This window comes from Drosophila erecta, unplaced genomic scaffold, assembly GCF_003286155.1.
Source record: "Drosophila erecta strain 14021-0224.00,06,07 unplaced genomic scaffold, DereRS2 tig00000092-arrow-pilon, whole genome shotgun sequence".
NCBI lineage: Eukaryota > Metazoa > Arthropoda > Insecta > Diptera > Drosophilidae > Drosophila > Drosophila erecta.
In genome coordinates this window covers 8295047-8432622 of record NW_020825207.1, presented here as the reverse complement: position 1 = coordinate 8432622, position 137576 = coordinate 8295047, and the positions used below count along the sequence as shown (strand labels likewise).

Sequence of the window (137576 nt, the reverse complement as noted above, 5' to 3'; positions counted from 1 at the left end):
CAATAAATTTTGTTAGCCCACGAACGAAGTCAGGGCACAGCAGCAGTGGCAGCATCGACGATGGCAAGCCATAAAACGCGTTTTTGATTTGCCCCAAAATTTATGTGGCCACATTAAATGCGAGACAGCCGAATGGAAGCACCAGCAGGAGCAGCAGCTCCAGGGCATCAGCCGAGCAACAGATTGTCGAGCGCCATTATCTCCGTGTGTTATCAGGCCCAGCAACACCAGCAACATCGCCAGCATCAGCAGCAGCAGCAGCAGCAGCAGCCGCATCAGCAGCAGCATCAGCAGGCAGCGACAGGTGTTGTCGTTATGTGCCATAATCTTTTTGACAACCCGCTGCATATTAAAGCAACGCCCCCGATGACAGAGTTGATTGGTGTTCCTGATGCCTGCCACCGTTGTGATGTTGCTGCCACCACTTGTGTTGGATGTTGCTGGTTGTTGCTCTCAGCACTTGCTGCTGCTGCTGATTGTTGCTTCTGTTGGCCATGTCGCAGTGTTGCTAGCTGCCACTAGCTCTAGATTGATGTTGGCTTCTTGCTGCCAATGTCAGGATGTTGCTAGTTGCCTCTGGCTCTAGATTGATAGTTGCTTTTTGCCTCAAGTGTAATGCTGATGATAACAGAATTTTGGATAAATTGCATGTCTGGGGTGGCTTCTTGCTGTTGAATACTTCTGTTTTATGTTCTACGTATATGAATTGTAGAAAAAAGTAGTAATTGGACACCATACAATACTGCCAAGCTTTGTTGATTTAGGTATTGATTTTAGCGAGTTTAAAGCTGCTGGTTCTATGGAAATGTGACCACGGTTCTCCTATCTCACCTACTAATTTGCAGTTCCGCCTCGATCTCTGTTTACGAATCGCAAATCTCTCCCTGTGCGTTACTGATTGCGAAATCTTTGTTTGTTTATAGCAAGTTTTATGTATTGGCCGCTTTGCGAAACGCCAAACATGTGGGTCTATCTCCACCAACACATAGTACATATAGTGTGTGCCGGCCGCTAGAATCGGAACATCTGCGTATGTTGACGTAATGCGAATGGAAATAGCTGCCGTTTATTCGGGCTAAACATTTCAAACTCTTTGTTTATGCGCCGAGCATCATCTTTGGCTTGGCTAATGCTCACTTGCGGTATGGGAATTCGGGAATTGGAAAGAGCATCTCTCGGCCAATTGAGATGCTGACCGGTTAGCCAAGCCATAAACTTAACAAGCCAAGAGCTAGAACCAGAGCTGTGCTCGGACTAGTAATGGATTCGCAATTCCCCAGGACCGCACTCTGAACTCCCCGGCCTCCGATGTCAATTAAGGCTTTTCGGGCTGCAAACTGAAATTGCAATCAAAGCCGCCTCCCGACACAAATTGCACTCCAAAGGCTGCGAGATATGGAGTGCAGTATGAAAACAATTGCCCCGGATGGCCGTGGAATGGGATATTTATTCAACTCTACCCCAAAACTTGAACCGAATATCATGCAAATTGTTATATATTTCAATATTTTATTAGCCCAGGGATACGGAATCCAAATGCGAATTCGAATCCGATTCCAATGTCGATGCCGATTCCTCGCTTTGGTCATAAATTGCAGCAGTTGCTGGTGCTAGGAGTCCAAAGCGAGTCGGCAGGACGAAGGACATGCTGGCCATAAATATCGCAGCCATTACACAAAACACAACTGCAGAGGGGGCGAGACAAAGGGGCGACACAAACACACATAAAGATAGAGAAACATGAATGGCACAATAAATAAATCGGGGTAAGCGGCGTTTTAAAACAAATAGAAAGAAATGAGTACACAGGCCGAAAAAAAAAATAAATAAAAAAACAAAACAATTCCAAATGCACAACTAAAGCCGGCATGAGATAGGCGTCGAAAGGGGGCAAGAGGATGGCGTCGGAATAGCGAAATAAAATTTGCATTTTTTACTTTTAAAGCTTCGGTATCAGCAAAACTACGAACCGAATATAAAACAGCACAACAAATTCCAAACGAGACGTTGAGATGTGCAAAGTCAAAGTCAGCAGAAGCGAAATGTTATCGGTTATTGAACAAGTATCGTTCCGACGGTGGGGCTCTGGAGGGGATCCATGGAGGGGATCTCGATGAAGATGCTTTGTATGTGCATATTCCATATTCCGCTGCTCACTGTTGTTGGGCCTTATAAATAAACGTGTGGGGCTCATCGTTATGTACATATTTCTGTCCTCTGGATTCGGCTGTAGGTGCGACTGATTTGTATGCTGATTTCTTTTCTTCGATTTTTCGCTGAGCTTTCGGTCCCCATTGCTTTGGATCGCTGTGATAGCACACATTTCGCTTTTAATGAGAGGAAAATTCCTTTTCGTGGCAGTGACAAGGCGGCGGATGAGTAATGTTATCATTGCAGCACCGGAAACTGACCATCTGCATACAGAACTTTCGCAGCTGCGAATGAGTCGGAGCTACATAGCTAGATGACTTAAAGTGAGATTTCTTCAATAATCTTTTAAATGAATTGCACCTCATGTGACTGGATAATTTTCAAGCCCAACTTTGTACGCTTAACACTGTTCATTCATTTACTTCACTGTCCTTCTTCCACTCGACGATCAAAAAGCATTTGATGTCCCTGGGCTCTTTCATGTGACTCCAGGAACTTTGCCGGAATCGAAACATTTTCAATACATTTGATTAAACCGGGTCCGGCTGCTGACCACCCGGAATACCCCGCCCACAATCTCAACATCGTTCCTGATGGCCAGCACCATAAAACGTTTATCTCCCACACTTTGCTACTTTGCTACTTTGCTCCCTATCTATTTGCCGCTCGCTCTGTGCCTCTTTTATCGCAGTATCAATAAATTAATTTGAAAACTTTGTCGCTTCTATTTGATTCTGGGCGAACCACCCGACTCTGGCATTTTTCTTGTAATCTGTAATTTTTTTGTGCAAATTTTCGTCTGTTTCAAATTCGTTTCATCGTCGGTATCTTGTATCTATAAGTTAGCATCGCTTTCTGTTCCGTTCAGCCGCTGGCTCCGTGTAATTTGCTCTCAGCCCCCTTTCTCCGCTTCCTCCCGCCCCTTGCCAGACCTCACCATCCCATTTTCGTGCTCGTCTTTTACTTTTTGGGCAAGTACAACTACAACTAGGACAACTATGAGTTCAGTGCGATGGCAGTTTGCTCGACAGGCAGTTAACATGAAGCACCTCCGCCCCCTTTTAGCCGCCTTTCCCCCATTTCCATTCAGCCAACCGAACCATTTTCCGCTCCCATGTGTGTGTGTGTTAGTATTTTTTGGCTATTGAATTGGTTTCATGCTCATGCATTTTATATGAAATTGTCTGCATGTCTGTCTGACTTTTTGCCCATCGTGTCACGCCCACGCCACCCAAACTTTGTAATCTAACCCAGACCCATGGTATTTTCCCTATTTTCGGGAGCGCAAAAATTTACATCGCTTAATTCGTTAGCCGAGAAAATGTTTTTCGCCTGCAATTAGTGGACAACATTTGTTAGCCAAACACTTTTCCAACGACGGTAAGTGGCAAGGGGGCAAGGGGTGGCTGAAATGGGCAATAGGCAATGCAGGTAGCAAAAGTAGAGCTCTTATCTTTATTACAAAAAACGAAAAAGTGCCAAAAAGAAGGAAAATGTGGGCACAAAAAAATTGCGACCAGCAAAGAATTCGTATAAGAAAGAACGAAGTGAAAAATGTGGAGAGGCAGCGGTAGAAACAAAAAAAAAACCAAAAAAATTTGTGAAATAGAGATGGGAATTTTTTTTGTTTCTCCTTGGCTTGGCGTATGCACGACTTTTATTTGAAGTTGAATTTTAATCCATGGTTTTTTAATGCGGGCGATAAACTTTTACGGCAATTGTCGACGGCATTAGCGAGGGTGGATTGAGAAGTGGCTGGGGTCTTCTTTTTCGCCCCTTTCTATTTGGCTGATCAGCCGGGCTTGACTTAACTTAACGATTCAGGTGCACAAACACCACCCCACCCACCCACACACACACACACACACGCATAGTGTTGGCATACGGTTTCATTATGCTCCCTTGATGGCGCTTCTGATGCTTAATGCCTTAATTAAATGTTTCATTAGCACGCTCGGCGCTGGGGCGTGGCAAAAGCCCGCCCCCACAGGCGCAGTGCTAGCCAACTGGCTCAAACATGCAATCGAAAATAGGTGGCAGAAATAATAACTTAGGCTTTGATAGGGGCAATCGGCTGCCAAGTTAGCATTCCAGTCCTTGGGATTTTAATTGTGCTAATAGTGCGATTTTATTGGATTGAGATGCCTTGGATTTATCTTTAAGCAATTAGCTGTTTGCCAACTTCAATACTTATTCAAACTCAATTTAATGTAATCTTAAATGCTTAAGCTTTTGATAATAACGTGTTTACTGAAACGATTTTGGATCCAATTGTTCATGTTTATACGAGTATATCTATTTACATTTGCTTACCCGCACTTCCTTATCGACGGTTCTCCACCCCTCCTCTCCCTCTCTCTATCGACCATCTCGAATTTTCAGATGTTGCCCATTCAGAATTTGTGTAGTGGGTTTTTGGGTTGTGGCATTTTTATGCCGTTGATTCAGTTGTTGCTGCTCTGCTTGCTTGTTATAGCCATAAAAAAAACCATTTCAGCCGGGCCAACACGCCAAACCAGTCGGTCAGAGTCGCCGAGTCTAGCGTTTTGTTATAAATTCACGACTTCACGGCAATGCCAGCCACCCGGCTCTTTCTCGCTCGCTTTCTGCTCCTGTCTCTTTCTGGTTGATGGGACATCGGATGGCAGGAGCGACCTTAGCCAAGGCTGAGATTGAAAAAGATGACAAAGATGGCTGCAACATCCGGTTGGCCATGTGTGCAAATGGGCGTGTGCCACACGGTGTCTAAGTGAGTGCGAGTGTGTGTATGAGTTCGCATATGGGTAATACGAATCCCAGACAACGCCGGCAGCGGCGTCTCAGTTTCAGCCGCAGTCTGATTTTAAGTCTGTTTCAGTTTCCGAGACTACTGAGTCTGATTCTGAGTCTGAGTCTGGTTTTGGGTTTGGGCTTGGTACTGAGAACGAGACTGGGACTGAGACAGATACTGATAACTGTGCAGCGCCCCTGCCACTGCGCTTGCAGTCTGCCTGCTGTCTGCCAATCTACACTGAGCGAAAGTCGGTGCCTGGTGGCAGGAATGGCCTAGCCCGATTTCGGTTTATCACTTGGTGTCATTGCTTTGTCAGGCACTGTAAATGAGGCATTGGCTCTATGGCCACACCAAATGAAATTGAAATATTTTGCATTTGAACTTTAGAAGTAGAACGGTAGGATGTCATCCGATAAGTTAGAAATTTGATTTTACATTCATTATAGTCTGCCAGATACTCAGTATCCGAGGGCCAGGCGTACGTACTTTCTTTTGAAGTGATTGAAATTCTAGAAACTTGTTTCAAGTACCGCACTGCGTGCTAGCTTCTCGAGCGAGAAGTAAGTTCCGATCTCTTGAGCGAAATCTCGGTTCTATAATGCCCATTCTGGGTGTATGGGTGCGATGTCTGGGCCTGTCGTTCGCACTTTGTAGCTGCAACTGTGCGAGTGCGAATGGGAATGCGAATGTGAGTGCGAGTAGTGTCTGTGGCGATAGCTCTTGTTGCCGGATTGAGCGACTGCGGGAATGACGCATTGGCTGGGCCCCACAGTTTTTCGGCTGATTGTTCACTTTTATTTATTAGTCTTGTTTTCTTCTCGTATTTTATTTTGTCTGGAATATTTTTGTATGATTTTTGCACTTATTTAGCTGGAGCACTGTATTTGTTACTGTTTGTGTGTGTGTGTATGTTACTGCCTTTGTCTTTGTTTAACATTTGCACTGCCAGTGTGTGTTTGTGTGCCTAAGGGGGCGGTGGGCGGCAGGCAGAGAGAGAGAGAGAGAGAGAGGCAGGAGAGAGCCAGCAGACAACCGGCACAGACGAGACGCGCAGCACGAATGAATGGAGTTTCGCAGCCAGCGAGCGAGCAAAGCTATGGCCGACCGTTCGGAGAACCGAAGAAAGCCGACGGCGCTTTCTCTCGCTCTCTTCGCGGCCATTGCTCAGGCGTGTAGGTCGTCTAGAGGCCGTTGCGAGCCGGGTCTCTCATTGTTGGCCCGAAGCGGCTCTCTGTGTTGGCCAAAACTGCAAATCAAAGTCGAGGTCGTTGTACGAATGAAAGAATGTCGGCATGTGATTGTTGCCGGCGTCGCAGCCGCCGTCGACGTCGCAGCTGGCAACGCAGCCGGCGTCGCAGTCGTTGAATGATGTTTAATGCCTGGCCCGATCTGCCACCCAACTCACCAACCACCCACCTCCCCACACTATTGCTCACTCTCTCGCTGCTGCATTATGCTGCCATGTATCTGTCTCTTTATTTCGCTCGTGGGCTTGTGTGTGTGCATGCCTTAACTTGGCTTTCTTTTGAATAATGTTGCTTCATGCTTTCGCAGTCTTGGTCTTCATCTGTCTGCCGCTCCCTCTCCCGCTCTCTCCGCAACTCTCTTCCCGGCCAACCTTAAGCGCCCTCTCTGTCAGCGTCTACACTCGAAAAAGAAATAGGCGTGTATTTGCATTCCACCACATACGCGTCTATGGTTCATAAGCTCAGAAAAGCAACTAACTAAAAAAGTCTAAGGCCAGTAAGGAGTATCAGAAAATATACACACATGTTTACATGTTTATATCAATCTCGGTAAGAACTTTAGTTTGGGGATCAAAATTAATATTCGTTGGGTAATAACTGAATACAAGATGTGCATTACTATTTCCTGCAAGTGTAGGCAAAAATGCTGTTACTTTTTATGTGCAACCCTTCCGCCGCCCGTCCCCTTTTAGCCACCCAGAAGGAATTCAGTTAGCCTCGCTCGCTTTGCCCATTTTTACTACCTTTTCAGCTACTCCTTTTACATTTATTTTCTATTTTACCATTTCAGTCTTCTTTTTTTAGTACATTTTCGGCTGCCTAGCCGCTTTCGCGCGTTTGTAATAAAAACTCGTTATAAGTAGAAATTCTTTTCTTTGGGCTAGTTTCACCTGTCCTCCCCTCGTCCACTCGCCTGCTTTAAGCACTCTTTGCGGCCACTTTTCTTATTATGATATTCTATTTTTTTCTTTTTTGCTGTTCCTCAGCGTTTGGCCATAACAAATGTGAGAACCGCCCGAGGCTGCAGCGGCTTAGGCCTTTAGAAGTTCGAAGTTAACGCCCCCAATGCCAAGTTATTTGCTCGGCGCTTTTGGCCAGCTTAGCTCAATTAAAGCTAATTTGCTTATCAGCAGTCAGCGGGGTAGCCCGCCAAATGGAATTGTCACTTTCGACCAGCTGATAAGGGCGCTGAACTCCGGCGATAAGATAACCGCTCACGTGTAAAGCGAAATTAGTTTGCGAGCTCCGCACAAACTGCGAATTCATTCCGGCCACGGACTATTTAACATCATTTATCGTAAGCCTCAAACAAGGCCCAAACCGAAGGGCAGATGAGCGAGTGAGACGCATGATTAGGCACAAAGTGATTGGCAGTGTTATTGACCAACAACCCATTTTTTTGGGCCAGGAATTTGCATGGACAACGGGAACGGAAAGCGATGGCCGGTTGCTCGGGAAAAGCGTGGCAAATGTGCTGATGAATCGGTTCGGTTAGATTGATGACTCGTTTATTGCATTGAGAAAGTACGCAAGAAATGGGGGCTGCCAAAAGGAAGGATTTCTGCAGGGGGTTTCTATAGTATATTCCTAGCACTTCCTGAACTTGTTTCTTCAATCGTCGGTCTTGAAAATTGCAGCTTTGCTTTAAAATTGTAGTTATTTTTGAGTGTAGATTAAAATCCAAGCTTTCTTATCAAAAGTTAACTTTTTAATTGCGTTCTGGCATATACTTCATATATTCTTTTTCTAGAGCCCAATTATAGAATCTGCTTATTTTAGGTACCCATGGCGGATACTTGATATTTACCATATAATATCCCTTTATATATTATATTAATCTACGCCAGAATCTACCCTTTACTCTTTACTGTCACTCGATAATATTAAGTACCCCCTTATGACAGCTCACTCACCTGTAGTTTTCCGGCTCACACCTGTCATATTTATTTTCTGGCTTCCCATTGAGTTGGTCTTTATATTTATTTGTGTCGTATTTTTTTGGGGAGGTGGCGCGTCGCATTAAGTGCAAATGGATTACGTCGAATTGATTATGCCCGCGCCGGAATGAAATTACACACGATAGCATTGTAGCCGTATCAGAACTTGGCCAGTACGAGAGTACAACACACAGACACAGCAAAGTGTACTTAACGGTTTCAGATTCCGCTGGCTGATCACTCGATTGCTTAGAATTGATGTTTCTCATTTATGCTTTTCTTTCGGTTTTGGCAATTTGCTAAGTTCTCGATGGCACAGAGAGCACCTGCGACTGCTTCGCTTGAGGGTCTCGGCTCGACTGTCGCTGCACTTTTGTGGCCCAAAGGCCAGAACTATGGCTATGGAAAGGGTTCCTTTGGCTGCTGCCTCGCTAACTCTGGTTTTGTTTTTTGCTTTTGGCCACTCGATAGAGTGCCGCCAAGTGGAGCCGGGCAACCTCGACTGGCGGACGTTGCGTGGCGACTGAATGCCAACTTCTCGGGGACTGGCCCAACGAGAACTGACGTGAGCTCTCTGCTCTGCAACTCCGTCGCGGCGGCAGCGGTGCGACAGAGAGATCCGCTGTGCGGCCGACGCGCTCACTGCGCTGCAACGCTGCAGCGGTAAAAAGGGGCCGGGAAATGGGGGCGGACGTCGGGCCAGACAACGAGTGCATTGGCATAGTAAACTTTTGCACGAGGCGCCAGTGCCAGTCTCCCTCCCTCTCGCTCGCTCGCTCTCGCGCTCGCTCTTTCTCTGTCGCTCGCTGTGATGCCGTTAGATGCGCACTTGACGTCTGGCGTCGCAACAAGTCGGCGGCAGAGCAGTCGACTGCGACAGAGGCTGCAGCAGCGACGTCGCTGTCTGTCTCGCCTTCGTTTCGGTGGAAAAAGGGACTCCCGAACACCAAACGAACGACACCGAACGCCAGCGAACCGAACGAAAGCCGAAAAAAGCCGAACATCAACGGCGCCAGCGAAGTTTTTACACATTTCTTTTTCGCATTTTTTGGCTACGATTAACTAGCCGAATATTGGGAGTCCCAACTTTCATGTGTAGATATTCTTGAAAAAAAATGCCTCAGGTTAAAGTACAACCCAGGAATTAATTACCAAGAACAGTTAACACAACACATTCTTTAATAGACTTCGTATGATTAATAGCGATGACACTAAGCAAGGAAATGCATTGTAGTAAGGATATACACTAGGGCCGAAGTGTCATACCAACTATTTAACATAGAGGGCGGATAATTCTATTAATCTTATTAAAATATAAACAAGTCCTTGTGAATATAAGAACTTGTTTAGGACCTAATGAGTGAACTTATATTTAAAATGAAAAGGTTTAGTTAGTATGGAGCTGTTAGGCAGTAAAAGTTATTTGATTATAGGTTCGCGATATATGCAATTGTAAGGAACACACCTTCTTCAAAACCTACCTACCTACATATATGGGAGATCGGTAAATGTAGCCGAGGAAGCGTACGCAGAAGTAGGGCTTGCAACACAGATAGTAGGCAATGCAACCCCCCGAAGTTATGTCAGTTGTAAGCCGCTCGGGTATAGATTACAATGCAAAACTTGGCTGAGCCAGAGGAAACTGATGGGGTCAGGTGGAAGGGGGTGAAGGGCGGTGCAGGGCGGTGGAAGGGGGTGCTGGTTGCACGGAAGCCTCGAATTTAGCCGGCGTTTTGCAGTGCATCCGCTCGGCAATCGTCACCGCACGGGGTGGATTGGTCTCTCTCTCGGCCCGAGGAAGGACGAAGAGATGGGCCAAAGAGCGCAGGACTTAAGAGTGCCAGGACACTGGCTTTGGCTTTTTTGGGGCAGGTCAAGTCGGGCGGCGAAGCCAGCTGACGGACAGTGGACAGCGAACGCGGAAGCGGCGCCCAGAACGAGGCAAATGGATGCGTCGCAGTCCCGGCTCGTTATTAGATTCATCTTGTTTAGCGCTTAAGCAGCTTGGAGCCATGCTCCTGCGGCCTTAGGGGGTGGGGGGTGTTGGGGGTTCACAATCCCCAACTGACCGTAAACTCGGCTCGCCCGCTTGCCACTTTTCTCATCATTACGCCAGCTGGATTTTTATGTCCGGCATCTGCATCGTTTCATTAAAATGATTATTAGCACATCTTCAGATCCACGACGACTGTGAGTGCACTAGGAACACAAGTGGAGCTTTCTTCGGGATGCCGGGTGCTGGCCAGGCTAGCGCATCTAATTATACGGATCCTCAAGCTGACGCCTGATTAGGCCGAGAGTTCTTGGCCAATTTGCATTGTCCGCTGGCCGCTTTAATTCTGTTAATTCTGTTCGGTTTAATGCCATTCAACTACTGGCCGCACGCTAGACGACAGCAATTAAATTATCAAACAATTTCCCAATGCAGAATTATTATTAAATTTGGTGTCGGCCTCGCACGCATCCATCGACCGCCACACCCACACACCTCCAAATACTTATTGGCATGAATATATATGTATGTAAATGTCCAGATTTGCATGTGTGGATACCTCCCCGCCCCCTCCGAGGACATTCTGCACACATGTCGCCTATTAACCGCGTACAATTTTCATATGCAAAATTGGCAAAATTTTCGATACGGCTAGAAAATATGCATGCGAATATCGGAGGTATAGCGATACGGGGGTATTCGGCTAAAATGAACGGCTGGTGAAAGTTGAGTTGAGCTAAAATGTTGTTTATAAAAATCAAATGATTGGAACCAAAACTTGTCGGGATCTCAAAAATATATGCTTTCATTAGAGAAACATATTTACATTCTTAGACAATAGGCATTTACCTCAACGGTACGTTGTATTAAAGTACAATATCTTTATACCCTTTTAATTGTAAGCTTATGTAGGAGAATGCAGATGTACTTTAATTATGAAAAGGGTAGTGTGTAGATTTAATGTACATATAATTTTATTCAGCCATTTTTGGCAATGCGCACTGTTCCCAAAGCTGTGTGGGATTTTGCATTGCCCCCCCGCTCCGCCCTCCGCAAAGTTTCAAACTGCATTTTAGGCATTTTGTCGCTAAATTGAGTTCCGGTTTTAGATGGCTTTTGTGTGGGTTTTGGTCCAGTCCCCCCCAATCCCTTCGATCCTTCAATAAGCAGAGCAGGACTGTGTGTTTGTCTGGTGCATGTTTTTCACATTTTTTGTTGGCGTGTGTGTTTATTTTATGGCCGTCGCAGTTTGTTTTACAAATATTTTTATGCCGGCTAAATAAATTCGCATAAAATTTTGCGCCTCTCGTCGTCGGCGAATTGCCTTGTAATTAAACCAGAAATGCCACTGTTTGCTGCCAAAAATAGCTGCTAGCCGTAACCATTGGCCAGTAACAAGAAGTTGGCAGCAATTAGCGATGGACACAAATAAATTATTTAGAAATTTCTGCGTTCGCCATAAACAATCCATAATGCAGCAGCAGCAGCAGCAGCAGCAGCAGCAACGCAACGCAGTGGGGCAACAATTTTTAAATTTAAATGATTTTGAATGGGGAAACAGATAGGCGGCTGGATGGCAAGTTATGGCAGTAACCACGAGAGCTTTAATTAAACATTAAAACGATGCTAATCAGGGATCCCAGGGCAATTCCAATTCAAACTAAAAGCCTGCATTAAAGCGCCAAACGATTGGTTTGCAGAATACCCATTAGGTGGACGAAACAGCAGGGCCAAACCAAAAAAAAAAAAAGAAAAAAAAACGAGAATATATATGCGCAAAATATTCAAATGCATCTAAATAAATATGAAAATTTTATAATATTATACATGCAGATAGGCAGGACTAAAAATCATTGTAGACTCCCTGTCCCCGCGCCCCACTACTATTTCGCTTTCGCTAATATTGAAAAGGATTAACTTTGATCAGAAATGGCACTGGGAGCAGGAGCTGCCACCGGACAGGGGCACAAATTAAGCTAATTGCGCGCCAGATATGCAAACACACTCAGCCCAAGGGGTTGCAAGTAGGTGGCTAGAGGGGTGGGGGTCAGGGGTCGCGGGTCAGGGGTCGAGGGTCTAGGCTCGAGCACATTAATAGTCGCATTTGCATAAAGTGCACTACACCAGCCCAGCTGGATGGACGCACTCATTGTCAGTCTCTCCGGGCCCGACGAACTCACTTCGTCCCGATGATGAAATGTCCTGTCAAACTGACAGCCAACAAAAATCCATCTGTCGAACTGTGAGTGGCGAGTGCCAAGTGCCGAGTGCCTGTGCCTCTGCCTCTGTGCCCAAAGCTAAATACACCAGACAATATGGGGCCTGATTGACGGGTCAAGTCAATCGAGGCTCCACTTGAATTATGCAAAAATAGCAGCCACATTGGCTGTCGAAGTCGAGATATCATAGCGATATAATTCACAGAGCTGGTGCTGCCAACTTTACCTTATCCTCCAGCCCAGAGGGCCATAAATTCGGCGCTTAAAGCCAAGTGAATCCGGCTAATTGATTCCCGGATTCTTTGGCTCCAACTTGAAGCACTCAATTACCAGAAGGTGGCAGCTGAGTGAAAACTTTTAAGCTGCCAAATTAAATGAAGTGTGGCGGGGCAGAGCCAAAAGCAACTTTTGGCTAATTCTAGCGGATTTTCAGGCAGCTCGCACTAATTGGAAAAGCCAATGCCGCGTACCACTTGACGTATACTTAATCTTTGTGACACACAAACACCCGGAGTCATTGTGTACATGGGGGTGTCAGGACATCTCAAATGGGTTAACAGACAAGCCCGGAACTTGACACACTCTCTACTAGCTGGCCAAGATGCAAAGCAAATATAAACAAATCAGCGGCCAACGAGGAGAGTCAGCAAAAATGGCAAACACCACACGAGTCGAAGGATGGACGATGGACGATGTACGATGGATGGTGGATGGTGGATGGTATGTGGTAGATAGTATATGGTACATGGCTCGTTCGGACGATTGGGTTACTTTAAAACCTGCACATCAGCAGAAACCTGCAGCAGCTGCCACAGCACACGAAACATATGGAAATTAAATTTCTTCCGCCCGAAAGGAAACAAGACCAAACGGAAAACGCCAGATTTTGTTGCACCATTTTTGGCGCAGCCTGAGCCGAAAGGTATCTTTGTGTTCGTATTTATGTGTGTGTGTGTCTGTGTGTGTAAGTGTATATGGGTGGGCTGTGGGGTTTTTAGAAAATGAAACTTTGCACGGCCATCGAGAGCCTCCGCCCAACCAGCCAAACGTTGCAAACCCCGAAAAACAAGCCCTGAGAGCCCAGAAAGCCGAGAACTGAGGACGCTGCCCACACAACTGCGGCTGCGAAAGCACTTAATCATCTTAAACCGTTGTTTGCACGGCTTGCCGCAGACGTGGCTGCCACCCAGCACGCCCCCTCTTCCTTGCCTCCCCCCTACACGGCCACACCCCCTCCACAAGCAGGCTCACTTTCAGTCCTACACGTGTTTTCATATGCTGCGTCGCACGCAAAACAAAAACAAAGGTCTAAAAAACATAAAACAAAAAGGGAAACCAATGGGACACTTGGATCCAAAACGAACAGCGAATGATCTACTTTGCAGGGTCCTCATTACAGGGTATTAGATGCCTGCGTCAGCGTCACGTTCTTCCAGAAATTTAGATACCTGCAAGCGATTAGATCTTCTAAGTCTTAAGTTTAGATCAGATTTAGAACAGATTCAGATCACACCAGCACCATTGGTAGAAGACCTATAATTTTCATATACGAGTATATTTTCGCTGCCAATCCAATTTCACATATCATGCCCCATCATGTGGCATTCCTAAGCCCAAAGTGTCTTTACCCATTTTCGGGACGTGACCAGGTAAAAACCGAAAAGAGTTGGCCCAACAAAAACGGATATATAACATCCACGAGGAGGAGGAGGCGGAGGGGAACCACTCCCCCACCAGCTTTCCGTTCTATCTGCTGCCACCTCAGCGGTATTCCCAGACCCCAGACCCCAGACCCCGAAGCCCCCTGTTTCCACCGCCACATTGACCAGTTGCGCAGCAAACTAAACACGTGGCAGCACCTGTCCAACCGAGTTTCGCATCCGCACGCCCCCGTCGCCCCCCTGGCGACCACATTTCATACAGTTTCCAAAGCTAAACCGCATTTAGCGCGCGTTTAGTGGTCGCCATTCTGTTTGCCATCGCTGCGCGTTGTTGCCCAGATTTATGCAATGGAAATATGCCACTGTCTAAAGTTTCAAGTGCCATTCAGGCCCTGTTACCGTTACCCCAACATCACCTACAACCTGCCACCTACCACCTACCATCTACCTATCTAGTGGCGCCTCCCGCAGTGGCTACCCCACACATGACAGGGTAAACAGCGGTAGTGGCTGAATGCTTTCTGCCACGGAGAAGTTCGCTTAGGTTTTTGGTAATTAAAAAAATTTTTGCTTATATGCAAATCAATTAGTGTGAACCAGAGATGGGGGGTGGCGCATATAACGGGAAAGCCCTCGAAAGCAATATAGGGCTTTGTCGTTGCCCTCCTAATTTGCATCTCTGGCAACATTTGGTGGCCCGGCCACAAAGGCTCGAAATTGAAAGGCATATATGCAATCCTGGGAATCCTTGGCTGATATGAGCCTAGCTCCAGACTGATTTGCGCAACAATTTTGATCATCCTCAAAACATCGACAGTTGTTGCACGGAGAAAAATTAATTGATTTGCTCGTCAATAGTCAAGTCACTTAACCTTTAACTTTTTCTGTAGCTACACCTAAGTGTTTAAATAGTTTCAAGCTATGAAATAATTTTAAATAAAGTTATTAATGATGTGTGACTGGCTTTGGTAAAAGGTTGAAGCAATCCAACTTTTTCGAGTTTCTCTAATTTAATAAAACAGTTGAGCCTTAATATTATTAAGTTTAATAAACTTTTGTTTAAACCGGTACCTTGTTAAAATGCACCATCTGAATTAAGGTTTAGATAGAAGCCGATACAGTTTATAGATAATTTGGGTAATATTTTGCTCTGTACGGCTGTGGGAAACGGCGAAGATGGAGCCTCATTTGATTGCCGGGAGCAGCAACAGTTTGCTCTGCACTGCGGCCGTGTCCTGTGGCCAAAATGGATGGAAAAGCGAAGGAAACGGGGATGCTTTGCATATTGTGTACTTAACTTGTTTGACTGCCTGAGGGGGAGTAGTGGTTCGGCAGGGTTCGGAAACTAGCAGAAAACAGCGGCAGCAACAAGCGATGAAGGACAGAAAGTTGCAGCTACCCCTCTGCTCACACGACTCACAACTCTTTGAAGCCAAAGGGCAGAAACTTGCCTCGGCTCCTTCAATTTGCCCCCATCCGATTTTCCCCAAGAAGCCAGCTCGCATTTCAACGGCAAGAAAACAACTAAAAGTCAAATAAACAATTCAACTTTGCGCTGTCAACGGGAGAATGCAGCCACGTTGGTGGAAATTCAAGGGGGGGTGGGGGGTTAGAGGGCGAAAGGCGCAGCAACATCATCATCGCTCATAATAATGCAAGGAGGCTCCAAAGGAGCCAGCGAAGGAGCAGACCGAAGGCAACCTTGCACCATAGTTTCTTATTTCGTTCGTTGCTTTGCATCTTTTATTTATTGTGCTGCCATCGCTCGCTTTTCCTGCCTTTTCCCCAAGAATTTCCCATGTTTGCTTGTGTCGCCAGCAAGAGGTTACAGCTCTTGACTTTAATTGTTAACAAGTGACTGCTGCGAGCTTAAATCATTGAGGACACCTATGAAAAATGATGTGATCATATTTCACATTTTCGCCAAGAGGAAATGCATTCATTCTCCTTAAGGATGATGGTGACAAATGTTCCGATCCTGATTAGGTAAACATTAAGAGGCAGCAACATACGGCGGCATTCGCTCATAAGTCATCATCATCGGGTCAACGCTGCGTATGCTTAACACTCGTCAACGCTGCGTATGCGTGACAAGCGCCAAGGGATCTGTTGTGGCTAAGGGAAATCCCCGCCAGCAGGAAATCCAGCAGCAGCAGCAGCAGCAGGTGTGAGTCAGTGTGGCAAGAACAAACGAAAATGGAGCAAAAATAATTAATACTTTCCGGGCAGAAGTTTTCCTTGAATGAATCATGAACGGACGAATGCAAATTGAAGTGGCCAACTTCGGAACTGGCCAATTGCTCGAGAAACGAAAGAAAAAAATAGGGAGAAAAAACCAGAAAAGCACCGGCAATCGGGGCGAATCGCATTTGAAATTCAATGAATTTCGTGCCCAGGTAAGAGGATGAATGGCCAAAACGATTGGGAAAACAGCGTAGGACTGGGAAAGGCGTGGGGCCAGCCTGACAGGAGACACGGTCCTGTCAATTGGACGCCACTTGAGCCGGGCCGAAGGATTCGATTCGTCCGCCTGCAGCTTGGAGGTGCTGCCACGCTCTGCATTATGGATGACTTTGGACGACAAATGGCGCCCGTTTGCATTCCCCATCCGGATTCAATTTGTGACAAGTCGGTTGAGCAATGTCCCCGGCCAGTGCCATAAATTGTGCAGGGATCTGGGACTTGGTATCCGGGGGTCAGAGCCACCACTACTGCTGCACTGTCGCTAATTATCAAGAGTGCCCCGCCCGACGACGAAACGCATTAAAAATGTGTGCAACTTGCACTCGCAACTCATGTGAATCTGCTACTGCTGCTGCTGCTGCTGCTGCAACTGCCTTTATTTATGGCCAACGGGGATTATTAAGGGCAATTAAAGCGGGCAGCATCGGAAGACAGCCACTTGTTTACAAATGCAAATCCGCTTTAAATTTTAACACCAATAGTCCAAATTCGGAAGCCAATAAACAAATTGGCCTCGGGGAGATGGCAGCTCAACGAGGAGCGGCTGCAGCAGAAAGTCAGAAGACTACGCAATAACAATTAGGAAAAGCTTGCAGGCCGGAAAATTCCACAAGGATCAAGTTGCAACAAGCTGCAACAAATCGAAATTAATTTGAAACTACGACTGCCGGCTGCCAGGCTGCCGGAAAGATTTTCGACCAGCATTCCAGCATCCCAGCATCTTGAGCCAGACATCAGTCTCCAAGGACCCAGCAGTCCAAGGATGTCCGGGCCAAAACGAAGTGCATTGGACAGGACAAGTTGTCAAGTCGGCCAATTAATAAATCAATTTGTTTCCTCGTATTTAATTTTGCATTTATTGACTGTCACTTATCGGCTGCTGGCAAGCCTTTCGTACTGAAGCAGCAAAAATCAACAACGTTGGAGAATTCATTCCACCACTAAATCATAAAACTAATGGGTATTGAACCGAAAATATCAATATCGTTTTGATTAAATTAGTGCCATGCAGGTGAAGGCATGTTAGATAACCAAATATTTAATGCTCGTCAACTTTTTACTTTCAAGAAATTACTTTCAATCGAAAGTGTGCAAAAACTTAACAAATTATAACAATTTCTTTACGAACAAAAACCAATTCAACCAAATTCAACCAAAAATTGTTTACAACAAGAAACAATAAGAATTGTATCTTTGAAGTTTTTATCGCAAACTAATAGGTTCAACTCAATTTACCCGCATCTCAGTAAGCCTGGCAAAAATAAATCTTAGCTTTAGCTTTTTAATTACACATTTCCGTACCTCGCATATGTATTTACGTTAAGTGGGCTTCTAGTCTTGGCTAGAGGTACACAGGAAATTTAGTTTGGGAAACCGAGATGGAGACTAGGTCGGAATGGCTCTTTCGGGTAGAGGGGAGTGCGGCAGTGGAGTCGAGTCTTGTTGCTGCGGTTGTGGTAATCATGCAAGACACGCTCGACTCGTGGAGCAACCGCAAATACATAAATCATGCGGCTATTTTAAGACCCCCGAAAAGCGAATGAAATCTGGAAGACCGGGGAGCAACGGAGCCACGGCGGTACGGCGGTACGGCGGTTCAGCGGTACGGAGGTGGATATGAACAGTTAGGCTAGTCCATCCAGGTAAATGAACTAAAAGTGCGAAGCGGCGCGTGTAGAGCGACAACAATAGCAACAACGAACAACTGAAAAGCGGTAAGCGATCGCCAAGCGAAATGAGATTGCCACACTTTCGGTTCGAGTGAGTGAGATGGGGCGATGTGGGGCGGTAATCACCGCATTTGAATGAACAGCGCTGCTCGCACACATCCATCCCATCCATTCATTCAAACCGCCGAGCGAGCAAAAACAAACCAATAAAAAGTAAATAAAACCAGCCAAAAAACGCGTTAAACAGCTGACGGTGCGACCGGCGACGCCAACGGCGACGCTGATTATGCAATCGTTAAACCTCTAAACGGTAAAAGCGCACTGCCCACTGGCCAGCCGAGGCAGAGGAGCGGCAGCGGAGCGGCAGAGGAGTGGCAGCGGAGTGGCTGAGGTGTTAACGGATCCGCGGAGCGTGTCCAGAAGTCTGGAGCCCACTTAACCTGCACTCCAGCAGACCACAGAATCTCCACACTAAGCGGATGTATTCAAAAGATTGAAATTTATCAAATCTTATAGATGGTTCTGTAGATATTAAGGGTTAGAACAAGCAACCTCAGCTAGAACTGAGTACACACCAGCAAGCTAAAAGTTATTGAAAATACGTATCCAGATACTATTTTTTCTCATATTCTAACAATCCTATGATCTTTTTTTCATTCTTAGCTGCATTCACTGCTTCGATTGGAGTTTTTTGTGGTTTGTCTAGTTCTAGCCAATGCCGAATCTGTGGCTTCTGCCGCCGCTTCTTCTGCTGCCGCGCTGGCTGCACAAGTTGGCCAACAAAGCCAACAAAGCCGCCATCGCCGGCTTCGTCGCCGGTGGAATGTGGAGAAAGTAGGCCGCGATCGTCTAAGCGCTGGCAGAGATCGCTGACTCTTTCCGTGGCGCTCAACGTGGCTGGAACTGCACAACCGGGCTCAGACCGTCTGAGAGCCAAGAGTCGCGTGCATGCAGCATTCCATGCGGCAGCTGATGCTGATGCCGCTGCCGCTGCTGCTGCTGCTGCTAGAACTGCAGCAGCGGACTAACAGTTAGCCGCCCGTTGCAGTTCCGTTTGCAGCAAGCGGATTTCTGAGCCACACTAATTGGTCTCAATCTGTCTGGGAGAAGTGGCAATCGACGGGGGGTGGTGGGGAGAGGTGCGGCGGTGCGGTCTGGTCGGCAAGGTTGTTGCACGTTCGAGTTATTAGCGCAACATTGTTGCAGGCAGTCGGCCATGCAGCTAATATCTTGGCCATTAGTCGGCAGCCTAAATGGCCGGCAGACAGAATGGGGAAAGGGGTTTTCGAGCTGCTCACCCAGGCAGTAAGTCCCAAGGGAGCTAATGTTCTCAGGCTCTAAGTTATGATATTCACTTACCAAGCATCCTATAAACGAAATATACATACAATATACATCAAATACAGCGTACGCGATTTATTGAAAACAAATCTTTAGATCCGTACGAACTGCTTTGAAAATGTATTAGCTCCTAGAAATTTTTTGAAAAATATTCAACTGAATAATAATAATAATAATATTCAAAGTAATTTTAAAATGTGAGGTAGTGACGTATTTGTGCTGTATGTGGGCGCTAGAAGGGGCGTGGTCAAAATGTTATTGGTATACCGAGAGAAATTGGCAAGACAAATAAGAACAGCCCGAACACCATCAAAAGTAACGAATTTGGTAAAGATTTAAGTGATTAACAGCTTAAAATTGTAAAGATTTTTTATATTTCAACTATAAATGCCTAGTACATCGTCGCTACAAAAACTGAGCGGTAATTATACAAGTAGGTGTTTAACTGCTGAAAACTTAATCAATGAAACTGCAGAAACTGAATATAGATAGTTAGCAAAAAGAGAGAGAGAGAAAAGAGAAACATACGAAATATCAGGTATCAGTTGTAACGCCACAAAATTGTTTCTATATCGCATTTACGGAGCTTCCAGCGAACCGGAAGTTCGTTTACCTTTCGAAAGATGCCTAACACCAGACACGAGTGAGGGGGAAAGGTAGTAGGGGAGTGATCGGGATGATCGCAAGAGCACGTACATAGTTAAGAGCGCTCTTCCACACTCTTACTGACTCTTTGGAGAGCCACAAGCGAACTTGACACAGTGACGCTGTTTTTTTTTACCTTGATGGGGGGGCGTTGGGGCGTTGCGGGGTCTTGCGATCTTCGCATTAACTGTTAGGCGAAATGCCTGCGCTGCAGTCGAAGGCGACGACGGCAGCGGCGCTTTCTGTTTGCCGTTTGATTTATTTGCCGTTTGCACTTGAATTTATGTTCTCAGCAGCTCTCTTTGCCTCTCTTTTAGTCAGCGTCTGCCACTTGCTTACTGCACTTTGCCTGCCGTCGAGAATTACAGTTAAGCGTCTGATCGCACACCGAAAAAAAAAATAGGCATGTGTTCGGTGGCGGCTTCTGGGTGTTGTGGGTGTCAGAAAAATACAAAAATATTAAAAAAAAAAAAATTTCTTAATTTAAATGCAGACTTTTAGAGAATTGCGCCAGAAATATGCCACTTCAAAATCCGATTAAGATAACTTGAGTTATGGAGTTTTGAATTTCAGCCTTGGGACATTTCTTCATATTTTTGAATTTCTTCAACATCATAACATCAAAAAATGACAGAAATTAGAAAAAAAATTAATTTCTAAATTTGAATGCAGTTGTTTAGAAAATTGCACCACAAACATTTAGAGGTATGCCACTTCAAAATCCGATTAAGATAACTTGAGTTATGGAGTTTTGAACTTCAGCCTTGGGACATTTCTTCATTTTTTTGAATTTCTTCAACATCATAACATCAAAAAATGACAAAAAATTCAAAAAAAAATAAATTTCTAAATTTGAATGCAGTTGTTTAGAGAATTGCACCACAAACATTTAGAGGTATGCCACTTCAAAATCCGATTAAGATAACTTGAGTTATGGAGTTTTGAACTTCAGCCTTGGGACATTTCTTCATTTTTTTGAATTTCTTCAACATCATAACATCAAAAAATGACAAAAAATTCAAAAAAAAATAAATTTCTAAATTTGAATGCAGTTGTTTAGAGAATTGCACCACAAACATTTAGAGGTATGCCACTTCAAAATCCGATTAAGATAACTTGAGTTATGGAGTTTTGAACTTCAGCCTTGGGACATTTCTTCATTTTTTTGAATTTCTTCAACATCATAACATCAAAAAATGACAAAAAATTTAAAAAAAAATAAATTTCTAAATTTGAATGCAGTTGTTTAGAGAATTGCACCACAAACATTTAGAGGTATGCCACTTCAAAATCCGATTAAGATAACTTGAGTTATGGGGCTTAGAACTTCAGCCTTGGGACATTTCTTCATTTTTTTGAATTTCTTCAACATCATAACATCAAAAAATGACCAAAAATTAAAAAAAAAATAAATTTCTAAATTTGAATGCAGTTGTTTAGAGAATTGCACCACAAACATTTAGAGGTATGCCACTTCAAAATCCGATTAAGATAACTTGAGTTATGGAGTTTTGAACTTCAGCCTTGGGACATTTCTTCATTTTTTTGAATTTCTTCAACATCATAACATCAAAAAATGACAAAAAATTCAAAAAAAAATAAATTTCTAAATTTGAATGCAGTTGTTTAGAGAATTGCACCACAAACATTTAGAGGTATGCCACTTCAAAATCCGATTAAGATAACTTGAGTTATGGAGTTTTGAACTTCAGCCTTGGGACATTTCTTCATTTTTTTGAATTTCTTCAACATCATAACATCAAAAAATGACAAAAAATTCAAAAAAAAATAAATTTCTAAATTTGAATGCAGTTGTTTAGAGAATTGCACCACAAACATTTAGAGGTATGCCACTTCAAAATCCGATTAAGATAACTTGAGTTATGGAGTTTTGAACTTCAGCCTTGGGACATTTCTTCATTTTTTTGAATTTCTTCAACATCATAACATCAAAAAATGACAAAAAATTAAAAAAAAAATAAATTTCTAAATTTGAATGCAGTTGTTTAGAGAATTGCACCACAAACATTTAGAGGTATGCCACTTCAAAATCCGATTAAGATAACTTGAGTTATGGGGCTTAGAACTTCAGCCTTGGGACATTTCTTCATTTTTTTGAATTTCTTCAACATCATAACATCAAAAAATGACCAAAAATTTAAAAAAAAATAAATTTCTAAATTTGAATGCAGTTGTTTAGAGAATTGCACCACAAACATTTAGAGGTATGCCACTTCAAAATCCGATTAAGATAACTTGAGTTATGGAGTTTTGAACTTCAGCCTTGGGACATTTCTTCATTTTTTTGAATTTCTTCAACATCATAACATCAAAAAATGACAAAAAATTCAAAAAAAAATAAATTTCTAAATTTGAATGCAGTTGTTTAGAGAATTGCACCACAAACATTTAGAGGTATGCCACTTCAAAATCCGATTAAGATAACTTGAGTTATGGAGTTTTGAACTTCAGCCTTGGGACATTTCTTCATTTTTTTGAATTTCTTCAACATCATAACATCAAAAAATGACAAAAAATTCAAAAAAAAATAAATTTCTAAATTTGAATGCAGTTGTTTAGAGAATTGCACCACAAACATTTAGAGGTATGCCACTTCAAAATCCGATTAAGATAACTTGAGTTATGGAGTTTTGAACTTCAGCCTTGGGACATTTCTTCATTTTTTTGAATTTCTTCAACATCATAACATCAAAAAATGACAAAAAATTCAAAAAAAAATAAATTTCTAAATTTGAATGCAGTTGTTTAGAGAATTGCACCACAAACATTTAGAGGTATGCCACTTCAAAATCCAATTAAGATAACTTGAGTTATGGGGCTTAGAACTTCAGCCTTGGGACATTTCTTCATTTTTTTGAATTTCTTCAACATCATAACATCAAAAAATGACCAAAAATTTAAAAAAAAATAAATTTCTAAATTTGAATGCAGTTGTTTAGAGAATTGCACCACAAACATTTAGAGGTATGCCACTTCAAAATCCGATTAAGATAACTTGAGTTATGGGGCTTAGAACTTCAGACTTGGGACATTTCTTCATTTTTTTGAATTTCTTCAACATCATAACATCAAAAAAAGGACAAAAAATTAAAAAAAAAAATAAATTTCTAAATTTGAATGCAGTTGTTTAGAGAATTGCACCACAAACATTTAGAGGTATGCCACTTCAAAATCCGATTAAGATAACTTGAGTTATGGAGTTTTGAACTTCAGCCTTGGGACATTTCTTCATTTTTTTGAATTTCTTCAACATCATAACATCAAAAAATGACAAAAAATTCAAAAAAAAATAAATTTCTAAATTTGAATGCAGTTGTTTAGAGAATTGCACCACAAACATTTAGAGGTATGCCACTTCAAAATCCGATTAAGATAACTTGAGTTATGGGGCTTAGAACTTCAGCCTTGGGACATTTCTTCATTTTTTTGAATTTCTTCAACATCATAACATCAAAAAATGACAAAAAATTTAAAAAAAAATAAATTTCTAAATTTGAATGCAGTTGTTTAGAAAATTGCACCACAAACATTTAGAGGTATGCCACTTCAAAATCCGATTAAGATAACTTGAGTTATGGAGTTTTGAACTTCAGCCTTGGGACATTTCTTCATTTTTTTGAATTTCTTCAACATCATAACATCAAAAAATGACAAAAAATTCAAAAAAAAATAAATTTCTAAATTTGAATGCAGTTGTTTAGAGAATTGCACCACAAACATTTAGAGGTATGCCACTTCAAAATCCGATTAAGATAACTTGAGTTATGGAGTTTTGAACTTCAGCCTTGGGACATTTCTTCATTTTTTTGAATTTCTTCAACATCATAACATCAAAAAATGACAAAAAATTCAAAAAAAAATAAATTTCTAAATTTGAATGCAGTTGTTTAGAGAATTGCACCACAAACATTTAGAGGTATGCCACTTCAAAATCCGATTAAGATAACTTGAGTTATGGGGCTTAGAACTTCAGACTTGGGACATTTCTTCATTTTTTTGAATTTCTTCAACATCATAACATCAAAAAATGACAAAAAATTTAAAAAAAAATAAATTTCTAAATTTGAATGCAGTTGTTTAGAGAATTGCACCACAAACATTTAGAGGTATGCCACTTCAAAATCCGATTAAGATAACTTGAGTTATGGAGTTTTGAGCTTCAGCCTTGGGACATTTCTTCATTTTTTTGAATTTCTTCAACATCATAACATCAAAAAATGACAAAAAATTCAAAAAAAAATAAATTTCTAAATTTGAATGCAGTTGTTTAGAGAATTGCACCACAAACATTTAGAGGTATGCCACTTCAAAATCCGATTAAGATAACTTGAGTTATGGGGCTTAGAACTTCAGCCTTGGGACATTTCTTCATTTTTTTGAATTTCTTCAACATCATAACATCAAAAAATTACCAAAAATTTAAAAAAAAATAAATTTCTAAATTTGAATGCAGTTGTTTAGAGAATTGCACCACAAACATTTAGAGGTATGCCACTTCAAAATCCGATTAAGATAACTTGAGTTATGGAGTTTTGAACTTCAGCCTTGGGACATTTCTTCATTTTTTTGAATTTCTTCAACATCATAACATCAAAAAATGACAAAAAATTCAAAAAAAAATAAATTTCTAAATTTGAATGCAGTTGTTTAGAGAATTGCACCACAAACATTTAGAGGTATGCCACTTCAAAATCCGATTAAGATAACTTGAGTTATGGAGTTTTGAACTTCAGCCTTGGGACATTTCTTCATTTTTTTGAATTTCTTCAACATCATAACATCAAAAAATGACAAAAAATTCAAAAAAAATGACAAAAAATCCAAAAATTTAAAAAAAAATAAATTTCTAAATTTGAATGCAGTTGTTTAGAGAATTGCACCACAAACATTTAGAGGTATGCCACTTCAAAATCCGATTAAGATAACTTGAGTTATGGAGTTTTGAACTTCAGCTTTGGGACATTTCTTCATTTTTTTGAATTTCTTCAACATCATAACATCAAAAAATGACAAAAAATTCAAAAAAAAATAAATTTCTAAATTTGAATGCAGTTGTTTAGAGAATTGCACCACAAACATTTAGAGGTATGCCACTTCAAAATCCGATTAAGATAACTTGAGTTATGGAGTTTTGAACTTCAGCCTTGGGACATTTCTTCATTTTTTTGAATTTCTTCAACATCATAACATCAAAAAATGACAAAAAATTCAAAAAAAAATAAATTTCTAAATTTGAATGCAGTTGTTTAGAGAATTGCACCACAAACATTTAGAGGTATGCCACTTCAAAATCCGATAAGGATAACTTGAGTTATGGAGTTTTGAACTTCAGCCTTGGGACATTTCTTCATTTTTTTGAATTTCTTCAACATCATAACATCAAAAAATGACAAAAAATTCAAAAAAAAATAAATTTCTAAATTTGAATGCAGTTGTTTAGAGAATTGCACCACAAACATTTAGAGGTATGCCACTTCAAAATCCGATTAAGATAACTTGAGTTATGGGGCTTAGAACTTCAGCCTTGGGACATTTCTTCATTTTTTTGAATTTCTTCAACATCATAACATCAAAAAATGACAAAAAATTTAAAAAAAAATAAATTTCTAAATTTGAATGCAGTTGTTTAGAGAATTGCACCACAAACATTTAGAGGTATGCCACTTCAAAATCCGATTAAGATAACTTGAGTTATGGAGTTTTGAACTTCAGCCTTGGGACATTTCTTCATTTTTTTGAATTTCTTCAACATCATAACATCAAAAAATGACAAAAAATTAAAAAAAAAATAAATTTCTAAATTTGAATGCAGTTGTTTAGAGAATTGCACCACAAACATTTAGAGGTATGCCACTTCAAAATCCGATTAAGATAACTTGAGTTATGGGGCTTAGAACTTCAGCCTTGGGACATTTCTTCATTTTTTTGAATTTCTTCAACATCATAACATCAAAAAATGACAAAAAATTAAAAAAAAAATAAATTTCTAAATTTGAATGCAGTTGTTTAGAGAATTGCACCACAAACTTTTAGAGGTATGCCACTTCAAAATCCGATTAAGATAACTTGAGTTATGGGGCTTAGAACTTCAGACTTGGGACATTTCTTCATTTTTTTGAATTTCTTCAACATCATAACATCAAAAAAAGGACAAAAAATTAAAAAAAAATAAATTTCTAAATTTGAATGCAGTTGTTTAGAGAATTGCACCACAAACATTTAGAGGTATGCCACTTCAAAATCCGATTAAGATAACTTGAGTTATGGAGTTTTGAACTTCAGCCTTGGGACATTTCTTCATTTTTTTGAATTTCTTCAACATCATAACATCAAAAAATGACAAAAAATTCAAAAAAAAATAAATTTCTAAATTTGAATGCAGTTGTTTAGAGAATTGCACCACAAACATTTAGAGGTATGCCACTTCAAAATCCGATTAAGATAACTTGAGTTATGGGGCTTAGAACTTCAGACTTGGGACATTTCTTCATTTTTTTGAATTTCTTCAACATCATAACATCAAAAAAAGGACAAAAAATTAAAAAAAAAAATAAATTTCTAAATTTGAATGCAGTTGTTTAGAGAATTGCACCACAAACATTTAGAGGTATGCCACTTCAAAATCCGATTAAGATAACTTGAGTTATGGAGTTTTGAACTTCAGCCTTGGGACATTTCTTCATTTTTTTGAATTTCTTCAACATCATAACATCAAAAAATGACAAAAAATTAAAAAAAAAATAAATTTCTAAATTTGAATGCAGTTGTTTAGAGAATTGCACCACAAACATTTAGAGGTATGCCACTTCAAAATCCGATTAAGATAACTTGAGTTATGGGGCTTAGAACTTCAGCCTTGGGACATTTCTTCATTTTTTTGAATTTCTTCAACATCATAACATCAAAAAATGACAAAAAATTAAAAAAAAAATAAATTTCTAAATTTGAATGCAGTTGTTTAGAGAATTGCACCACAAACTTTTAGAGGTATGCCACTTCAAAATCCGATTAAGATAACTTGAGTTATGGGGCTTAGAACTTCAGACTTGGGACATTTCTTCATTTTTTTGAATTTCTTCAACATCATAACATCAAAAAAAGGACAAAAAATTAAAAAAAAATAAATTTCTAAATTTGAATGCAGTTGTTTAGAGAATTGCACCACAAACATTTAGAGGTATGCCACTTCAAAATCCGATTAAGATAACTTGAGTTATGGAGTTTTGAACTTCAGCCTTGGGACATTTCTTCATTTTCTTGAATTTCTTCAACATCATAACATCAAAAAATGACAAAAAATTAAAAAAAAAATAAATTTCTAAATTTGAATGCAGTTGTTTAGAGAATTGCACCACAAACATTTAGAGGTATGCCACTTCAAAATCCGATTAAGATAACTTGAGTTATGGGGCTTAGAACTTCAGCCTTGGGACATTTCTTCATTTTTTTGAATTTCTTCAACATCATAACATCAAAAAATGACAAAAAATTAAAAAAAAAATAAATTTCTAAATTTGAATGCAGTTGTTTAGAGAATTGCACCACAAACTTTTAGAGGTATGCCACTTCAAAATCCGATTAAGATAAATTGAGTTATGGGGCTTAGAACTTCAGACTTGGGACATTTCTTCATTTTTTTGAATTTCTTCAACATCATAACATCAAAAAAAGGACAAAAAATTAAAAAAAAATAAATTTCTAAATTTGAATGCAGTTGTTTAGAGAATTGCACCACAAACATTTAGAGGTATGCCACTTCAAAATCCGATTAAGATAACTTGAGTTATGGAGTTTTGAACTTCAGCCTTGGGACATTTCTTCATTTTTTTGAATTTCTTCAACATCATAACATCAAAAAATGACAAAAAATTCAAAAAAAAATAAATTTCTAAATTTGAATGCAGTTGTTTAGAGAATTGCACCACAAACATTTAGAGGTATGCCACTTCAAAATCCGATTAAGATAACTTGAGTTATGGGGCTTAGAACTTCAGCCTTGGGACATTTCTTCATTTTTTTGAATTTCTTCAACATCATAACATCAAAAAATGACAAAAAATTTAAAAAAAAATAAATTTCTAAATTTGAATGCAGTTGTTTAGAGAATTGCACCACAAACATTTAGAGGTATGGCACTTCAAAATCCGATTAAGATAACTTGAGTTATGGGGCTTAGAACTTCAGACTTGGGACATTTCTTCATTTTTTTGAATTTCTTCAACATCATAACATCAAAAAAAGGACAAAAAATTAAAAAAAAAATAAATTTCTAAATTTGAATGCAGTTGTTTAGAGAATTGCACCACAAACATTTAGAGGTATGCCACTTCAAAATCCGATTAAGATAACTTGAGTTATGGAGTTTTGAACTTCAGCCTTGGGACATTTCTTCATTTTTTTGAATTTCTTCAACATCATAACATCAAAAAATGACAAAAAATTCAAAAAAAAAAATAAATTTCTAAATTTGAATGCAGTTGTTTAGAGAATTGCACCACAAACATTTAGAGGTATGCCACTTCAAAATCCGATTAAGATAACTTGAGTTATGGGGCTTAGAACTTCAGCCTTGGGACATTTCTTCATTTTTTTGAATTTCTTCAACATCATAACATCAAAAAATGACAAAAAATTTAAAAAAAAATAAATTTCTAAATTTGAATGCAGTTGTTTAGAGAATTGCACCACAAACATTTAGAGGTATGCCACTTCAAAATCCGATTAAGATAACTTGAGTTATGGGGCTTAGAACTTCAGACTTGGGACATTTCTTCATTTTTTTGAATTTCTTCAACATCATAACATCAAAAAAAGGACAAAAAATTAAAAAAAAAATAAATTTCTAAATTTGAATGCAGTTGTTTAGAGAATTGCACCACAAACATTTAGAGGTATGCCACTTCAAAATCCGATTAAGATAACTTGAGTTATGGAGTTTTGAACTTCAGCCTTGGGACATTTCTTCATTTTTTTGAATTTCTTCAACATCATAACATCAAAAAATGACAAAAAATTCAAAAAAAAAATAAATTTCTAAATTTGAATGCAGTTGTTTAGAGAATTGCACCACAAACTTTTAGAGGTATGCCACTTCAAAATCCGATTAAGATAACTTGAGTTATGGGGCTTAGAACTTCAGACTTGGGACATTTCTTCATTTTTTTGAATTTCTTCAACATCATAACATCAAAAAAAGGACAAAAAATTAAAAAAAAATAAATTTCTAAATTTGAATGCAGTTGTTTAGAGAATTGCACCACAAACATTTAGAGGTATGCCACTTCAAAATCCGATTAAGATAACTTGAGTTATGGGGCTTAGAACTTCAGCCTTGGGACATTTCTTCATTTTTTTGAATTTCTTCAACATCATAACATCAAAAAATGACAAAAAATTTAAAAAAAAATAAATTTCTAAATTTGAATGCAGTTGTTTAGAGAATTGCACCACAAACATTTAGAGGTATGCCACTTCAAAATCCGATTAAGATAACTTGAGTTATGGGGCTTAGAACTTCAGACTTGGGACATTTCTTCATTTTTTTGAATTTCTTCAACATCATAACATCAAAAAAAGGACAAAAAATTAAAAAAAAAATAAATTTCTAAATTTGAATGCAGTTGTTTAGAGAATTGCACCACAAACATTTAGAGGTATGCCACTTCAAAATCCGATTAAGATAACTTGAGTTATGGAGTTTTGAACTTCAGCCTTGGGACATTTCTTCATTTTTTTGAATTTCTTCAACATCATAACATCAAAAAATGACAAAAAATTCAAAAAAAAATAAATTTCTAAATTTGAATGCAGTTGTTTAGAGAATTGCACCACAAACATTTAGAGGTATGCCACTTCAAAATCCGATTAAGATAACTTGAGTTATGGGGCTTAGAACTTCAGCCTTGGGACATTTCTTCATTTTTTTGAATTTCTTCAACATCATAACATCAAAAAATGACAAAAAATTTAAAAAAAAATAAATTTCTAAATTTGAATGCAGTTGTTTAGAGAATTGCACCACAAACATTTAGAGGTATGCCACTTCAAAATCCGATTAAGATAACTTGAGTTATGGGGCTTAGAACTTCAGACTTGGGACATTTCTTCATTTTTTTGAATTTCTTCAACATCATAACATCAAAAAAAGGACAAAAAATTAAAAAAAAAATAAATTTCTAAATTTGAATGCAGTTGTTTAGAGAATTGCACCACAAACATTTAGAGGTATGCCACTTCAAAATCCGATTAAGATAACTTGAGTTATGGAGTTTTGAACTTCAGCCTTGGGACATTTCTTCATTTTTTTGAATTTCTTCAACATCATAACATCAAAAAATGACAAAAAATTCAAAAAAAAATAAATTTCTAAATTTGAATGCAGTTGTTTAGAGAATTGCACCACAAACATTTAGAGGTATGCCACTTCAAAATCCGATTAAGATAACTTGAGTTATGGGGCTTAGAACTTCAGCCTTGGGACATTTCTTCATTTTTTTGAATTTCTTCAACATCATAACATCAAAAAAAGGACAAAAAATTAAAAAAAAAATAAATTTCTAAATTTGAATGCAGTTGTTTAGAGAATTGCACCACAAACATTTAGAGGTATGCCACTTCAAAATCCGATTAAGATAACTTGAGTTATGGAGTTTTGAACTTCAGCCTTGGGACATTTCTTCATTTTTTTGAATTTCTTCAACATCATAACATCAAAAAATGACAAAAAATTCAAAAAAAAATAAATTTCTAAATTTGAATGCAGTTGTTTAGAGAATTGCACCACAAACATTTAGAGGTATGCCACTTCAAAATCCGATTAAGATAACTTGAGTTATGGGGCTTAGAACTTCAGACTTGGGACATTTCTTCATTTTTTTGAATTTCTTCAACATCATAACATCAAAAAATGACAAAAAATTAAAAAAAAAATAAATTTCTAAATTTGAATGCAGTTGTTTAGAGAATTGCACCACAAACATTTAGAGGTATGCCACTTCAAAATCCGATTAAGATAACTTGAGTTATGGGGCTTAGAACTTCAGACTTGGGACATTTCTTCATTTTTTTGAATTTCTTCAACATCATAACATCAAAAAATGACAAAAAATTAAAAAAAAAATAAATTTCTAAATTTGAATGCAGTTGTTTAGAGAATTGCACCACAAACATTTAGAGGTATGCCACTTCAAAATCCGATTAAGATAACTTGAGTTATGGGGCTTAGAACTTCAGACTTGGGACATTTCTTCATTTTTTTGAATTTCTTCAACATCATAACATCAAAAAATGACAAAAAATTCAAAAAAAAATAAATTTCTAAATTTGAATGCAGTTGTTTAGAGAATTGCACCACAAACATTTAGAGGTATGCCACTTCAAAATCCGATTAAGATAACTTGAGTTATGGAGTTTTGAACTTCAGACTTGGGACATTTCTTCATTTTTTTGAATTTCTTCAACATCATAACATCAAAAAATGACAAAAAATTCAAAAAAAAATAAATTTCTAAATTTGAATGCAGTTGTTTAGAGAATTGCACCACAAACATTTAGAGGTATGCCACTTCAAAATCCGATTAAGATAACTTGAGTTATGGGGCTTAGAACTTCAGCCTTGGGACATTTCTTCATTTTTTTGAATTTCTTCAACATCATAACATCAAAAAAAGGACAAAAAATTCAAAAAAAAATAAATTTCTAAATTTGAATGCAGTTGTTTAGAGAATTGCACCACAAACATTTAGAGGTATGCCACTTCAAAATCCGATTAAGATAACTTGAGTTATGGAGTTTTGAACTTCAGCCTTGGGACATTTCTTCATTTTTTTGAATTTCTTCAACATCATAACATCAAAAAATGACAAAAAATTAAAAAAAAAATAAATTTCTAAATTTGAATGCAGTTGTTTAGAGAATTGCACCACAAACATTTAGAGGTATGCCACTTCAAAATCCGATTAAGATAACTTGAGTTATGGGGCTTAGAACTTTAGCCTTGGGACATTTCTTCAGTTTTTTGAATTTCTTCAACATCAAAATTAAAAAAAAAAATTAATTTCTAAATTTGAATGCAGATGTTTAGAGATTTTTAGAGAATTGCGCCGTAACTATTTGAGTGTAAACAATATTTATTAAAAAAGGGAAAACAACAATATTTTGATGATTTCTTTTTAAATATAACAATTATTTAGAGCCATTTTTGCAGTGCCCTGAAAAGCAAGGCTAGTAGCCATTAAGATCTAGTTTGAGCGACAGCCTGGTTGGTCTAGAATTAACGCCTGACCATCACTCACCCCTGACGTCACTCAGTGAGCACGGAGGGCAGCTGGGATGATCCCCTTTAAGTCTGTGCTTAATCCTCTCGATATCCCATAGCCACTTCGTCCGGCGCATTATGGGCAAAATGAAAACAGCGAGCAAAGTTGCCACGGCTGCCGTTCGCACAATAACTGGCCGCCATAATTTACAGTTTTTAATGACAACATACGCCGCAGAATACTTCACGGGTCTGCTGGACGCCCACAAGGCCCCTTTTTTGCAACCCCTGCAAACCCCCACCCATGTCGTTGGGACACATTGTTGTGTTAATTAAATGTCATACGTGAGAAAATTGGCGCCATATTGGATTTTATCTGTGGCAAGGCAGGAGCAGTGGCGTTGCGTGTTGGGGGGTGCGGGTGGTTGCATCTGCGGGGTGGCGCCTCCTTTGCATGTGGGAAACTGCAAGTGGAGCTGCGCTTATCTGGCTTTGGCTTTTGGCAAATTAATGAGCCACCTTCTCTGGTTGTTTGGGCGTCCAATCCGTTGGCACCCTGGCCTGCGGATGCCTACTACCCCTTGCAGCGCCCCATCCCCCCTCTCTCCACCTCGGAAAATCTGCTACCAACTTCGGTTTGGTTTGGTTTTGTTTCGTTTTGCGCCTTGTGGCCGGGCCAACCAACTTATAAGTAAAACATGTAATTTCAATTTTGTGGCTCTTGTTCTTCCACCGATTGTTGTTGTTGTTGTTGGTGCTGCTGCTGTTGTTGCTGGTTTTTATTGATGTTTTTGCTGTTGTTGCAGCACATCACGTATGCAGCGCAGGTTCGCTACCGTTTCATTTTTTTTTAGCCCGGCCAACCTTTTTGTGGCCCAGCGAACAACGAACGCCGACAACAAAATTGAAGTTGATAATAATGCAGTGCGATTTCTTTTGCGGCTACCGCTCATGATGTAAGCAAACAGTGGGGGCGCTGGGCGCTGGGGCGTTGGGCAGGGGGCGTGGCAGCGTTGGCGGCTGCAGTTCATATGTCAAATTTTTGGCACATGTCCAACAACCCCACAAAGGGGGTACAAAAAATAATACAAAAAAAAAAAAAGAGAACGCAGAAGAAATACCATCCAAACTGGATGAGAAATGTGAAGAGGGGGCGGGCACAAAAAACTGGGCGGCAGACTCGTAAAAATCAACGAGCGGCGTTACGGAAGGGGTCCACTTCCTCCGAAATTCTTAGTGAGTGTTGGAAAACGACGGCACTTAGAGACAGCCAAAAGGGCGGTGGGAAGGGGGCGGGGCGTATAACTACCCGAAACAAATGGACAAAATAGATCCAACTCCCCATCTTCCATTTGGTTTTGGTTTTGGCTTGGCTTTTCGGTTTTTCGGTGATGCAACGGAAGCGGATGTTCGTATTTGCACTTTTGCATTTTCGCTAAATGCGCAATTTTGTTATGCGCCACTGGCTAACGGGCCACGCCCACCTGACCGCCCCTCGACAATATATGGACGCCCAGCGTTACCTATGCTTCTGTTCTCTTTTTTTTTTTGTGTATTTTTTTCCTTTGGCATATGCGGCGTATGTGTAATATTTTTGTAGGCATGCTTTCCGGTAGGTTTTCAAGTATTTTTCTAATTAGTTGAAAGCCCGCCTGAATGACTGACTGCCTAACTGACAAACCAGGCTGTTATAAGTTCTTATCGAGATGCCGATGACGACGATGATGATGATGCAAGTCTTTAGGCTAATGAACGAGCCGGCCGAAGACGGAAAAGGGCTGGCTGGAAAAAGTTAGACAAAGGAGCCCCAAGTTTTGCCTGCCCCCCAATAATCAAATTGCATTTTGTGCAATCAACGCAGCGGCAGGGAAGTCGGGAAGTCGGAAAGTCGGGAAGCATAGAGAGCCCGAGAATATGACAAAAATTTAAAATGAAATACAAACGTTCTGGCTGAATGGCTTGGACATGGACTTAAACCGGAAGCGGAAACGTAAACATTACTTTCAATATTTGGGGCCCAAAGTGGACAGTGCCAGTTGGCAGGATGCGAGGGGCGGGTCGGCGGGGAAGGCGCAGGATGGCAGGTCCTGTGCAACGAGCGTATGAAAGCTGGGGCCCAGCTCCTGTGTTCCGTGTCCAAAAGTCCGGCCATGTCCTTTTTCGGCATGTCCTGTCAGGCCGCAAAACGCAAACTGCATACCAAATGCGTGTGTCGCAAAAAATATATGTGGAGAAAGGGTCGTCTAGATGGGGAGGGGCATGGGGGGGAGCTACAGCAGGGAGAGGGGAGCCAAGGATAAGGCAGATCGGGGGCCAGAAGAAACCAAAGAGGACTAAGGCCAGTTGGGCAATCTTTTTGCTGGACATTACAATAAATCTAAAATAAATATACAACAAAAGAAGCAACAAAGGGGCAGGCGGGGCAGGCAAGACAGGAGGGGCAGCAAGCCGAAGGATTCAGGCACGGAAAATGACTTTTACCCCCAGCACTGCCCATTTGCACTCCTCTTTTTGCCAACTCATTTCCTCGGGGCCGCCTTCGAAATTAGGTGCAAAATGAGCACACAAAATAAATTTTCAATTGCGGCGCCCACTGCCATTACTCCATAAATAGGAAGGGATAAAATGCCCAAAATTGGGGAAAGGGGCTGTTGTCCAACTAGGGGAACCAGGGCGGCTTACCTTAACGACTTGCCATATTTAAAGGCGGCTTACAGGCATCGCATGCTATATGGCAGAGCAGTCTCCCCAGGTCCTGGCATAATTGTTTATCGAAATATGAATCCCAAATAAACCAGAGCATTGCACACCCACCGCAGCAGTCCTCACAGCCATCCAAACGATCGTTCTTTTTACACTTTAGAAAAATGCAGTATTCGATAAGTACACACTAAATTATGGCTGGAAACGCATTAAGCATTTTCAGAGATTGCTATTCTTGAAGAGTAAAATCGCACGCTTACGTACGACTCGCACTGTATAATCAACACATTTATCACGAGCACACGAATTCATCGACCAGTTCCGCAGATATTTGGCCAGTGCACCACGCCCACCCCGCCCACCTCCACCCATGGCCATAAACCAGGCAAACGCACCGAGCCGAGGACAGAGACATCTTTATGGTTGCACACAAAATTTATGCGTGTTTAGTGCATGCAAATGCATAAACCAGGAGCTCTTTCTACGTGACTCCCTGCGTGTGTGTGGGTGTGGGTGTGGGTGTGGGTGTGTGTGTTGATGGTGGGGCAGTGTGGTGGCAGGACCCAAGATGCAGGATGCAGGATCCAGTGCAGTGTAAATGCGTTAATCTGCAGTTTAGGCATCGGGCGCAACCCGAAACCCGGTAACAAAACAATTAAAACAATATGCAATTTTGATATGTTTATTCGTTGCAGCTTGTCTGCTGTTTTGGGTTGGGCAGAAGGACGAAAAGGACGAAAAGGACGAACAGGACAAGCAGGACGAACGGGACAGTGGCCAAGAGGCAACTGCAGTTAGATTACATTAGAGGTTTGCTCTCCTTGCCGGCATAATTGCATTTAGCTTCAGTTTTCAAATGGGAAATGAAATTGAGGAATGTGTTGTTGTCAGTCGAAGACCAAAAGTGGGCTATTTGACATACAGCTTGCCTCAGTTTCATGAATGTGCTTCATTCTGCAGGAGATGGAAAATGGAAATGGATATATTCACCTGGTAAGCTTGGGAAACAGTGAGCAAAAATTCTACGAATTATTATCCTGGCACACAGGATTTTCAGCTGCAATTATTCTGCAGAAAATGGATATTTTAATCTGAAACACTTAAAAAGCAGTGGAGAAAAGTTTATTGGCTTAGAAAATTCTGTTATTTATCATTTCGAAGAATGTTGGATTGGTGGGAAACTTGTATTTGTCGTTTAAAAAATGCAAAATGTATTATAACTACTTAAATAATCATTATATTAAGATATCCATATATTTACAGAATGTATCCAAGCAACAAAGTTTACTTCTGGATTTTCGATACCCAAGCCACTGTTACTTTCATGACTTTTCACAGTTGAAATTAAATTAGGAAACCGCCAACCAAATGCAGCAAATGCAAAACCCCTTTTAATGACCTCACCTCCTTTTCAGTGAGCTAAGCCTTGAGGCAATATGAAATGTCAACAAATTATCCATTCTGGATAATTTTCCCTGGCCTTAAATTGTCCATTCAGCTGATTACGAACAACTGCAGCAATTTGCAAAATTTCCAAACTATTTTGCACATCATTTTTGCGGTTTGCTGCAAGCAGCCATCTTCCCACACGGCGATGGCGACCAATAAAAGTGATTAACTTTCGAGGCCCCCAGTATGACGACTGTGATATTGTGATGGTGATGCACCACTGCGGTTGGGTGGTGCGATGGTTAATTGTGGTTTGCGGCGCCTGCGGCAATTCGGGATTTTGCAGCTTGATTAAATGTAAATTAAAGTAAAGTCGATTCACTTGCATGGATCTTCTGTGCCACACAATAATGGACCCTTTTTGCTGCTACTCACGCTGCCCTGCAAAGTATGCTACAAATTTAACGCAAGCTGTTGCCCCTTTTTTCGCTCCAATCGCCAGTTCCTCGCACTGTTGTTGGCAATTTAACAAACATATCCGCATTAAGGTTAAAAACTTTTAATTGTTTGCTTGTTGCGAGACGCTCAGGCACACTCAGGCACACTTTGGCAGCCCCACACACACACACACACACACACACAGGGGTCACAGATGGCGGACCTGCCAGGACGAGGGTCGGGGGGTCACGACTTAAGGGGCGGGGCAAAGCCCGCACTAATTAAAATTCGCGCGCATTTCGCGTTGGTCAACCGAAAGGCCGAAACGGCAACAGGAACAACTTTAGCCCAAATGGCGTTTCTTTTTCGGATCTTTTTGGCCGCTGGGGCGTGGCGGCAGGGGGCGTGGCAGAGCAGTAGCCGCTACAAATGCCCAACAGCGCTTTTCGGGCGTTTCCCCTTCTCGGCCCTTTTTTTTTTTGGCGCTGCCCCTGGCTTCTGTTTTGGGCTTGTTATTAATTTGACTTTTTTAGCTTTTGTTTGGACTTGGAAACTTGGCCGCTCGACCCCCTTTTCACCGTCCCTCGGCATTCCGGCTATGCGACTTCCATGTCACTCTTGTGTGATTGTTCTTGCTGGCATACAGTGGCAATTGTGTAGCTCAACTATTTCTGGGTCTAGCATTGGTTACTTAAAGGACATCTTACGCCTTAATCGAATAGGAACTATTCTCCTGGCGTAAATCGAATTATGGCAAATAAATATGTCAGTATATGTCTTATAAAAGTGAGTTTAACAAGCAAATAACTTTTCATCTGAGGCTGTCTTTTATTTTCCTAACTTAATTAATGTACTCCTATTAAAATTGTACGTCTGGGTTTTATGACATTTGTGGAATGTTCTTGTCCCTTCGCTTGACGTATGTCAACCATAAGTTAGAAGGGTTTGGAACTTCATTTAGGGGTTCGACTTGTGCAAGCTGTACTGTACTCAGTTAGCTTGTTGTTGCTGTAGCAGGCGCATTCTAATGAAGTTTACCCACAGCAATTGTGTTTAGGAAACGTGCCTTGGCCTGCGTTTAAACGATTTTTTGTCAACGCGCGCACAAAAATGGTTAAGAGCAAGGGGTCCTGAAACAGCAATGGAGTGGTGGCGGGGGGAAGGTTGAAGGGATGGTTGCAGGAGGGGGAGTTGGGAGCTGGAAGCTGGAGATCATTGTTTGCCTTAGATGTAGTTGTAGTTGTTTGTACTGCCATTGTGTTGTGTGCATGTTTAGACTTCTCCGAGCAGAAAGTTGTTTTTCAGTTTATTTCTTGTTGTCGTAAGCGTAATTTTTTCCCAAAAGCCAACCCGCTCCGCTGGCCTCTTCTGCTTGATTTAATAGAATTTAAAGCTGGCGAGCAGCGACACATTTGCCAACTGGCCGTAAAAATGGCTGAGAGAAGTCGGCGGTTCGAGTGTCCTTCTTGCGCCAGCTTTATGTGCGACAATAAACATGAAAAGAGCCATAAATGCTGTTTCGCTCCTTTTTTCGGCCAATTCCCGGAAAAAGGCTTCAAATCAAATAAAACCAAAAACAGCAGCAACAACACCAAAAACCGAACCAAAACCAGATATTGCCCCCCAGCAGGTCGACCGGGATATACACTTTTGATACGCCTGATAATGCCCCAGTCTACTGGCAAAAAAACGCCCAGCTCGTCGATAGTTTTATTTTATTGTAAATTCATTGGAATATATGGGATGCTTCGCAAAAACTTGTTTGGTACGCAAAATTATTGCATCTCCTTGGGGAGAGTATCGGCAATTGTACATCTGTATGCGTACACTACTTTTCATTAGTGTAAGACGAATTTCAGTCAATAAAAGACGTTTATTTCACATGAATTAGGTGCGATCAACGACACCGATTGTGCACCTCACTCACAGATTTTGTTTGAAATGAATTTAATGGTCTTGTAGTTAAAGTGTTTTCCACCTCCATTGAAGTGCTTAATTCTTACAAATATCTGTGTCATATAAACAAACTTATAAATGTAAACATTTAGCAACATAAGTAAGTCATTCTAAGTAACTATTGATACAAATGTAACAGGGTATCATTATGTATTTTAGAAATAATTTTTGACTTTATAAGACCTATATACGTAAACACCAGCAGTTTGAGCAGTTTAAGTCATAAGCTTATCATCATTGCCATGTGAAAAGCGCTCGTTTTATGGCACCGTCACGCACTGTACGAAGTTCAAAGGGCAAAAAATTGAAACATGACAAAAACGCAATAAAGTGTAAGTAACGACAATGGGAAAAGCAGAGCGTACCAAGGAGTTGGGCACTTTTTTTGGGGCTGGAGGCTAAGAGCGGCGTAGACCACGCGGAAATAGACACCAAAATATTGGCAGCTTGTTTAAGCTTTTTGGCCATTTGGCATTTGGCCTGTTGTTGTGATGTTTACGACTGTTATTGTTGTTTTGTAATGCTGGTCCACAAAAATGTTGCGGTTAACAACACAGTGGTCAACCACAAGTGGAAAAGACCCAACAAACAACAAAAAAAAATAAAAATAAAATAAATAGAGCAAAACCAACAAAAAGGAGTCGAGTGGCGAGTGGCATGGAGTGGCTGGCAAAAGTTTCATTTATTAAAAAGTTTGTCACGCGTGTTTGCCATTGTTCCTTTGCTTTTGGCCAACATTTTTGTAATGAGTGGCAATTTTTCACGTGTTTGCCATGACAATTGCAACTGTTCGCCGTCTCCTTCTCGCTCGGCGCACAACCTCTCTTACCAATTAGTAAGCACTTGGCCTGCAACTCATTTGCTGTTTACACTGCCAAAGACAATTTATCTTGGCATAAAGCGAAATTGTCGCTGCCACTGGCTGGGCGTAGGCCACATTCAATGGAAACATGCCGCAAGTTCATAAATTCATCCCCTGCCCCATCGGACGTTCAACATTTTCCCGCAACGCAGCTGTAAATTTGCCGGCGCGCATGTGATTTATAAAAATGTTGATTGGAATTTTCGTGCTGCATGGTGGGGGGGAATTCAAGTGAATATCGATAGCCCGGCACGATTTTTCATAATTTTTTATGCCTTTTAATGTTGCCACGCATCCGGAAGCAGCGGCAGCAGCAGCGGCGGCAGCAGCAGCGGCGGCAGCAGCGGCGGCAGCAGGAAGGCTGGAAAAGTCGGAAAAGGCGGCAGCTGAGCACCGTGCAATGCGGCGTATGAGTAATATTTGTTATTTATGCAAATGAAGTTTGCCCAAGTGCCGCTGGAATGGGCTTTAAATGGTTTTGGGATGCAACAAAAAAAGGAAAGAAGTAGAAGGTGGAAGTGGTAGAGCTTAAAGACTTCCTTTGTGTCAAACACCGAAACATCAAAAGGCGCTCGGCAATAAATTGCCCAAGTGACAAAATGCATTCGCTGGCGACAGTCCTCGTGTAGCAGCAACAACTATAACAACTGGCCAGTTTATGGGCCTGGCCAAAAGAAAAGGCGAACAGTTAGCAAGTTTTTCTTCCTTTTTCGTGCTCTTGCTTCTGGTGCACGGCTAAAAAACGTTAAGGCTAACTGACTCGATTATTCGCATATCATTTTCTTTATATCTATTTCATGGATAAACTTCTTAGATAAAGTTTTCTCGAAACATTTTGGCCATTGAAAGAATGCTACATTTAGCTAGCCTTACAAGGCATTAGCAGATGAACAATTTATGTATAACCAAAAGTCCAGAAGTTGTAGGCCATTCCATTGATATTTTTCGCCGTGTTGCTGCTCCTGTTTTCCTCGTGGCCCATTGCTTGTTGCTTTGTTTTTTGCGCCCTTAGTTATGTGCTGCAGATGCACTAAAAAATGCCAAAGCAAACACGAAACGAAACGAAACGGAGCCAAAGGAATGGCAAGAAAGGGGGTGGAGCAGGCACCACCCCCGTGCCCCAATGTTTCAGCTCCTTTTCCCGGCAACACGACTACGTGCAACATGCGCCACGCAAATGGAACAACTGCAACTCCTTGCTGCATGCGAAATTGGCGGCGTATCTGCAGCGTTAAGTGGGTCGCAGGACAACACTTGCCACCCCGCCTTCATCCCTCTTCCGCCCCCCTCACCCCAGACTCGTGTCCCTGCCCATTCAGCCGTTAAGGATGCACGCAGTCCCAGCGAGGGGATGGCCAAAAGGGCGAGATAGTGACACTAACACCAACTTCCGACTGATGTTGCCCGCTACCAAAAAACTTGCACGGCCTTAAGCGCCCCACAACGCGCCACACACCCCCCTTCCCCCGCCGATGTCTTGCCGCAACGATTTATCAAGCGAGACGCAAACGAAGGCAGCCAGCAAATTGATTATGCTAATTACAATAGGGTCTCCAAGGATATTTCCAAACTGTCAGCGGGTTTGTAAAGTGAATAGAAGAAAAACTACAAGGGCTGCAGCATTTTGTAAAATTTGATTTGATTTGATAGATCAATAGAAAACTTTCTTTGAAAATTGCTGCTGAAAAAAACTCTATAAAGTGTTGATTTATTAGGAATATGCCTATGACTGCACCTATTTCCTTATTAAAATAAGTTCTTTAAACAACTAAACAGCAAAACAGGAATCAATGAACATATCCAAGAAGAATGCTATTTTATAGCTGGCTTAGATTGTTTTTAAGGGTATTTGGACATGGCTAGACAGCCAGGATACTCCGAGTCCCTGCTCCTTACAAGTAACCTATTAGGGACCAGTTAATGATTGCCATTATGTAATGACAGCCGAGGCTTTTGCACAGCCGCGATGGAAAAACTAAACGAAAATGGTTGGGAACATTAAATTTGCATAGAGCCCCAGCCGAAATGGGTGGGGGGCAGGGAATCCTGGCCGTGGCGCTGTTGTGGCAGTCGGATGTCACCAAATTCGCTGACAGTCCGCCAGTCAGTCAACGGAGTTCGGAGGCGGGGGAACCCACGTCCTCGTCAATTGTTTACTTGCCAGAGATGATGACAGCAGTTTTGTTTAATTTCAGTTTTAGTTTGCCCATCTCTTGGCAGTTCCACTCCTCGGTCCTCCGCCTCCACGCCCGTGGAAATAAAACAATTTATGGGCTGCAGCCCATGGTGCAACGGCTAGGGCCTGGGCAAATTAAAAATTTGTGCACAAATATAAAAATCGGTAAAAGTTTTTGTTGCTGCTGCTGCTGCTGTTGCCGCTGCTGCATGGCACCAAAAAATGTTGTCAACTTTTATTATAACTTTTTGTGTGTTGCCGGCGACAACAACAACGTTGACACTTAATTGATGGTGGCAAGCCGTGATTGGTGCCATCGGGCGGTGGCAGGGAGGCTATCAAATGAAATTGGCGCGAAAATCGTTTTAGCAATTGTATGTACATAGTTTTAGCTCGTTTTTCACGCCATTAAAGCAGGGCCAGAACAAAAGCAATGGCAGCGAATGCATCAATTATTTAAATGCTCAAAATGCCGTTGCAATTGAGAGATAACATTAAACAATGCCCTGCAATCCGAAATGGTTTATCAATTGATATTTGTAGTGCTGAATATTTAATTGAATTCATATGCCGCCCATGCTGCTGCATATACATAAATAACAAAAAATATATGTACACTTTGCATAGCTCATCGGCTGCCTGGTTTTGTACCAAAGAAATTGGGCGAACAACCCGAATTGGCGATCGTTAATCAAGCCGGACAATCCGCACACCTGGCTGCTGCTTGGCCCTTTAAATTGTGCTATCATTGAGCCAAATGCTGGGCGTACGGTGTGTCAATCAGCGGCCCATGAAGCCAGGACACCGTCAGGCGGCAGGCGGCAGGCTCAATGCTTAAGAAGATAATAAAGCAGGCAGACAGCAGCCAGCAGGCAGGATGTGCAGGAGAAGCGGAAACTGGGCGGGGGGCGGAGCAGGTTGCGGGGTGGCAAGAAGAGGAGGCACGACCACGAGTGCCACCAGCCGGGTTATCATTCCTGCGGCAACCATTGGCGCACACTCGCACATGCAAGTAAGCCACGTAGCAGTGACTTTTTCAAGAAAAAGAAAATTATGGAAAAATGCTGCCACTTCAAATGAAATGCAAGGAAAAACTTGCTTTCCTCTTACTTATGTAAAGTTGACCATTTCATTGCTGTGCCCTGGGATCAGTATTATTTTGGAAGTAACACTGCCTTGACAATAGCACATAATATCTAAATAACAAATTCCATATAGATTTTATTTCGAAAACATATTTTCAGTGTAGCTGAAAGCGTGGAGAGCCCCAAATTGACTTTTGCCATTCTCCAATGCATTTATAGCGCCAGAAACCCCCTTCAGATGCGGATTCAACTGCCGTTGCAATTGCCACGAACACGACACATGGCGACAACTTGCAAGACAGCGGCCGGAAAGGGGGCGTGCCAGCGGTGGGCGGTGGGCGGGGAAGGGCTCGTTGCAACAGGATGAGGCAAGCGAGAGGCAGATAGTTGCCCGCCTCACGCACTCGAGTGTAACGTGATAATTTGTCTGACGTTACGTTGATGCCGCCTCGTTCTCCGGGTCGAGATTGCCGGGTCCGGGTTTGTTTTGGTTTTCCACTTGGTCCTCATATCCTTGCAGACTCCTGGAACCCCCCCTGAGTCCCCCTGGAATCCCCGCTTTCAACCATTCGCTGTCGCTGGCTGCCATTCAGCAATCTGTCACCTGAGTAACAATTATAGCTGCTGGCATTTTAAGTGTGCGATTGTAGGGGAAATCTGGGAAAGTCTGGTCCTCTCTCTCTCTCTCTCCCCCTGCCTGTGTGTGTGTGTGTGTGTGAAGGACCTCGCTGCATGTGTTCGTTAACTGCAGCACACTTGACTTGCCAGCTTGGCAGCGCTACTGTTGCGCCTTCCTGGGGGCCAGAGTCGTCGAAATCAATCAGCTTTCCCAATTGCAAATTGCTGTGCAAATTTCTTGAATCCCGAATTGACTTTATTAAAACTTGCACAAAGGCTTGCCAGCTGGAGGACACACTCACGTACATATGTGAATATCAATATTCATACGCCCCGTGGGATCAAAGCGAGTCAAGGACTCACCTTCGGCTGTCTGATGTGTCTTGCAACTAATCTGTGAGTTAACCGACAATTTGCTAGCCATGGTATAAACAAGGCGGCCATAAAATCCCCTCAGTTAACAATCGATGGGCTGTCGATTAAATCACAGAGCCCGGGACGGCGGCAGACATAGAAAACCGCAAACGAGCGGCATAAATCAATTGGTTTTAATGCCAAGCCTGCTTCCTCGAGACTCAGAGGCCGGAACGCATTTTCGATCATAAATTATGGGTGCGCCCTGGATACACTCGCCATACACGTCATGGCGACAAATTCCCGCTGCCCAAAAACCTAATTAAGCCAGGCCAGAACAGGACAGGCCAGAGCAGCCCAGAAGCTGAGACTCAGCCCGAGATTCGGCCGGAAATGGCCATTGTTGTTGGCCATGTTGCTGCTGCCGCTCTGGCGCCGCTCAAGTGTTGCTTTCGTGGTTAATGCTTAAGTAATTACAATGCCTGGCCAATTAACTATGCACAGGCATGGGGGCTAGCTGATGTAGATGCCGATGCCGAGGCTGATGTTGCTAATGAAGCCCCCTCAAGAACCGGACATGGTGCATGCAACCGGCAGCAACGCGGCCAGAGTTTGCCACAGCCTGCAGCTAATTATCACACTTGAGCGACGGAGTCACAACGCTTTGGGCGTCCAGGAATTAAGGTGAGATCCACAGGTTAAGGCCTTCATATCCATTCATTATGTTACTTGTGTTACTTGGGCTAGCATAAATTTGCCAAAGCGGATTTTTATGGAAATTGATGTTATGAACTCATCGATAAGCGGCATCGATCTCTCACTCTCACTTGATTGATTGACGCCTGGCGTGAGCTTCATGCCCAAGTGTGTCCTGGCTTCCCCCCAACCCAAGCCACATCCGCTCTACTTATACATTCCCTCCAACACAGACCCCAAACCCCATCGCGGAATAGCGCCAAATCTGACATAGGAGTCCCATCGAAAGCCAAAGACTTTGCCGCAGACTTTGCGACGCTTCGAGTGCGGCCCATGATTATTTTTCATGCACACAGCCCATCAGCAGACATCTCCATACACTTGCTAGGGATATGCTTGTTATCCTTAAAAAATGGGCTCACTAATGTTCGCGGGAAAACATGTTTTAAGGCATTTATAAGCTGATATATGCACTTACTTCTTAGTCATAAGCAAAGTGTTCCATCGAAGTTTTACGCAAAACTATTCCTTAGAAATGACGCTGTATAAGAGTGTCCTGCGTTTCGGTTTTCGTCCTTGTCTTTGGCCCCTGGATATTCTTTATGTTCCTTGCAAGTGTTGTTGCCGCGTGTTTGTTGTTCGTACGCCCCCCGCCACGGAGCTGGCCAGCATATAAGCCACTTAAGTTTTTGTGGAACACGCGCCTCGGCCGCAATTTAGCGCCAAGTTTTTCGGGGCGTCATCGATGCCGCGGCGTCTGCCAAACGCATTTGCCAGCCCATCGGAGGGTTAAGGCGCAGGGGCAGGGGTGGCAGGGACAGGGGGGTGAGTGGGGTGAGTGGCGGTACTGCATACTTTAAGGAACTTCTGGCAAGGCAGCCGTGGCACATAAATTGCCGGGGCTGCAAAGCGGCTTAAACGAATTGCCGCAGCCCGCAAGAAGTTGGCTTGGCTAGCAGTTGCAACTGCATCTTCCTACGCGCTGTCCATTTGCGCCCCACTCCGTTTTCGATTCCCTTCCTCGCACACTGCAACAAATTCGGGATGCCTTTGAAAAGTAACTGACCCAAGGTATTTATACTTCACAGCAGCGAAACTCTTCTGTGCTTAAAGAGAAGCTGTTACTTCTGCAACAAAATTGTGACTCACCTTCAAATACGTTTCAGTGTATTTAGGTTCGAACTTGGGTTTTATTTTTCTCCAGTGCACAGTTTTACCCTCTTTTCGCTGGCAAGTTTTCGGTTGGTCTTAAGTTCTGCGCAATTTATAAATAGTTTGTTTAGTTTTAAAGTTTCGCCTGCATTTCAGTTGCCCCGCCCCTTCTGCTTAGGCATTATCTGCTGCTTGCCGCAAAGTATCCTTTTAAAGTTGCGATAGTTTGCCCGATACGAGTTTGGCCGCCCCTTCTAGCCGAGATGAACAAAGGAATTTATTGGCAAATTAGATTTGGCGCAGAAATGTGCACAATGAGCGGAGTAATTTATGTGCCCGCCTCCTATTCTCGTTCAGTTTTGTAAGTTTACTGCGTTTAACTTGAGCTCTGCTCTCCATCATAGATCACTTAAGATGATCTAGTGATGTAATACTTTCACATAATTTTATACAAGCAGCCGATAGCTATGAAGGTGATTTTTAAAGATCACATAGAAATCCAAAACTGTACAATTACTCTGCAAACAACTTTTGGATTGGAAAAGAATGCTGCTTCAAACTTCTTAATTTGTTGATTTCAGTTGATAGTTTTGTATAGAAATGATACACTTTCTTTGCAAATTTTAAAAATGCAATACATTAAATGAATAAACTGACTAAAAGATGCTTTTAAATGTCGATGCATTCACCATTTTCCCCAATGAATTGTGCCGCTCCTTTACATAAGCCAAATAAAATGATTTAAATAATAGTTTTAGTTTTGTGAACTCACTCGCTCAGGCAACTTCTCCCCAATTCGAATGTCGCAAATATTTGAAATATTTGGCCAGCGCCTGTAACTATGCAATTGGAAAGTATTCATCGTGGCATTCGATGCCTTCCAGCTGTTTTGGCCCTCATCCCCGCATTTCTGGGAGCGTTTGACAAATCTGACAACGCGACTAAGCGACGCCTTGAAAAGGCCTTGCCCCCTTCCCTCGGCCCCCTGGGAAGTGGCATGCTTTTAGCATATTTTACATGCCAATCTCTTCTGGGACTCTGACTGCAGTTTTTTTGGGGGCAGCGGGGGGAGCTGGCAATGACTGCATTTATGCAAGTCGTAAGTAAAACTTTTCGCACGCAAAACGCAACTCGTAAAGTAAACACAGTCGAAAACTAAGTTTTCGCTGCCCCATGGCAGCATGAGCCGCAATGGGCGCGGGGGGTGGGGATGGTGGTGGGGCTTTTGGGGTCTTTCTGGGTCTTGCGCTCAATTTGCGCATTTTTTGCGCGCAATTACTCAGTGAAGGCTTAAAGTGCAGCCACGCTTTGCTGTCTCTCTCGCATTTGCTGCCCCTCCCGCTTTCGCTTTTGGTATTATTTATCAAGGGGTAGCGCTAATTTGGTACGTTTTTGCAAAGCGTTGGACATCAAAATTGTATAATAATGCATATCCAGCCCTTAATAGCAGACTGACATTTCGAATATTTTAATAAATAAAATTCCTATTTTAAGTATGGAGCTAGCTTTAAAAAATGAACTTCGACTCCATCCATCCATTTTTCCTATGCAGTTAAGAATCTGATTTGGATCTGCAGTGCCAACTTTTAGTTATCAAAGGGCAGGGTATAGAGTATTCGAAGTCTCGGATGCCCAAGCTGTCCTTCTATTCCAGTTCCCCCTGCCGCGAGCCCCTCGCTCGCCCCTTCGCTGGCAGCCAAGACGACAGGCAAGTGAGCCCCGGCTTTGGCACTAACTTGGCTTCCCTCCCTATTCGCGTAAGCCGTCTAAAAGGTGCAAAAAGTAACTGCCTTAAGCTGCTTTAGGACCGACTTGGCCGCGCCTCCCCTCGGCTACATGCTCCACCTGCATCATTTTTTATGGCTGGCAAGAGGAATTATACTGTTGACAGTTGTCACATGCGGCGTATGCGTAATTTTTGGTGCAGCAAAAACTTTGCGAAGACTTTTGAGGCTGAGTTGGCGCTTTTCATTAACTGCCTTTTAATTGCCTGCCAGCTAGTGGTCCCAGTCCACATAAATCTTGGAACTAGAGAGATTGAGAAAGAAGGCAGGGTGCACGGGGCATGGTCACAGGACACGCATGCCACTTGTCTTCCACTTACTCGCTCATCCTTTTGGCTCCTGCCTCCGGCCAGTCAACAGCTTGTCAAATCGACTTTTAATCTGCTGCATATGGCCAAGACCCAACTGGCCGACACTAATGCCCACAGACACCCACGGTGGCATCCACATTCTTCGGGTGACAAATGCCGCACGTTCATTAGGGAAGAGAGCTGCCAAGGGGAATGCACAGAGAGAAGTTATTACTGGGAATACATAGGCTGGAGTATCTGAAAAATGTTATAAATCATATTGTCCGCCCATATAAGTGTGCAAAATACAATATGATTTTAGGAAATACTTCTCAATTATACAATATGACTCTAAGACACACAAACATTTTTCTCTGTGCAGCAGGAAAGCTGCTGAGCTACGCAATTTTGGCATTCCTCCTTCAGCTAACCACTCGTTGGCCTGAAAAGGCGATTGCAGAACTTCCGATCTGAAGTGTGTTTGACCGCCTGAAGTAGTGAATCACTACGGACACATCCCAGGTGGAGAGTCCGAGAGCACACCATGCCCTTCCGGTCAATCAACCCGTGCATGTGTGATCAAAGACGCTTCCCGTGGATATCCACTTCCGGCGATTCAATGACAAACAAGCTCCATAAAGAGCAAAATTACAGGCGACACACGGCTGGAAGGAGGAGGAGTTGCCAAATTTATGCGCTTGTTTGTTCGGTGGTCCGATCTGGGGCCAGCATGGCCTGGTATTCATTTAGCGTTTTATTTATTGCGCATTTCATTGCGGCCAACGGCATGTCAAGTAGTCAAGTAGTCAAGTAGTTGTTGCCTGCTCCTGTTTCCTTCGCTCCGGCTAATGGATTGCGGCACACAAATCTTTAAAATTACCCGTGAAACTTCGAGATTAGTCCGGAGCAGAGGCTAATGGCCATGGATGGGCTCCAGACTGGCAGCGGTCCGAGTCGCGTCCTGGCTAATTTGTAGTTTGAATTTTGATCAAAGGCCAAGTGCAGGCAGGACCTCGGCTTGCCCGCCAGTCGCAAGTAATGGGGTAAGCGGATAAAGTAATATTGAAGGAAATTGGCTGACCGCAGGATTCCCATTGACAAATTCAATTTATAAGTCTTTGTTGCACAGCTCAGCTAAAATATTCAAGAGTACAATATTTTCAAAGTTTTAACATATTCGTGGAAATAGAGAAACATAACTAAGCATAAGTACACAGTTATCTGTCAGTAATAATTGTAAATATAAATCCTTTACCCAGCTAGTTACTTTTCAAGTTGCACACACCCCTTTGGTACTGGGTAATACAAAATAATCTAAAAGTGTGTTGCACATGTCCCGGCAATTTGGAGTTCTGTATGTCTGGTCCGCAAATTGTTTGTCCTTAAAGCTCAAACGCTAATTGAAGGCCAGCAAAGGACTGACTTGGCTGCTGGCCTGCAATGACAGGGGGATATTGTTTGCTGGGTTGGAGATTGGTATGTGAATGTGAACGGGGATGGGTCTAGAATGCATAAACCATCGGCCGATCCAGACAGATCGGCTCAGACTCGATGCCTGACAGGCTACACAACTTTTGCAAGCCCCAAATCGCAAAATCCCAGGCATGTGTATGCGCCTATAAAAAAACCAACTGCGAATAAGTAACGTAAAAGTCCTGGCCCACACACACTCTCACACACACACGTGCACAAAGAACGTAACGTAAAACGTAAAATATTCCTGAATGCAATTCCCATGCAAACCAACGCCGAACCAAAAGCAAACCATCGTACGTGTGTGTGTGAGTGTGTGTGTGTGGAAAAAGTCAAACTACAGCATTGCGGATGTTTCAGGACATTCAACTGCACTTTGACCCATATTCCATTCCATTCTGTTGCAAATACGAGTAGCTGGCTGCAACACCACCAGCAGTTGGGCTGCAGGGGCAAGGGGGGAATGCCGCGGCCAGGGGCAGGGGCAGGGGCAGGAGGCAAAGGGGGCGGGGCAGCCTCTGCAACCGCAGCTGGGGAGCTGCTGGCAGGCTCAGGCGGCGACTGCTGCACGTGCAGGCCATGGCAGGCGATTTCGGTTTGAGTTATGTCCGCCGAAGCCCGGCAAAAACCACTCGCACCTACACTGAAACAAAACGAGTGCATAATCCAGGAAATGATCTTCAAAGCGGCTGATAGATACTGTAGATCCCGAAGAAAATATGGTAAATATCGGTTTAAGCAACAGCGTATAAAAAGTCTTAAGTTGCTACTGTCATATGGGATTTGGTTGTTAGGCAAAAGAAATAATCGAGTGGTTGACTACTTTTCCCACCGTGCATGATAGCAGGCAAAGGGTTGCAGGGGTGGAAGTGGGGCTGCTGCTGAAAGGTATCTTCCCCTAATCCCAGCAATAAGTAAGCAGCATGTGATTTGGCCCACAGAGCTGCAGAAACATGGCCAAGGCTAGGGAAATACTTGCACGACACTTTAACTCGGTAACCCACAAGGATAACCCACACGGTGACCTCTCACACACAGGGGGCTGCATTTGAAAAAAATGTCTGCCTCTGCTAAATATGATTTTATTGGGTAACTATTTGGATTTATGGTCCGGGGTCTGCTGTCTGGGGGTATTAAACAATTTCCAATTAAAATATTTTCCAAATGAAATACGACTAACGAGCGGAAGTGGACGCAGCTCAGTCTTGGGGCAATTAAAAATACTAAAGCGTGCACTGCACCCACCTGAGTCCAATCCCGGCCGAAAAGTGCAGCTCATGTTGTCCACTCTTCCGAAAACAAACACAATCATATTTCATCAAACAAAAGGCCGAAACGGACGGCAATAAAATAAGAGAGTGAACCAAGGAGAGCCAGTGTCTGAGGCCGGAAAAGATAAAACACTCGCCATTGACCCAGCCAGACCAGGCCGAACTGAGGACCATTAGAGCCACGTTATGATCCCAGATCCGCTTCCCTGGACGCACCGCACATTACAATTTGGCAGCCGTCGCACACATCCGCAATGCAAGGCAATAAACCAAAAAATACGTCAACAAAGAGGCCAAAAGCAAGCACATTGGGGGAGTGTGGGAGTGGGGGTGGGGGTTGGGTGGATCGGCAGGACGACAGGTCCTGGCTACCCAAACGTGACAGGTAAACGAGGTAATTTTAATTATGGCCAGTCGATGTGTCGTCTTGCCGAGTTCATCAGCATGCCAGAGCCGCTTTTAGCCCCGATTCGGGGTCGTTATGGATGCGCGCCAATTCGACATTCCGTGTTGTGTGTTTGCCTCTTAGCCAAATTACATAAATTAGCCGCGTACGTTCGTTTTTTCCGCCTAGTTTTCGAGAATTTCATGTGTTTTTTGTGCAACCCCCTCCCCAATTTTCCGCTCGCCAAATCAAAGCCGGGAAATTTAATGGACTCCTGTGTGCAAGATTTCAAAGGGACGCACTCCAAAACAAGCAGTAAACTGGGGGCAATACGTGATGTTTTTATTTTCTATTTTACGAAGGTGGCCCAATGCTGGGAAATGGTCCAATGCTGCCTACAGATAGCAGCTTTTTTTCTTTGGCCGCTGCTACATTACTATTACTGATTTCATTAGGATCCATGGCCAGAGCTTGGCTTGCTGGTTTTCCCTTTTCGCCCGCTGTCTTTTTTCCAGCGGTGCACCACTGCGTATACGTAATGTTGCAGTCGCAATCGTCGTTTGGCCTCATCGTTGTCTGCGGCTGCGACTGCGACTGCTGTTGTACATTTTTGCTGCAGTTTGGGAATTGGTTGGCCCCACTCCTTGGCCCCCTGGCCCCTTAACCCCCCTAGCCCCCACAGCCCACCTTAACCCCCAACCCCCGACTGGTTGAATGTTTTGTGCATTTTTGCGCATACCTTTGGCATTTTGGCAAAGTCAAAGGTCGCACCACCACCACCACCATCACCATCACCACCTCCGGCACCATCACATCGCTTCCTTGTTGCGTTTCTTTTGCGGTAATAAAATGGAGCCAGCCTGGTGCTGGCAAAATATGGGCCCAGTTCTGCACTCCGTCTCCTGCTCGCACATCGCATCGAAAGAGGTAATTTAATTTATGATGCAGTAAAATTGAAAATCCTCCCGGGCATTTCTGGTTGCGGTAAGGGCATGGGCGATAGCATCTCCTGCCTTTTGGTGACATGCTGCTCACAGGCGACGGTGCGATGGGGCAACCAGGTAGCCAAGCAGCCAGCAGGTGACAGTCACAGATGCCCCGAACTTGTTGGCCCGGCTTAGAGATTTTGCATGAGAACGCATGCGGCACGGGAACTTGGCTTGATGGCCACCGGGATCTGACTTTGCACGGTGAAAAATAGCTTCAGGAAGCAGGTTTCAGCGTAACCATTTATTTATGACTTATACAGACGCAAGGAAAAAGGATTATTTACTTATTTAATGCGTTTGGGGAAATCTTTTGCCAATTTTTTTCGTTCGGAATATTGACATGTATCTGAAGTAACATTCTTTAATTTAAATACAGAAGTCAGAATTCTTGAAGTACCTGGTAGATGAAGGCTTAATAGCATAACTAGCTTGCTTCTAATTCAAACATTTACGGATACTTCTTAACAACTTTTTGAATAGCAAGCATTTCCAAGATTAGCTTTTGCATGAATTGAATCCATTTTCAGTCTAACCACCTGCAAAGTTAAAGATACACAGACTAATATTACCTCACTTTTATTAAGCCAATATTCTGGCAGGTCAGGCTACAAAAAGACTGAAAACTGATAACAAGCTGCCCGCCACAAAGCACTGTATCGCATTTCCTCCTTCTGCCGCCTGCGAACTCAGTTTCATTTTCAGTTGGGCAGGCTGGGGATTTTGGTGCATCTTCCGCCATGTGGCAGTGCATCCATCTGCGGCTCAGTCGCTCTCCGCGTGGCTTTGCATATTAAATATGCAGCGGAGGCACGCGCGGAGCTCAGCTCAACCGCGACAAGGCCATAAAGTACCTGGGAAAGGCCTGCCGCGACATGGCGACACACGCAGTTGCTGCAGCAACAAAAGTTGCAGGAACAGCGGCAGAAGAAAATTGGTTGCAAGTGGCACGACCATCAGATACCCACTGCTTTTAGAGCTCTATCCAGCGCCCTCACTCGGAATTCTCGATTTTTTATGTTCAGCAATGATCGTAGGTAAAGAAATTGAAGCTCCCATCATCATTCTATAACTTTTCTCCGGAGTATCAGAGGTCCATGTGGTTGTACACTACATGTAGATGGCACATACCCTCTCGACCTGCGAGTGTAGGATGTTAAAACTGCGCCTATCGCACACTTCGTAAAAGAATTACGAGCTGGCAACGGTTGCAGGGACTGCAGATGAAACTGGAGCTGGTTGCAGGATACTGAATGTTGGATACTGGTTGCTGGATGCTGGATGCTGGATACTGGGTGGGGATGCTGGTAACTGGGGGCCTGTAGATATGACGTGCATCCAATCATTTTAACGCAAATAAACCACAACAGATGGCGCTGCGTGTGCCTTGTAAGTTGATGCACGAGTGGGCGCACGGGGGGCGTGGCCGGAAGTGACAGATGAGCACAGGTTGCGCCTGCCACATGGCAGCTTATCACGCATCCTGCCCTAACCACTTTTTCGCCCGGCACCTCGTAAGATGGTCTGGTTTATGCTGCGGTCACTTGTGGCATCCCCAATCTCTGGCCCGCGTGCCACGCCCCTGTGTTTGCGCCTTGCAATTGGAATTTTTGTCGCATTTACCAAAGTGCAGCGAAGGCGAGCGGCTGCTGCAGATAAATCTCATGAAATAATTACACGTGTTACTGTAAATGCTGTTAAATTGCCACCGCTTTGAGCCTGCCCCACTGCCACACTCATAAAAAACGGGTGCGGAAAGTGTGTATATTTGGAAAATATTCTGTGACTACAGATGTGTTGTACGACATTTCAGACATTCTTGCATTTTGCTGCGCGATATATTGGAAAGTAGTAGGGGTTTCTAAAGTTATGTTAGCTAATTTACCATTTAGTAGCACTTGGCCTACTTCTTCTAAGTGCATACTACCGAATATTAACTCGCTCTCTGATATTTAAGAACTGGCTACATAAAACACAAATTAAAACCTTTTTTATTAGTGCCGAAGCTTTTAGCCGCGCCGGCGGCCAAGTTGAAGCCGGCCATGTAAATGCATTCATGAGTGAGTGGACTCTCGTGGACTCCGCCGGGTTGCATAAAGGCCGCTGCAGACGAGAGGATCTGCGAGTGTTTCAATTTGCGCACAGACGGCGAGGGGGCGTGGCAGGCTGGGGGCGCAGTGGGCAGGCTGTTCAACCGCAGGACTTATGCCCAATTGGGAAAATTATTTTGTGCCACTGCGGCAGGGACAAGCGAAAAAAACGAAAGCGCCAGGAGGAGAGTTAATAACGCGGCAGTTGGCCGTTTTAAAAATAAATTGAATATCAACTGGACGGGCGGCTCATTAGCGGTCGGCGCTGCCGCCTCTACAAAGAGTGTTGCCTACATTTGGGGGCAAGTGTTAATTGCGAAGCGGACTGCAGCAGCATATTTATGCATATTTATTTTCGCCACTGACACGCTTCGACCGCAAAATGTGTGCAGTGGCAAGTGGGCGGGGGCTTGCCAGTGCTTCAAATCGCTTTTATATTTTTCAACTTTTGTCGCAACGCCGCCGCATCGAAGTAATCACATAAATCACGCAACACTGCGAGGCTGTAAAAGCGTCGCCAGTTCCCATTATGACTCGCAGATAAAACGCCGACATGGATGCCGCTGGCGATGCATAGAAATAAAAATAAAGACCCAGTGGCTGTGAGTGCTTTATTAAGCATAATGCGGCCATAAAGCCATTCGAGCCAATCGAGCCCAGTCGAAAGTCCTGCTGCCTGCTGCCTGCGTCCTGGTTTCGGGATGGGGCTTTACAGATAGCCGGGATTTAGACGCAGAGCTCTCCGAGCACTCCGCACTCCACACTCCAAAGGGCGGCGCAAAAAGGATTACGCCAAGGTATGGACAGCTCCTAATGATTGATGGGCCAATGCGGCCAATTCTTGGCGCTGGCTTTGTTTCGCCTCTATTGCATCCGCCGCTGCCTGTGGCGCCTCTCAATAAACCGTAGCCGTAGAAACCGTAAATCATGCTCCGTCCGTTGCGTGCCAAGTCATAAATACCCCAACGGACCCGCTACTTGCCTCCAACTGCTCCCCCTGCACTTCGCGGTGCAACTTCTAAAGCGGCCTGCAGCTTTTTAATTAAGGCAGCGAGCACCGAGCGGCAAACAAAAAAAGAAGTGGCCAAAGTCAAAATAGAAACCCGGCGCATGTAACAAGTATTCGTTGCCCAAGGCAGCGATTAGTTGCCCTAACAGTTCCCGGATCCATTTCACTCGTGGAAAAGTGTGTGGCAAAGTTGCAGCGCGGCTTACCTCAATATGCCACTTTACGTAAGACACGCTGCTCAAAGTTGCCTACCGATTTAAAGGACTACATTCAAAATCAAGCACTTTACTGAGGCCTTTTCTATAATATTCCACACCCATTTCTGAGTATCCCAGCCTGCCCGTCAAACGCCACAAATGAGTGGAGCTACCCCTTAGGACGAGCAGCGATATCTGCAGCACGAGCTGGAGGAGATGGGGCAGCAGGATCGAGGAGGAGCAACTAGAGCCACAGCGGCGGAAAGACAAATGGCCAAGGCGCCAAATGCTTGACAACAGCAACGGACTGCAGGCCGCTGCCATCCATCAAAGCGGCCTCGCCGGGAGCGGATGCTGGACAGCGGACAGCGGACAGCGGATTGTGGAGCGGGCAAATTGAAATGACTGCCATTGCAATTATCGCCTCAGCATCGCTGGGAGTGTGGGGGAATGCCCCTTCCGGCTGCTCGGCCGCCAAAGGCCATTTCCCGCTAGATTAGGCCCACTGACAATACATAACCGAATTAGCGCCACGGGGTCGCATTTTTATATGACAATTTTCGGGTATGCCCACTCGGCCACTCCGCTGCCCACTTTTCTCGCCTGCCAGTCATGCATCATTCCCGGCTGCAGCCTGTAATTTTAGCACATTTCGGCGAGGCGCCCCAAGGAACTACAGCAAACTCCATTCCAGTGGACTCGAGGACTGCATCTTTTCGTCATGCAGTTAGATTTATGAACCTCCGGAATCGCTGTGCCTCCGGCCGTTCTCGTCCCGGTCGTATTGTAAATCATTTCCAAATTATTTAGTCGCTCTCGTTTCATATATATATTCATATTTTTGGCGCCTCTGCTCGACGCCGTCGAATGTGGCACGTGATTGCGTTATAAATTACAAGCCATTGGAATTCATATAGTCCTCGCAGCCCCAACGTAGTCCCCTGCTGATAGTTAATGTTCCCCGGCATCCGTTCGGCATTTCGAATTATTTTCGAATCCATTTGATGACCCACTAGTCCACTATCCAATACTCCGGCCAATTTCAATCGAACGGGCTGACAGATGTCGCGTTTGAATGCCTGCCGGCACCCAATATGAATCCGACTACCTGGAAGGACTACAGGCGATCTTCGCTATGCCGGAAACAACCATTATGTATGCTCAAGGATCTTCGAAATATGCCCACCCCTACTTATCAAAAAATGGTATACCCATATCTACGGGTTCTAAACATTGTGGTTAGTTTTTTAAAATAGTGCTTTCCACAAGAAGCTTTCCTTGTGGCACAAGTACATTCGCGTTGAGGAAGTTCGACTGCCAAAGGCAGATGTGTTGCATGTAATTTAATATTCATTATATGCACTATAAGCGCTGTGCCACTACGATTGCATGATCTGTCAATCTGCCCAATTGCCAGGACTATCTTTTACCCCCGTTCCTTTCTGCCTTCCAGAGTTTTCCTCGTTTGGCTTTTCGGGCGATAAAAACGAAGCGAAAAGTGCCGCTATCTATTAATATCGCTTTTGGCTTTTTCGCTGGCGGCTAGCTGGTAACTGGGAAAAGCTGGGAATGCTGAAAAACGCTGAAAACTCCTAACGAACGACACCTGCCCTCGGAAAATGCAACTACTCGTACTGCCCCTCCCCTCCCTCCCCGCGAAAACGTGCGCCCCATTCGGTGGCGTGTGTCTCGCTTTTCTTCTTGCTGTTTGCATTGGTCGCCCCTTTTCCTTTTGGCGATACACTGCTGCTGATGTTGCACGAATGTTGTAAATCAAAAGTAGGCGAGTCACACGAAGGCTCTTCCTGCCCCCCGTACTCCCCGCAGTTCCCATAGCCCCCTGAACCGCTGGCACCCCTGATAGCCCCTGTTTTCCAGCGCTGCTCTGCTGCTGCGCCTATTTGACTGGCAGGCCGAGCGGATAACGCTGGCAATTATCGCGCTTGTGCCTCACGAACAGCGGAAGCGGCAGAGGCGCCACATCATGTTACCCGGTCCGATTCCCCGCAGCCCCATCCTTTTGTTAGCCGGCATCCTTTGCTTTCTTTTGTACCACTCGTTTTTCTTTGTGCAATCCAATTGGTAGCGCTCAAAAAACAAAGCAAAAACGATTGAAAATAACAACAACCAGTCCCGGCTACAAGTCCCCCAAAATATGGTAACAGAAACAGAAAAAAAAAACAAAATCCGTTCCTATATAGCCATATAGCCACCTAGACCACCCCTTCCGGTCAGTCAGTCAGTCATTGAAGTCATTTATTGCCACCAAAAGTTTCTCGCTGTTTGCTCTACCCTCGCAGCGGTTATTATAACTCCGGCTAAGAGCAGGACACAAAGGATCCCCGAAGATTAGTTGTGATATATAAGTCATTCACTTTTGGAGTTATAGCTGCATTGCTACAAGGGCTATCATTATTTCCCCATCCTCAGTGGCTCACAACTAGAAATGTATATTTGATTTATTTACTATTGCCATTTAAATGGGAGTTTCATTTGCAATCCGACTTACTTTGATTGCAAATTATCCTATTACACTATTATTCGGATATTCGCATTAGATGCAAAGCTCTATATGGAAGGGCATTGCAGTCTTCGGTTCGCCAATCGAGCCGTACCATTTGACTTATTTTTACTTCTGGTTAACTGTACTTGTCTTTGGAGCTGGAGCGGATCTGGACGACTCCTTCCCGGGAAGGACCGTTCCGGTTCAGTACGTTCCGTGTGCAGGATATGTTTACAATTTGCGGACACGTCGACCGTCATTTGATTGCTCCCCTCGCGATTGTCGAATTCTCGGTTAATTCGCCAGGTGGCTTCAGACTGCGCATTGCCATCGCCGGAGGGGCGGAGCGGGGGTTTTGGGGCGGAAAAATGGGAGGGCCATGATAAGCGTCCCTCGTTTGTTTGCTCGAAAGCCTCACGGAAGATGACGTGCCCGGGATGGCCCATAAATGAGACTGGCCAAGGCAAACAGACCGGATACACAGGATACATACAATCAAATAAGGCCAGTCGTAACCGGAAAAGGGCAGAACGACTCTATGTCTTCCTTAATCTGACCAAACACTCCGCTAATCGTATGGTTTTATATACTTAACCCTTCTGATAATATTTAAACGTTTCCAAATAAATACATGTGTACATCTGTTCGCTACAGCAAACAACTAATGCCACGGAGTTCAAATTTAGATGGAAGGAGTCGATGCACAAAATCTTGATGTAGAAGATGGGAAATATATTCTCTGAAGAGAATACAAATCATCGATAAACATTGTTTTAGTTCATAATTTTTCATAATTCATAAAAGTGCTGATAAAAGGAAAACGTATTCTCAATTAGCTAATTTTTCAAATCCGTTTCAAATAAAAATAATGGCGCCAAAAATAGGAATCAGCGGGTGACGAAGGCTGGCAGCTACGAAACGAACTGCCTATGCTATGGGATTAATTTCAATGTATGTATAACACTCTCAGCGTAGAACTCCACTAGTTTAGTTTTCTAACTAAATTATCATGCAGCCACGCGATCTTATACGCATTTTATTATTTTTCTGCTTGCGGTTTGCAATTAACTTTTTGATTCTCTACCGCCAACAACAAAGCGCCGTTCAGGCGGACCCGAAACGGCCTGGAACCCTGGCGAGTGTCAAAGGCTGGAGGGTGTAAAACCCGCACAGCTGAGTTCTATTTTGCACGCGACATTGAATTTGACGAGATGGAAGGTTGCATTAATTGCGTGGATAACTTGCGGAAATACAAGTGCAGCAAATGCTCGGCCCCCTAGTAAGTAGCTTTTCCAACAGTTCAGTACCGAGATAATATATGCCACATAATGTAGCTGCTCTGTGGCCTGCTACAAGGCACACAGGGACTCGCCCCAATGCGCCACAAGGGAGGCCGAGCTGAAAACTACTGAAGCTGGCTACCAGGAGGAACCTACGCTCCATGTGCCCTTCCCCACCGATGACACAGTTGCCGCGGAGAAGCTCCAGCAATTAGGTAGGTGCCTAAGATCGTAGTTTCACGCTGTTCTCACAATATGATGGTTTTTCGCACAGAAAGCTGCCAGGACCTTCGCAATTTGCTCCACAATCCTCACCTGCGTTCGCTGCTCCAGCAGATTGATGTGGCCATCAATGCCCAGTCGGCCATGATGGCCGCCATGCAGGAGCCACTCTTTGTGGAGTTCGCGAATGCCTGTCTGCAGGTCGTCGAACCGATGACGGTTGCGGAGCGCACTGAATTTGAGCTGTACTCCTGAAATGAGTTCACAAAAACACAACTCCCGGTCTCAATAAAACTAAGCCTTTATTTTATAACTTAATCCTTTTGCAACCCCAATCCTCTGCAGCTTCTTGGTCGGCCTGCATTGAAGAACTCCTGGAAGCCACTAAGGATCAGCAAATATGTAAAGGATATTTTCAATAACCTCACCAATCTTCCAATAGTTATTCACTGAGATCGGTCAGAGAGCTGGGATCGTCCAATCAAATTAGACCTTATTCAACCAACTAGATCATTGGCACTCGAATCAAAGTAAATTGAAATGGGATCGGAGTTAAAAGTGATTTTTGGGTGCTCGAAGTGCAGCTTGAAAAGCCTATGTTCCCCTTGCACTCTCCAGATCATGGGAACGTCATCATGCGGAGATATATACCGTGAATACGTTACTATATTAGGGCGACACCTGTTTTGATCCACATAAATATTGAGTATTGTGGTACGGTTTTCCGCCAATTTCTCTGCATCGAATGTGAACTCCTTGAATCCAAAAGTGCAGCGGGATAGGCCCAGAGTCTCGTGTGTTTTAAGGTTTTGTATTAAAGCATCAAACTCCCATTCGTACACACAAACCGAATTTCGCATATACAATTCCTTGACATTAATGCTGATATGTGCACATGCTGACATGCCATAATTGGAAACTTTGAGGATCTTAACTGTCAGATTTAGGCCGCGAGTTTCATCATTGAGGGATGTAAATTGGTTTACTTCGATCATATCAATGGTGGGCTTCTTGGCAGATAAGAGCATCTGTCTCAGATCGCTGTAGCTAACGTGACCACACAGAAATAGCTTCTTCAAGTGTGTAAGATGTTCCAGTTTCGGTAGAAACCACATCAACATTTCCTCGCGGTAGCACTGCAAGAACTCCAGATTTCTAATCCCTTCCCAGGGCAGTTTTATATTCGAGATCTGGTTAAAATCAAAGATTCCCAGCTTGAGGGATTTTATATTTCTGGTTTTCAGGATCTGTATCAAGTTGGTGACTTCGAGTTTGCTGCAGTAGGAGACCGTGAGGTGCTCGAGAAACACAAATTCTTCAAAGGTTTTGCCAGTAAACTTTCCATGTGGGCTGAAAGTTGTCAGATTTGGAAAAGTCTTCAACATTTTAGGCAAGTCCGCATCGTTCAACGTAAACGAATGCGTTGAGAAGCGAAAATCCTTAAGATTTGGAAAACTGTAGCTAGTAAGGAGTTCGAAGTTTGATCTTTTATTCATTTTAAAACGTAGGGTACTGAGGGTTTGTTGAGTACTTTCCAGAAAGAAACGCAGATCCTTGTCGCTCAGCTGCATTTCAATCAAGGATATAAGTGCAGATTTGTTATAAGAACGCCAGACATGCGGCATTAATCTTTTAAACCGCAAATGCAAGTGTTTCAGTTTTAGCTGAGTCCTTAAGTCGAGATAACTTAGAATTATAATAAGAACATCATCGGGCAGGCGTAGCAAACCAAACTTGGTATTCTGCAAAGAGTAAAAGAAATCGTTTGTAAACATTTATTAGTTTTATGTGTTTCATTAAGACCTATGTTCATATGTACATATCAATAATTTGTTAAATTAAACAACTTTTATCTATGTATGACTGCTACACTGTTGCATTGTAATAGCTTGAGTTCAATGCATATTAGGCTGATCTATTTTTGTATGTTTTAGCTAATGTCGGGTTTCCTAGGTTCCCCAATTAAACAATTCCAACATTTAAAAACAGTTTTTCAAAATTTTTTTAGTTAAATCTGTAACATTTTGGTATTTTTGGTGACAGCCAACGTCAGCTGCACTGATGGTTAGTCACGCGTGCTGTGGGCTGTTAACAGTGTGCTGTTAGGCGCACGAATCGCTGGCCAGCAAAAACAAACTGCAAAAATAATAATCCCCGGAGTTTTGCATCTCAACGCATAAAATCGACACCAAAACCAAGATGCAGAAGTACGATAAAATGGAGAAGATCGGGGAGGGCACCTATGGCACGGTGTTCAAGGGCCGCAACCGCGACACCATGGAAATAGTGGCCCTGAAACGGGTGCGACTGGACGAGGACGACGAGGGTGTGCCCAGTTCCGCCCTCCGGGAGATCTGCCTGCTGAAGGTAAGGCGGACGAGCAGGGAGTGATTTCAGAGTGGAAACTAAATCTTGGCACATTCCCATCCGCAGGAGCTGAAGCACAAGAACATTGTGCGCCTCATAGACGTCCTGCACTCGGACAAGAAACTCACCCTGGTCTTCGAGCACTGCGACCAGGACCTCAAGAAGTACTTTGACAGCCTCAACGGGGAGATCGACATGGCCGTCTGCCGGAGCTTTATGCTCCAGCTGCTCCGCGGTCTGGCCTTCTGCCACAGGTATACCTATCCATACATACATATGTGTAATAGATGCTATCTTGTCTCTTGTCACCTTGGAATCACCTTAATTTGTGGAGAGTTGGAGTAATGCCTAGAAATCCTTTGGCTCCCACAAGACCTATTATGTCCTTTTTAGAGCACTGAGGTCACAGATAGCAGATACCACTGCCCATCAGACGAAATTCCGACTTAACTTACACTGCATTATCCTATTTCAGCCATAATGTCCTGCATCGCGATCTGAAACCACAGAACCTGCTGATCAACAAAAACGGCGAACTGAAGCTGGCTGACTTTGGTCTGGCTAGAGCCTTTGGCATCCCCGTCAAGTGCTACTCCGCGGAGGTGGTGACCCTATGGTACCGACCACCCGATGTCCTGTTTGGAGCCAAGCTGTACACAACCAGCATAGACATGTGGTCGGCTGGATGCATTTTGGCCGAGCTGGCGGACGCTGGGCGACCGTTGTTCCCTGGCTCTGACGTGCTCGACCAGCTGATGAAGATCTTCCGAGTGCTGGGCACCCCCAACGAAGACTCCTGGCCAGGCGTTTCGCACCTCTCCGACTACGTGGCGCTTCCATGTAAGGCCTCCAGAGCCATCTAGCGCCATTATTATATGCCACTAATATGAAAACCCTGTTTACGTTATAGCCTTTCCGGCCATCACCTCGTGGAGTCAACTGGTACCTAGGCTAAACTCCAAAGGACGCGACCTGCTGCAAAAGCTGCTCATCTGCCGACCAAATCAGCGAATTAGCGCGGAGGCAGCGATGCAGCATCCCTACTTCACGGACAGCAGTTCATCGGGCCACTGAGGTCGGATGGTTCTAAACAAGCCCCTGTTTTCACGATCTTCGATAAGACTTAAGCCCAAACCCAAGACCTTGTCCAGCAAGGCATGTGCGCAGTCTCCACAGATCGTTTAATTATATATGTATGTCCATGCAGTAGAGGTCGATAATAGGCTAAGATAAAATGTTTTTATAGTTTCGTTTGTATTATTTACCAAAGCAAAAGCGGTTTGATTGTTGACAATCTCTACCAATGTGACACCTAATATAGCCATTTTAGCTGCCAAATTAATCTTTATCTTTAAAACACTAATTGATTCAGTAAAATCGTTTTATTTTTAAATATGTTTTTGTTGAGTATATCGATAAGATCCGAAAAAATGTTCAAATTCCCAGACGATATCTACTGTTTGCGTGAAGGTGCAAGAAATATTTGAAATCCTAGTTTCTGTTTACTAGGCAATGCATATGGTTTCCAAATTTAATGAGTAGGACAAGAGTACCGAAGTTCTTCTGATAAAATTCGTTGTGGATTCCTAAGAATTCCGATCTTTCTGATTGACATGCGTCATTAAGTAAATTAGAATCAAAAAATTGAGTTGTAACCTAGATTTTTAAACCAATAAAGACACTTACCGCAGCACTACGTCGTCGCAGCATGATGGATATTTTGAAGTGGTCGACTCAACCCCCGGCACTCAATAAGGGTTAAAGTCGTTCTGCGCACTCGCGAGTCGGAAAATTGAGAACTTTACAGATTGAGAGATTCTTTTATTGTTGTACGAATTGCTAGCCGAACCGGTCGGACTTTTGAATTTTAAGTAGAGCGAGTAGCTCGGAAATTCTTTTATACGTATTATTAGACGGATAAACGACGCTACCTGTGGATCGGATAATTCGCTACATAGTTAATAAAACAAAAACTGTGTTAACTACGCAGATAAAACAAACGGCTGTGTTATCAGCAGCAACCGATTCTCGGGAACAAATAACGAACAAGTGATACGGAAATGACTTGGGGATTTGTGACCTGCGGCCCCAATGAGGCTCTAGTTGTCTCTGGTAAATCACACGTCCTTTTAGTGCACAAAATAATGTCAAATCTATTAATTAAATATGTCAGTGAAAATAAATTGGCACGCACACACACACATACACCCCACCCCGAGTGACGTCACTATCGATTTTTGTGTACCGCAAATGTTGTTGTGGGGTTAACAGGGAAAGAAGCAGAATATGCGGCAGTCCGAAGCCGTGCGTGCGCATTCGAACGGCGTTGCGATGCTGTAATCCAAATGCTGCAATGTTTTGTAAACAAAGTGTTTTTTGTTTGTTTTCTGCGCAGGGTGCTGCTATATGAAGCCGCTTTTGGTGCCGGGAGGCCGAGCATTCGTTTGGCCAGTGGGTCAGCAAGTTCAGCGGTGAGTATCGACCGGCTTAGACCAGAGGTTCCTACGTAAAGCCACAGGTTATGAAAACGCTTAAAAGCGCGGGCATTCACATAAAATGTTATTCGCACGAATTCGGTTTATCCAAATCCATTGAAGTGAAAAGCTTCTAAATTATCAATAATTCCGTATTATGAAAAGAAATTAATGTTTAAGCATCAGTTAATGGTTGTGGCTTAATATTTGAATCCCTGCCTTAAGATTACAAGTCATCAGATGTTTAATGTCGCCTAATCTTCTACAGAATTTCGTTGAACACGATGACCCTGCAGGTGGAGAGTCCTTGCGTGTACACCAGCCAAGGAGTTCCAATCTCAGTGACGGGCATTGCACAGGTGAAGGTCCAGGGTCAGAACGAGGACATGCTGCTGACCGCCTGCGAGCAGTTCTTGGGCAAATCAGAGGCAGAGATCAACCACATCGCCTTGGTCACCCTGGAGGGACATCAGCGCGCTATTATGGGTTCGATGACCGTGGAGGAGATCTACAAGGACCGCAAGAAGTTCAGCAAGCAGGTGTTTGAGGTGGCCTCCAGCGATTTGGCCAACATGGGAATAACCGTGGTTTCCTACACCATCAAGGATTTGCGCGATGAGGAGGTGCGTAGCTCCAAGCGATTAGTTCTAATCACAATCCCCGCACAACTAACCCAATCATCAGCAGTGATGGGAATGAATTCTGTATTTTACTAGATGGTAGTCTTGCTACGAAGATATAGTTTGTTGTTTATTTAATTTACCAAGTCTTTTTGTACCTTCATCCCATCACTGTGCACCGGCTTAAAGCTCCCCTTTATCGAATAACCTCTTGTATATATGTGAATATATATATTTCTTGCATGTCCACATGGATGCTCTGTAGGGCGACTCAAAGGTGCGTATGCCCGCTCAACCGCCTGTGTGTGGAATCATTGGGACACGTCCATTATGTTCTGCTCCTATTGTGACCCTCGGGATACTAACACCCCGCTCCCAATTCGCTTTTTCAGGGCTACCTGCGGTCATTGGGTATGGCACGCACGGCGGAGGTGAAGCGTGATGCCCGCATTGGCGAGGCTGAGGCCCGCGCTGAGGCCCACATTAAGGAGGCCATTGCTGAGGAGCAGCGCATGGCCGCACGGTTTCTAAACGACACCGATATTGCCAAGGCGCAGCGCGACTTCGAGCTGAAGAAGGCCGCCTACGATGTGGAAGTGCAGACCAAAAAGGCCGAGGCCGAGATGGCCTACGAGTTGCAGGCGGCCAAGACCAAGCAGCGCATCAAGGAGGAGCAGATGCAGGTGAAGGTGATCGAGCGCACACAGGAGATTGCCGTCCAGGAGCAGGAGATCATGCGCCGCGAGCAAGAGCTGGAGGCCACCATTCGCCGACCGGCCGAGGCAGAGAAGTTCCGCATCGAGAAGTTGGCCGAGGCCAACAAGCAGCGCGTGGTCATGGAGGCCGAGGCGGAGGCCGAATCGGTTAGATACCATCTGAATATTAGCTCATAGACTATGACCAACTTATGCATCTCCCTTTCTTCGCAACAGATCAGGATCCGTGGTGAGGCGGAGGCCTTTGCCATTGCGGCCAAGGCTAAAGCAGAGGCCGAGCAGATGGCCATGAAGGCAGAGGCCTACCGCGAGTACCGCGAGGCTGCCATGGTGGAGATGCTCCTGGACACACTGCCAAAGGTAGGGACAAAAGTTAGATTAGGAGATTGTATAATTGAGTCTATGTTGAATCTTATTCGCAGGTGGCCGCCGAGGTGGCTGCTCCACTATCGCAGGCTAAGAAGATCACGATGGTGTCCAGCGGAACTGGCGATATCGGTGCTGCCAAACTGACCGGCGAGGTTCTCTCGATCGTCAACAAAGTGCCAGAGCTGGTCAAGAACATAACCGGCGTGGACATTGCTCGGGTACGTTCCAATTCTGAATTTATCTAACTTCGGAGCTCGTCGAGGTGAAGAATGACGACCCAATCGAAACCAAAACAAATGGCAATCAAAAGACTTTGTAGACAAGAGGACGCGGCTTTCGTTTGCTACCTTCGTTTGATTTGAGCCTTGTTTTGCGATATTGATTCCCTGTTTTCGATTCACTTTACGTTTCCTTCTCTTCATTTCAGTCTGTGCATGCTGGCTAAAAAGTACCCAAAAGAATACCAAAAACACAAAATTATGTACTCTTCAAAAATAAAAAAAGAAAACAAAAAAAGAAATAACGCAATCTTGAACGATCGAATACTTCAAAACTGAAATCGAACGCATTTAAATTTCTTTATAATTAATATATTATTGAATCTTTGTGCTAACCCGACAAATTTTGCAACATGTTTTACACACACACTCAGAGAGGAGCAAAAATATTTTGTATTACATGTATAATGTATTTATATAAGTGTATTGCACAAAGCGTGGAATAAATATTCTTCCTTGGATCAACAAATTGAGTTTTTATTGGAATTTTCCTTAGACATCAATGTGAGCAAATATTGGAAACGTGAAACTTAAGCAGGACCTCGTGTAAGCTGCGTGTATCAACTTATAAGGGACGAATTTTAGTTGCTTAACTGGTTAAACTCAGTAATTATTGCTTCGAATATTATAAAGGCTGAAATTTTTTAAATACCAATGGTTTTGGCGGTTCGATCCATATTGCCACTCTTTTCAATGGAATCCCATCCCGCACCTGCGCTGCCACCTTTTAATATAAGTACATTGGGCGCCTTCACAACACATAGTGGAAGAAATAATCGATGCGCTCTATAGAATTGGAAACATCGATAGTTTCGATTGGGCCTTGTGTTGTGCCACCTCTAATAACAGCTCTGTCCAGCTGTGCGGATAAAAAATCATAATCAGAATATCAGTATTATAACGCACATTACTCCGGAGAGTGTAACATGAGAGTTAAGTTAACTTCCCGCTTAAGTTAAGACAAATCTAAGTGAATAAAAAACAAAGAGAATTGTTTTCGCTGAACAAGAAACATAGAAAACATTTGCGGCACTGGGAAGGAGTTCCGCCTTCAAAAGAGGTAAAAACGAGTGGTAAAAAACGGCAGAAATTAAAAAACTGCCAAGCATAACAACAGAATTTAGGGATGACCAGTAGACTTGCTGAATTTTTCAGCCTCCATATCGCTGGCTGTGTTTATTGATTTTGTTTTTGGCCTGTTATCAACAAGCTGCCACCCACACCGCCCCTCCCCCTCTACTCCTTCGGCGAATGTATTCTTATTTACCTACCAAACAATTGGTTTTCCAAGCCACATATCTTATCAGTCAGTCCCCCTGAAATCTGGCTAATTTGTTTACACTTAAGCGATCACCACGATCGGCGATAATCCCTAATTGGATGGAGATATTTGCTGAATCAGATGTTAATTGACGGATGGCTTTGTTAATCTAACTGCTACTACCTGACACAAGCGATTCGATACAAACGTGTTAAATAGTAATTTGCGCCTTGACTAATGCCGCACCCACTCGTCCAAAAAAAATCAATAAATGCAGTTCCTTACCAACTCCATGCACTCACACACTTTTTATCATTCTTCCATTCTAGCTGAAATGACTACGTAAAGTCCAAGGTTTATCTGTTCGAAATTCAGATTTAATTCTGCTGGCGACGGACCTTTTATCACTTTCGGAAAACAAAACCCAAAGACACCGCAAAAATGAAACTGAAACACTGGCGGCACAAGCGTAAATAGTTATTTGCCAACAGATAACCGAAGGAGAAAGACATCCTCCAAGTAGCGGATAAAGAAGCTAAGTTCGTTTGGAAAACATTCGAAAAACAGGAGAAAAAACATGCTAGGTCGCACGCAAAGACTCCTGTTGGGCATATCAATACTGGTACTAGTCGATGTGGTTTGGGTCTCTTCCAGTGAGCTGACAAAGGTGAGAATTTCGCTCTTCATAAATTGAAAAATCGGTTTAATCCTTGTTTTACTCTTCCAGTTCCTGTACAATGAGGCCAATTTTGACAAGCCCTTCTTCTGCACATACTTCAAAACCTCCATGTTCAGCATTTACCTACTAGTCATCGGTATCCTGGCTCCCTGGAAAGAGTCCTGCGAGCGACAAAATGGAAACTATGCTGTGAGATATTAGATATCTCAACTGTAAACCGTACTAAATGATTTTTCTACCCTTAGATGATGGAGCAGAATGCAGACGACGAGAACTATTACTCCAATCAGGCTGTTTTGGTAGGCAAACGTACAATAATATGGGGAAGCAGATTTTACCCATTTTTATTCCTACTAGGGAGACCCAACCTATGTGCCCATCAGATCGCCCCATTTAGGTGCAGGAGCCACAGCCAATGGCACCTCAAACTCCATATCGGGCACCGAAAGCGATGATTCCAGTGTAAGGAGTGTGCGCTTCAGCAAGATGGCCGAGGTCAGAGAGATGTCCGCCCACGAAGCCACCGATGCCTTGATGGCGAGGCTTTCGTATGCCGCCAGCTTGAGGATTAGGCGGCAAAAGACCCACCACAAAACGGCAAAGACGGCGCTACTCTTTTGTCTGCTCTGGTTTGCGGCCAATTACTTCTTTCAGTTGGCCCTAGAAATGGACGAGGCGGCCATGATAACACTGGTTAGCTCAACATCCTCATTCTTCATTATCTGCCTGGCAGCCGTGTTTCCCTCGGCAACAGGTGACAAGCTGACCATTACCAAGGTGATTGCGGTGGCTATGAACATTGGCGGTGTGGTGACCATCACCATGAACGACCTCCACGATACAAAGATGACCAGAGGCGTCCTCTTAGCCCTTTTCAGCGCTTTCTTCTATGCTGCCTATCTGGTTTTCGTGAAGCGAAAAAGCGATACGGAGGAGAAGGTTGATATACCATTGTTCTTCGGTGAGTAAAATTGTTGAACTCAGAATTTGTTGGTTGCTTATCTACTGCCTCCCATTCAGGTTTTGTCGGTCTATGGAATATGCTGCTATTATGGCCAATATTCTTCATTCTCCACTTCACCAAAATAGAAACCTTTGAGCTGCCCAGTCAAGGGCAGTTTGCGCTTCTGTTTCTGAACGGATTAATTGGCACTGTGCTGTCGGAAGCCCTTTGGCTGTGGGGCTGCTTTTTGACCTCCTCACTGATTGGCACGCTGGCCATGTCGCTACAGATTCCGCTAGCCATCCTGTTTGATGTCCTGCTGAAGAACAAACCGTATTCGTCCATGTTCTACATGGGCTCGATACCCATCTTTGTGGCCCTGGTGTTCGTTTCGCTATTGATGCGGAACGACGATTCCGATCCCCTGATGAAGCTATTTAGGATTGTGTATAGAAAAGTCTGCCGGTGCCATAAGCCAAGCATTGTTAGGTGAGTCTTGTATTCTGCCAACATGAACAACTAAATTATGTTTAAACATAATTTCTCACCTAGGGTCAACGATGACGAACAACAGGAGTCGCTGATAAGCAACAGCGATTAAAGAAACGATCGGAGGCGTTTTTTAAAAATCGGGCTTCTACAACCTTTGAATGTTGCTCATTGCAATGCAATCTAAAACTTGGCTGTTTACGAGTTCGTTTCGAATCGTTCTTAAATCTTATTGGGACAAGCCCTGCACAATTTCTCCTCTGCCCTGATTTGTGTTTCTCATTTGTGCATTTTTCGTTGGATATTATTGTGTTGCGAACTTACGTACAACTATTTATTATAATCTTACAAGTGTATTTATTCTCTGTAAATAGCTTTATATCCCACGAATACCGTTTATCTATGTGATAGTCTACAACATTTTGCTGAACTCCACCTATAATTTATTTCCTAGGTATTCACAATGCGCTTAGCTGTATAATTGTTGACTTCTCAATACAATATGAAAATAAGAAAACATATACACATATTGATAACTTATTACAATAAATACAAATTGTCTACCGTAAGCTATACAAATTGCTGAGGTGTATAGCCAATCAGTGATGAATCATTGGTAAATCGGCTAGATTATCTAAAAGCATTACCAACTTTTTGTTGATTACAGAAAATTTTGTGTTTCGCGGCTTATAGATTTTTTTTAATTTAGGAAAACTATATTTTAACTAATATTGACACCTAATTTCGATGAACTTCCCCAAAGGAAAACGGCAATTATTTCAATTAAATAACTCACTTTAATTTTCATCCTATGTCCTAAAAATATGTATTTACAGTATGCGACTCCTAATCTCTAGAACTTAAATAGTTATGTACGCAATAAGATCACACAAGTTCATTTCTATACTGAAAGCGCACACAAAGTGGCATCTGTGTGGCCCAGAGTGGCACGGCAAATGCTTCAGTTCCATTTCTCCATAGTTCTGACGGATCACACCGTTGTCGTTGGCAATGGAGCAGGAGGACCCGATCCGGAGCTGCTGGGTGGTATCTGTGCCGCGCGGGAGGTGGATGGCTCCATCGATTCCATCGCGATGACAGTGGCTCCTCCGGCGGGTGCGGCATGCGGATCTGTCTCCGAGTACGGTGGAGCCGGCAGTGCCGCAATTCCAATGGGACCGGGTTCGCCGAGGGGCGATTGGGGAAGAGGCATTCCAGCCGCCGCTGCTGTGGGGGTGGTCAGGTTGCACATGCGCATCACCTCGTCGTAGCTGGGCAGATCCTTCTCATCCTTTTCCAGTTGATCGCGGATGCGGTTGGCCTCCACGCTGCCGGGCTCAATGAAGAATATGTCGCCATAGTGGTTCGAGGATGGATCCTCCGGGTCGTTGAGTCTATTTCGGCCTGCAAAAGTTTCAAGGAAAATATGTGAGTAAAATGTTAAATTTAAATACATAACTTAGCCGAATGATAAGAATTTCATTAAAGAGATTACTTGATGAGGTCATACTGATTTTTGGGTAATGTCGTTTAAAGGGGAGTAGTTTTGGGAACCACAAAATTTAATCTGAAGTGTGTAGTTAAAAAATATACACATATGTAAGGTTATGCAGTTTCATTAACCCATTCGAATACTTTGTTATTCGTTGATTGGAAACACTGCCCTACACAATCTACACAATTAATCTGATTGACTGGTTTCTGATATAGTTAGGTAGTATTTCTCCCAGTGTGACCCAAATGGGAATGTTCCATACCAGCTTGTATCTGGTGACGATTTCGAGCCATTGAGTCGTGCATGCGCTTTGCCAGCTAACAAATAGATAAATCAGTTATTGGCTCCATAATTTCTGCCTGTTCTGACGTTCTGCCAAGTGAGATCAGCTCAGCTTGGCTGCCAGGTTTAACTACATACGTATATCAGCTGGGCCACCACGAATATGGCAAACACAAAGCCCAGCGCCACGCTCAGATTAGCTGTCAGACTCATTCCGCGATTCTCGAAGACTGGCCAAAAAATAATCGTCGCAACCTAACCGATTAGATAGGCTTCCTGCCCACTATCGGATTGGCACACGTTACCAATTTCAATGTCGTATCGCTGACGATGGTGCTCTGGAATCCTCTGCTGACGTCGACATCGCGGCTGGCAGATCTTGGCCAGAGTTTGGCTCTCCACGCGGATGTAGTAGCAGGCCAGCGGGAGCAGGCAGAAAAATAAGAACACCAGGGCCAAGTAGATGGCTATATGCAGGCCGAAGCCGCTGCCCCAATCCAGTGTGGATTCCGATCCGTGCATCATGAGACTTAGAACGACGCGGAGCAGGAATCAATGCTGAACTACAGCTGCCAACTGCGCTTTGTAGACCGTAGTATTACCCATAGTTTGCCGTTCGGCACGCAATTGATTAGTCGCCCAAGATTAGATTGTCCGCCATGTTTTGTTGGCAATGCCCCATAAATGTTACTCCATATATCAGATATACCATATATACGGTCCGGTTTGCACACACAAACCAAAGGCAGTGCAACTTACGTCGTCTAAAGCAGGTGCGTTTTAAGATCCAAACAAAAGCGAACTTGGGAGAATAAGAACAGAACTTGATTACCAATCATCGTCGATGGGAACTGCTGGGTCTGAGAATCACCTGTAGGACTGCATAGACCACGATGATGATCAGCAGGCGTGTAAAGATAGCGGACAGGAGGTCCATTTTGCAACGAGCTCTTCAGAAGACTGACCCCCCAGAAAATGATTTGAAATATTGGCAAGGCGAATTCAGCTTATCACAAAAGTCCACAAAAAAACACTCCAGGCTTTATCGATTTATGGAAGCACTTGATCATTAAACCCACCCACACACACTCTATGACTGCTTGTCATAGCATATCAGTTCCTCAATACATATATCAAACCGTCAATACATCCAGCCATCAAAGGCATTTCAATGCATCAATACATACCAGAAGGCTGTCGCTGACGCTGACGTTGTCGTCGACGTCGACGTCCGACCGGATCTTGAAATCCTCGAGGATTGGTTCCACAGCACTTGGTCAGAATAATCCATAGAATAAACTTGCGGGGGAATATCAAGGAACATCAGTGAACCATTAAGGGGAATATTGTATCCCTCGCCTAACATTAGTATATGGTTAATAACGACATTAACCAACAAAAGTTCGAGTTAGGCGAGGGACAGGATCAACAAATTTTGTGGACAGTCACCTGAAGAGCGAAATAGACCATGGGCATGATCAGGAAGAAGATAAAGAAGAGCCCCACATAGAATAAAAAAAAATCCATTTTGTCAATCGTCGCCAGAAAAACAGCCACACAATCGAATCACCTGAATGGCGAGCTAAAACTGAGAACTCTGCAGAGCGAATTTGGAGCTAATCTTATCTGGGCCAAGGAACCCATCTGATTGGCCAAGTATCGTATATATAAAAATACCCTCCGATAGCCACCGAAAGTAAGTCAATTTTGTCTTGTTTTGACTGAAGCGTACCATGTCCGCGTCTGCGTCTGCGGCTGCGTCTCCTGGAATCCCTGGCCTCGAAGCACACCCAAATGCAGAATCTCAGGCAGCAGAAGGTGACGGCACAGGAAACGAAGGCCAGGAAGAAGAACACCAAGTAGGGCGGAATATTCGACATTGTGTGGTCGAAGAATGCGGTATTTCCCCGTGGATATGTAAGCACCGTCCTAGGCATTCGCTCCATGAAAAGGTCTTAGGCCAACTGTCATATCATGGCGCGTCGCTAGCTTTTGGCCAAGAGTTATCGCCGACTGGAAAAACAAGAGCGCGGATCGGGGGAGCGGCGGACAGGTGTGTCAAGGGCCATGTGATAAGCGCTCGGCGCACAAAGTCCGATAAGATAGGCCGCCACTCTTGCTCAGTCTCACTCTGGTTCTCTCGTTCTATTATCTGTGTGCGAGCTGTAAAAGTATCTCCATCTGACAGATATGCGCATAATTGCGCTTCGGATAATGTCAGCCGGGCACGTGACTTGCGAAAGTCGCGAAACTAATTAGGCAAGCGAAATGTCACATAATATCAAAAGTTCTAGATAAAAGTTCAATAGGCGCTTTCAAAATATTATATGGATCGTTTGGAAAACCTCTGTTATAAGCATTTGTAATTTTCTTGCAGTGCAACAACTAGTCTGATTACCAAATTTTGTGTTATTTAACGAATTCGAGTTGATAAGATTTAATTAAATTTTTATCTGTAGCTTGTATACTTAAAGAAAAACTATCTTGCCTTAGCTAAGAAATCGAAAAGATAGCGTGTAAGAGAAAGATGGATAAGAGAAGAAGGATATTGCAATTCAGTAAAAACCGGTTAATAAATCGGTTTAGGCTTTAAAAATGGCCTATTCCCAACAAATAATAATAAATAAATATTTAAGTATATTCTTTTTACCTGTAAATAATAACCAAAAAGTTTCTTTCTTATGTCTTACAACGCATTATGGTGGATAAACATTCTAAAGCATTGACGTAGCCATGCGTAGAGCCGCGAACATAACACGATTTGTAATTAATTCATAGCGATTGATTTGTAGCCAAACAAAGGAACACAATTTAAAGGGCGGAAGAACATTTGCGCCACCAATGTGAATGCCACAAATCACTGCGGACCACCTGAGCTGCTCACCTGGTGTCCAACTGAGACGACTACTCAATCCCGGCGACGAGGGACACGAGGAAACGAATCTGCTCAAGGGCGGGCTAACTGGCAGTCTCCTTCGGCGCTTCTGGGCCACACATCTCTGCAATTATCTGGCGGATTCACTTCCATTGGCATTGGTAGCAACTGCTTAGGCCAAGAACTCAAACTCACACTGATGGAAAAGTATAAAATCAGCAGGAAGAAGAGCAGCAGGACACCGAACTCACACCAGCGAAACTGATCGCCCATTTTGCGGAATGGATGTACGAGTATCTAAATGAACGAGCTGCGACCGTACATCTGAATAAATTAACGCTACTGTCGAACATTTTCGAATCTAACCGAGCAACCGAACCCATCGATAAGGGAGGCACCAAAGATAACCTTATCGGGAAAAGCGTGTGACTAATGGCTGCTCACCTGTGCTTAGGGTTACTCCTGACTGATCGATTCTATAGCTCTGCAGCACCCTCACGGGCTGTCGGCTTGGTGGATTCTCCCCAGGACCAGGACCAGGACCTCGACCTCGACCTGGACCACGCCCACTGGTGGTGGCTGGTCTAGGAGTCTTCTGCGTGGCGCACAGACAACAGGCCTAAAAGGTCAATGTGGTACGGTTGAGGTGGGGCAGAGCTTTCAATGTCGTGATCAATCACATGACAACTTACTCGAATCAGTATAGATATAATTGAGATTATGAGGAACCAGCCAATCATCATAAAAGCGTAATAAGGCATTATCAAGCTGAGAACTTAATACAGGATGTCCAGAACAGACAACTCCACCACCGATTTACCACCGTTCGCCGCGCACAAGAAACCTTGCTAAAATGGCAATGGCAACGCCACTCATTGCTAACAGCCTAATCACCAAACAAAACCAAATCGCGCACAACCTTATCAATCGACATATAATATTGCGATTAAAACTAGGCATACACACGCACACCCAACGCAATCGGTGGTCTCAATCGCCAAACAGGGACTTACGCACCTGGGGAAACGCCCCCTGCCGAAATGCTCTCGGTATCGTATTCCCCGGAACTGATGTTCTTTCTGCTCTTGTAGCACAACTATTGGGAGAAAGACGGTGATTAAATCATAAGCTATCCATCAAAATCAGGAATATAACTCTTGAGTAAAGCATACTTGGCTTTTGAACTGCACTTCGTCAGAAAAGAATATTCATTATAAGCATATTTAGCCTTTAAGGTTTATCTTTCCTCAATAATAATAACGAAAAAACCAGAGATATGAGTGCTTTAGTTATTACGCTAATTTTTGATTTCCAACCACCAGACTTACGCACCTTGAGATACATTTATCTAGACACGGGATTATATATTAACAAAAACAGATCTCAATCAATTGGAATGCCTTTGAAATTCAAAGGATTCTTAGAAACTAGAAGACACTGCAACTTTCAGAAAAATGTTCTCTAAGAAACGTTCATATTTCTAGTGTCTCCAGTGATGGAATACTAAGGTTATATTCCTGATTTTGAAAGTGCAAACTCACAGCAAGCATCAGGAAGCAAAATAGCGAAATGTACAATGTGTCGATCGCTTCCATTTCGGGTCTACAATGGATTAAACAAGACTGTTGGTATAAGAAAATCGACGTGGAATGCGATTCAAGTTGTTGGCCCATATCTATGAGAACCCCCATCGAATAACAAGCATTATCTTATCGGCAGAGCTTTTGCAGCTTTCTTTTGCAAAGTTATATAGCATTAAAAGCCTGGATCTTACCTTCCATGGCCAGGCGCAACATCATCTCATGGCGCAAAAGTCGGGCATATACCCGCATATTCCAGTCGTCGATCTTCAACTTGATGAACAGATAGCACTCCTTGGGATTGGGGTGATTTGACTAAAGTATCTATCAACGTTGAGGTTTCAACCTACCCGAGCGACTAGCAATACGACAACGATCACTATAAATCCAAAGAACCAGACCCCTGCATACATTGGACCCAACTAATAGGGATTACAATTTTCGACTAGCTGATGATTTTGATCAAAAAACAATAGCTTCCCACATAGTAATTTGGACGATTTGACTAATAGAAGCGGAGTTACTTGGATAAACTCACCAGACTCGTGCCTATATTGCAGGCAGCAGACGCACTTCCACTTGTGATGGGGACAGATGTAGGCCTTGATAAATGTGCAATTAGGCAGTGTTCTCGAGGAGGATAAACCAGCCACACTCACCCTAATCAGAATAAGGAATATCAGAATGAAGGATATGAAGTAATACACCTCGACGAGATCCATTTTGAACCGGGTCTGGGCAATGTGTAGCAACAAATGAGCCGAGAACCACGGGAACACCAAAATAAGACCCGGGAAAATTGTGATAAAGCTATTTCGATAAACAGAGATAAAGTCAGCGTTGCATCAACCTGACAGCTTGGGTAATTCTGCTGGGTTATCAGATAAGCAAATCAGAGCTAATTATAGCCAGAGGCAATAAAGCTGGCATGTGCGACCAGTTACGAGTTAGTTATCAAATGTGTCTCTAAGCCTATTTGTGAACTCATACAGCTCCCGCTCACCATTTCGTGGGTCGGTGGTCCTCTCCGATCTAGCCCTGTAATCGCGGCTCTGGCCAGCCCTCTTGGCCTTGCGGTAGGCATTCGAAAGGAACTGGTTGGGATAGGGAAACGGATATCCTGTAGTGCTTACTTCGGGTTAGGGCGTCAGCTACTCACGAGTAAAATGAGAATGATGACCAGAAGCACCACGGAAAACGAACTTAGCCCTGCACCCATGACTTTGGCACTCCTCGTGGAACAAGTGCTTTGTGACAACTGACTAGCTATCGAAACCCTCCGATTTCGGACCCCCAACTCGATTGGCCATAATCCATATCTTATCATCGTATTGCCGCTTTTCGTAACGAAGCGAAGCGCACTTACCTCTGCGGGATCGCCTTGTCGCCACCGCACAGGCAACCTGTAAGCGAAATTTGTGTTTAAATTTGTATACTGAACTAATCTAGCCATTCATGTGCCTCAACTTACCTTGATGAATATGCATGTGGCCAAGCAGATCATGGTAATAAAAGCGGCCAAAGTCATCTTGTCCTACTTGTACCAAATTTGATGAGTGCGGAAAGCCAACTGAAAGCACATTCTCCAGGTCGTACCTCGAGTTTCCCAATGGAAGGTGGTCACTCTCCCTAATCAGTCTGCCTATACGACCGATTAATCTTTATCGGTCAAAATAATAATAATAATAATAATATGTTAAGGCCGATCTGGGAGTGCCCTTCTGTTATACATTTTATTTCTCTAATATGTGTTTAATTTTATTTAAAGGGCTGCTTTGAAGTCATACAAATTACAAAAATATATACGAGTACTACATATATAGATATAGAGATATAGATATACATAAATCCTTTGTTTAACTACGAATAAAGGTTTCAAATATGCACAAGTCCTTTGTGTAATTACGAAGCCCTGGTACTGATATTAAAGTAAGCAATTTCCAAGAATGGGGATCTAGATTAGGGGGATCCATAAAACGGCATTTCTTTCTCCTAGAGCCGCAATATTATCGCCTTGATTGCGAGACCTTGAAATAGAGTAGTAGCAATCGAGTGTATTACTTACTAACACGATGGCACCCAGATAACCAGAGTGGTGAAATAGGTTTGTTGTCCCGAACCCATCCACTTGGCGTGCAAAATGGGAACTCTCCCACCAAAACTGAAATGCCGAACCCTCCCAGCTAAAAACACAGACATGATCTCTGTATACCCTTGCATTGTACTCGACTGGTCAGCGCACAACAATTTCAATTTCAATTTTCAAGTTCACGCCAGCAAAGAGACCCAAAAAAATGAAGAAAAAACTAAAAAAAACCCCAACTGCCAACTGCGACTGACCCATTTAATAAATCTGAGGCAATTAAAGCGAACGCTGGGGTAATTATAGGGCGGTCGGACCTGAAAACAAACAGACTTTGCTGAATTGTGATAATTAATAGTTGGCCTGGGAGTGTCCGCGGAGGGTAGATCTTGCCCTCGGACATACTCGTCCGACTCCCAGCTGCACCCAACACAATGGAAATGGAAATGGTAACAAAATTGCGAATTTAATTTTGTGTGCTCGCTTTAATTTTATCTCGAGTCTGCACTTCAAGTACTTTATTGTTACAAATCGCCAACGGAACGAGCAAGTTTTCGTAAAGTTAAAAAACAACGTTTTTCGATGCCTTGAGCCGAAATTAATGAGCCCGCCAGCCCCGAATCAGCTCCAAATCGGAGTAGAGTGTTGTGGCCTCCACCTCCCATCCATGCCCCGATCAAAATACCTGGCTACACCATGCCCACTCGCAGCCCCCAAGTCCAAGAGCGCGTCAGCATTTCTTTTGTGGCGCTCCGTGGGACCGCCAATGCAGCCAGCCATGCCCAATTGGTCGGTCCGTGGCGAAGGAGCTCATCCATCGGAGCTGGGGTCCACCGCCATCAGGTGGCTGCTCCACGGGCACGCTTCATGCTTCAAGTGCGCAACAATTGGACACAAGCGGATTTGGCTTGCTCGGTTTTGGGTCTTCGCTGTTGGGTTTTTTATCAATCGTCTTTTACAATGGTTGTTCCTTTGTTGCCACTTGATGTCTGGGTTGGCGTGGATTGGTAATTTGTTAGCGGAGGCATTGCAATTGATTTCAATTGAATTACGCACCAGCTTGTACACTCGAAAACCAAATATGTTCATTTCGAGTCTGGTGGTAAGGTTGTTTCGTTTTGATCGATTTACCTACGCGGAGTTTCTCACTAATGTGAATAATATATTGCAGCTCTTTCTATATTTTGGTCGTTTGGTAATATAGTTTGGTAAGTAGTTTTACAGGGTTTTATTCAATAATCCTGCGCTGTAATGATCAGATAATGAATACTGCATATAATGAACTTAATCTAGTTAAGCTCGGACTAAAACTTAGTTCCGATTTCACTTCCTTCCGCTCGACTGTCTCGCTTTTGTTTTGTGAGCTGTGAGAACGAACAGAAATTTGCATTTCTTTGGCCCGAGGCACGCCCCCCAATGTCAAGTTCACAGTCACTTCCGCACCAAAAACGGAAAATGCAGCGACTTGGTATCAGCACGTAACTTCCACTGATCAGATACGATCTGATTTTGAGTGCCACGGAAAACAATCGGCAAACAATCTAGTTGAGAAACTTACAAATCATCTGGCCGACGAGTTCCGGCTTTGGAGTTTGGCTTTATGGTCTAGTACTGGGCCATTGTGGACTTGGCGTAAACGATGGTTATAATTTTAATGGCGCCGTGAATGTGCTATGAATTAATCGCAACGGTTTTTGGAGCCGACTGCCCGCTAATTGTGGGTGTGTGATTGCCCGTTGATGCTGGCGGGTGATGTCAGTTGTTGGGTCTTTAATCATCTATTAAATAACTTTAAGCACACGGTTAATGCGAGCCAATTAACTCCCAAAACTCCCGAGAGGAACTACTGCAAATGTTTTTAAAACAGTCGAAAGTTAGTTGCTCTTTGGAGAGCTCTTAAAGATATGTACAACTAGGAAATGCAATGCAAATTTACATTTAAGTGTCCAGTTTTATATAAATTATATTAATATATTATATTTCGCAACTAGAGGGACAGTAAATGCAATTAATTAAGATCCTCTGCTTTTCAAACCAAAGAAACCCCTTGAAATACTCAGTCAAATTACTCAATCTTTCGTGTGTTTCATTCACAAACGAACTGCTAATCTAAAACTGCTAATCCCGACCAGCAAAGTCATGAATAGAGTGCTCAAACAACGCCCATACAACTTCGATGTAATTAATTTCGATTCGCCACTCTTTGAGCGAAACCTTGAACTTCTGGAGTGACGTGTCTATTAGAACGCTAATGGATCCGCGTTTCCGAGCCCTTACTTACTTACTTTCGCTTTTTTCCATCAAGATACATCGCAATTCTTGAGAAATCCCGCACTGGGAGATTGAGATTGGCAAGAGGGAAAACCGAGTGACATAACTCAAACTTACGCACTCGCAGCTCGGTTGGAAAATATGTGGAGCATTAAGCATTGGGGCTAATTAGTTAATAAACAAAAGAGTGAACCGTGGACACATGCAAAATATTTCTCCACCATTTTATCTTTCTTTCCTTTTTTTATGAGTTTTTTCGGTTTGGTTTCCTTTTAGGTGGCAAAATCCGCTGGTCAATTCTGAATTGCAGCACTAAACTGGCTGCACTGAAAACCATTTTGCTAAGGTCTTCGAAACATGTACGACTGCCATAAAACCGCACGAAGAAAAGTTAAAGTAAGAGAAATGTTTTAAATAGCTCTTTAATGTGTATTTAGTCTTCCATTTTCCCATTTGAAGTGTTCATAATGTAACATTAGTGGAGCCACAAAATCTAACAAACTGACAAAAGCGCATTAGTACGAGGTAATAGGCAGTGCATAATTTCCAAAATCTTTTCGCCAGGCCTTGCCCAAGTGCGATTTCAGTTTTACAATATTTTTGTTTCCAGTTTTATAGTGGCCGCAATGTCTATAATTTCCCCCAATGAACCTGACCGTCGTGGTTGTCGTTGTTACTGGCATACAACCATTGTTGTGGTAGTTGCTGATGGGGCAGCAAACACAGTTATGATTATGAGAGGCTTTGTGACAATCAACTTCCTCGAAACGTGCCGCTTTGGAATGGCTTTGGCATGGAATGGATCGGACTCGGGCTTGGGCTTGGGCTCGGGCTCGGGCTCGGGCTCAAGCTTGGAATGGACTTGGACTTTGCATAATGGCCAGCAGTTGCCCAGTTAGCCAGATAGCCAGTTAGTTCGTGTAATGAATTTTTTACCCGTGTTATTAGGGGACAATCGTTGTTGGGAGTCAGCGACATTGCAGTTACAGGTGCATTTCGGGTGTTCGTTTCGGCAAGACCTTTCCGAACAACAAAGAAATACCTTCGACCCGAAAAATATTTAGGATGCATATAGAGGTATTTATCTATCCATTAGGCCGGCCCACTGGATAATAAAAATCCAATTTTAAATAGCATTCTTTACTAAAATCGAATAGTAATATCTATATAATTGTATTGAAAAGCAATCAATCAGCATTTTAAGTGATTCAACTACCTTTGGAAGTGATATTTTTCTGTGTACAACTTGCTTAGCCTTTCGCGCTGACTAATCTGGCAAAACATTTATTAATTATGCCTTATAATTGCGGCACCCGCCTGGGAATAATTTTGATTAGCTGCCACCACTGCAATTATCCCCCGAATCGTGAAGCTGTTTGCAGGTTTGCTTGATTTGTTTGTCGGTCCTGATGCATTACCAGGCGAAATATGTAATGTGGAATGGGGCGGGAAAAAATGAAAAGAAAAGCCACCAAATTATGTGAACTTGTTATATCACCTGGCTGGAAATCGCTAGCTTCAAACATTTGCAGTTTTCTTATTCGAGCGGCGGCAATCATAACAACAAGCTGCTACTGCTGCTGCACTTTCTTTGCGTTACGCTTCTTTGCATGCATTGCCAAATCGTTTATATATATATATCTATTTTTATATATACGTATAGAGACACGCCAGATATCTGCGGCTATATGCAAGCGGTCAGTGTCCAGACATTGAACGCCAAGCAATTGAAATGCTTGAACGCTGTGCGCCGAATAGAGATACAGATGCAGCAGACTCAGATTCAGATGCAGATGCAGATGCAGCAGGCTCAGATGGAGAGGCAGATACAGATGCAGTTACAAGTGCAGCACAGAAACGCAAAAGTTCAACAGTCGGAGGCGTTAGTAAAACCCCAACCCCCATTCCTCACACCCCCTCACTTGTAGGCGTTTGCAGTATTGTAAATTAATTCATATTAGCCAAACAAATGCAGACATGTGTGTTAGCCGAATGTGTCGGTGAGCCGCTAGCTTTTAGCATTTCATTCGGCGGATGAGATGACTTGAGACGAGACCAGATGAGCTGAGATGAGATGAGATGGGATGGGATGAGTTGCCGCGCAGGTTTCGTTTCTGTGGTCTGAAGTTCGTTGTGGGAGCATCGCAGTCGAAGTCGCAGCCTCGTTGAAGAAACCGGCGCGAATGATTTTTATTACTTTTTTATTTGCTGCTGATGCTGGCGCTGCTGCAACTGTTTTGTTGTTATTGTATTGAAAATAGCAAACATGCAAAATGCGCAACGAAGGCTGAGAAAATCAACAGCGAAAATGTTAATTACACTATATCTGAGCAGCTTCTATCTGTCCGTTCGACGGCCACTTAGGTGTATCTGATGGATGCAAATGTGCAAAGGCATTTTCGAAACTGCAAGCTACAGTTACAGATCTCATGATATATATCTGAATGCATGAGTAATATCAATTGGTTTATGACTAATGGGCAAGCCTAAAACCAAAACCCAGTTAGCGGACACAGTAAAGATTTTCCTTCGATTAGGTCGGTGAAGTTTTATATTAATACATGTTAATATTATTAATATTTAATATCTTCTATATTTCTAAAAGTAATATTAACGGTATAAATAATGTACGAAAATTATATATATAACGCTGGAAAATTATTTGTCTTTTTATGCATATCAAAAGACTTAGAGAACGAACTTGGCTTCAATGTGGAAAACTCCACTCAACTTGCACAGTGTTTTGAGTAAAGAAACTACGAGTTTGGCTCAAAGAGAGAAAACCCGAGACATCGAGAGACCCAGAGAAGTGGCTATTCTCTCGGCCAATCCTCTCAATGGGCGGCTTCGGCTGTGGGGTACTTTTTGGTATAAAACATAAACAAGCCAAAGAAAGTCATTCATTTTGTTGTTCGAGCCAGGCGAGTGAACCGTTAGCAGCAGCATTAGATAGAAGAAGAGCCGAGCTGCCGAGCAGTGCAACGCAGTGATAAATATTAAAACCAAGAGACAAACACGCGAACATAAAGTGATTCCCCCCCAGTGAGTGCAGTGTGTTATCCAGAGCCAAAACTATTTGGATTATTGGGATACCGCCGAAGCCATCGCCCCAACATGCAGTAAGTTCTAAGCCACCCACTGCGACTATGAATCATGGTCCGAACCTGGATCTGAACCTGGACTTGGCCTGCCTCGCGGCCACAAATTCGTGCTGCAGTCGCTGCAAACGATAATTAACATTTTCGGTATTGTCTCGGTCTCCGGGGTTCTCTCGGCCCAATTTTTCTGGGCCGCTTGGCAACCACGAAATATTCTTTTGGGCGATTTCAAAACCCAGCAGCACATACGTAACACAGTCTGAGATGGAAACCCAAGCCCAGGCCGTAGTTGGTCTGACTTTTCCTTCTATATCTTTCTGTTGCATTTCTGTCTGTGTGTGTTTTTGGCGTGGGAGTTTTCGCTTTTGTTCGCCGACAATTCATTGAGACAGCTGCCTTAAACCCAAGGGGATACTTGTACTTATTTATATGACTTGTTACACGGAGAAAAGTTAGCACTTCTTACTGGAAAGCTTGTAATTAGAAGGATCGAAATGTAGTATCAAATTATCGAGTTTCTTAAATGTCTGAAATTTGATTAAAATAAGAATACCTACTTTTAAAACCAACTATTTATCTCGAAAAAGTATAGATTTTTATATAGTTTGTTACTATATTCTTTTAAGATTGCAATCGGTAAAAAATAGTTAATTGAGAAGCCTAATTTTTGATTTCAGTTTTTAGAAACCACAAAAACCAATGAAAATTTGCTATGCAAATTTGATTTTATTCTCTAGGCAAAGAGCTTTGATTTTCATAATAAAATGTATGTACATCCCACAAGTTACTTTGCTCCTTTGCATATTACCCAATCTCTTGATCTCATGGCTTCAATTTGTGTTTGCTTTGTGGCAATCGAATGTCCGAGACTAGATTAATCGATTAGGACTCGGAACGGTCACGCCTGCTGGACATGGGGAGATCCAATCGCCGTGACAGATTGCATCACAAAGCTGGTCCTTTCTAAAAGTCAAGTCGTGTGGATTACTCATGCTCTGTCCATTATATAAGTGACTGCGAATATGAGCGGCAATTGTATCAAATGCACGCACTCCGACGCATGTGGCGTATACGCAATATTTCAACGTTTGGAATTACAGCGACGCACAGATATGCGCAATTGCCCAAGCGTGCTGCCAGCCACGCCCACTGCCTCGTCGCCCCCGGGTGTAATTGCTTTCGATTTTCTGGTCACTTTTGATGGGGTGTGTGTATTTGGGGGGGGGGCGCAATTAATAAATTGCCATCGAATTGATTTCTTTCACTTTTGCCTTGGCTCGTTCGATTTCGCCCGTCATCGGGCCAAGCAAACAAACACACCCACTTAAGACATCCCGAGTGAAGGTCACAGATTTGTGAAAATTACCGCAGCATAAAGAGGCACAAAAGAGAAAAACGGTGGAACATAAAATCCAGTGCCAAGCCATTACAAAGTCACATTATCCAGATGCCCGAAATCAACCAAACGTAAACGAAAAGCAACCGCCCTAGCTGCACGCACATTAACAGCTCTTAATTTGTATCAAGGAAAAAACAAAGTAATGGATAAAAGTGAAAAAAAAAGAAAAAAAATTAAGGCAGTGCGATGTAGTTTATTTTTTTGGGCTTTCATGTTTCACACAGTTTAATGGCATCGAGAGTTGTGTTAACGAGCCAGTGTTTAATTAAGCACTCGAATAAACCAACTGCAGCAAGTGAAAACAAAAGACTTAGGCAACAAACTTGAACCGATTACCCGCTAAAGAGTCGAGAAATGGAAATGGAAATTGAAATGAAGGAAAAACAGCGGGCCGCCCCAGCGATTGTGGCATCAAGTGGGCTTAGCTTTTAATTCTCTGTCAGGAAAACTGCGTTCGTTATATGAGTTATACAAGAAATTTACACTCTCGTTTTCCCGAAAAACCAGCACACTTATCGAAATGCAGGTGGTAGCCAAATGTCGTAATCTAAGACCGGCGCTTATGTCACCCCAAAAATGTCCGCCTAACATGACGCACACCCAACATTTAAGGAAATCAAAAGCAAATATAGTCCGAGTTCCATACGCAAGAAACCCCAGTGGCACACAGAGAAAAACCAACTCACAACTGAACTCAAATGTATAACGAAACCGACGGCTTTGCCTGTCTTGTGGTTTCCAGAAGTGGCTCCAAATCGGGCCAGGGGATTGGGGTCGACGAAAACCATCAACATCAACATCAACGCATCGCCTCCATAGCTGCTCCACTGCCTTATGCTATATGCTCTGTGCTCTATGCTCTATGCTATAGCTATATATGCATGATGTAACTGCAGTGCGATAACGTCTGCATCTGGACCAAAAGCAGAGACAGATCCCGACACATGCAACCAATTCCCCATTTATGGCAGACACTCTGGCTATTGCGACTGCGAAAGTGGTGCTTGTGTGCCGCAAGTGGAGCACTCCAGGCTGCGCTGGAATGCGCACAGCTATTTGCATGTGATGCAGGCGGGATTGGGATTGGGATTGGAATGGAGGTGGCGCTGAAGGCCCCAATTCCTTGGGGCAGATTCCCCCGTATTCCCATGGAGGTTGCGCAAAAGGTTCGCTGACAGTGACAATGCAACAGGCAACAGTGGCACTCTCAGCCAGCTCCTAAAGTTCAAAGGTGCAACTTCCAACTTGCAACTAGCAACTCGCAGCTGCCAAGCGACTGGCTGACAAATTGCCAGCTGGAAATTTCGATACTTGCATAAGACGCTCTCCAGATTTATTGGCCTGGCCCAAATCAATGGAGACCACCGAGTAGTCGGTTTCAAAGTCACCAGCAGCCGGACGGACACTCGATTGGCGTGAAAAGTAAAAGTCCGGACCGACTTTTGCTTTTGCTTTTATTACAATTCTCTCGCATATTTCACCTTGCCCAACTATTTGCAACTCTTACTCGGGCTTTGACGTTATGGCCCCAATTAGATGCAGGCACGTAACATTGGTTAATTGGACTGGCCGGCACCACCGGATCGGACCGTTGGTTTCCAGGCCAGGAATTCCAATCCCATTCGCCCCGCGACTGGGGTACATATCATGCGTATGAACAGCAGTTGACATTCAGCCAAGTCGAGTCAGCGAGTGGGTCTCGGGTAAATGGCGTTCAAATTGAACCCGCCGCAAGCTGAGCATCCTCCTCATACTGACTGGTCTCGGGTATATCAGCTAGTGCATGTGTCAGATTAAATATCTTAAATTGACATAATGCAAAATAGAGTCTATCAAATAAATTCCTCACTTTTTCTAATTCATAGAGAAAGTCGTCCCTAGATGAAAGAAATATATTTTTGATATATTTTAAAAATATTAAGTTGTTGGTTTTATACACCTGACATATGAAGAACTATTGGTCACTAGTTTTGGAAATTCATGGTCAAGTGACGGTCCTAGACTAAAAACCGAACTTAATTTGATCTTTTAAAAAACACTCTGCAATTCTCCATATCAGGACACTTTTCTAAGTAAACTTCTTATTTGGGCTTTGGATATTGGTAAGCTGGGGTAACAAGCGTATGCCTTGATCAGTGATTCCCAGCGCCCAGCTTTCCTTGCCTTCCCAGCCGCCGTTGCATCTCCATGCAGCGAACTCCGTGGCCCGTTTCAATCTTGGGGGACTTGCCGCGTTGCCTATAACAAGTTTTCTGGCCTGGCTGGTCTGGTATGGTCTCTGGTCTCTTGCATAACTGGTCGCTGGGCTGCCGATGCCAATGACGATCTCCGATGATGCTGCCTTCTTTGGCTGCAATTTGGCGGCATCTTCGCGAAAAGGTTCGCAGAAATATTTTCCCGCGTTTTTTTGGTTGATTGTCTGGTTGCCACAGAGTTTCCCATATCATAAAGCAGCCTGACTCATCAAATGATGTCCATTGCATCCATTGCAGCACCCAGTCTGCCGTTCTTCTAGTCCTGGCTGTGTCCACCGGCCTGTGGGCCAGCTGCGTGGAGGGTGCAGCCACCGGATCACCCTCGGCCACGGCCACCACCGCCAAGCCCAAGGGATTTGAGGCTCGATCACTGGACATAAGCGGTGGAGAGGAGGAACTGGACGATTTCGAGACACAGGCACAGACGCATCTTGCATATCGCCAGCAGCCGCAGCAGCAGCGCCAGCTGTATGAGTACAGTGAGGAGGATCAAGAGGAGGCACCGCGTCCGGTGTACGCCAACCGAAATGCCAAACAGCAAAGCAACTTCCTCAAGATCCAGGGCCAGCTGAAGAAGCCTCTCAGCGAAGAGAGCGAGGAGGAGGAGGAAGAAGTCGAGGAGCCCGATCGTCTGTCCACCCTGCTGAGTAAGTCCTCCTTCAGCTGCACGGACAGGAACTCTGGGTGGGTACAAGCTAAAAAATACTTTTTCACACATAACTTAAGTTAATGTTTAACTGCAGATACTATGCCGACGAGTCGCTGAGCTGCGAAGTGTTCCACTACTGTCAAGAGAGCCAGAAGCACTCGTGGATCTGTCCCGAGGGTTTCACCTTCCACCAGATCCATCTAATCTGCATGCCGCCCTCCCACGACAACATCTGCAAGCAGTCGTCCAAGTACCACATTGTAAACGACTACTTGTATAAGCCCATCAATCTTCAGGAGCACCAGAGCAAGCCAAATGTGACGCTTCGCTACTCGGAGCGCTACTTCCCGGAGAACTACTACGAACACGAGCGTTACGATGACGAGGAGGAGCAGTTGCCCGCCGCCCCAAGGCCACGCATCCAGCAGCAGCAACACCAACAGCCCCAGCAGCAACATCGCCAAGTGGTGGCCTACCAGCAGCCGCAGCAGCAGCCCCAAGTGAGGGTACAGTACCAGCAGCCACAGCAGCACCAGCACCAGCACCATCAACAGCAGGCTCAGCCGCAACCACAAGTGGTGACGCAGATCCGCCACCAGCCGCAACCTCAGCCGACTACCCTGGCCTACCGGAAGCCACAGCCAGCGACCACAGTCCAGCCCCAGTTGCAGTTGCATCAGCTGCACCAGCCCCAATTGCAGCTGCACCAGCAAAGGCCACAGACGTTGGCGCCGACCGTGACGCCCGCGCCGTACCGATTCTTCACTGCCGCTCCCCAGCTGCAGCACTTACAGCAGCAGCAACAGCAGGTCTTCCGCACGCCCGAGGAGATCAACATATCGCTGCAGCAGCGTCGGCCGCAGGTGTTCATTGCCACAACGCCGAGGTATTACGAGGATGAGTACCTCTACGAGCGGAGGAAGTGAGGAGGATTGCAGAGGAGTGAGCAGAAAACAGTCTTGTCGTTCCCTCGGATCCACCTCTCGTGTATATTCCCCGTCTAAGTAGCTTTAAGCTCTCGCCCCAGCTCTCTGTCAGGCCCGAAAATCCTTGCGCGAGTTTTGTGTACCTATTTGTAATATTTAATGTCCTGCTAGAAGAATCCGCCTTCTAACTCAATTCGTTAATAAAGGAAGCCACATTAAGTTAGTCGCTCACTGTATATCAATCTCCATGAACTGATCCGCGTTGGACAGATGCACTGCCTGGCTGTGGGTGCCCTCCTCTACCACGTAATTGGGTCCAATGATGCAGTTCTTCAGCACGGATCCGCTCTTCACCTGTGCTCGGTGGCCAATTATGCAGTTGTCGATGTTGCAGCCCTCCTCCACTACCGCATTGGACATAATGAGCGAGTTGGCCACAATGTTTTTGGGATTGATGATGCAGTTGGGTCCGAAAACGCTAAAGTTCAGTGAGGTTTTTTCGGACAACTTGGCATTGTCCGCCGCTATGATCTCCTTCGTTTGGGTGGATTTTACTACGGCTCCGGGAGAAATCAGTGGGTAATTTTCGCCACACAGATTGTTCCAGATGCTGGCTAATTTTCGATTGATGGCTAAGAAGCTCAGAGTGTTGTTCACCCGAACACCGATGTCCTCTTTGGGCGCCTGAATGCTATAGCAACGCACAATATCGCCATGATAGGGGTCTTGGGATAGAGATTGGTTGAACAGTGATGTCTGCGTGACCTTCTGGTCCAGTATGGTGTGGCCCACATACTAAAAATTAAAGACATAATAGGTTAATAGGATTTGTTTCTTTACAGGATACAAATTATCTTATATGTGTTAATGTGATTATATCAAGTAGTAAAGGTCTACTCACATGCAAAATATGGTCCTCATTCTTGGTGACCACGCCCACTTCGGATGTGGTGTCCTGCACCGTTTTCGGAAGGCGTTTTGAGTGCTGCTTCTTGATCAAGTGCGGCACAAACTCGCCCTTAAAAGTTGATATATTCTCCTTCTGCAAAGATTGAATATAGATTGTATAAGAAACTATTTATCATAAAGTCTTATAAAACCAACCCTTCGTAGGTAATCGATAACCCATTTTTTCAGCACATAAACATGAGCATCCACCAGTCGGCTGTATACATCCAACCTACCGCGGTTCTTGAGCAGATGCCGCTGGATGTTGAGTGTTTCTTCGCAGTCACTGGCGGCAGACACGAATGCCAATCTCTGAGTGGCCGCATGGATGCCAATCAAATCCCGTTCCGGTTTGTGCTTGCTCTTGGGACCGGGCATTACCACGTCCGACTCGAATCCGCTGGGGAATAGGAGCATTGCAAGAGCGGCATCATGTTCCCGAAACTTGTTGATCAGCGGATATAGACTGACATTGCTGACCAGGTCGCAGCTGACCACCAGAAAGTCCGACTTGATCTTATCGTATATGTAGCGCAGACTGTCGGCAGTTCCGAAATCACCGTCACTAGGAATCGTGGCATAGTCTAGTTTTAGCTTTAAGGGAGTGTTTTCCAGAGCCGATTGGATCTCCAGTTTTTCCTGCTCCAGTACCACAACAATGACCTCTGGGGAAATTATCAATTAAAAACGTGTTTTTAATTCAGACTATCCGCATTACCTGAAAAGTTGTGTTTTTGCAGCAGATTTAGGGGATACCAAATCAAAGGAAATGGACCCACGGGCAGCAGGCATTTGGGGGCATCCCCCAGGACCTCGGGCAGGCGAGTGCCACGTCCAGCGGCAAAAACAACGGCCTGGAACTCGGACATTGTTTCACAAAAAATAAATTAAGTTCGGCTAAAAGGCGTGCAAACACAGAAAGAGCCACGCAAACAGCTGATCGAATGCAAGCGAAAACACTTGCGCGCGCTGTGCAACACTGCTTCCAATCAGACATATGTTTGCTGTCATGTGACTGTGTGATGGTTTTTGTTGCTTTTGCTATTGTATAAAATAAGTCAGATGACCCTTTTTGCAATGAAAATTTCCTTCTTCCGCTTATTAATTACACAGAATGCCCAACGTATGATACAACAAGACTTTAATGCATGAATTGCGCAGCTTACACTACACTACAAAAATGGAATACATACTTTTCTGCTTATTGGAATAGTCTACACACTTTTGCTACATAGGTACAATTAAGTTTGTGGCTTGCCCTTTGCGAATTACAATATGGAAACGGTTACTGAACAGAAAATAGTTTAACAATAATATTGCTGGAATTAACACATCCAAGGTAATACTTAGAACAGCACATCGTCGTCTCCCTCATCCAGGATATTGAGCTGCTGACGCACATCGATGCCCTGCTGCAGCAACTCCGCCTTCTTGGCATCGGCCTTGATGCGAGCCTCGCGCTTCTTGTCCTGAATCTTCTTCAGTCGGTAGAACTCCTCACGCTCCAGCTCGTCCAGTTCCGAAATGATGTAGGCCAAAGTCCTATCGATTCGGGGGATGATCACATGCTCAATGGCGTTCACACGGCGGTTGGTGATCTTGATCACCTCGTCCAGGGTGACGAATGAGGTCTGCAGCGAGGCCAGCTCCACGAGCAATTTAACGGCGCTCTGGTAGTTCTTCTTCAGCTTGGCCAGCTGCTGACCACCACGGGCAAGACCGGCCAGTTCGTAGGTGTCGGATCCGTCCTGGTAGGACTCGAAAACGGGCAGTGTGACTCCAGCCACGTTGTCCTTCTTGGTGCGGATCTTGATCTGGGCCTTGGTGACGTTCTGCAACACCACCTGGTTGATGTCGCCAGACGTGAATTTGGCTTCCGCCAGCGAGAAGGCTGCCTCTTTCATAACATCGCCCATCAGGGTCTTGGTCTCGATGATCTTGCCCAGAATCAGACGGAATCGCATCTGGAGGGCATCCGCCTTCTTCTTGAGCAGACCGTGACCTTTCTGGGCGCCAGCCAAACGGGCCTTCATCAACATCTGGGCACCACGGGACGGGAAAATCGGTAGCCTATCTTTTCCGGACATTTTGCTGTTTTTTTCGGATGGTAATTGGCTGGACTAAACAATTCTCAACTGCGTATCAAGAAAACTGCAACCGTCGCAGAACACTGAAAAACTCCAACTGGAAAATGACGGATGGCAGTGTTGGCTACTGCCAGTAGCCAATCGATAACCAGTTGGTGCTGGGAAGTGTGTTGAATAGTACTGCAAAATACGCAACCACAGCTGATTTTTCATTTAAAAGTAAACAAAACAAATAAATTCCTTTTTTTATTCGCTTTATAATGCTTCTGCAACGCGCTTGGTTGCCACACTTAAACAACCACCTGCGCCAGTACGCAAAGAAGTCCCGTGCTCACATAAAACCAGTTATGGCCGTGAGCAAGCGGATGGTCCATCAGGAGATCCTGCATTATGTAAATCCCCTTGCCAGGATCAATGTAAAGTCTGATGTTTTCCTGCGCATCCAGCCCGCGGATGTGCATCAGTACACCAGCGGAGATGTGTTCATCGCCCAGTTGGTAGGCGGTCAAGTCAAGAACTCCAATGTATCTCTTGATGTGAAGGTAACCGATGAGGACAAGGTAGTCAATGTGGTGGTTAAACAATTGGCAGACAAGCCCTCGCAGTTTGAATGCCATTTGCATATTCCCGTGCGTTCCGACGTCTCTGTGGACGCAAAAGGTAGTGTGCGAGTGGAAGGAATACAGAGTGAACTCCTGCAAGTCAAAGCAAAGGAAGGCATCCTTACCAAAAATATCAAGGCCACCCATATAAACTTGTACAGCGAAAATGGCAATATCAATTGCCAGGGCACACTGCTGGGCAAGATTACCCAAATAGAGTCACATAATGGGGTGAGGAAAAATTAACCATCAATCTGATCTCATCACTGATCTGTATATATTCTCTCCAGAGCATTTGGATGGATAAGTTGCAGGGAGACAGCTTGAATTGTTCCACCAAAACTGGTAGTATTGTAACTGACTGTTGCTATGTGGAAAACTCAAAGTTTCACACACAAACTGGGCGCCTGGACCTCAAGAATGTCCACAAAAGCAGTCAAGTGCACGTCCATCAGTCGGCGGAACTCAATATGAGTATGCAAGATAATGAAAAATTAAACCATTTTGTTAAGAACTCCCCATTTCAGCTGGAGTACATGGAAATCTTCAAATAACTACCAAAGGAGGCAGCTTAAATGTGCAACTCTCTGAGCTAGTGGGGAGCAACAAAATCCACGCTGAAAACTTGTTAGAAGAGGCTATTATACACATATCCCAAGCCATAGAGCAGGATCTGCACATCGAGGTAACAGCCCCTGAAGTGAAATTGGAAACCGAACTGGAGCATGTAGCCCATGCTCTGAACGAGAGCAAGAACAAATTTGTGCTAAGCAATCCAAATACAGATCGACTGGAAGTGAGCAGCACAGGTGCCAAGGCCGTGCGCCTGGGAAAAAAGTCATGGAGCGATATGATGCGTCATAAGTTGCAGGCCATTGGTACCGATTTACCCAACTAAAGACAGAGACTAACTAAGTTAAGAATATATTGTGCTGCAAGCTACAATCTCAGTCATTTTTGCTTTATCCTTCATGGAGGCATGTTGCTTAGGCTTGGCCCGACTCCTTAGCCACTTTATCGTTCAGGCATTCGAGTGCCCTTGAGAAAATAGCATCTTCTTTTCCGGCTTTGAGTGCAGACACAAACAACTGCACCTTTTCATCGCCAATCTCTTGGAGATCCGAGTTTTCCGCTTTTATCACCATACATGCCAACAGGCGCAGCAACTTGAAGGCGTTCTCCACATACTGCTCCTTTGGAGCGTCATCCTCCTCCTCTTCGTCCTCTTCGAAATCATTGGCCTCTGGATCACTTCCTGTGTAATTGTCAATGTGCTGTTTAAGTCTATACCATAATTCCAAGAGATTGGAGAAGGCCTCCTTGTGATAGAAGTACTTCAGGCGCTGCAACAATAAATATTTAATTAACTCCTCGAATAATGAGTAACATTTCGAAACTCACACTCCAAATGTGCGCCAGATCCTCCAGGTACTCCTCCTGGCGTTCGCCCAATGGAATGAGTTGCAGAGGCTGCTGCAAAAACTGCAGTATTCGCGCCAAACAACTGACTATACTAGTTGCATACACATCCATGGATGCCTGCGCCTCTGGTAGTTGGACCAGAATGGTGCATATATTGAGGTAGGTTTGTATGATCTCCACATCACAGGTTATTTTCGGTCCGCACGAGTCGTAGCCGACATCGGCATCCTCATCACTGTCCTGGGCGGCTGGCACTTCTGCATCTTCGTTCTCCTCGCCAGCTTCCTCGTCGGCCAACTTTGCCTGATCATCGCGCATCAGTCGCAGAAACGCGCTATTGACCCCATCGCAGAGTTCTGGCACTAGAAATACCTTCGCAAAGGGTTTCAGATTCAAGGTGGACTTTGCGTTTTCCTCCTCCACTAAGGCGCAACTGGCCAGCACAGCGTTTGTGGCCTTCAATGCAGCTACTAGCAGTTCATCGCTAACAGACTGTTGCAAAATCTTGCCGAGATTCTGGGCGGAGTTTTCAAAGGCGGCAAAGCAGATGTACCAGTCCACAGCGAACTGCTCCTTGCCGCTAAGCACATGGGCCATGATGTACTGAAAGAGTCGCATCAGCTGTATCAACATGGCGGTGTCCATGCAGTTGGTCAGCTTGAACAGGGTTTCCATCGTGCCGTGGTTACAGGTCAATAGCTCGGCGCACTCCACCTGGGCGCACATGTTGCCCAGAAGGCCGATGAGAATCTCATAGAGCCGCACATCTTCACAGCCCGCCAGCAGGGAGTACATGATCGGATCGATGGCCTGGTTCTCCAGCAGCAATGTGACCACTTCGGGCGACACCGACATGTCCCACACCTTGCACAGATCATCCTCCAGCTGCTGGTCCAGTGATGATTCCGGCTGCAGCTCCACCAGCTTCATAACAGTCTTCAGGATGAACCGACTGCTGAACATGGTGCTGCCGACTGCATCGCCGCGCATCCGCTCCAGCAACTCCGCCTCCTCGGCGTCGTCCTGGGCAGGCGGGGGCGTGGTCGAGGCGCTACTGGCGCTGGCAGAGGCGGGGGCAGAGGCGTCGCTTTCCTTGTGATTCGCATTTTCGGCGGGTGGCGCATCGTTCTGCTTGGCGGTCACTGCAAGGCCACTTGCCGATGGCTCCGCGTTTTCCTTGGGCATTTCGATCAGGATCCGGGTCTGGGCAAACTGTTTAACGGCTTCGTTTGGCAGCACGCAGACTGGCAGTGGCAATAATCAATATATTTTGGACAAGATCTTTTTTTTTTAGACGCGGTCAGTGGGTCCGTAGGGTTTTTCATATAAAATACTATAAGCTTTGCGAAAGTTAGCGGAAAAGCTTCTTAGCCTCCATCACGTTCACATAAGCTGGTCACACTTTTGCGGGTGTCAGTTTGATTATAATTTTTAAATTGTTTATGTGTTTGGAGCCGGAAAGTTAGTCAGCGTGTAAGCAATATCCTTTTACAACTTTAAACAATCAAAACTACCTTTAACTACTTTGAAAAACAACGAAGAAACAACGTTTGTATAGTTAGCGAAGATGCAAACCTTATCATCTTGACGCGACTTGGGATCCAATGCCATCCACAAATAAATTTAAAGCGTTGGCGCCAAAACTTTTTAAATATCGTATTATTATATGTTAATTTTATTATTATATTAAAGTTTCTAAATTCGAAAGTTCCAATAAAAGATAACATGTTGTAACCATAACATTCTATTAATAAATGACTTAGATGCGATGCTGACAATGAAATGTAATCACAGTTTATGAGGTTTTTGGTTTTCCCTTGAGCAGCAAGCCGGACAGATTGCTGTAGGGCAGCTCAAAAGCCAGCGAAAAGGCGATGGAGGCCAGATAAACGATAATCGTAAACCCGCAGCAGATAACACTCTATAGAAGTAATTCAAGATTATCATAAAGTATGAGCAAAATAGTAATGAACTTACCAGCAGAAAGGGATCAACTGCAGAACTCGTACTGGTCAGACTGTAAACGAGGGCAATAACCAGCGGATTCAATAGATATATGCCATAGGACAGGCGGTTGAGATGCTGAAAGACCTTGGCCTCCAGCAGGCGTGACCACCAAACGCCAGTTCCCGATGCACTGCCCACGATCATCCAGCAAACGGTGAGGGAAAACAGAGCGCGACCCAGGACAAATAGCGAAATGGTGATAAGGTGGCCCAGATCCCGCTTCACCGTGGAGTAGATGCAGCCCACGAACACCTTGAGACTGAAGTGCCACCAGCGGCGTATCCGGCGTTCACTCAGCTCACTCACTTGGAATCGCTGCTCCTGGTAATACCAGGCGGCTATTGCTCCCACGATATAGGGCAAAATCCTGACAAAGGGACTCGTGTATATCTGGGTGCCAGTCGCGTAGGTGGAGTCGAAGGAGAACTCGAACTTCTTGGCGATCCCAATGCCATAGGACCACGTTATGGTGGACATTAGTCCAGTAAGGGTGATTGCCTTGGCCAGCTTTGGATGCCTGGATACAAAGATAATGAAAATACTGATGTTTCTTTTGCGATTTTAGGGCCACACTCACTTGGCGTAGATGAAGAGCACGATGTTTGCCAGCAGGAAGAACTGCATGTCGCAGGCGAGACTCCAACTCCAATTGGCGCACATTTCCCGGTGATCGAAGAGGTTCTGGATGAAGAGCAGGTTCCTCCACCAGTGCTGTGGGCACAACTCGTCGAATCTCTCGTTGATGTGGAAAACGGACACATCTCCGATGTAGGCGAAGGCCAGGTCCACGCTACCCATCACCACCAGGTAAAGGGGACCCAATCTCAGGTAGCGATGGAACAGCAGCTTGCCAAAGAGCTTCACATTGCCCCACAAGCCATTGCGACGCACTGCCTCCAGCTGCTTCTCATTTCTCAGGAAGTTGTACGTTTGCAAGAAGCCACTGAACCATTTGTTCATCAATGGGTTAGATAAAATCATTAAACAAATCGAATGATTATGTTTACCTGATGGTAAAGAAGACATCCACGAGAAGTGGAGCTGTAGAGACGTACTGGAAGAAGACCTGCTCCGCATAGGAAATCAGCACCGTTTTGTTGTGCACCGTGAAGTACATGTACCACACCACATGGAAGATCAGGATCCAGATGGCGCACACGGATCGCAGACCATTCAAGATGGGAATCTCGCCTGGCTGGTTCTCCCTCATGGCGGAGATCTTCCTCCAGTTATTGGCCACATCGAAACAGGACACGAAGCTCTGGAAAGGCTGCCACTTCAGGAGGGTGTCCAGTGCCTGCCACAGCTCCGATTCGACCGGCGCCAGGCCCGGATCCGGCTCATCAGCCCTCTTGGACACGCGCACTTGCTGGGCGCAGAGCATTAGGGCACCGGTTACCAGGATGGCGGCCACCACCAGACGGAAGGTAAGCCTCTGGTAGAAGCGTTCGCTCAGCTGGAGATCCTTCATGTAGAGCACCTCCGGCTTCATGTCGAACATATCATCCTCCGCGAACGAATCTCCGGCCACATAATCCCTGGCCAGCTGCTTCACCTCCTCGGAGCCACAGGAGCTGGGCAGGCACAGCCCAATGTGGAGCACCTGCTCGGACATCACCTTGATCTCCACCTGCCACGGCGAGCGGTGGCGCATGTAAATCACCCGGTAGTCCATGCCAAAGGGAGCACTTTGCGTCAGTATGCTGTAGTGCATCACTCGCTCGTAGTTCCGCGACAACGTGATCCCCACGGGCCTCCGGACTCCTTCGCACCCATCCCGGCTGCCCAGCCAGTAGTTCTGGCCGAACACGAAGCCGGAGGGCTTGGTTCCCGACGCATCCAGAACTGCAGATGTACGGAAAACGATATGTATAAATATATTTACTAAGTTACTAAGTTGCTAAGAGAGTCACTCACCCTTCATGGCCCATGGTTGCCTACTGAGGATTCCGCGCCGCACTTGCTTCAAGTGGGCGTGGCAGCTGGGACTCACATTGCTCTCGTTGGCAGCTTTGGTCAGTCCGAAGATGACGGAGCTCCTGGTGAGATGGTGCTCATGCGGGGATTGGATGGCAGACCCCTCTTTGCCCCGCCCATCCGCAGAGATGACTTCTGTGGTCAACTCCAGGCTGCCATTGAGAAATCCGTACTCAAAGCGGTGGCGTCGCAAAGTGGACTCATTCACGGCTGCATTCGCCACTAAAATCCAGATGCTGATGATCAAGACCGATCTCCAGTGGGTCTCCATGGCAAGGGACCGCTAACGAAGCGGCAGCTGGAAAAAGTAAGAGGCGTTTAATTGTTGACCCTTCAATACGAGCACTCTCCAGTTACGAAAACAAACTTAAGTTACGTCTACTTCCTACCGGAAAAGATTTACGAGACCCGTGGCTCTGTAATGACGCCAGTTAACCCATTGAGATCTCAATCGATTAGTTTCCTAATATATTCATTCATTCATAAAATCAGCACATTAAATAAACCAACTTTCACTGATCATAAAGGTGGCATGTATCTTATGGAAATAGGTGTCGAAACATATTCGTGATTCGATGGCATTTTGCTATACCTTTTCCCATCTTATGTTCTTTCTTTAGGCATCCGTTCAACATGACAGCTTCAATGTGAAACATTAAGGCTAATATTCTTTACATTAGTAGGCTAAACATCTGAGGACCCGCCAGCTTATCGGAGAACATGGAAGCGGCATGCTGGCCAAGCGGCAGGCGGAGCTCAGTTCCAGTATCCATTAGCCGCATCCAAACGGTAAGTGCGTCTCAATGTCAGCTCCAATGTATCGGATTAGTTCGATTCACGAGAAATTCGTGAGATACAGTATCTACAGCGAATCACCCAGTATCACCCGAAGGTTTACGGATGCCAGAGGCGAAAATCAGTCGAACTTGTCACTTGCGTCGATTCATGGCAACCCAAGTGCCAACTATTGGAGCCCCAAGTTCAGTGTTATTACCATTATTAGTCTGCAAAAACCGACAAAGGTCAACGACTATGGTACTTTTTTGCGATCATTCGACTGGGGACTCCAGAATTCACATGCTCACATTTATTTTGATAATAAGATGGCATGCGCGTCCCTCTTATTACTTGTTTGCCCAACGTACCCAAAGTACCCGAAGTACTCATGCCAAATAAAAATTAAACGTGTTTGCATTGGCTGATTGAGGTAGAAATGCCAGAATAAGTCCCGCGGGCGATTTGCCAATTTGGGCAGGCGTGGGCCAAAGCCCGAAAATATAAATATAATATGGGCAATGGGCAATGTTTTCTTTGCTCTCGAAGACGACGCGTCGTCGAGGGTCGCAGTTGTAAGTCCCCAGATAGCCAGTTTGCATTTTATGGCAGCTAATGGCTCTTCGATGAAACCATTTCAAGGGTAAATCGCAAATCTGCGCTTGGCTTCGCATCCACGATTATTTTATTTTCCTATTTTGGCCTATGCAAATGAACCTTCACCTTAACTTTGCGGATCCCGATCGCCTAGTTTTTGTTGCTGGACAAACGATGTGTTTTGTAACTAATATTCGCGAACTGGCTTCGCTGGCTTGCATGCTGGTTTCCTATGGTTTTTTATGGTTTTTAATGGCATGGCCGTAGGGAAAATGGAGATTTATATTTTGACACCGCCTGCTTACGATCGCGATTGGGGGGGTCAAGGATCGGATGGATGCAAATCCGGGATCTGCAACTAATCGTAGTCGAAATCGACCTACTTTTCAACAATAGTCCAATCAATATAGAACTGTCCTTGTCATTCGCTTGTCTTCCAAACAATATTCGTTTTACTTCGGCTTGTTTATTTACTTGTAATGCTCGAAATCGAAACTATTTTCGAAGCTGTGTTAATTTTTAGCGCGACACTCGCAGCTTCGCGTCTTTCGCAGATACTGTGACCCTTTGCGGCGATTCCAAACCTTTATAAACTCCGTCGGCGCCCAAATCGCACATGAACAGGTATCAGCGGGTATTAAGTTAAACAAAATGCAAACGAAAACAACAACAAAAAGCTGCGAATGAAAACAAGCGAGCGATGAAAGCGAAACTGCTCTTCGCTGTTTATTTTTGGGAATCGCAACGGCCTGCATTTGCGATCGACTCTTTTAATTCATACTTATACGTCACTGGGTTGAACTCCAATTGCCGGTCTCAAGTTCTCGTTTCTCGTTTCTTATTTCTTATTTCTTGTTTCTCACCCCGATCGATCGCGTTCATTGACTTCGCGATGATGGGGAGGCGTTGTTCGGAGTTGGGAGCTCCATGGGCGGCACTCCCTTCACCAGGCAGTGGATCCTTGCAAATGCGAAACTAGCAACTTGCAGGTGCTACAATTTCTCCTCCTTTCCTTCATTATGAATATATTCAATATATTTAAAGCAAAACTAAAACAAAGCTGTTCAAATTGCACACATATGGCAAAGCCAACTCCCGTTTTTGTGACAAGGAAAGTTTCACTGTACTGAAAATCAGAATTGCAAAACAGGAAGTGCCAATTAAATGCAAATAGAATGGTTCAACATACCCTGTTATTTTACAACAGGGTCAAAATAAATTACAGGATATATAATGGAATAAACAGGTGTTTAACATCAAACTTTCTAAATACATATTTTGTTGCTCAGTGTTGATTTTGACAATAAATCAAATCTGGTTGAATAACAGAAAATTCTACTTATTTTGTTATTTCTTATAAATAGGATAGGTTGGTTTGAAAAATGAAAAGAAACTGAGGTAGTTATAATAATTTTAAATTTTGGAAACATTTACTTTTTTCTACTAAGCTTGATTAACGCAAACGAGTTTTATTACTATTAAACGTAAATGAAATATAACTTAATATTCTGTTTTGCCAATACTTCTAACATAATTATAAACATTTTCTTCAAATTTGAATTTGAATAACGTCATTCTATGCAAATATTACGGTAAGCTATTTTTTTTAATGGAGTAGGTAAAATTTGAAAATAACGCTATTTTATTTCGGGCAATTACATCGAGGAGGGTCTGGTCACACTGAAAATATAATCCCTGGAAATTAGCGAGTACACCCACCCAAGCTAGTATTAAACCTATGTGTTTGTTGGTATTTTTAGTTCGGTATGGTATTTTGTGGTGTGGTATTTTGTGGGCACCCTGCGCACGGTCACACTCATCGATAGTCGCCAAAGCAATCGATGATTCGCACCACAAGTAAAAAGTGCTGAGAAAAACGAAAACGCGAAAAATGAAAACGCAATACAGAAAAGCAAAATTAAAGTGAAACCAAGTGCGAAAACGAAGGAGCTAAAGGTGCGGGTAAACGCAAAGCATAACACAAATAAAAACCTCGCGAGTGCGCAGCCAAAAAAGGCCCCCATTGGTGTTGCTCCCCTCGAAGGAAAAGAGCCATAAAAATCGATTCTTCAAAGAAGTCGCACACTGCGCTTGAGACTTTTTTGCGCGGGCGGTGGAGCCTGGTGTTACTTTTCGCCAACTTTTCGTGAGGATCGAGGGTTAAAGAGAGTTACCTGAGCAGAGTGCATACCTGCTTATCTATGTGTGTGTGTGTGTGGTTGTGTGAGAAAGTGCGAAAAGAATATCAGTCTGTATGTATATATTCACATTTATTTGCACAGCCCTGAAAAATCGGACAGGACACTCGAATCACATTCTTAATTAGCTAATTTCCAGCAAATATTTGAGTGTGTCTCGCGTAAATAACGGAATGCCAGCACATGACAATAAAACGTATCCGTGTGCGTGTGAGTGTGTAGTGTGTGTGTGCGTATGTGTGTAGCAACAACAAAGCAAAAAAGCAAAAGCAAAACAAAGTGAATGACAAACGGCGAGAATGAAATGGAAAACCACCCCCCGCACCACCCACTTACTGTTAGACGTGCGCCTGTGTGCGTGGCGCTAATTGAACTCACACAATATATATAATTTATTTTTTTGGCGCTCCACAATAGCCCCATATTTGTGAGTCAGCTTACGACTTCCACCTGCCTTCCAGATTGCGTGCACAAAACTCCCGCGAGGACGACAACTACGACAACTACAGCTAACAACTAACGGTCATAAAAAGTCAAAAAGCAACGCAGCCCGAGGAGGAGGAGCTAGCCACGCGCCCCGCTGCAGCCCCCGCGTAGGGAGCCCCGCCCACCCGCATCTCCACTCTGCTCCACTTAAATAGAGATTCAAAAACAACACCCGCTGCATCCGCATCCACATCCACATACGCATCCGCGATGGCGAGTGATAAGATCAAAGTCGCCGTAAGGGTGCGACCCTTCAATCGCCGAGGTAAGTGCCGATTTACATACATGCCCCACATAATCCCCTGCACTGTGAGAAATATTCGCATACCTAAGGGCTTTGTAGTATAAGTGTTTCAGAGTTTATATACATATGCCAGTACCATTATCTAAAGGGAATTTGCATAATAATAATGAGCTATAGATAAACACTGTGTACTCATCTTCAATCTAACTTTATCGTAATGTACTTATGATTTATCGCCCAAATATTCGCCGTATCATATTCGATTTATTATTGTTTATTATTTGCAGTCGTAGGGTTACGCTTTACTTATTTTTTTAAGTATAATAAAGTATAGCAACTGCTAAACTTCTCTAGATTTATAACATCAGATGCCAATCACTCAATTTATTCTCTAGGAGTTGATATCGCAGTTCATAAGGAGTTGCCTTGAGTGGCCCGCATTTTCCATTTCACCCCCCACTTTTCCACATTGTTTCCAAACAATGGCCAATGGCAAAGCACTGCAGTTGCCTGCAATCAATAATGCCAACAACCAGGCAAGCGACTGTTTTTTTAGGCTAACGAAATTTACATGGGCTTCCTCGCTTCCTTTGAAATACGGTTTCGTTTTCCACTGCTGCGCCAGCGGATTTTTCGCAGGGCTTAAGAGGTACACCAACTGCAGCGCCTACCTACGGGATGGATTGGGATGGTATCGTATGGTATGGGATGGTGTGAGATGGTGTCCCTGGTCTGGTCGTCTTGCAAACGCTTTTCGTTTCCAGCTAATTTCGCGTTTCCCACTGCCAGCCACGAAATGTTGCAAGTGCAAAAAAACGAAATAAAATAATAAAAACGAGCAACACCGCCGTCAGCGTTTCCAATGTCAACACTGATCATTCACTTGGCTCATCCATGACTCACACTCACTGCGACAGCGGCGGTGGCGGCGGAAACTCAGGATACCAGCGGAAAAGGGGCTCTACGACACATATGCCATATGCCAAACATACCTATGTGAACGCATGTGTATTTTGTAGTATGTGGCTGTGCGTGGGGCAAGGTCCACTTGGATCCCCGCTGTATTGATTGAATGGCAAACTTTGATTGCACAATTGTTGATATTTACATAAGGCATTGAATAAGTTACATTTATTGAATGTTTGTGCGCCCTAGGTGGCATAAATCAACAAACTGCATCGAGGCTTAGAAAGTATTCCTTTTATATGGGTCAAGATCCGCTTCAATTCCCGCATTATGAATTGGATGACAAACGTCGTCCGATGACTGCATATATTTACATGATTGTATAAGCGATTATTGCACTTATCTGTTGTTATTTTGTAGCTTTTTCATACTTAGTTTGTCGTAGCTCGATTTGATAGACTCTAACCTATTAGGTCTTTATTTTTAGCAAAGCTAATGGATGGAATTAGGATAATTGCAAATGCACTCAGTTGAAGTACTTAACGATTAAAAGCAAACAAGCAAATGGGATGAGATTTTAACTTCGCATTACATTGTAGGGAATTTGCAAGTTCGTAGCAACCGTACATGTGAAAATAATTAATTGTATCCGTAGCACTTGTATATACTTGTTTATTGGCAAACAAACAACTACTTCTGGTTATCCATCATAATGTGTCACTTGTAATTTTTTCCGGCCAAGTTAGGCGTACGCATGGTCTTAGTAACTGCGTGTATTTTTAGAAGTTTGACCGTGTATCGATGATGTACGTAGTCATGTCTTTGGCCTGTTTGTAGAGCAACTTGATCCGTTGGCGTTTTGGTGACTGAAGAGAGTAGTAGTCGTAGTCACAGGAAGACTGCGATAAGTAGTGCAGAATTGTTATCACCGCTGATAAAGTCGTTTGGTTTGCGATACCCACCGTGTTACACACTTGGAGTGACTGGCGTTAGTCAATAGCGCATTTGGGCCATGTCCGTAACTGGTGACCTCTCCGTGTTGAGCTGGCCAGCAGAGCGTAAAATGAAAACAGAAAAGGCAATTTCAAACGCAAAGACACGCCAAAGGCAGCTGAAAAGTCAGGCGAAACAAGCTCGAAATGAAGTCAGAGCTCTTTATTTTCTTACCAAAAAGCTTAACCTGTTTTCACTATGCCAGTGTATGCGAAGTGTATGTATGTTAATTTCAGCGCTGGACAATAGCGAAGTGAAAACCGTTTGAGGTTATACGAACCCGCCATCAAATCAACTGACCAGAACTACAAATGAGACCATCAAATAATTTATGGCACGCCTTCGTCACATTCGAGACTTTGGCTAAGACATGTTAGCCCGTAGCCAGCCGGTAGGGTCAGGTCTGTTCTCCTAAGTCCTTTGCGGCTTTCATTTCCATGTCATGTCACGTTCTCGGCTGTGTAACATAAACCGGAACGGAAGTTCCAAAGGCCAGGCAGCACACCAGGATACGGCCCTACACATATATGTATATATATACCTATAGGTACCCCAACCATTCCTCACCGACTGGTGTGTGTGGGCTCAAATGTGTCTGCCCGTCTGGGTTTGGCTTTGACGTCGCTGTTTTCCCAGCTCGTCATGTTTTGTGTGCTATATTGAATATGTAGATATGGATATATAGTATGCCTTTGCCATTTCGCCGTTCTCTGCCATTTGGATCCGTGCCGTTTTGTTCGCAGTGAATGAAGTATGCGAAGGACACAAGGAGGCATCGGAACTGAAACATTTCCACGATTTATTAGCTGGCACTCTTCACAAGCCAGCCAGGATGAATGGAATAATCAACCCGATAAGGTCAACTCGCTTGCTGCATTTAGGAAATGCACACCGTTGATAAAAACATGATAAATACGTAGAAGCAAAATGCAAAAAGTTATATGAAATCTATTAATACTGTATATTAACTGGAAGGAAATATATATATCGCTGATTATTAACCCGCTGATTGATATAACCAAGGGTAGCCAAATCAAATCCGTTTCAGAACTATCTAATCGTTCATTGTTTTATTGCTGCTAAATTATTTATTACATGGTTAGGTTGGGCAACTTAGTTTTCTGCCTTTTTACGTTTGTTTACAATTTATTTGAAAGCTTCCCTCCATTGAGATTATAGTGGCATTGGCATTTTATACCCAACATGCACATTTATCGCCCCTCGCTCTCTACGAATCCATTTTCGCACTTATGTACAAAAACCCAACACACAGGCTACTGTGTTATACATATGTGCAGGGTATAGCAAGTGTATAAAATTAAATTGTTTTTGCCACTTTGAACTCGTTATCACCCCAAGCGCGGAATAAAGGCGAAATTATCTCAATTTCACACATAACATATAAATGTATTCCGGAACAGAGGTCTAAAAGTGATTTCGTTGCCTTACAGAAATCGAACTGGATACGAAATGTATCGTGGAAATGGAAAAACAGCAGACTATACTGCAGAATCCGCCAACACTGGAAAAAATCGAAAGGTAAGGGGCTTTAAAACTGCTTACATTATTTAATCAGCTGTATGTTACACAACCAATTAAATTATACAGTGGCTTATAGCCACATTGTAATGCCTATGTAATACCAAACGGATTGCTAAAATCTCAACCTTCGTTTAATACAGAAAACAACCAAAGACATTTGCCTTCGACCACTGCTTTTACTCATTGAACCCCGAGGACGAGAACTTTGCGTCTCAGGAAACTGTGTTCGATTGCGTGGGACGTGGAATTCTGGATAATGCATTCCAGGGCTATAATGCGTGCATATTCGCTTACGGCCAGACAGGTAAGATCCATCATGGGTTGACTCACCATTTGTGCGTACTTCATTAATCTTTTATTGAAATTTTCAGGTTCTGGCAAGTCGTACACGATGATGGGCTCCCAGGAGAGCAAGGGCATCATTCCACGTCTGTGCGACCAGCTCTTCTCGGCCATAGCAAACAAATCCACACCGGAGCTTATGTACAAGGTGGAGGTGTCCTACATGGAGATTTATAACGAGAAGGTCCACGATCTGCTCGATCCCAAGCCGAACAAACAGTCGCTTAAGGTACGCGAGCATAATGTTATGGGCCCATATGTGGATGGACTGTCGCAGCTGGCTGTGACATCCTATCAGGATATCGACAACCTGATGACCGAGGGCAACAAGTCACGAACGGTGGCCGCCACCAATATGAACGCCGAGTCGTCGCGCTCCCACGCCGTCTTCTCGGTGGTCCTCACTCAGATACTCACGGATCAGGCGACGGGCGTGAGCGGCGAGAAGGTGTCCCGCATGTCCCTGGTGGATTTGGCTGGCTCCGAGCGGGCTGTGAAAACGGGAGCTGTTGGCGATCGTCTCAAGGAAGGCTCCAACATTAACAAGTGAGTAATGTTTACTAATAATCATTGTTTCCACCAACTACGCAGGTCATTTGAAAGATTAAATGCAACCGCATTGCAATGACCTGTATTCCTGAATGGAACCAATCTGTTGAATGTTCTGATCTAATCCTGTGATTATTCCAGATCTCTCACCACACTGGGCCTGGTTATTTCCAAGCTGGCCGATCAATCCAACGGCAAGAAGAGCGGTAACGACAAATTCGTTCCTTACCGCGACTCCGTGCTCACCTGGCTGCTGAAGGACAATTTGGGCGGCAACTCCAGGACTGTGATGGTAGCGACAATCTCGCCGTCGGCAGATAATTACGAGGAGACGCTTTCCACGCTTCGTTATGCAGATCGAGCCAAGCGCATTGTTAACCACGCTGTTGTCAACGAAGATCCCAATGCCCGCATCATTCGTGAGCTGCGACACGAAGTGGAGACCCTTAGAAGTATGCTGAAACATGCCACTGGCTCACCGGTGGGCGATGTCCAGGATAAGCTGGCTGAGAGCGAGAACCTGATGAAACAGATATCGCAGACTTGGGAGGAGAAGCTGGTTAAGACAGAACGCATTCAGAACGAACGGCAGCAGGCTCTAGAGAAAATGGGCATTAGTGTACAGGCCAGTGGCATAAAGGTAGAGAAGAACAAGTACTACTTGGTCAATTTAAATGCCGATCCGTCCCTTAACGAGCTGCTGGTCTACTATCTGAAGGTAAGACTTAATAAAAAACTCAATGACTCAAATAGATTAATATATTCTACTCTTAGGATCGCACACTGATTGGCGGACGCAGTATCAGTGGCCAGCAGCCGGATATACAACTTTCCGGTCTCGGAATCCAGCCCGAACACTGTGTGATCACTATCGAGGATAGTGGACTGTATATGGAGCCAGTGCAGGGAGCGCGCTGCTTTGTCAACGGATCTGCTGCTGTCGAAAAGACACCACTCCAGAACGGCGACCGTATCCTGTGGGGCAACCACCACTTTTTCCGCGTCAACTCGCCGAAGAGTAACAACACTAGTATGTGCGCCTCGGAGCCCCAGACGCCGGCGCAACTGATTGATTACAATTTCGCACGCGATGAGATTATGCAGAACGAACTGAGCAACGACCCTATCCAGACGGCCATTGCTCGGCTGGAACGTCAGCACGAGGAAGATAAGCAGGTGGCGCTTGAAAAACAACGGCAGGAGTACGAGCGTCAGTTCCAGCAGCTGCGCAATATTCTATCGCCTAGTACACCATACGCTCCTTATGCTCCTTACGATCCACTGCGCATGGGCAAGATTACCCCAAATACTCCCACTTCGCAAATGCGGGTGGAAAAGTGGGCGCAGGTAAGCTGAGATCGCTAGGCACTTGTTATTTTACTTGCTAAATATTTTCAAACCCTTAGGAACGAGATGAGATGTTTCGTCGCAGTTTGGGTCAGCTAAAAACTGACATTATGCGTGCGAATTCTCTCGTCCAGGAAGCTAACTTTTTGGCAGAGGAGATGGAGAAGAAGACCAAGTTTTCAGTCACTCTGCAGATTCCGCCAGCCAATTTGAGTCCCAACAGAAGGCGTGGGGCATTTGTTAGCGAACCCGCTATTCTGGTGAAGCGCACAAACTCCGGCAGCCAGATCTGGACGATGGAGAAGCTGGAAAACAAGCTGATAGACATGCGCGAGATGTACCAGGAGCACAAGGAGCGCGTTCTAAACGGACTGGTATGTTGGCATCGATTTGATTCTTTTTCATCTACCTGTTGCCATTGTGCTGTGTACTAACCATTTATAATTGTATCGATTCACACACGCATTCAATTAACCCCTGACTACAGCCCCTTATAGAGCCATTCTCAGACGACGAGTTCGACGACAAGGTAATTAAGACACCACACCCCACCACCCCAAAACATGAACACCACACACGTTTAAACTATGATGTAGCTAGTATTGTTTTGGATCTCGCAGTCAATGTTAACTAACCTCGGATTTCCACAGGACGAGGATAATGCCAAGCCACAGGATCCATTCTACGAGTCGCAAGAGAACCACAATCTCATTGGCGTGGCCAATATATTCCTGGAGGTTCTGTTTCATGACGTCAAGCTGGACTACCATACGCCGATCATTAGCCAGCAAGGCGAGGTAGCGGGTCGTCTTCAGGTGGAGATCGAGCGGATTGCCGGCCAGATGCCACAAGACCGCATGTGCGAGTCAGTCTCAGAATCCTCTAACGATTCACGGGATGAGTACGATGACCCTGTGGATCCCACATCCAATCAGATTACCTGCCGTGTGACGATCAAGTGCGCCAGTGGACTGCCATTGTCGCTCTCCAACTTCGTCTTTTGCCAGTACACTTTTTGGGGTCACCAAGAGATGGTTGTTCCGGTTATCAATGCTGAATCAACGGCGCACGACCAGAACATGGTGTTTAAGTTTGAACACACCCAGGACTTCACGGTTACCATAAACGAAGAGTTTTTGGAGCACTGCATAGAAGGAGCTCTGTCCATCGAGGTGTGGGGCCATCGCAGTGCCGGCTTCTCCAAGACAAAGGGCTGGGAAGTGGAGCAGCAGCAAGCCAAGGCCCGTTCCCTGGTGGATCGCTGGGCGGAGCTGTCGCGGAAGATCGAGCTTTGGGTGGAGATTCACGAGCTTAATGACAACGGCGAATATTCGCCAGTGGAGGTGACCAATCGCAACGAGGTCTTGACCGGTGGCATTTACCAGTTGCGTCAGGGTCAGCAGCGGCGGGTGAATGTACGGGTGAAGCCTGTGCAGAACTCTGGCACCTTGCCCATTATCTGCCAGTCGATTGTGAACGTTGCCATTGGCAGTGTGACAGTGCGATCCCGGCTGCAGCGACCACTGGATTCTTACCAGGAGGAAGATCTCACCGTGCTGCGCGAGAAGTGGAGCGAAGCACTGGGACGAAGGCGTCAATACCTTGACCAACAGATCCAGATGCTTATTAAGAAGGAGGAGAAGAACGAGCAGGAGCGAGAGAGGGAGCTAAGCTTGGTTCATCAGTGGGTCTCGCTGACGGAGGAGCGCAATGCGGTGTTGGTGCCAGCTCCTGGCTCGGGTATTCCGGGAGCACCTGCTTCTTGGGAGCCACCGTCCGGAATGGAGCCCCATGTGCCCGTCCTCTTCCTCAACCTGAACGGCGACGATCTGTCGGCACAGAACACCAACGATGAGCTTTCCGTCGCCGGCATCAATTCCATTCTGTCCAAGGAGCACGGGCATAAGTTCTACACGCTGCAAATCCTGCAGCACCTGGATAAGGATGTGTGCTGTGTGGCCAGCTGGGACTCTTCGATGCACGACAGTCAGGCCTTGAACCGCGTCACTGAGGCCAACGAGCGGGTCTATCTTATTCTGCGCACCACGGTACGCCTCTCGCACCCGGCACCCATGGATCTCGTGCTCCGCAAGCGACTGAGCATTAACATCAAGAAGGGACAGACGCTAACCGACCGCCTAAAGAAGTTCCGACTTGTGCGGGGAGAGAACGCCATCTGGCAGAGCGGCGTCACCTATGAGGTGGTCTCTAACATTCCAAAGGCTTCCGAGGAGTTGGAGGACCGCGAGTCTCTCGCGCAGTTGGCTGCCAGCGGAGATGATTGCTCCGCAAGTGATGGCGAAACCTACATAGGTAAGAATGCTTCTGCAATGGTGCTCAGAATCACATTGACGTTCTTATCCCGCAGAGAAATACACACGCGGTGTTTCGGCGGTGGAGAGCATACTGACTCTGGACCGACTGCGGCAGAATGTGGCGGTCAAGGAGCTGGAAACGGCACATGGCCAGCCGCTCAGCATGCGCAAGACCGTCAGTGTGCCGAACTTCTCACAGGTAAGGACGTGTGCTACTTGGAAAACCCATAGTGCTCATTCCATCGAGCTGCTGCTGCTGCGCCGCTTCCACTATTCGTCGCTGCTGCCGCCGCTGCTGAATTATCTGCTTCCACTTACTCACCTAACACACTCGAGCAAAATTAACCAAAATCGTCTGACTAAACGCAAATTCTTTCTCTTTTCACACTTTTTCTATGCGCTTTCACCAAACTAACCCCCAAAATTTTGTGTTTCACCACCGATAAAAACGACAAAATTAACCAAATCCAAAATTCGGCGCGCACCTCCTGCAATTTTGAATTTCCCTCTATGTGTGTGTGTGTGTATTGGTATTATCCTGTCTTTATGTTTATGCTGTGTACGTGTGTGTGTTGCCCCAAAACGCTTCTCACTGCGCACATAGGCGGTCAAAGACACCACCAATACCGGGAGTGTAAGTAACTAGTATCCTCCTTTCTGTTTTCTGTAATCCGTACTGTGTTTCCTTGTGTCCTGTGCCGAGCACTGTACAAAAAGCTTAGTAGTTGGAGTTTTTAAGTTCCTTCTTGACTATTCTACTACTAACTATCTTATAAATCGTTTTGAGTGCGCCCTTCAGTTAGCCATTTCTGTAAGGTTGGAGTTCTTATGTTTGTGTTTATTTATTTTTTGTTTTTTAATTCAACCATTTTTATTTCATCCTGTTGAATAACATTTGTTCCTTAAAAAACGTACGCATATCACATTTATGATGCAAGCAACTCATAAATAAACTTACGCAGATTATGCGCTTCGATGCATCGATGGAGTCGCTGCTGAATGTGGGACGATCCGAGTCCTTTGCCGATCTCAATAACAGCGCTTTAGGCAACAAGTTTACTCCAGGTGAGCATTCTTTTGTAGTATTAATTATATTGATTATATTTAATTATCCAATTTCAAACAGCAGGTCACAGTCCAGCAGGAGCAGGCGGAGTCATCCGAAGTCGCCACAGCTTTGGAGGCAAAGGAAGCAGCGATGATTCTCCCGGAAAAGCCTTTGGCATTGGTGGGTATTTCGTTGGTCTACGCGAGTTCGCAATCCCAACCATTTTCTTCTATATACTCACCATTAATATTTGAGCAAAACTACTAAAACTATAATCCATATAACCGAGTTTTTAAACACACTATATATTTTACTAAGTAATTTTGCATATGCTTATGTGCAGGAAAATTTATACACAATCTAGTTGAAGCCAAGCTCATGAGCAAGGGATTTATCTTCGTTTCAAGTTTTGGTTCTCTTACAGAATCCAAAAAATTTGTAGATTACTTTGTGCATTACGCAATTTGTTACTTGTAGTTGTACTTAGTACAGATAAATTGACATAATCCGAATGGCAACAAGATAAATCCTTGTCGAACTGTTTGTTTACTTATGCTTTCTTCGTGCTCAAGAGCAACTCCCCCAATGGCAATAGATTCCAACTCTGTGAACTGTCGCATTGCTTAGTTAAACTTTCAAAACCCAATTTGTTTGCTTTGCTTCGATGCAACACCTGCAGCAACCAAGCAATTAGCAAGAGTAACCGCATTAACTCGATCTGAGGACTCGAGCGATTCTTCGTCTTAATGCACACGACTGTTCCACATTCCATTGCTTATCATATAAATTGACATGCATCCATGAAAACATAACCATACCGAACCAAGCCCACATAGCTTATCGTACTTACTATATGGTTTCTCACACTGTCCAACTCTTTTCTGTGTTTTCAACGTAACGTTATCTATATGAAATTCCACGGCCAACAGGCTCAATATCTCTGCTGTCAGGTAAAGGCCAAACTTATGCCCAAATCAATTCCGAAGGTGCATTCTTGATTGCTATGCATTGATTGTTAGTTGAGTTTCATTTTGTCTGTCTCACAACCCCCATCTATACACCCACTCATCTGCAGACATGTATCATTCATTAATCCATGACCCCAAGATGAAAGGGATTGGTTTGTGCCCAATTTAGAAGTGTTTATATGTAGTTTTGTGTTAGTTCTGTTTGCTGGTAACTCTGTCTTTACATCATACCCAAGACTCTCATCTAAAAAAGTCATTGCGACACAGACATCGCGACGAAATTCAGTTGTACATTCATCTCCAGGACATTCAATCCACTCCATTCCAGCCACCCACGCAATCCGGTGCACAAATCACACAGCAGCAAAGCACACAGCACGAGATTTTAGCACGTGCCGCGTATTTGTAGAGATTATTATCCCTAGAATCTAGACCTTTGTTTCATTTTCATTTGATGTTAATATAGTATGTTGCTGGGGCTGCGAGTTAGTCGCATCCCTCGCCAGTTGATCACTCATCGAAGTCTGTAAATTGCATTGTAACTTAACATAACTCATAATCATTGTCTTCCCTGCCCCCCAAAATGTGGAATGCAGCGCGTCCAACATTTTTGAATCTCAATTTGAACTTGAACACTTTGAGAATTGCGCCAACGAAACGTATGTGGTTTGTCTAGCTCTTAGCTTAGAGTTTTATTGGCAAAGAATCAATTGACCATAGCATTCTGATATCTCCACAGCTTCGCCAGCTACTAGTAAGCTGCTGGGCATGCGCATGACCACGTTGCACGAGGAGCCACTGGGCGGGCACAGATCTCTCGACGAAGAGCCTGAGGACAGCTACAGCGACTCGGAGTACGCTGCCGAGTACGAGCAGGAGCGACAGCAAAACAAAAGCATGGCCACGCGATCCCGCCTCACGGCTTCCAAGACGATGGACTCATTCATGGACGTCAGCAGCCATTCGAACCAGAGCTACTTGAGTTACACGTCCAGTGCCAACGCTAACATGAAGCATCTGACCGGCTTGGCGACGCTGAGCATGAGCTCATCCACCAGCAGTGGCTATGGTTCCCAGGCTGTCTCCTGCAACAATCTGAGCAACGAGGATATTGCTTCAATGCGTTCCATGAGCATTGATGAGACTCCAGGTGGGATATTACCGTTTTTAATATTACCATAATATTTTTATAATTTTATTCCTTAGATTTCGATCGAGTCAACTCGAATTCGCCACCGAACCGGCAGGCAAGAGTTAACCCCTTCCTCAAGGACATGCCCAAAACTAAAATTCAAGAGCAACCAGAGCCGCAGGCTAAGAAGCTGCAGGAAGCATTCACGCATCCGTTGGAGCAGCTGGAGTCCAGGGAAAACGCACAAAGCGATGATGATGAATGCGCCCAACTGCCAAAGAATAATAACAACAACGAGGACTTGGTAAAGGAGCCAAAGCAACTTGCAGGCGAAACGCAACTGGAGGAAGCTACATCGCAACCTGAATCGCGAACGGAGTTTGCCACAGACAATCAGAACGGCAACAGGTCCTGCGACGAGCTAAGCCACAGTTCCGAGGATCTGCTCGAAGGCGATGGCATCGTCCGGGAAGAGTTGCCCGCTGGTAAGGTGGTGAAGCGCAAAAAGTCCAACACCCAGCCCCCGAGCAATGGCAACAGCATAAATAACAACAACAACAGCACAAGCCAGGCACCACGCATCAATCATCGGGCATCGGTGGCCAAAATGGAGGGTCTCTCCGCATACATGGACTCTAGCATTATGACCAGCAGCACAGAAGTTGATGGTGAGTATTTACTTTTATTTATTGTTTCCGCCTCTTTCATTTAATGATTCAACTAATATTTTTCAGAGGAAAGTAAGGATGTGGAAGTGGTTCTGCCCGAGTGGATTGTGGTGGGCGAGTCAGTGCTAATCCGACCCTATAACACCAGCGGCGTCATCCGCTTTGTGGGAACCACGGAATTCCAACCCGGTGCCTGGATAGGCGTTGAATTAGACACACCAACGGGCAAAAACGACGGCAGCGTGAAGGGCGTTCAGTATTTCCAGTGCAAGCCCAAGCACGGCATGTTTGTGCGCTCCGATAAGTTGGTGCTGGACAAGCGTGGCAAGGCGATGCGAGCCTACAAGGCCGCCGAGAAGAGCAACAGCATCAGCAAAGGTGAGTGGGATGGCATTGGATATGGATAACGTTAGTTAACTGATATGTATAATTCGCCACAGAGATGAGTACCTCCCTGTCTGGTTCGATGACACGCTCCAAGAGCCGCGGCGATTCGCTAAACCTTTCGGCGCGTAAATGATTGTACCCAAAGTGTTCGCATCAGCTGCAGCGTTGGACTAATTGCAGGCAATCGACGGTAGCCACCAGCGCTGCCAGCAGCCAGCCGGCGACCTGCCACAGATTGCGTGCAACCAGCGGCGCTGCAGATGCGAACAGTCATGGCAAGAAATGCTATGCCAATCGACGCTCGACGGCCTTCTAAAGCTGCCACCCAAGATAACAATGTCGAGAACGAGGAGGACGAAGGAAAAGCGACTCGACAAGCAACGAACAATGCGGAGCATACTCCTCATGCCAATCATATTCTAGCTTACTTAACTATTCTCACCCCATGCCGCAAATGAAATGCCGTACACTTATCCACACGCTTCTCTAAGTAGTTTAAGGCGGTGTCTACAGCAGAACTAATTATTAATCTAGCTAAACTAAACTAAATGAAACGAATCGATACTAATCTAACCTAAGCCGGGTAGGCATTTGCGTAGTTGCAATATTTCGAACACTTGAGCGAGATCGTAAAATTTAGCGACCCTTCGATTAATGTATGTGTGAAACAATCACTTTTGATTCCATTGTTTTGTGTTCGTGTAGTTAATTGTCGTTTATGGCTTTTCGATTTTTGAATGAAGCGCTTTACTGATATATTTTGTAATGGTTCTTTGCCTTTAGTTTAGTTAAATTGTTTTTGATATCAATGTGACTTGGTTAACGATGAGCTTATATTTTTACTTGTTATTGACTGTATTCAATATATAAATCATTTGTATATATTTATAATTAAGATCTTGCAATAATTTCGTCTCCATGTTTCCTTTCCTGAGCTCATTTTCTTTTTAGCGCATTTATATACAATTACGAATACAATACGATGTTAGTAATAATGAAAGCAACATATTCTATAAACCTGCGTCTAAGCAATTGAAGCCTCCTAAGATGGTCGTATCTTGGAACTTACTCCTCGATTAAGTCGCTTCGCGCCGTCGCAGTTATATGTAAATTGTATTATTTTGATGTGATGTATTTATAATTTCCCTTTATATATGCATATATATAAATAAAATTTATTTTACCGTACACGTAGCTCATTACTTATGATTTCTTTTATTTTCCCATCCCGTCCGGAAAGTGCAATATAAGTGTTAGGATCTTTAAGTTGTATTTATCAATGTTGAAGGTTGTGTGACTATGTTTGTGAGGCGTTTTAAGTACCATTAACTTAGCACCGAGCCAGAAGTTGGTGTAAAGTCCAAAAATGAAAGAAAGCAATAATTGCATTAAATATTCGATTTTATGTTAAGATACTTTAATAATCGTACACAAAGATGATTGACAATGTGCCGAAATAAGATGGGAAAGTTAATAATTGAATCTGGCACCGGCTAAAGAACGTTTGTACGTAAAACCGTAAACGTATCCATCCATCCATCCAACCAACCAACATCCAAAGCACTCCAAAACTGAGTCTGAGATAAATTGCAATTTAAAACACAATAAGAGCGATTTACACTTAGAAAACCCAAAAACGAAACTGAAACTGAAATCCAACAGAAAACAGTTGGGGACGTGTCAAAGGTCAAACCCCAACTGGAAGATCTACAACCATTCATCCAGTGTATACAAGCATAAATATACACCACTTATATATATATTAGGTATATATTTTCGAACTGTTTTTCTACTTGCGTAAAAGCGAAAAGCAACTACCAAAATATACTTGAAAATACGTCCAAAATTTAAAATCCAAGGTCAAGATACAACTATGATATATACTTACAACTGCATGGATATTCATGAATATAAATATAAATTGCATATTTACCAATGATAAACCCAAATGAGACAGGACTAATTTAAATATTGAGTGCTCCCTGGGGGAATCCCGAATAATAAATCCCAACCAGGGGCATTTGTTTGAGTACTATACACGTATGTGTGTGCATTTTGTAGACGCCGCATCTCAAATTCAAATCGGTTGAGCACTACAATTCAGAATTAATTTAATCACATGAATGTACATAGTGAGTGTGGCATTATGACCGGCAAAATCACCATCAAATTAACGCATTTAACTAGCGCAAATAACTAGAGGTTCAATTAGAGGTTGATTGAGTAACGTTATCGAGTCCCCGATTGAAAACGAAAGTTAGCAGCAGTTAGCAGCCCAGTCAGTTTATTTGTAAAATAGATCGAGAAGCCATAGTTGTAGTCAGTGTCAGTGTGCAATGCAATGAAATTAAGTAGCCGTAGGGATCGCGATTGGAACGCCGACAAATTAAATCGTACCTTGACGTTATTAAAGAATTAATCATATTTTTGTGCAATCTAGTGCAGTTCTCATGCAATCAGCCCCGCAAATGAAATAGTTTGCCATTGCATATAGCACCTAGCATATAGCATCTAGCCTCTAGCGTAACGGAATGTTAGGCACACACATATTATATGGGATGTAGGATCGGAAGGCAGCCTTCGGAGGAGTTTACTCGTAAGTTTGCGCACTCTTAGAGCTTTTAGCACGGTCAACGAATAAATGTTATTACACCACAATTATAGCTCGACTCCATCAGCCGTTAAATAAACTATCCAAGAGTTCAGTCACGAGTTAATGAATAAACTAAACCATATGCAAGATCTACTTTATCATACTCGTAGTACACAAACAGACGCACCAAGCAAAGCCATTGTTGATGAATTTGGTTCGGTTCGTTCGGTTTGTAAGTACGGATATGCCAGTTTAGTTCACTCCTCACTTGTAGTTGCGAATGCAGAGCAAATTCAGAACAAACTAGGGTACAGAAAATAGGTGTCAGCAGCGGAAACCGTAAAGATAATTCTAGTAATTTACAAATGTTTTACTCCAATTTAAGTATTTTAATGCAAACACGCCAGAGAAATTAAACAAAAACACACGCGTAATCAGCAAATTTAAACAACTTCAACAAAGCAAAACAAATTAAAGAGAATATGAAATATGTACTTATATCTATAAATACAAATATACAAACATGCAATGGACATTTTTCAATGGAGTTGGCTTTAATTTCACAGCTGGGGGCTAAATGTGGACTTTTAGCGGCTGGGTCAACAAGCAGCCAATGCGATTAACGCTGAGCTCGGCCTTGACTGCTACTAACTTGTTGCATTTTGTTGGCCTAACACCTTCGACCCAAGTGAAGCTACTAGTGGTTCGTTTGAAGATGTTCATCCTCCAGTCGGACGTTTTTATTCATGAAAACAAATGGCAAAATGGTTATGTTAGTAGATAAATGCTTACAACACTTTTAGTTTACAGTTTACATAGTTGGTTATTGCTGGGTGCTCTCACGTAGGGGAGCTCCTTGTTGAATCCCTGGCCATGGAATGCAATCGTTCCACACCTTGTCTTACATCCTTACACGATCACATGGCGACTATATCATTTACATAGGATGGTTGGACTCTCTATTCTTACAGCTTGCTCTATTTATATTTATACATACAAAGTACACAACACACAGTTAATTGTTATTAGCTTTCCAAATGACTCGTTTGCGTTTGATTTGCTGGTTTCCTCTTTTGATTTGATTCCATTGGATTTGATTTGCACTAGCTACCCGGTCTCCTCTCTTCTTATTATACACGATTTGTGTACAGAAAATATATAATTCTAGGATTCGATTTATGTATTTACAAAAGGGTTCTTCTAATTTGAATTCGAGTTCCGTTCAGTCGGCGTTAGTCAGTATCTCTCAGTTGCTTTGGTCCCCATCCCATTCCCCCGCTACACCTCATCTCCTCAGTGTTCAATGGTCCATCGCTGGGATTCGCTGTGGGGATTGCAAGGCGCCACCTGGGCGTCGTCCAGGCTCTTAAGTCCCTGGTGATCCAGGCACATGCCCGTGTTGCTGTGAATGATGTGCTGGTGCTCGTATCGCCAATGCTCGTTGAACTCATCATTCTCCATGCAGGGCACCATCACCACCCGGTACGGTGGCGACTCGCTGTGTTGCACGGTTGCACAGCTCAGCTCGTTGCGCAGAACATTTGTGTTGGTGAAGGAGAATAGCTGCGACTTCTGCAACACCTTGCCGCATGGATACAGGCCGGCGTTATAGGGCTTTTCATTGTTCTGCAGCAAGTCATCCAGGCATATGTTGGAATTCAGGGCGTGCACCTTGCCCCAGCCCTGTACGTCCTTGGTGGGCACAAACTTTTCCGGATAGATGTTCTTCAGGTACCACTCGAAGCTCTTGCAGCGGAGCTTCTTGCGCAGCATTACTCGGTGGGTGACATCGCCAATGTCCGCGTGGAACTTCAGGTCCGGCCGGTTGAGGAAGAATATGTTTATGTACTCATCCATCCACACCAGGGCCATGCGGGCAGTATTAATACCGTGTGTATCACGATCGTTGGGGAATCTAAAACGAATTTGAATGAGCTCATTATAATACAGCAACAGATATGACAAAAAGTTACTATATTTCCCACTGAAGGTCAGCTTGGCCATAAATTAAAAGAATAATACTAGTTCCTTTGGCTTACTTGTAGGGATGGAAGTCGCGGAATACGTGACCCACGCGGGAGCAGGGAATAGTCTCGATGGTGCCGCCGCACTGCCAGATGCGGAAGGACATCTCCAGGTTCTCACCACCCCAACCGTCCATTTGTTCGTCGTAGCTGCCCACCTCCCAGAAGTAGCGACGGTCTATGGCGAACAGTCCACCAGCCATAGTGGGACTGTATGCTGGACAGATCTCCCGCTGCTGCCTGCACTCGCGTCGCTGGCGCTGCTTCTCCCGCTCCGGCAGATTGATCCAGTCAAAGTGGCCGTTCCACTGGAAACCGCCGACCTGGAAGGATTTGTAGCCATTGGTGCTGTACTGGAAGTCGTTGGCGTCGATGACATCGATAATGGGCACGAGCACGCTAGTCCGCGACTCCTTGATGCGCTGCAGGAGTGGCTCGCACCAGCCAATGTTACCCTCGCAGTGGGCGTCCAGGAAGATGAGCACATCCCCTGTGGCGATTCGCGCTCCGGCCAATCGGGCACGAATCAAACCCAATCTGCAAAGAGACGGGCCAAAACTTTCTTTAGCTATGTGAAGGGCAAAACAAAACAAATTTATTGGGTCATTCGAAAACCTTCGATCGTCTGCCAAGCACGATTAACACCAACCTACATGGCATCCACCGCATGAAGTCATCCGAAAGTCTGCAAAGCTCACGGGTTGACGAGTGTAATGCGCGCAGAAACCGAGTCTGGGAGTTACAAAAATTCAAGCCCAACACACATAATCGTAACTTGACGAACTGGTTTTCTCTTCATTTTTTTTCGGCTTTTAGTTTTTGGTTTTTTGAGCATTTGTCGGTTCTGGCCAAAAAGAAGATGCTCCATGCGTGTCTGACAGGGCAAACAAGTTATTCAAATGAGTTCAAGTCGTCAGCGTTTCGATTAGCCAAATTGCTGAACTTTTCCTAGCCTATAGCAATAATGGAAATTATCTAGGTGTGAAATTTTCACCTGTTATGCACTTTCGCACTTATGAACAATAATTAAGAAACTTGTATATATTTGATTTCTGTTTTTAATATGCAAGTTTCTTTTTAATAAATGCATAGCTAAGCTAATGAGATAAATGCTTCGAATTGTATCTCGAAAAACACTCAGTATTTGCATATGCCAAAGGTCGTATTGAAAGTGAATGGGCAAGTATATCTACTATATTTGCCACTAATCAAGTCTATTATTTCTTGGGGTTTTCAAAGTAATGGAGGGATGAACACTTTAATTTGGCCTATAAAAACATTTCCCTTTATATTGCAGTAATAACACACGTATTCTTTCCATTTTGAGTTGGAAAAACCCGAAAGCGCAAACAGATATTGCAGATACATTGGTTCATGGGTAGGGTAACTGCCGTTAGGCAGTTCGACTTTTATAGGTCAAGACACATGGTAGCTTTAACTCACCGGTTCTTGAGACGCAGAATGGTGACCTTCCCCGCGGGAATTCTCGTGCGAACATAGTAGTCCAGCTTGGCTCCCAGTTCCACGTTGTCGCTACCATCATCCACCAGGATGATCTCCTTAAGGGCCTTTTCGTTGCAGGTGCTCAGCGTGCTGTGCACGGTCCTCAGCAGCACGGAGTAGGGTTCATTGAAGAAGATGATGACCACACTGGCGGTGGGCAGGGACCCAAAGTCGAAGCGCTGCTTGGCGCACAGGGGATTCCGGTGGTCACCGACACTTCGGTTGTAGGACAACTGCTCGCTTAGCTCCTCGTTGAGGGCGATCTTCTTGTAGATCTCATCGCCTCGCTCTTTGGCGGCACCAGAAAGGTGAACTGCCACGCCCTGTTCGCCGAGTCCCGCCTTTTGTTTCTGAAGATCCAGTTGGATGATTTGTTCGTAGGGCGACTGGGTGGCAGGTCGGGCTATTTCGTTCTCACTGTCGCTATACGTCTCGTAGCGCTCGCGTCCATGACCTCGCAGAGCGGGCACCCGGACGAGTGGCGCCACAGGTGGCTCCTCTGGTGAACCATTCTGCTGCACCTTGCTGTACAAGATGAAGCAGAGGGCGACTAGGATGAAGATGATCAGCTTGCCGTAGAAGGAACGGAACCGAGGCAGCATGTTGGCTTAAAATATCTACTGACTGGGGCTCTGGTGGTAGCTGGGATTCTGAGGTAGCACTAGCTGTCACTCCACTGAAAAGTGGCTCTGCGGATCGGATCGTGTGCGTCCGCTGTCCGATTTTATCCACTACTCAATCATTTAACTCCGATTCGCTGGCGAAAAATCCAGACACTTTGCAAGTATGATTCGTGGCTCTCGGTTCGCCTACAATTCCAGTTTCTTCCCGCTTTCCGTTGAGCGCCGCGCACCGCCGCTTTGTGGAGTGGCTTAAACTAGACTAAATGGCAATATTAATTCTAAGCGCGGCTGTCACAACAACAAATGAAACGCAACAACAATACAAAACAACGAAAACTTACTCGGGCATGTTTTCTATACGCTGTTGCTTCAAGCGTTAGTGCGTTTTGGGGTGCCTGTTCAGCAACAGCTGTTAAGTCGCCGCTTTGCAGCACTGCTACAGTGGGACAGCAGCGCTTGAGATCTCCTGGCTCACGATTCCAAATAGAAAATAAATTGAATTATTTTTTTTTTATATACCCGATAGTAGTCGTCCAGGTGCAGAATACAAATGTAAAACAAATTGACCGTACAATCGGTGCACAGTGGCCCGAAAACTAATTTTATTCTTCACATATTCATTTTTAACAAAGTATTTAAGCAAATAAATGTACAAAATTATTTATCATACTTCAACGTATTTTTCCTTGAGACTAATACACAGATTTCCATAAAATCGATTAAAATCTATTTTAAATGTAAGCAAATTGTTCTGATATTTGCATCCTTAAGCAAACATTTTACTTATTTTTACCTTACATTTAGCAAAGACTTTTACCACTTTACCTAAAAGGTGTTATAACTCCAATTTGCACATTTCCGTCATTATTACTGGTTTTATATGTATGCAAATTTTATGTAATTAAAATATGTTAAGATTTCGAAATTGTATTTTAAATTTATATGAATTTGAAAACGATCTAAGCGGACAACTCATTGTATGACATGGTAACTATCCGCGTAATAGCCATTTATAATGATGTACTAGCTTATCGGGAGGAGTGTCTGCCATTTAGATTTTACCCAGTTTTATGTGTGAGTCTATAACTAATAATTATAATTTATAACCAGCAACCATGCCAAGCCACATTGTTGTCACATCAACAGCGAAAAAAACGGAAATTTAAATCACAAAACTTCCTGCCCTCGAGTACCGTTGAAAACGAAAGGGACTGACCGACTGACTGTCGCACTTGACACCTTGGCCGACACTTAATGCACAAATGGCATGTTCATTTGTTGTTAAGGGGCAACAAATGGGCTTCCCATTAAAAACTTGTTGCTACGCCTCTTGGCCGGAACATGCAACCACATGTTGCCAGTGGAATGTGTCTCTGGTGGCTTGTTTAAATCTCATTTGAATTCTAATTGAGATTGGTTCTCATCGCAACTTTCATTTTGTAATGCTTCGAATTGATGCCAACAAGATTGGCCCCATTTTGTTTGGGGTCTGTGATTAATTTGGCTAATTAACGTACGACTCCAAAGTGCCAGTTGCTGTTTTTAAGTGAGCTCTTGGGCCGCATAATTAATACGTTACGTATACGCATTGGTGTCGCTGCGGGAGGCGCCACTGGCCGCCACAGAGCGCCGACCCAGCAGCTAAATTAAAGTTCAAAGTGCTCCACAGCCATGGTAATTGGAGTTTCGGATTTTCGGATTTTCGGATGGAGTTGTGGGAAGCAGCCGTTGAGCCGCTGAAAGGTGGCAACTGTTTTGCCAATCTTCGCTAAAGCTCCCTAATGGCTTTGAGCGACAAAAAGTAGGAAGGAAATAAGTTACTCTGTGGCCTGGGCTCAGTGGCATGGGGCCTTTGTTTTAGTTGCCGAAAAGTAAAGAAAGATGGAGCACAAAGAGGGAGATATATGCATATACATACTTACGATGTTGAGCCAGACGAGATATTCGAATTTCATTTCGTGTGCGACCTTAAAATACTAGTTTGTAAAAATGCAGCGAATCCGGCATTGAAACAGATTAGTTTCTTCAGTCAAAGAAATTAACACCTCTTAAATTTGAAATACTCTTTTATTATCGCCACCGAAAATTATGCATTTTCAGCACATTTGTGAAATGTTTAATGGCCTGAGGTCGAATTAGTTGGCTCTTAAGTGTTATGAGCCGCAGCCGGATTGAAAAACAGAGCCCACCTTCAAGAGTCCGCAAATATGTTTTTGTGTAAATAGCAGAAGTGCTCGATAAATAATTTTTTAAAATTACTCTATTCAATAATGAGTGCGGCTGAAGCCCCCAACGAGGTCTCATTAAAGCGCGTACAATAAAAAAAAGGGTTAAAAACAATTTAACCACTAACAGGCATTGTTCCACATGTGAGTCGTCTGCGGTTAAGGTGGCAGCCATAATGACTCGGGCCACAGAAATCTATTAAATCTAAATGACCCTGAAGATCACATAGGCAACCAAGAAATGGTCGACTAACGATCACCATCCATCAATGGAAATGGGCAGTCAACGGCGGATAATAACAGAATTGGGATTGGGATTGGGATTGCAATTGAAAAATGTCTGCCATAGATTTTACGGATTATGGTCTGTCTGCTACTTTCGTTTCGCTTCGAAAGCCTTGCAAATGTCAAAAGGTTGGGTAATTCCGATGATTGCGTTGGGGTTTCGTCAGTGCCATAGGATGAGCACAGGTCGGATCTGATCGGATCTGATAGGATTATGTCGGATCAGAGCTGGAGCAAGTCCACGACTTCCCATGACAAATTGATCAGGCTGGGAAGCGTAATGATGCCACATTATCATACGTTTTTCAGCGTGATTTATGATCCAGTTCGAGTGATTTTAAAAGGGGAACTTCGTTTACAACTAAATCGAAAGTGAAAGATTTCACGATACTGGCTTGGCAATGACAATGCCAACCCATTGTCTCACCCACTACATCGCTTTGGGGTTTAACCGGTTATCCAATGCCACATCCCCATCCCTATCCCCATCGCCAAATCCGAATCCGAATCCAATTTCAGTTCCAGTGCCCTAGGTCCAATCAGCACGCGTCAAAAGTGGCGCCAAAGTGACGAACCAAATTATGATTCGGATGGAATATGCACAAATATCCATTCAAATGAGCGCAAACTAAGGCGGTTTTATGGCGGTAGCCATATGCCAGTTAGGGTTTTGCATAATCCCCGGTTCCTGCTGAGACACCCGCATTGTGGACTGTTTATGGTCGTATTTATGTAAGAGCCAATTATGTGAGATGTCATCAAATATTTGACCAGTTCATTGGGTCGACTCATCATACCTGGTGGAATGCACATTTCCATCCGCGGGGTTTTCACAATCGCATCGCAGATATACAGAGATAGGTTCGATTGTCTCTTAAAACCACATCAAAATCAATATCGCGTATCGATCAACATCCAAAAGTGAGCATTGTCTCAATGTTCGCAACCTCCGATGTGTTTATTCGGATACATTTGAATAACAACGCCAACAATAACCGCGGCTTCTCCATATCCGCTATCATTTATTGTGCGGAGGTGGCTAATCCCAATTCAACATTTCTTTGTTTGCTTTATGGCTTTTGGCGAAGGTTGAGCAGAGTGACTAGCGAATCTTTTTATTTAATTATGTTGCAAACATTACGATTTAAAAATTTACCAAAATCTATTAGGATAGGCGATTTAATTGCTTACCCTAAACCAATTGCTTATTCTTAAGTGTCGCAACCAACTTGGAAATCACAGTAGCTCCATTCCAGTGAAGTACATTGCGAAAACTCAGAAGAGATCTTCTACTTCGATGTAATCACACAATCGGGGTGGACTTAAATCTTCCACGGATTTAAGTTTTAGTCTCACCACATCCGAGAAGCTCCTATCAATCCAGTACATCGATAAGCCGGACTCATTTTGTTGCAGGAAGTGTCGTCTTATGGGGAAACTAAAAAAACAGACAGGGTTTAGGCAGAGTTTCTCTGAATAATAAAACAGTGCGAATGCGAAGAGCTTCTGTTGCTCCTTGAAGGCAACCCAAATCCAGGCGGTCACCGGGTACATATAGTTGTCATCGAAGGAGTCTCGCAAGTGTTCCAGTTGATTGGCGTCATCGAAGACCACCACATGCTCCATGCTCACGTTCCACGGTCGCAGCAACTCCATACCGTACCCTTTAATGGCCAGCTTGTACCTGGAATTCTCAGGATCGGCGAAGGAACATACATTCGGATATAATGGTGGACCCCACATAAAGATCTTCAGGTAAGCCGTACATTGTGGTGATGATTACACCGATGAAGCAAACGAGCATGAAAATCAGTTTTAGCTTTCTGTTGAATTGGCGAGGAAAAGGAAAAGGCTGAGTAAAAAATCCCCTCAAACAGATATCCCCTTGACAGGAAACTAAAAGCGCAATCTTCTTCAGAAGTCGTCCCTCTGCATTTGGATGACTAGTAGTAGCATCCAAAATCTGTGCCTCTGAATATCCAACGCAAAGAAAAATTATAATAAACCGAACCATGGTGCAAGAGTTACTATTGCAGTTTCCGAATGAACATTCTATTTTGTACTTTAAATGTCCAGTGAATGTCGATCAGGCATGCTATTTGTATGTTTTCCATATTGTGTTAACATGGCTGAATATTAAAGGTGTACCTAATGGCCCATATAATTTGTAGTTGCATTAGAAATACATACATTTCGTGGAGTCAATAAAAAAGATACGTTGTCTCAATTTTTGTCAATGCCTCTGACATTTTGTTTCCTTAGTATAAGAATACCGACCGTACAAGTATGGGCATAGTAAAAAAATGAAGCGCCAATTAAATGAAGAATCGATTTTGTAAAGATAACTATATAAAGATATTGAAAGCTTGAGGTAATTGTGAGTTAGTGAGCGGAAAACCCCATTAACCTTCCTGGAGAAATACAGTTTTTAGGAGTATTTCTTAACGTATATATCGTATATAAGGAAACGATTTCATTGGTGCAAAAACATTTATTTAGTGAAATAATTGTTATACATTTATTTTGGTATTTAAGAAAATTTTCTTTTTGGGTTATATCTGTGTGCTGAAATGTTTATGATTTATCGTTTAACGTTTAACAGGTCGTTTTTTACGGCATCTGTGCGGAGTGCCTTTAGATTAGAATAGAATAATGTATTACAGCTTACTTAGCAACATTTTGTAAGATAGAAAAGCAATATTAAATAAAAAATCCTGGGATATATACTCAGAGCTTTCATTACTTAGCGGACTTTGCAGTTTCTCCAGTACCTCATGGGTGTTAGCAGCTCCAAGATAAAACAGCATAGACCCATACCCATCCCAACGACATAAATGGTGAAAACCCAGAAGAAATTGTGTGCTTCTATGTAATCATCCACGAGAGGCGGACTTAAATCTTCAACTGACGTGAGATTTTCAGATATCGAGATATCGTTAGAACTCTCGTCGATCCAGTGCTTAGTAAACCCGAACTCCTTCTGGCGCTGCATGTGTTCCTCGAAGATATCGCGATAAGGCAAATGACGTCTTATAGGAATACTTAATATATCAAAATGATTTAGACAGAATTCATCTGTATAGTAGAACAAATCGTCTTCGACGAATTTCTGTTGCTCCCTGAGGGTGAACCACTGCAAAGTTGTCACCGGAAATATATAATCGCTATTAAAGGTTTTTCGCAGCTCAACGAATTCATCGTATTCAAAGATCTCCACGCCATCCAGGCTCAAGTTCTTGAACTTCAGATAATCTTCGTCGTAGATGTTAATAGCCATCTTGTACTTGGACTTTTTCCAATCGTCAAATGACATCAAAAATGCTCCGTTGGGCGTCCCATATAAGAAGGCATGTAGGTATGTCGTATACATTGTGGTGGAGACTAGGCTGGAAAAGCAGATCAGCATGAAAATCAGTTTAAGTTTTCTGTTGCATTGGCGGGGAAAAGGAAACGGCTGAGCAATAAATCCCCTGAAACAGATATCGTTCAGCAGGACACTAGAGAAGCTCAGGCTACGGCAGGACTTTTCCTTTATGTAGATAATTAGCACGGAGCAGATGCAGAATACTATTAAAACCATTATCAGAACAGTTGGTTCTATAATCGCAAAGTAGACCTCATTATATGGCATTGTATCCGGAAAAGGGACCATGAAGCAGTACGAACTTATTAGGTACGGATACGAGATCGTGTCGTAGTTCGACATTTCAATCGTCTTAGCCTCGCACATACCAATGTCCAGATAGTTGTCCTTGGCCCAATCGGTAATGTTCAGAGCAGATGGCTCTAGGTCCATTAACTTCTCCTGCATTTCCAAAGTGGCGTTCACCTTCTCAACGAAGTGGTTTATCAACATACCCACATAGCCCCTATACTTCACTTTTCCGGTTACTTGGTCAAGATAAGGTATGGTTAGGGGTGTCTCATTGTCAGATACTGATCTTATTACGGCTCCATGCATGTTTCGAAATTGGTCTATGTAAATCGGATGATTGACATCACTTAGATTCAGTTTTACATAGTTTTGATCTTGAAATAGGCGACAGGAGTATATCACTCCGAAGTGATAAAAGTTTTCCTTCACCATAGCTACATTATGTTGCTCCTTTTCAAAATAGAATTCGCACACAGACTCGGGTTTTATATCTCCTTTCAGGAGGACAAGGCGCCTGTTAATTTGCAGCTTCTGCAGTGTTCGATTGTTTTCTTCTCTCTCGGCTTGGAAATTACAACTGAGTATCAGTGTTAGGCTGCTGAAATTCCAATCAAAATTGGTGCTACCCGAGGACACCAGCACTGCAGGGACTTCCAATTTTGTAAATAAAGAAGGAATGACACAATCTTCTCCATAAACCAGGAGAGTATTGTAGAAGTTATCAAATTGCAGTTTGATGAGAAGAATATGCAATCTGTCCTCAAAGTCTACGTAACTGGTATTGGTGAAATCCAGAAATTGAGCCGTTAAATTTCCAAGGCAGAGAAGAATGATTATAAGCCAAACCATGGTGCTAAGTTCACTGATGGAATTCTTGTGCATTCATCACATTTTGTAGCCAACAAGCCTGTAAACTGGCTCAAAAGTGTTAGTGGGGCATGCAATTGTCATGTTTCCCGTATTGTGTTGACATGCCGAATAGTTCAGAGCACACCCTAAAGTTCACTTAATTAGTGGGTGGCTGGAAACACCTATATTTCGCGTGTGAGCAAATAGATAGTGGTTAAGTGTCTTAATTTCGATTAACGTTCAAAAAGTTGATCCCAGTCCCCAGTTTGATCAATTTTCGAACAATATATTGAACGAATATAAAATGAACGATCTTTGTTTAATTATTTAAATTGCTGTTAAAATTAAAGCATTGGCTAGTTTTATTTCCTGACTTTTAAGTTACTATTCTTTCCTACTACTATTATATTATACTTCTATAGATTCCCAGTACTGTGAATTTCTGCTGCAAAATCTGCGTGCATTTTTATACCCGTTCCTCGTGGAGTGAAAGGGTATACTAGATTCGTTGAAAAGTATGTAACAGACAGAAGGAAACGTTTCCGACCATATAATGTATATATATTCTTGCATATATGTATGTATATATAGCATGCAGCTTCCAGAGGCATAGACGCAGCGCAAGTTCCTTGCCCACTCATACGCCCACAAACCGCCCGAAACTGTCACGCCCACACTTTTAAGCAATTTTTAGGTTTTTTTTTCATTCTATTAATTTTTCCCCAGTTCCTAGCGATATTTCTCGTTTGCAGTAACGGGTATCTGATAGTCGGGGAACTCGACTATAGCATTCTCTCTTGTTTCAATAAGGCAAGTTGAGGAATAGATAAGGTTGCGTTTTTTCTTCAGTAATACAATTTTATTGGTCCCAGTTTTTTGTTATGGAGAATTTTATTGGCCAAGGTAAAGAACCTTTTTGATTTATTTCCAATTTATCGGCTTATTATAAAAATACAGGCGAACTATTAATTTGTATTTTAATGGTCTTAAATCCGTAATCTGCTGAAAATAGAACGTGTTATTGAAGAAACTCTTTTGTTTTTCTTTGGAACGGGATTAGTTCAAAAGGTGTTTAGAATTTGTAGATTTCGGAATTTCACCCTGCGCTTCCACATGTCTACTCCAATTTCCAACAATAAGCAGAGAACGCAGAGTACCATAGCAGCCAAGTAGATTTTTAGTATCCACGAAATGTCATCCATTAATAGGCTTGGAGTGTACGCTATTGGCCTACTCAGATCCTCGAGAGGCGTTAGACCAAGTCTCACCATGTCGAAGAAGCTGTGGCTCATCCAATAGTTCACAAGGCCGAACTCATGCTGCTGCATCATGTGTTCATCGAAGAGATGACGATATGGCAGGTGTCTTCGCAGGGGAACCGACAAGAAGATCAGTCTTGAGAAGCACAAGTCCCTCGCATAGTAGAAGACTGGCTCCTTGAAAAGCGTCTGCTGTTCCGCGTAGGATCTCCAGCGATCTCCGGTTACCACATAGTTGTAGCTCAGGTTGAAGGCGTCGCGCTGCTCATAGCACTCCGGCATATTATCGAAAATTTCTAAATCATCTACGCGAATTCCTCTGAAGTGTGAATTATTGGTCTTGATCAAACCATTAATCTCCAGAGCAGGCATTGCAATTCTTCGGTTATAGCTGCCAATATCTTGGAATGAGCGGATTTCTGGTTCGGATGGCGGGTTCGTGAAGAAGGATTGCAAGTAGGCTTCGTACATCGTGGTAAGCATAATGCTGGCAAAGCATAAAATGGTAAATATCAGCCTCAGCTTTTTGCTAGCATTCAATGGAAACGGAAAGGATTGGCCCAGGAGACCTCGTAGGCTCTTATCATTAAGTACAATGTTGGCCAGGCTCAGGTCCTGCCATGACATTTTCTGGCTGTATACTAGCAGGACAGAGAGCAGGCAGAACAACAGAAAGATTATTCCCAGGACGAGCGGATCTATTATCATGGCATACACCAAATTGTACGGCAACTTTGCTGGAACCTGAACCATAAGACAGTACGATGTCAGAATGTACGGATAACTGGAAATATCTATGAATGTCATTCGAAAGGAGGATTCTAGGGTGATCCCAATGTCCAGCTGTTCGTTTTCCACCATACTTAAAATTTCCTTTACGATCAATTTATTGGCCAAAACCTCTAATTCCAGGGTAGCATTTACTCTCTCAGCGAAAGTATTAACCAAATTGGCCACATAGCCTGTTGTTTTCATATCACCGGTCTTTGCATCCACATAAAGCATCGAACGCGGAGATAAGAGATCTGCCACTGCTCGGATGGGTTTTCCGTGCATATTCCGGAACTGTTCTATAAAAACTGGATTTCTCTCCAGTAAACTTACTTCCTCGATGCTAGGATCTCTAAAGTGGCGACACGCATAGACAGTTCTCGACCTATCGAAGTCTTCCGCTATTGTAGCTACATTGTATTGTTCCTTCTGTGAATATCTTTCGCACACCGAATGCGGGTTAGTAACTTCTCTTAGATAAACTAACCTCCTGTTGCGTTGCAATTTAGCAAGAGTCTGGTAGTTTGTCTCGTTTTCGTCTTCAGGACTACAGCTCAATATCAAGGTTAGGCTGCTGAAGTTCCAATCAAAGTTGGAGCTGCCCGAGGACACGAGCACTGTGGATACATTCAAGCGTCGGGATGGCGAATGAAAAACACAATCCTCTCCATAGAGAAGCAGTGTGTCATAGAACTCCTCCAATTGTAATCTGACGAGCAGACTGAATACTCTATCCTCCAAGTGTGGGCTACTTTTATGAATATAATCGCGAATATACCGTGCACTTGAATTCCCAGCGCAGAGAAGAAGGATAATAAGCCACGCCATGGTTTTTGCTTAACTGTGGCTAGTCCTGTGCTTTCCTGACATTTTGTACTGTAAGTACTGTAAATATTGATTAAAAGTTGAACTGGCATGCACTTGTCATGTTTCTGATATTGTGTTAACATGCTACTGGGGGCAGCTTACAACCGGTTGTATTAAAACCCCAGAAACTGAATGTTTCTCTTCTGCTAATGGTTTTGATAAACGTCCAGTTTAAGCCCCAACCCCCAGCGGCTTTACATATTTTTCACAACATGTATGAAAATGATTTTGGTTAACACCACGTAAGAACTTTATGGGTAAATCAATCATTTCAATTTTCCTTAGATTAAAATCGTGAGCGTCAAGGGTTTAATAAAAGTATGCGAAATAAGATTTAATTTGTAAAGCGCTTCGAAATATATATTTTCAGGCGATTCCAGTGATTTAAAGCTCCCAGAATCTCCAGTGCAAAGCAACAGCAACAGATTCCCAGTGCCAAGGCGTACAAGCCCAGAATCCAGTAGAGATCATCCACATCGATGGCCAGTTCCACTGGAGGCTCCCTCAAGTCCGTATGTGGAGTAAGTTGCAGCCTCAACATGTCTAGGAAACTGTGGTCGATCCAGTGTTGCAGCAGACCAAACTCCTTCTGCCGCAGGATGTGTTCCTCGAAGAGATTGCGATATGGCAGGTGGCGTCTGATGGGAAAGCTAAGTATGTTGTCGCGGCTAAGGCAGATTTCATCGGAGTAGTAGAATACAGGATTAAATAAGAGCTTTTGCCGCTCGTCATAAGTGCCCCAGCGCACACTGGTCACCGGAAAGACATAGTTGTTATTGAAGGACTCCCGCAACCTAACGAATTCATGGTAGTCCTTGAAGATCTCGACCCGCTCGTTGCTTACGTGCGGAAGGATTCGATTGTTATCGAATCTCAGCATATCCATCTCGGCAATCATGGCAATCTTGTACTGGGACCCTTCCAAATCGCTAAATGAGTGCATCATCGGCTGTGGTGGTGGGCTGTACAAGAAGGCTTTTAAATAAGCCCCATACATAGTAGTGGTCATTAGACTAGCAAAGCACAGAAGCAAGCACATCAGCTTCAGTTTCCTGCTGCATTGACGCGGAAAGGGAAAGGGCAGACACAGAAAGCCCCTCAAGCACATATCGTTCATCAGGACACTGGTCAGACTCAAGGACCTCCCCTGGATGTGGATCAGCAACACCGAGAAGGCGCAGAATATAAGAAAGATCAAGGCCAGGACACCGGGGTCTATAATCACACCGTACACCTCGTTGTAGGGAATCTTATCCGGAAGCGGCACCATGAAGCAGTAAGAGCACATCAGATAGGGATACGTGAACGTATCGAAGTTTGTCATTTCCCCAGTGGTGTCCACGCTCATACCGATATCCAGCAGATCGTTTGCAGTCCACTTCGAAATATTCACAAAGAATATTGTTCCCTCCACCTCGGCCAATTCGGACTGCATGGCCAAGGTTGCGTTAACCTTTTCAATGAAGTTGTTCAGCAAATTGGCCACGAAGCCAATCCACTTCTTCTCGCCAGTTATCGGATCCTCGGTTACCATGGATCGTGGTGCCAAGTTATCGGTGATCGTTCTGATCGGAGCTCCATGCATGTTTCGAAATTGGTCTATGAATATTGCCTTACCATCATGGATATCCACTTCTTCATAGTTTTGGTCACGAAATAAACGACAGGAGTAAATTATACCCGACGTCGAGCAGTTCTTTCTCACCATTGCTATGTTATATTGCTCCTTTTTTGAGTAGTAGTCGCATACAGACCCTGGCTGGATATCCTCGTGTAGAAGAATTAGACGCCTGTTTGTTTGTAGCTTTATAAGTGTGCGATGGTTCTGCTCCCTCTCTACTTCAAACCCACAACTTAGTATCAGTGTTAAGCTGCTGTAATTCCAGTCAAAGTTAGTACTTCCCGAAGAAACCAGAACAGACGATACTGGTAATCTGGCGGATAGAGCAGGAAACGAGCAATTGTCTCCATAAACTAAGAGTGTGTCGTAGGCATTTTCCGATTGCAATCTCCGCAGAAGGCTTAACATTGTATCTTCAAGATCTCGGTTACTGTTACCGACTAAAGCCGAAAGCTGTGCCCAAGCACTCCCGGTACAAAGGAGAAGGATAATATACCAAGCCATGGTCTAATTGTAACTGTTGGAATCCTCGAGTGTTTTGTCCATTTTGTATTTCCGCCAGGCTGACATCCGTTCCATCAGTCACGCAATTTGCGTGTTTTTTACATTGTATTAGTATTCTAGGCTGTTCAAAACAAGTGCGGTTTGCGTGTGCTCTGCAAATAAAAACTTTGTAGTGGTAGATGCATATTTTGAAACGGATCTATGTTAATGGTCTGAAAATTGGAGATGCGCAAGTATATTATTATTTTTTTTAATTTTTACATATGAAGTTAAAAATGCAAGAATACATTAATTTAGGTCAGCAAATTACCTTTTAGAAGTATAGTATGGTTTGATTAATTTCTCGTATCTCGCCAGCGCTTCCACTTTTCCCATCCTACTTCCGACAGAAAGCAGAAAACACTTAGCGAAATGGCGACGAGATAGAGTTTCATTATCCAAGAGATGTCCTCCATTAGAAGGCTTGGATTGAACGACTTCGGCTGACTGAGGTCCTCGAGAGTCGTTAGCCCAAGTCTAACCATGTCGAAGAAGCTGTGGCCCTTCCAGTAATTGACTAAGCCGAACTCCTGCTGTCGCATCATGTGCTCATCAAAGAGATGACGATATGGCAGGTGTCTGCGCAGCGGAATGGAAAAGAAGATCATGCGCGAGAAGCAGAGATCATTCGAGTAGTAGAACAGTGTCTCCTTAAAGAGCTTCTGCTGCTCCGCATAGGAGCTCCAACGGTCCTCGGTGACGAAGTAGTTATAGCTGAGGTTGAAGGCATCCCGCAGTGCAAGCGATTCGCGCCAGCTCTCATAGATACATAGGTGCTTCTTAGGAATTTCGAGGAATTGTGTGTTGTTAGTGCTAATCAGCACGTTTGCCTCAATTGCGGTGATAGCTGTCTTATGACGAAGCTTACCAATGTCCTTGAAGGAGCGAATGTGCGGCTCAGATGGTGGGTTCGTGAAAAAGGATTGCAGATAGGCTTCGTACATCGTATTAAGCAGTATGCTGGCAAAGCATAAAATGGTAAATATCAGCCTCAGCTTTTTGCTAGCATTCAACGGAAACGGAAAGGATTGGCCCAGGAGACCTCGTAGGCTCTTATCATTAAGTACAATGTTGGCCAGGCTCAGGTCCTGCCATGACATTTTCTGGCTATATACTAGCAGGACAGAGAGCAGGCAGAACAACAGAAAGATTATTCCCAGGACGAGCGGATCCACAATTATGGCATAGACTAAATTGTACGGCAACTTTGCTGGAACCTGAACCATAAGACAGTACGATGTCAAGAGGTAAGGATAGCTCGCCGTCTCGAGATTCGGTGAATATAATGAGGCCTCTAAAGTAACGCCCATATCAAGCTCATCGTCCTTAGCCATTCGTGATATCTCTGTGATGCTCGTTGAGGTTTCCAGAATGTGTAACTGCAAGGTGGCATTCACTTTCTGTGCAAAGTTAGTGATTAAGTTTGCCACATAGCCAATCATCTTTGTTTCGCCGTCACTTGCATCCTGGTACAGCATGGCTCGAGGTGGCAACAGATCTGGCACAATTCTGATTGCATTTCCCATCATATTTTGAAATTGTTCTGTAAAGATAGGCCTCGCCTCTAATAAATGTACATCTTCTATGTTGGGATCTTGAAAATAGCGACAGGAGTATATGACATTTGACTTGGCGAAGTTTTCTTTCACAAAGGCTATGTTATATATATCCTTTTGTGTGTATATATTACACATATTACTTGGTTGAATATCTCCGTTTAATAAAACTAGTCGCCTGTTTCGCTGCAGCTTAAAAGTAGTACCATTTGGTCCTCCTTTTTCTAAGTCTGGTCCACAACTGAGTATCAGGGTAAGTCTGCTAAAATTCCAATCAAAATTCATGCTATCCGTCACCAGCACTACGGCAACATCTAAACTTCTGATTAGCGAATGAAATTCACAATCCTCTCCATAGACCAGCAGTGTATCGTAAAACTCCTCCTGGCGCAGTTTTATCAGAAGACGAAGTAACTCGTAATCCATGATGTTTTGGTTTTGGACAGAAATATCCGCCATGTGGGCTGCAAAATATCCCAGGAAGCAGAGTGTTATGACCAACCATGTCATTGCTTTTAAACAAACTGTTTTAATACTTTGAGTTGTGCTCCTTTTTGTTTCATTTATCGTTCATATAATGGTTTTCATGTGGAATACACATATTGGGGCCCTATATATTTGAAACTGGTCCCAACAATTTCCAGTGATGTTAGCCTTGTAAAAATGTATCATTAAAATGTTAGTTTTAAGCCATATCGTGTAAAAATGTACAGGCGTGACAAGTGGTATTGCAATTTTTCTTGCATTTTCCTGTTGTAAAATAGCGTCAAAGGCACTTCAAAGGTAAGCTGTAACTCTATATATAAATATATATTACTACCAAAAGGTAGTTGCGATTCGATTCCTTCAGTTTATTTCCAGCTTAATTACCATATTAGAAGCTTTTTGTATATATTTATAAATGGTATATATGCTTTCCAAAGCGCAGACAATGATTTATAGTATTTATTATCTCTGTATTTGATCAAGCTTAACATGACACTTTGAAATATTACTTGTGTATGTAATGTTTTGCTTTCTTGTACAATCTACACTGCCATAGCTGCTTGCATCTCTCTCCGCAGCGCAATATCTCCAGTATGAAGCAACAACTACTTATCAGCATGGCTCCCAGATACAGCTTAAGTATCCATGAGATATCGTCCAGCAGGAGGCTATCCTCAACATTTCTCTTCTTACTAAGGTCCTCCATGGATGCCAGGCCAAGCCTGATCATTTCAATGACGCTTTGACTCTTCCAGAAATTCACCAAGCCAAACTCATGCTGCTGCATCATGTGGTTTTCGAATAGGTGTCGATGGGGCAAGTAGCGTCGCAACGGGGGACTGAACAACATAAACTGATTAAAACAGAGATCGGTGGCCAGGTAAAAGGCGGGTTCAGCGAATAGCTTCTGCTGCTCCTCGTAGCTAGTCCATCGGTCCACAGATACCGGAAATATAAAACTTGTGTTGAAGGAGTCGCGCAGGACTAGGTATTCGGAAATGTCTTCAACGATCATCAGATGGTCTTCGCCAATTTCCCGAAAATGTGAGTTGTTCAGGGAGGTGAGGACATTCACTTCCATCCTGGTGAGTGCTATTCTAAGGGGAGAGTTTCCAATGTCTCGAAAGGATCGAATATACGGCTCGGATGGAGGTTGAGTGAAATACGACTGCAGGTAGGCCTCATACATGGTGGTGATCATAAGGCTGGCAAAGCACAGGACAAAGATGATCAGCTTGAGGTGCTTGCTGGGATTCGGCGGAAATGGAAACGATTGACCCAAAAGGCCGCGCAGACTTTTGTCGTTCAGCAGGACGTTGGCCAGCGTGAGGTTCTTCCAGGATAAATGTTGGGTGTAGATTATCAGAACTGAGAAGAGGCACAACATGACGAAGATGATGCTCAGAACCAGGGGGTCCACTATCTTCGAATACACCAGATTGTAGGGTATCTTGGCAGGAACTGGTACCATCAGACAGTAGCCGGTCAGCAGGTAAGGATACCAGACGGTATCCATATCCTTAAACTGCAAGGAACTGGCCAGTGCCGTGCCAATGTCCACAATATCCTCCTTAGCCCACTTCATTACATCCAAGACGCTGGCCTTCTTGACCCCGAACTCCATTGTATCTATAAACTGCAGCTTGGCATTCAGTCTCTGGACGTAGGTGTTTATCATGTGTGCCAGGTAACCCAACATCTTAGTTTCACCAGACCTTTCATCTCGGTAAACGATGGTTCGAGGCACCAAACTGTCTGGCGCCGTTCTAATAGTAGCACCACGCATATTCTTAAAGTTCTCAATGTAGATAGGTTGGTCCTTGAAGATGTGGCCTTCTACATAGCTGGGTGTCTGAAAGAAGCGACAGGAATAGAAGGCATCCGATTGATCGAAGTCCGAATTGACCATGGCAATGTTATGCTGTTCCTTCAAGGCGTACTTCATGCAAACGGATTCGGGCTCACTATTTCCCTCGAGATAAATCAGACGCCTGGTCCTCTGCAACTTCAGTAGGGTGTACGAATTCTCTTCGTTGTCCGCATCAGATCCACAGCTTAATACTAGGGTTGCTGTACTAAAGTTCCAATCATAATCGGTACTACCTGATGGTACAGTGACTGCGGGTATCTCCAGTTTCCGCAATAAGGAATGGAACACGCATTCCTTTCCGTACACCAACACAGTATTATACTCTTCCTCTAGATTTAGTCTCGAGAGTACTCCAAGTAGTCTACCTTCTAACAATTCCAGATCTGTGGTCTGAGTATTAATAAGTATCTGGGCACTCAACTGTCCAATGCAGCCAAGAACAATGACTAGCCAACCCAGAGTCATCACGAAACTGTTGGCAATCCTCGCAGGACGAGAACTTTTTGTTTGCCTTTTACTCATGTGTCACAACATTTCAGCCTCAGTCCGTTTAAATGGTATTTCAAAATCGTGTTAAAAGTGTATACCAGGTTATCATGCAACTTCGGTGTTCAGGTCGACCCAAGTATGGCAATTAATGGCTTCACTTTAAAGTGTTTGGCTGACATTTATGCGGGACACAAGATTCATTTAACTGAGAATGTCCCTTCCTGCGGGTAAACCCAAAAGTGGAAAAAGTTTTGGCCTTGTGCGTGAGATTGCTACATTTGAATAACTGGAAAGGCCTTTAACAACTTCCGCTGCTGCTCGAAAATGAACTCGAGCACCAAGTGCATTCCCATTTCGATGCATGTCTTAAGAGCTCTGGGAAGACAGACAATTCGATTGCTAAAACGAAATTT

The 137576-nt window shown here is 43.8% G+C and overlaps 19 protein-coding genes and 1 long non-coding RNA gene across 40 annotated transcripts; 7 read left to right on the top strand and 13 right to left on the bottom strand.

Moving 5' to 3' along the window:
* The first annotated feature begins 58753 nt into the window (after positions 1 to 58753).
* LOC6546596 (zinc finger HIT domain-containing protein 3) lies at positions 58754 to 59614 on the top strand. The gene is made up of 3 exons (XM_001975448.3): positions 58754 to 59073; positions 59129 to 59289; positions 59349 to 59614. The coding sequence occupies exons 1-3, from the start codon at positions 59006 to 59008 to the stop codon at positions 59549 to 59551; spliced, it is 432 nt and encodes a 143-aa protein (XP_001975484.1). The 5' UTR covers positions 58754 to 59005; the 3' UTR covers positions 59552 to 59614.
* A 13-nt stretch (positions 59615 to 59627) lies between these two features.
* Positions 59628 to 63419, bottom strand: LOC6546597. Of its 2 annotated transcripts, XM_001975449.3 has the most exons (3): positions 63350 to 63419; positions 59725 to 61038; positions 59628 to 59670 (listed from the first exon to the last, which is right to left on the bottom strand). In XM_001975449.3, exons 1-2 carry the CDS (start codon positions 63371 to 63373, stop codon positions 59794 to 59796), a joined length of 1269 nt encoding a protein of 422 aa, XP_001975485.2. In that variant the 5' UTR covers positions 63374 to 63419; the 3' UTR covers positions 59628 to 59670; positions 59725 to 59793. The 2 variants fall into 2 exon arrangements, with proteins under 2 accessions (XP_001975485.2, XP_026835952.1); XM_026980151.1 differs by lacking the exon at positions 63350 to 63419 and having other exon boundaries at positions 59725 to 61098.
* Positions 61371 to 63359, top strand: LOC6546598 (cyclin-dependent kinase 5 homolog). The gene is made up of 4 exons (XM_001975450.3): positions 61371 to 61663; positions 61730 to 61917; positions 62139 to 62503; positions 62574 to 63359. The coding sequence occupies exons 1-4, from the start codon at positions 61496 to 61498 to the stop codon at positions 62735 to 62737; spliced, it is 885 nt and encodes a 294-aa protein (XP_001975486.1). The 5' UTR covers positions 61371 to 61495; the 3' UTR covers positions 62738 to 63359.
* A 21-nt stretch (positions 63420 to 63440) lies between the features above and the next one.
* Positions 63441 to 66589, top strand: LOC6546599 (flotillin-1). Of its 2 annotated transcripts, XM_015156859.2 has the most exons (7): positions 63441 to 63775; positions 64059 to 64134; positions 64406 to 64760; positions 65150 to 65620; positions 65690 to 65833; positions 65896 to 66060; positions 66270 to 66589. In XM_015156859.2, exons 1-7 carry the CDS (start codon positions 63724 to 63726, stop codon positions 66285 to 66287), a joined length of 1281 nt encoding a protein of 426 aa, XP_015012345.1. In that variant the 5' UTR covers positions 63441 to 63723; the 3' UTR covers positions 66288 to 66589. The 2 variants fall into 2 exon arrangements, with proteins under 2 accessions (XP_015012345.1, XP_026835951.1); XM_026980150.1 differs by lacking the exons at positions 63441 to 63775; positions 64059 to 64134; positions 64406 to 64760 and adding an exon at positions 64978 to 65034.
* Positions 66590 to 66895: 306 nt separating this feature from the next.
* On the top strand, positions 66896 to 70128 carry LOC6546600 (solute carrier family 35 member F5). Its single transcript, XM_001975452.3, has 7 exons — positions 66896 to 67180; positions 67711 to 68048; positions 68109 to 68249; positions 68306 to 68359; positions 68418 to 69021; positions 69081 to 69492; positions 69556 to 70128. The coding sequence occupies exons 2-7, from the start codon at positions 67959 to 67961 to the stop codon at positions 69602 to 69604; spliced, it is 1350 nt and encodes a 449-aa protein (XP_001975488.1). The 5' UTR covers positions 66896 to 67180; positions 67711 to 67958; the 3' UTR covers positions 69605 to 70128.
* Positions 70129 to 70269: 141 nt separating this feature from the next.
* LOC6548809 (large proline-rich protein BAG6) lies at positions 70270 to 77121 on the bottom strand. Of its 12 annotated transcripts, none has more exons than XM_026980609.1 (3): positions 76884 to 77011; positions 76728 to 76818; positions 70270 to 70896 (listed from the first exon to the last, which is right to left on the bottom strand). In XM_026980609.1, exons 1-3 carry the CDS (start codon positions 76941 to 76943, stop codon positions 70484 to 70486), a joined length of 564 nt encoding a protein of 187 aa, XP_026836410.1. In that variant the 5' UTR covers positions 76944 to 77011; the 3' UTR covers positions 70270 to 70483. The 12 variants fall into 12 exon arrangements, with proteins under 12 accessions (XP_026836410.1, XP_015011696.1, XP_001975489.2 ...); XM_015156210.2 differs by lacking the exons at positions 76728 to 76818; positions 76884 to 77011 and adding exons at positions 76263 to 76326; positions 76384 to 76498; XM_001975453.3 differs by lacking the exons at positions 76728 to 76818; positions 76884 to 77011 and adding exons at positions 75919 to 76018; positions 76075 to 76236.
* A 5851-nt stretch (positions 77122 to 82972) lies between these two features.
* LOC6548811 (activating signal cointegrator 1 complex subunit 2 homolog) lies at positions 82973 to 88628 on the top strand. Its single transcript, XM_001975455.3, has 3 exons — positions 82973 to 83197; positions 87068 to 87514; positions 87574 to 88628. The coding sequence occupies exons 1-3, from the start codon at positions 83193 to 83195 to the stop codon at positions 88403 to 88405; spliced, it is 1284 nt and encodes a 427-aa protein (XP_001975491.1). The 5' UTR covers positions 82973 to 83192; the 3' UTR covers positions 88406 to 88628.
* Positions 88551 to 90328, bottom strand: LOC6548812 (translation initiation factor eIF-2B subunit gamma). The gene is made up of 4 exons (XM_001975456.3): positions 90072 to 90328; positions 89510 to 90018; positions 89307 to 89447; positions 88551 to 89200 (listed from the first exon to the last, which is right to left on the bottom strand). Exons 1-4 carry the CDS (start codon positions 90220 to 90222, stop codon positions 88634 to 88636), a joined length of 1368 nt encoding a protein of 455 aa, XP_001975492.1. The 5' UTR covers positions 90223 to 90328; the 3' UTR covers positions 88551 to 88633.
* A 149-nt stretch (positions 90329 to 90477) lies between these two features.
* Positions 90478 to 91565, bottom strand: LOC6548813 (V-type proton ATPase subunit D 1). Its single transcript, XM_001975457.3, has one exon. The coding sequence runs from the start codon at positions 91438 to 91440 to the stop codon at positions 90700 to 90702; it is 741 nt and encodes a 246-aa protein (XP_001975493.1). The 5' UTR covers positions 91441 to 91565; the 3' UTR covers positions 90478 to 90699.
* Positions 91566 to 91575: 10 nt separating this feature from the next.
* On the top strand, positions 91576 to 92992 carry LOC6548814. The gene is made up of 3 exons (XM_001975458.3): positions 91576 to 92273; positions 92333 to 92516; positions 92570 to 92992. The coding sequence occupies exons 1-3, from the start codon at positions 91701 to 91703 to the stop codon at positions 92938 to 92940; spliced, it is 1128 nt and encodes a 375-aa protein (XP_001975494.1). The 5' UTR covers positions 91576 to 91700; the 3' UTR covers positions 92941 to 92992.
* Positions 92951 to 94811, bottom strand: LOC6548815. The gene is made up of 2 exons (XM_001975459.3): positions 93444 to 94811; positions 92951 to 93385 (listed from the first exon to the last, which is right to left on the bottom strand). Exons 1-2 carry the CDS (start codon positions 94647 to 94649, stop codon positions 93029 to 93031), a joined length of 1563 nt encoding a protein of 520 aa, XP_001975495.1. The 5' UTR covers positions 94650 to 94811; the 3' UTR covers positions 92951 to 93028.
* Positions 94812 to 95124: 313 nt separating this feature from the next.
* LOC6548984 (nose resistant to fluoxetine protein 6) lies at positions 95125 to 99232 on the bottom strand. Its single transcript, XM_001975460.3, has 6 exons — positions 99203 to 99232; positions 97389 to 97746; positions 96479 to 97316; positions 96049 to 96414; positions 95442 to 95988; positions 95125 to 95385 (listed from the first exon to the last, which is right to left on the bottom strand). The coding sequence occupies exons 2-6, from the start codon at positions 97717 to 97719 to the stop codon at positions 95260 to 95262; spliced, it is 2208 nt and encodes a 735-aa protein (XP_001975496.1). The 5' UTR covers positions 97720 to 97746; positions 99203 to 99232; the 3' UTR covers positions 95125 to 95259.
* Positions 99233 to 100603: 1371 nt separating this feature from the next.
* Positions 100604 to 117035, top strand: LOC6548985 (kinesin-like protein KIF13B). 6 transcript variants are annotated; one of them, XM_026981120.1, is made up of 18 exons: positions 100604 to 100775; positions 101479 to 101768; positions 105098 to 105185; positions 105329 to 105492; positions 105560 to 106076; positions 106221 to 106797; positions 106854 to 107426; positions 107486 to 107800; positions 107914 to 107955; positions 108077 to 109739; positions 109795 to 109940; positions 110680 to 110806; positions 110871 to 110969; positions 112354 to 112416; positions 112497 to 112907; positions 112964 to 113557; positions 113624 to 113935; positions 113998 to 117035. In XM_026981120.1, exons 2-18 carry the CDS (start codon positions 101714 to 101716, stop codon positions 114075 to 114077), a joined length of 5826 nt encoding a protein of 1941 aa, XP_026836921.1. In that variant the 5' UTR covers positions 100604 to 100775; positions 101479 to 101713; the 3' UTR covers positions 114078 to 117035. The 6 variants fall into 6 exon arrangements, with proteins under 6 accessions (XP_026836921.1, XP_026836920.1, XP_026836925.1 ...); XM_026981119.1 differs by having other exon boundaries at positions 110868 to 110969; XM_026981124.1 differs by lacking the exon at positions 107914 to 107955.
* LOC113564345 lies at positions 103311 to 103760 on the bottom strand. Its single transcript, XR_003407935.1, has 2 exons — positions 103616 to 103760; positions 103311 to 103552 (listed from the first exon to the last, which is right to left on the bottom strand). It is a non-coding gene; the product is annotated as an uncharacterized LOC113564345 (long non-coding RNA).
* A 206-nt stretch (positions 117036 to 117241) lies between the features above and the next one.
* LOC6548986 (polypeptide N-acetylgalactosaminyltransferase 1) lies at positions 117242 to 121121 on the bottom strand. Of its 2 annotated transcripts, XM_015156208.2 has the most exons (4): positions 121029 to 121121; positions 120005 to 120946; positions 118577 to 119098; positions 117242 to 118452 (listed from the first exon to the last, which is right to left on the bottom strand). In XM_015156208.2, the coding sequence occupies exons 2-4, from the start codon at positions 120664 to 120666 to the stop codon at positions 117831 to 117833; spliced, it is 1806 nt and encodes a 601-aa protein (XP_015011694.1). In that variant the 5' UTR covers positions 120667 to 120946; positions 121029 to 121121; the 3' UTR covers positions 117242 to 117830. The 2 variants fall into 2 exon arrangements, with proteins under 2 accessions (XP_015011694.1, XP_026836926.1); XM_026981125.1 differs by lacking the exons at positions 120005 to 120946; positions 121029 to 121121 and adding an exon at positions 119211 to 119271.
* A 3351-nt stretch (positions 121122 to 124472) lies between these two features.
* On the bottom strand, positions 124473 to 127701 carry LOC26525956. 2 transcript variants are annotated; one of them, XM_026980912.1, is made up of 2 exons: positions 126547 to 127701; positions 124473 to 124946 (listed from the first exon to the last, which is right to left on the bottom strand). In XM_026980912.1, the coding sequence occupies exons 1-2, from the start codon at positions 127699 to 127701 to the stop codon at positions 124473 to 124475; spliced, it is 1629 nt and encodes a 542-aa protein (XP_026836713.1). The 2 variants fall into 2 exon arrangements, with proteins under 2 accessions (XP_026836713.1, XP_026836712.1); XM_026980911.1 differs by lacking the exon at positions 124473 to 124946 and having other exon boundaries at positions 125941 to 127701.
* Positions 127702 to 128762: 1061 nt separating this feature from the next.
* On the bottom strand, positions 128763 to 130559 carry LOC6548988. Its single transcript, XM_001975464.2, has one exon. It carries the CDS (start codon positions 130557 to 130559, stop codon positions 128763 to 128765), a length of 1797 nt encoding a protein of 598 aa, XP_001975500.2.
* A 373-nt stretch (positions 130560 to 130932) lies between these two features.
* Positions 130933 to 132183, bottom strand: LOC6548989. Its single transcript, XM_001975465.1, has one exon. It carries the CDS (start codon positions 132181 to 132183, stop codon positions 130933 to 130935), a length of 1251 nt encoding a protein of 416 aa, XP_001975501.1.
* A 633-nt stretch (positions 132184 to 132816) lies between these two features.
* Positions 132817 to 134828, bottom strand: LOC6548990. Its single transcript, XM_001975466.3, has 2 exons — positions 133034 to 134828; positions 132817 to 132875 (listed from the first exon to the last, which is right to left on the bottom strand). Exon 1 carries the CDS (start codon positions 134826 to 134828, stop codon positions 133059 to 133061), a length of 1770 nt encoding a protein of 589 aa, XP_001975502.2. The 3' UTR covers positions 132817 to 132875; positions 133034 to 133058.
* Positions 134829 to 135291: 463 nt separating this feature from the next.
* Positions 135292 to 137227, bottom strand: LOC6548991. Its single transcript, XM_001975467.2, has one exon. It carries the CDS (start codon positions 137194 to 137196, stop codon positions 135310 to 135312), a length of 1887 nt encoding a protein of 628 aa, XP_001975503.2. The 5' UTR covers positions 137197 to 137227; the 3' UTR covers positions 135292 to 135309.
* Positions 137228 to 137576: the final 349 nt, after the last annotated feature.

Coding starts and splice junctions, on each gene's coding strand:
- LOC6548809 (XM_026980606.1), bottom strand. CDS start 71,794: ATGATGCACGGATCGGAATCCACACTGGATTGGGGCAGCGGCTTCGGC. Junction 70,897..71,574: donor GCGATACGACATTGAAATTG/GTAACGTGTGCC, acceptor AAACTTTTGCAG/GCCGAAATAGACTCAACGAC.
- LOC6546598 (XM_001975450.3), top strand. CDS start 61,496: ATGCAGAAGTACGATAAAATGGAGAAGATCGGGGAGGGCACCTATGGC. Junction 61,664..61,729: donor GGGAGATCTGCCTGCTGAAG/GTAAGGCGGACG, acceptor TCCCATCCGCAG/GAGCTGAAGCACAAGAACAT. Junction 62,504..62,573: donor CGACTACGTGGCGCTTCCAT/GTAAGGCCTCCA, acceptor TTTACGTTATAG/CCTTTCCGGCCATCACCTCG.
- LOC6548814 (XM_001975458.3), top strand. CDS start 91,701: ATGCTTCTGCAACGCGCTTGGTTGCCACACTTAAACAACCACCTGCGC. Junction 92,274..92,332: donor AAATAGAGTCACATAATGGG/GTGAGGAAAAAT, acceptor TATTCTCTCCAG/AGCATTTGGATGGATAAGTT. Junction 92,517..92,569: donor GTCGGCGGAACTCAATATGA/GTATGCAAGATA, acceptor TCCCCATTTCAG/CTGGAGTACATGGAAATCTT.
- LOC6548812 (XM_001975456.3), bottom strand. CDS start 90,222: ATGTCCGAGTTCCAGGCCGTTGTTTTTGCCGCTGGACGTGGCACTCGC. Junction 90,019..90,071: donor GCAAAAACACAACTTTTCAG/GTAATGCGGATA, acceptor TAATTTCCCCAG/AGGTCATTGTTGTGGTACTG. Junction 89,201..89,306: donor ATGAGGACCATATTTTGCAT/GTGAGTAGACCT, acceptor TTTAATTTTTAG/TATGTGGGCCACACCATACT.
- LOC6548991 (XM_001975467.2), bottom strand. CDS start 137,196: ATGAGTAAAAGGCAAACAAAAAGTTCTCGTCCTGCGAGGATTGCCAAC.
- LOC6546596 (XM_001975448.3), top strand. CDS start 59,006: ATGGAAGGTTGCATTAATTGCGTGGATAACTTGCGGAAATACAAGTGC. Junction 59,074..59,128: donor AGCAAATGCTCGGCCCCCTA/GTAAGTAGCTTT, acceptor CACATAATGTAG/CTGCTCTGTGGCCTGCTACA. Junction 59,290..59,348: donor GGAGAAGCTCCAGCAATTAG/GTAGGTGCCTAA, acceptor TTTTTCGCACAG/AAAGCTGCCAGGACCTTCGC.
- LOC6548985 (XM_026981119.1), top strand. CDS start 101,714: ATGGCGAGTGATAAGATCAAAGTCGCCGTAAGGGTGCGACCCTTCAAT. Junction 106,798..106,853: donor TGCTGGTCTACTATCTGAAG/GTAAGACTTAAT, acceptor TTCTACTCTTAG/GATCGCACACTGATTGGCGG. Junction 109,740..109,794: donor TGATGGCGAAACCTACATAG/GTAAGAATGCTT, acceptor CTTATCCCGCAG/AGAAATACACACGCGGTGTT.
- LOC6546600 (XM_001975452.3), top strand. CDS start 67,959: ATGCTAGGTCGCACGCAAAGACTCCTGTTGGGCATATCAATACTGGTA. Junction 69,022..69,080: donor TGATATACCATTGTTCTTCG/GTGAGTAAAATT, acceptor CCTCCCATTCAG/GTTTTGTCGGTCTATGGAAT. Junction 69,493..69,555: donor CATAAGCCAAGCATTGTTAG/GTGAGTCTTGTA, acceptor TTTCTCACCTAG/GGTCAACGATGACGAACAAC.
- LOC6548984 (XM_001975460.3), bottom strand. CDS start 97,719: ATGGAGACCCACTGGAGATCGGTCTTGATCATCAGCATCTGGATTTTA. Junction 95,989..96,048: donor GTGCTCTTCATCTACGCCAA/GTGAGTGTGGCC, acceptor CTTTGTATCCAG/GCATCCAAAGCTGGCCAAGG. Junction 95,386..95,441: donor CAGTTGATCCCTTTCTGCTG/GTAAGTTCATTA, acceptor TTACTTCTATAG/AGTGTTATCTGCTGCGGGTT.
- LOC26525956 (XM_026980911.1), bottom strand. CDS start 127,701: ATGGTTTGGCTTATAATCATTCTTCTCTGCCTTGGAAATTTAACGGCT.
- LOC6548988 (XM_001975464.2), bottom strand. CDS start 130,559: ATGGCGTGGCTTATTATCCTTCTTCTCTGCGCTGGGAATTCAAGTGCA.
- LOC6548990 (XM_001975466.3), bottom strand. CDS start 134,828: ATGACATGGTTGGTCATAACACTCTGCTTCCTGGGATATTTTGCAGCC.
- LOC6548811 (XM_001975455.3), top strand. Junction 87,515..87,573: donor TGCACGGACAGGAACTCTGG/GTGGGTACAAGC, acceptor GTTTAACTGCAG/ATACTATGCCGACGAGTCGC.
- LOC6548989 (XM_001975465.1), bottom strand. CDS start 132,183: ATGCATGGAGCTCCGATCAGAACGATCACCGATAACTTGGCACCACGA.
- LOC6546599 (XM_015156859.2), top strand. CDS start 63,724: ATGACTTGGGGATTTGTGACCTGCGGCCCCAATGAGGCTCTAGTTGTC. Junction 64,135..64,405: donor GTGGGTCAGCAAGTTCAGCG/GTGAGTATCGAC, acceptor AATCTTCTACAG/AATTTCGTTGAACACGATGA. Junction 64,761..65,149: donor AGGATTTGCGCGATGAGGAG/GTGCGTAGCTCC, acceptor TCGCTTTTTCAG/GGCTACCTGCGGTCATTGGG.
- LOC6548815 (XM_001975459.3), bottom strand. CDS start 94,649: ATGCCCAAGGAAAACGCGGAGCCATCGGCAAGTGGCCTTGCAGTGACC. Junction 93,386..93,443: donor ATCTGGCGCACATTTGGAGT/GTGAGTTTCGAA, acceptor TTATTGTTGCAG/CGCCTGAAGTACTTCTATCA.
- LOC6548986 (XM_015156208.2), bottom strand. CDS start 120,666: ATGCTGCCTCGGTTCCGTTCCTTCTACGGCAAGCTGATCATCTTCATC. Junction 119,099..120,004: donor ATTCTGCGTCTCAAGAACCG/GTGAGTTAAAGC, acceptor GTCTCTTTGCAG/ATTGGGTTTGATTCGTGCCC. Junction 118,453..118,576: donor CGCGACTTCCATCCCTACAA/GTAAGCCAAAGG, acceptor AATTCGTTTTAG/ATTCCCCAACGATCGTGATA.
- LOC6546597 (XM_026980151.1), bottom strand. CDS start 61,071: ATGTTTACAAACGATTTCTTTTACTCTTTGCAGAATACCAAGTTTGGT.
- LOC6548813 (XM_001975457.3), bottom strand. CDS start 91,440: ATGTCCGGAAAAGATAGGCTACCGATTTTCCCGTCCCGTGGTGCCCAG.